This window comes from the organism of the source record quoted next, unplaced genomic scaffold (assembly GCF_019419815.1).
Source record: "Pyrus x bretschneideri cultivar Hongxiangsu unplaced genomic scaffold, Pyrus_bretschneideri_v1 Contig16, whole genome shotgun sequence".
NCBI lineage: Eukaryota > Viridiplantae > Streptophyta > Magnoliopsida > Rosales > Rosaceae > Pyrus > Pyrus x bretschneideri.
In genome coordinates this window covers 1,782,552-1,926,408 of record NW_025999457.1, presented here as the reverse complement: position 1 = coordinate 1,926,408, position 143,857 = coordinate 1,782,552, and the positions used below count along the sequence as shown (strand labels likewise).

At 36.6% G+C, this 143,857-nt stretch overlaps 13 protein-coding genes and 1 long non-coding RNA gene across 16 annotated transcripts; 6 read left to right on the top strand and 8 right to left on the bottom strand.

Annotated features, from left to right (window-relative positions):
• Window positions 1–4,892: 4,892 nt before the first annotated feature.
• On the bottom strand, window positions 4,893–8,033 carry LOC103935585 (trihelix transcription factor DF1-like). Its single transcript, XM_009345357.3, is given in 3 exon segments — window positions 4,893–6,406; window positions 6,408–7,062; window positions 7,670–8,033. Coding segments are annotated over 3 exon segments (1,989 nt in total). The 5' UTR covers window positions 7,957–8,033; the 3' UTR covers window positions 4,893–5,359.
• A 16,157-nt stretch (window positions 8,034–24,190) lies between these two features.
• Window positions 24,191–26,380, bottom strand: LOC103935584. The gene has a single exon (XM_009345356.3). It carries the CDS (start codon window positions 25,846–25,848, stop codon window positions 24,505–24,507), a length of 1,344 nt encoding a protein of 447 aa, XP_009343631.2. The 5' UTR covers window positions 25,849–26,380; the 3' UTR covers window positions 24,191–24,504.
• A 6,440-nt stretch (window positions 26,381–32,820) lies between these two features.
• On the top strand, window positions 32,821–34,772 carry LOC103935583 (sm-like protein LSM3A). The gene is made up of 4 exons (XM_048581196.1): window positions 32,821–32,998; window positions 33,325–33,385; window positions 33,796–33,891; window positions 34,407–34,772. Exons 1-4 carry the CDS (start codon window positions 32,883–32,885, stop codon window positions 34,485–34,487), a joined length of 354 nt encoding a protein of 117 aa, XP_048437153.1. The 5' UTR covers window positions 32,821–32,882; the 3' UTR covers window positions 34,488–34,772.
• A 230-nt stretch (window positions 34,773–35,002) lies between these two features.
• LOC103935582 (fructose-1,6-bisphosphatase, cytosolic-like) lies at window positions 35,003–38,877 on the bottom strand. The gene is made up of 12 exons (XM_009345354.3): window positions 38,310–38,877; window positions 37,920–37,967; window positions 37,761–37,835; window positions 37,611–37,672; window positions 37,427–37,493; window positions 37,215–37,325; window positions 36,941–37,027; window positions 36,484–36,554; window positions 36,347–36,412; window positions 35,975–36,061; window positions 35,769–35,844; window positions 35,003–35,281 (listed from the first exon to the last, which is right to left on the bottom strand). The coding sequence occupies exons 1-12, from the start codon at window positions 38,466–38,468 to the stop codon at window positions 35,171–35,173; spliced, it is 1,020 nt and encodes a 339-aa protein (XP_009343629.2). The 5' UTR covers window positions 38,469–38,877; the 3' UTR covers window positions 35,003–35,170.
• A 1,814-nt stretch (window positions 38,878–40,691) lies between these two features.
• Window positions 40,692–48,753, bottom strand: LOC103935581 (ubiquitin carboxyl-terminal hydrolase MINDY-3). Its single transcript, XM_009345353.3, is given in 8 exon segments — window positions 40,692–41,818; window positions 41,821–41,896; window positions 42,022–42,093; window positions 42,212–42,397; window positions 42,541–42,664; window positions 43,628–43,779; window positions 45,395–45,473; window positions 48,156–48,753. Coding segments are annotated over 8 exon segments (1,863 nt in total). The 5' UTR covers window positions 48,584–48,753; the 3' UTR covers window positions 40,692–41,072.
• Window positions 48,754–51,737: 2,984 nt separating this feature from the next.
• LOC103935580 (cytochrome b-c1 complex subunit 6-1, mitochondrial) lies at window positions 51,738–55,662 on the top strand. The gene is made up of 5 exons (XM_009345351.3): window positions 51,738–51,891; window positions 52,002–52,033; window positions 53,115–53,199; window positions 55,307–55,396; window positions 55,477–55,662. Coding segments are annotated over exons 2-5 (210 nt in total). The 5' UTR covers window positions 51,738–51,891; window positions 52,002–52,031; the 3' UTR covers window positions 55,510–55,662.
• Window positions 55,663–57,072: 1,410 nt separating this feature from the next.
• Window positions 57,073–65,212, top strand: LOC103935578 (eukaryotic translation initiation factor 5B). Of its 2 annotated transcripts, XM_048580885.1 has the most exons (12): window positions 57,073–57,220; window positions 57,464–60,247; window positions 60,339–60,446; window positions 60,537–60,637; window positions 60,758–60,848; window positions 60,937–61,047; window positions 61,188–61,253; window positions 62,665–62,724; window positions 62,818–63,375; window positions 64,040–64,159; window positions 64,481–64,600; window positions 64,677–65,212. In XM_048580885.1, the coding sequence occupies exons 2-12, from the start codon at window positions 57,530–57,532 to the stop codon at window positions 64,740–64,742; spliced, it is 4,119 nt and encodes a 1,372-aa protein (XP_048436842.1). In that variant the 5' UTR covers window positions 57,073–57,220; window positions 57,464–57,529; the 3' UTR covers window positions 64,743–65,212. The 2 variants fall into 2 exon arrangements, with proteins under 2 accessions (XP_048436842.1, XP_048436841.1); XM_048580884.1 differs by lacking the exon at window positions 57,073–57,220 and having other exon boundaries at window positions 57,296–60,247.
• Window positions 65,213–68,600: 3,388 nt separating this feature from the next.
• Window positions 68,601–69,586, bottom strand: LOC103935577 (vacuolar iron transporter homolog 4). Its single transcript, XM_009345348.3, has one exon. It carries the CDS (start codon window positions 69,482–69,484, stop codon window positions 68,798–68,800), a length of 687 nt encoding a protein of 228 aa, XP_009343623.1. The 5' UTR covers window positions 69,485–69,586; the 3' UTR covers window positions 68,601–68,797.
• A 13,315-nt stretch (window positions 69,587–82,901) lies between these two features.
• Window positions 82,902–84,092, bottom strand: LOC103935576 (THO complex subunit 7A). The gene is made up of 2 exons (XM_009345347.3): window positions 83,287–84,092; window positions 82,902–83,173 (listed from the first exon to the last, which is right to left on the bottom strand). The coding sequence occupies exons 1-2, from the start codon at window positions 83,878–83,880 to the stop codon at window positions 83,057–83,059; spliced, it is 711 nt and encodes a 236-aa protein (XP_009343622.2). The 5' UTR covers window positions 83,881–84,092; the 3' UTR covers window positions 82,902–83,056.
• An 8,000-nt stretch (window positions 84,093–92,092) lies between these two features.
• Window positions 92,093–96,326, top strand: LOC103935575 (transcription factor VIP1). Its single transcript, XM_048580883.1, is given in 6 exon segments — window positions 92,093–92,650; window positions 92,653–92,747; window positions 92,749–92,930; window positions 93,278–93,410; window positions 95,522–95,606; window positions 95,703–96,326. Coding segments are annotated over 6 exon segments (1,023 nt in total). The 5' UTR covers window positions 92,093–92,349; the 3' UTR covers window positions 95,930–96,326.
• Window positions 96,327–99,700: 3,374 nt separating this feature from the next.
• LOC125475803 lies at window positions 99,701–102,139 on the bottom strand. 2 transcript variants are annotated; one of them, XR_007257225.1, is made up of 4 exons: window positions 101,922–102,139; window positions 101,761–101,832; window positions 100,139–101,143; window positions 99,701–99,952 (listed from the first exon to the last, which is right to left on the bottom strand). It is a non-coding gene; the product is annotated as an uncharacterized LOC125475803 (long non-coding RNA). The 2 variants fall into 2 exon arrangements; XR_007257224.1 differs by having other exon boundaries at window positions 99,701–101,143.
• A 1,353-nt stretch (window positions 102,140–103,492) lies between these two features.
• LOC103935574 (serine decarboxylase) lies at window positions 103,493–106,172 on the bottom strand. The gene is made up of 5 exons (XM_009345344.3): window positions 105,742–106,172; window positions 105,410–105,641; window positions 105,091–105,284; window positions 104,843–104,979; window positions 103,493–104,300 (listed from the first exon to the last, which is right to left on the bottom strand). Exons 1-5 carry the CDS (start codon window positions 106,052–106,054, stop codon window positions 103,737–103,739), a joined length of 1,440 nt encoding a protein of 479 aa, XP_009343619.2. The 5' UTR covers window positions 106,055–106,172; the 3' UTR covers window positions 103,493–103,736.
• A 16,083-nt stretch (window positions 106,173–122,255) lies between these two features.
• Window positions 122,256–123,654, top strand: LOC108865350 (germin-like protein subfamily 1 member 11). Its single transcript, XM_018649983.2, has 2 exons — window positions 122,256–122,603; window positions 122,938–123,654. The coding sequence occupies exons 1-2, from the start codon at window positions 122,477–122,479 to the stop codon at window positions 123,486–123,488; spliced, it is 678 nt and encodes a 225-aa protein (XP_018505499.2). The 5' UTR covers window positions 122,256–122,476; the 3' UTR covers window positions 123,489–123,654.
• A 14,478-nt stretch (window positions 123,655–138,132) lies between these two features.
• LOC103957763 (germin-like protein subfamily 1 member 20) lies at window positions 138,133–142,361 on the top strand. The gene is made up of 2 exons (XM_048581195.1): window positions 138,133–138,224; window positions 141,657–142,361. The coding sequence occupies exons 1-2, from the start codon at window positions 138,133–138,135 to the stop codon at window positions 142,216–142,218; spliced, it is 654 nt and encodes a 217-aa protein (XP_048437152.1). The 3' UTR covers window positions 142,219–142,361.
• Window positions 142,362–143,857: the final 1,496 nt, after the last annotated feature.

Here is a 143,857-nt window from a genome sequence, read left to right as displayed (position 1 = left end):
CGCCCTTGTAGCAGTTCGTCAAACACTGGAGATTGGGCAAGGACATTTAGGTCATTCTGAGCTCCTGGAACACCAAAAAAAGCATGCCAAATCCATGTATCAAAAGAAGCCACCGCTTCCAGAATGATGCTTTTGGCTCCTTTTCTGTCGCCATAAGCTCCTTGCCACGCACTTGGACAGTTTTTCCATGTCCAGTGCATGCAGTCGATGCTTCCAATCATGCCAGGGAAGCCTCGCATCTCAGCCTTCCTCAGAAGCCTTCGCATGTCCATTGGCGTGGGTTGCCGAAGGTACTCATTGGTGTAGAGGGCTTCAATTGCAGAGCAAAACCGCATCAGGGACTCCAGAACTGTTGTTTTTCCCATCCTTGCGATCTCATCCACTTGATCTGCAGATGCTCCATATGCAAGCATTCGCAAGGCAGCCATAATTTTTTGCTCAGGAAGAAGACCTAGAACATGAAAAGCATCCTCTTTTTGCACAAAATATGGATCATGGTTGCAAACATCACTCATGATTTTAGCGAACAAACTTCGTTGCATTCTAAAACGACGTCTAAAAACATGATCAGGGTAAACGTTGTTGGGAATAAAATAATCTTCCAATAGATCTTTACCTCGTCTTTCCCTTCTTCTATCGATGTTTGCCGCACGTCCGGGTTTGGCTATCTGACCTATAACTTGCATGATACGGCGGGAATGTGAGGCCCTCCGCCTTCTATGGTGATCATCGTCATCCTCCTCCATTGCGAAGGCCTCATCTCCACCTCCACCTTGGTCAAGATTGACCAATTCTTCCTGTTGTGCCAACAACCTTTTCTGCTGCTCTTGCAACTGTTTATACGCTCTCCTTGAAGAAGACATTGTAAGAACTCAAGATTTGAAAATGATAAAGAAGAATTCTGAGCTAAAAAAAAGGATTGAGTTTAGTGTGAGGATGGATGTAGGGATGTAGGGTTTATATGGACAAAAAAAAAAGAAGATGAGGTTCAGGACAATGCCACGTGGCACTACGTGATTGGTTGAAAATCTTAGCGGAAATCTATTCAAAAAATAGTACGTTCGGATAATGACACATGGCGTGACGAGATTGGTTAAAAATCTTATCGAAATCTTGCCTAAATTATTGTAAACAGGAAGTGACACGTGGGTTGTCGGGATTGGTTGAAAATCTTAGCGGAAATCTATTCAAAAAATAGTACGTTCGGATAATGACACGTGGCGTGACGAGATTGGTTAAAAATCCTATCCGAAATTAAAACTATTTTTTTTATTATTTTATAAAAAAATTATTTAATATATTAAATGGACTGGGTGCCAGCGCATTTTGTAGGGGTGGAGATCGTTTGTGCAAGCGCATTTTTAGACTAGGTGCCAGCACATTTTTTTTTGGGATGGAGATGCTTTGGCCTATTACTGTTCATTGAGTCTGTTACTGTTCAATTAAGTGGATAAATGGGCTGGGTGCTGGCGCAAAGTGGATAGGGGTGGAGTTGCTCTCAAGCATTTTAAAAAGTGTTCCGAACGATCATTTAATAATACAAACAAATTAAAGAGAGATATTTAGTTAGTAAAGTCCATCATTCGTAAGCTTCGTTGTGCTGCGATCACAAATAACAATACTAGGTACAATGAAAAGTAATAATAACAGTGTTGTAAAAATCGGCTTAAACAGTGCTTAGGCGCTGGGCGGTGAGATGTCCCCAATTGGGTGCCAAACGGTGGACAAGATCGGGGAATTATTAAGCGCCCACCTGGGCGCTCCTAGGCATTCCTAGGCGGTGGTGCTAGGCGGTTCTCCCAGTCGCCTTCCACATCCGGTCGCACCAAATAATCGCAGATTCGTCGAGAAATATGACGAGAGAGAGAGAGAGAGTGAGAGAGAGAGAGAGGGGGGGAGAAGGAGAGAGGGAGAGATTGTGCTAAGAGGGATGGAGGTTGAAAGGGATTATCTGCTGTAGAGAAGGGGACAGTGCAGATGAGATTTGAGAGAAAAATGGGTTTTTTTATTATTATTAAAAGATTTTGACAATTTATTTTAACAATCATATCAGGCCCAACATCTTTTTTAAAGAATAAGGCCCAACAATAAGTAATAATTTAAATTTAATGGTCTTAACAATACTTAATGTCCATATTTTATGATAAATATTTATTTTTGTATGTTTTGCATTTTAATTTTTTTTTTTCAAATTTTATATACAAGCATGGTTTTTTAAGTGTAAACATTCACTTATTTATATATTATATAACAAATTTATTTAAAAAATACAAATTCACCTAGCCAGCCCAAATGCCTAGGCGCTAGGCTCCAGCTCATCACCTGACTAGCGTCTAGCGCCTATTGGAACCATAAATAATAATAAAAAGAATTAGTTTAACATCACATGATCAAGTTTCAGGAGTCTCAGGTGCCTTATAAAATTCCTTATATTATTGATGTTTACTACTACTCTACCCCATTCTATATATGGGCATGAAACAAAGTTAATACCAAATGCTTTGGGTTTAAGGCATAAGATAAAATCTACAAATACGCCTCTAGTTACTTTCAAGAAACATTTTAAAAGACGTTACCAAAATATCTTATATGTTATGTTATATGACATATATTTAATGGTTAGATTATGCTAAAAACTTAATATGCGAAAATTCTAGAGTAACCAATATACAACATATTCTTAACGGTTAGATATGTGTTAAAGAATTCTAGCATACATCTCCAAGACCAAAAATAAATTCTTGATGTTTTGTATATATCAAAACTAACTTGCTTAATTACTAATTAAGGTTTAGTTTGAAGACTAGAACTATAATATGCATTAAAGTGAAAATTTTCTCCTCTTTTTGTTTTATATTTTTTTGGACAAGATGCCGTCGCTAAAATTCGAGGAGGAAGGAGTTTCATGGATGTATATATATTGATGGTAACATTTGCTTTTATATCTTAGACTGTAGCATTGAGTACGTTTCAGAATATTTATTCGTATACATCCACACAGCCAGGCAATTCAATTTGTGGGGCACATGATCACCATGCATGTGTGTTCAAGAAATTCACGGTATTTTTATATGATGCACAAGGTGATACGGTTTGCACAATCAAAGGAAGTGTACCTTCGTAATAGTGAGTTGACATCCTTTATGGAACTCACTGTACAAGCTTAAGGGCCATTAAACTTGGACTTTTCAAGATAGAAAGAGGTTCAAGCCTTTGGTTTGTGTGCGGTGGACTATTAGATTGAGTTAATGAAAATCATTAGATTTAATTTGAGAGCTCTAAATTTGTTGGTCCTTGTCCTTCAAACAATGAGATCCGGAAAGAATCTCAATTCTATAATTCTGATGCACTGATGCTATTATTGTATTTATGCACTGATGCTATTATTGTATTTCTTTAATTTTACATCGTTGCTCTTGTTAGTTTTCTGATAAATCAAACGCACATTAGTAAAAGAAATCAATTTTGTATTTTTTTATATACACACACGCGGCAGCCATATTAACTTTCTAAATAATTAGTAAGCGTTACATACACAAATATTGGATGTTATACCTTGGAAGGGGGAATAGATGAACTTTTATCACAAGTATATGGGATAAGTATATGAATTGACTATACTATGAGAGATTTTTCATTCTCTCCAATCCCAACTCCTCTTTGTTGTTGTCTAGGCTAAAATTTAGGATCTCAAAACTCCTTGGAAACTTATACCCCTCACAAGTTTCACTTATTAAATTAGGTTTGTGATTCTTTTTCACTTATAATTAAAAAATTTCAAGTTCGACTAACATACATAATCAAAATGACGTATAATATTTATGTTGAATTCCATATTTAATTAATTATGACTTACTCATTATTTAGCTTCATCTATTTCACCCCAGTAATGAGGATCTAAGTATTATCGAATATACAAAGGCTTAAGAAATATGAAGATTGCTTTCGGTGGGATCCCTATAAATAAGAATACATGTGATGTTGTGGCATATTGTGGATAGCTCCATCCTGTTGTAAAGGGCTAGCAAATTGTCCTCTCATTTTAAGCTGTTGTGCACTAAACGAATCGGAGCCATATTAATAGAGAACCTTCAGTGACCTTCTTGTTTGTCTGCAAAACCATTAATTAATTCAATCCCTTAACATAATACATATATACGAGCTAAACTTTCTTGAAATAAATTTGGCTCCGCTGTTTATGAAGAGGGATAGATAGTGTCCTAGTATAAATGGTTCGTGTTCATGAATTAACTATATAGCACTCTTGCTACATGGTTAATACATGTTCACAAAACAATCGATACGAGGTTACTATCTTATATCACTCCATAAACATTAGAGCAGGATACTTTTTAATGATTGCATTTCAATGGTCCACTGTCAACATTACTGATATGGATCCTAACTTAACCACCTATTACTAAGTATTGGATTTTATCACAAAATGTCTCAATAGTATTAGAGATGAAAACCTTCATATCTTAATTATACATTTTTTTGTTACATGCCGATGTGGGATCCTATTTTCCAACACATACTAAATCTAAATGTGAGTGACTATAAATTTCTTAACAAGAAAATTGAAACATTTTAGTTTTCTTTGGAGAAGTATTTAGTTATGTCTAATAATATAAAAATATGTGTACATTTTTTTTGTCTACACCGTATTACTAGCACGAAACATCACAGTAGTGTTGTATCTGTACTCTTTCCTGCCCTAACTTTCTCACTCTCTCTTAATCAACTAATTCTCAGTAGAAGTTCGAACTGAAAGTAAATTTTGATATCAATAGACTAGAACAAAGTAATTCTCAGTAATTATTACTCTTGTTGTTAATTTCTGTGAAAGAAATAAAAAAAGTGGATGTAAACAAACGAAAAACAAATATAAATGCATCCATAAAGATACTAATTTATAACTATTCTCACATTTACACCATCAATCCCAATAACAAAAAAAAAAAAAAAAAAAAACATATACAACACTAGTTGAAAACTGTCTATTATTTATTTTTTGGAACTCGAAGTTGATGATCCCTCTTTCTGTCTTCCTTTCTCATGACCTTATTTATTTAAAGAGAAAAAATAAATAAATTATAAATAAACATTTTATAACTTGATGACTGACTATACCCCTCCTCTCAACTCTCAACACTCACCTTCACCATTTGCCTTTCTTTTTTAAATTTCTTCCCAATTTGTGTATATTTTTGCTTTGCATGTTACTCTTCTCCTAACACAAAATTCAGGACCCGCCACATTGTATTTGACCCACTTACCCGTCCGAAGGCCCTGCAAAATCTGACCTACTTTCTTTGAATCCATGTTCTATTGGCCTTTTTCTCAAGTTGTGGCTCACTCACTCAGCTGTTGCTGCACCCACTGGAGCTGGTTTGTTTGCCACTATCTCGTAATTCCCATCACCTTCATCATAATCCTCCTCCTCCTCTCCATCCTCCTCCTCGTCATCGTCATCACCGATATTGTTCTCCTTATCTTGCTGATCATGATGAAAGTCCCCTTGGTTCTGATGATGGTCAATACCCATCATTAGTCCCTGATGGTCTTGCTGCTGCGGTGACGGCGGCTGAGGTGGCCATTGCTGTTCCGGCCTCACCATCAAAGGCACCGAGTTCTCGGGCTTGAATTGGCTCGAAGAATTATTAGTACTAGTACTATTGACATTGTTCTGATCAAACTTGTTCCTCTCTCTATACAAACTATCCAGCAGGTTAAAGTAGGGACATGTCTTCGAATCCTCGGGCCTTTTCTTGTTGCTTTCCTTCACTTTCTTGAAGTACTTGTTAATGTTCTCCCACTTCTCCTTGCACCTTTTTGCGTTCCGGTTGTATCCGAGCTTCCTCATTGCTCCTGAGATTTCCTCCCAGAGTGGCCCTTTCGGTCCATTCTCTTGGTACTTAGAATCAAGGCTGGTTCTCAGCTTGATCAACGCTTGTACCTCCACTTTCGGCCATCTTGATGAGCTTGGCGGCATCATCAAATTATCGTTCTCCCCGTTGTTGTTTGATTTTGGAACAATGTCAATGTTCATCGCGGTCTGTTGTGGTTGTGCTTGTGGTGGTGGTGGTGCAGGCTTCCGCGGCGGAGGAGGCAGTGGCGCTGGTTGTAACCGCAGCAGCTGTGATTGGTTCGGCATGCTTTGGTGTTGGTTTTGATTTTGCTGCTGCTCAGATACCCTTTGCAAGAATGACATGAGCGCGGCATCTTTGGCTGCGGTGATTGATCTTTCTTGGGCTAGAATCTCGCGCTCTCTATTGATTCTTGTCATCTCTTGCATTCTCCAAGCTTCTTCCCTTACCATTCTTTCTTGTTCGCGTTTCTCGATTGTCTCCAAGAATCTCTTCTGGAGGTCCTCTTGCTTCTGGATCACATCCTTCATAAGTCTCTACGAAGAACTCCTTCCATTTTCTCTTCTTCTTGGCCCGCCCTTCCAACTCCTCATCGGAAGAGGTGGAGGAAGAGGTGGAATTGGAAATGATGTCGGTGGGTATGGCTGACAAAGACGTTGGGAATCCAGTGTGCTGCTGCTGCTGATGTTGGTTGGCATTGGTTGTAGGGTTTGCTGTTGTTGGTTGATGCGGCCGAGGTTGTGGCGGTGGTGGAAGAACTATAGGGTTTGTCTGCGGGAATGAACTGGGGAGTGTGAGGTTATTAAGTGTTGGTGTTGCAATGCCTTGAGAGGACACAGTAGTAATTGTAGGGTGCGGTGTAGCTGACGATGGAACAGTAGTACTAGTTGTAGTAGTACTACTATTAGGATGAAAAATTGTTGGAGGGTTAGCCATTGCCGTTGTTGTCACTGTTGCCGCGGCCGCCGCCATAGGCTGATGAGGCTTCCGTTGATGATGATGAGTAGTACTAGTACTGCCAGGGGTCGGAGGTTGATTTTCGAAGGCGTTTAACTGGTCGAAAAACCGATAAGTCTTGCCTTCAGACTTGCCGGTGCGGCCTTCTTTGGTTCTCCTGTGGTACTTGTAGACATTCTCAAACTTCTCCTTGCATTTCTTGGCGCTTCGATGATAGCCAAGCGCTGCAAGCTTCCTGAACGATATGAAAACAACAGTTGCACAAAAATCAAAACACAGACAAATTAATAATTAAATATATTAATTGTCTATCTTGAATTCAGCAACAAAAACAAAGCATTTCCACATAAAATTACAGTAGTACTATTCCACTGAGAAAAATTATGATCAATAAATATGTAAGAAATAATTAGCATCCAGCTAACGCTGGGAGGAATATATCAGATATATATACATGCATGTAAGAAAGACCAGAAAGAGATTCATTGATGAAAGACAGAAACCTTTTCTAGAAATTGTATGACCCAATTGGTGAAAGAATTTATTCCATTTGTTTTAAAATTTTCAATATTTTTTGAGGAATTTATTAATATTCCCATTGTTGACACTGTAATTTCTTCAGATGGACCAAGGAGAGGTAGAAATTAAAACCAAATGAAAAGACACAAAAAAATGAAAAAAAAAATAATTACCCAAAAGAGTAATTAAACAAAGTGAAGGATTTGAAATGGATCATAAGCAAACAAAAAATAAAATTAAAAAGATATATAGTACAAAGAAAACGAAAATTTCTATCAGTCCTCCTCAGATCTCAATTAAAATATATCGTAATTAAAATTAACCTGGAAACCTCTTCCCATAAAGGACCTTTAACACTTGCATCACGAAAGGCGACGTCCATGTCGGACCGTATTTGCAAGAGAGCTAAAGTCTCTTGGCGCGGCCACCGGTTGCCACCGAAGCTCCTCTCACCACCTCCTGAAAGTTCCTCATGACCACCTCTGAACGTTTCTTCACCTGAATTATTATTCGAGCCATCGCCGCCACCGCCTTCAGGAGCTGCCACAGCCACGGCCGCAGCATCGCGGCTGGTGGAGCTCCCTAACACACTAGTAGAGTCCCCCAGCATAGGACCAGCTGGTCTACTTCGCCTTTTTCTTCTCTTATTCCCCTCTGGCTACAACAAAACTAACAATTACGACTTACAGCAGATGGAACTTTACAACCAAAACATGTCACTCACGAAAGAGAGAGATGGTGAATTCTGTACAGAAGGGTTTTAAGAAGACGGGTGTAGGGTGAAGTTATTAATTTATTTCGGTGGGATCTGCTTCTCGATCTCAAGCAACATGTTTTTCTTTTCCCTTTTTTTTATTTTATATATATACATATATATCTTCTTCTTCTTCTTCTTCTTTTTTTTTTTTCTTTTTTGCTGTGGAATCTTTTGGTTTTATTTTTTTCTGTGTAGTTGGTAAAAAGAAACAAAACATTTTTGGATCATTTTCCTTATTTTTCAAATTTTGAAAAATACATTATTATATATATGACGTGTGGTGGAACCAGCATGGGAACATTAGTTGTATTAAATCCAACAACTTTAAAAACTCCATGTATATTTGTATGTATGGTATTTGACTCTTTAAACAGTTAGAGCAAACTAAATTACAACATTCTCTGCCTACTTCTTCTATTTTTTCCTATCATCCTTGTCTTCTCCTTCTCACTTCTTGTGTGTAACTTTATTGGGCGCACCAAATGCTCAATGAAATACTTCAGTTGACAAGTTTTGATAGTCTTCAACGTTACTCAACAGTTTCCTATAGCCACTCTTGACAAGCCTCTTCAGATCATAGTAATTGTTGACATATGTTGTCATAAGCCTTTGATAGATGGTGGCAATAATCGACAAGTTCCTATTAGCTGCTCCATAAAATGGTCCAATAAAGTTTTTTGGTCAAAATCATGACCAATTATTTGAAAATTATGGCTACACCATTGTATATGGCCTACCAAACAGATCGTGTCGTGTCAAATTCGTTAGCTTAAAGAGTTTTTAATAGGGGATCCAATAGCAGCGTGGTTCATTAATGGGTCGATTCATTTCGTGTCGAGTTAACGAATCGTGTAAGTAATTGACATGCCTAATGTCTAGGTCTAACAAACAATATCTTATTGCGTTCTTAACAAGTGACCTGGTAATGATCTAACTCGTTAATAGGCTCTTAATGAGTGATCTGATAATGACTCGACTTGTTAACGAATTCACTTGAAACTTATTATGTTCGTTTCAGTTCTTGTCAGGTTAACAAATCGTGTAAAAAATTATCAATCCTAATGTATATATACGTAGACAGAGATTATTCTTTCTTCGGTGGTAGCGTTACAACAAACATTTGTTAACAGCTGCGCAAAGAGACGATGATGAATAAGTTGGTTTTCGTCTGTCGAGCTAAATTTAGTTAAAAGCCGACCCATCTAGGTCAGCTTTTTTTCTCTTTCCTTTTTATTTTTATTGTTATCTTTATCTTTTCTTTCTTTCAAGGATATTTTTTAATTTTATATTTATTATATAATATTTTCGAGGCTCATCAGATCAGGGTCAGCAGCTTTGCTTTTTTGGGGGCTGTTTTTGGAGTTCAGTGGCCGTTGGCTACAATTTAGTTGAAATTACTATTTTACTCCCAACGTGTGTCCCATTGAGCTTTAATCATTGAAAGCTAATCTGATGACGTATTTTTTATTGGATCAGTACAATTGCAGATCTAGGTTTTGTTGAAATGTAATTCAGAGTTTTTGTACTTAATTAGGTAAATCTTGGATTTACCAAAACACCCTTGGTTTAGAAAATTTACAATGAGAAGAAAAAGCTACTAGTATGGTATTGTTGACCAGATATAAAACGAGCGAGATTAATGTGAGCAAGTGAATTTCCTCTGTGTTAAATATCCTTATGTACATTTTTTTTAAGAGTACTTATATACATTTTATGTAACTCGAGATCTGGTTTATACTAAATTAATAAAAATTATGGAGACGGATTTGAACTTGGTTGTAGAAGTAAGAGCATATTGTTCTAATCTTAGCTGAACTAACATTTTCATTTGTTTGACTTTCTTTTAAAAAAAATTTGGGAAAATTTTCTAAACTCTGTTTTATTATTTTATAACCATAATTAAAAGCATGTTATTAAAGAACAAATATATAAGCTAAGACTAGTAAAAGTTATAAATAAATAAAATTAAAATTTAATAGTTAAAAGTTCAAATTATTTATATTCCGGAGCTCTGTAAATTTATGCATATACTCCAATTCAAAAGGTAATAACATATAAGAAAAATGGCCTCAAATATTTTTCAACTTGTTGGGTGGAAGTATAACTGTAGAATATGTTGCCCAAGGGGCCTCTTGTGATTGTGACAATCAAAGTTTGACAAAATTTTATTCTCCCAATTGAGCAAAAAAATATTTTTCAATAATAATTTGTCATCTTAAACATAAATGTTAAAGAGATTCTTTCAAAAATGAGACTTTTCATACTCTTTGTAAACTCACATTTTTTGCACAATGTTTATAATATAGACACGAATATTGACATTAAACTGTGTGGTAACAGAAAATCCCGCTTTAAGAGAGCTCCCTTAGCATTTTTCTATCTTAAAAGAGACATTTTGGAGTGGGATCCACTGTTGGAATTAGTTGAATTAATCTTTCTTTGGTTAGATGTAGGTCATGTTATTAGGCGAAAGCCATTTATGAAGAAGAAGTAAATGGTGGCCAATTTTTCAGTTGGGTTATAGACCTACCATAATAAATTGTGTGGAAATTTCGACGGCCCTGATCTAATCATCACCGATGATGAAATTTTTGGGACCATCAGCTTGTAATTTATTTCCATGCTTTTCTAATTGTGTCATGATCAAAGAATTGTAGCCGTACATACACAATTTGTGCCACGACTGTGTATACTATTACTAACGTTACGTTTCACCTTCGTATTTTAAATTCCACTTAGAAATGGAATGTGACTTTTGCTTTTTGGCGATAAGGTTGTTGTGACTTGCAAGCTAGTTTTCTTATCTTTTGCATTTGGTGCGTCAAATATGTGTAATAATGGACATAGTATTAATAATATGGACCATTCATGTATTAAAATGTTATTATTCAATAAAATACTTAGCACATTATCAGGGATGGCGCCAATAAAGGACCAGAGTGGTTTTGAGGTCATTTTAACTACGATGTGAGAAATTTCTCTTTGGTCCCAAGCTTGCAATTGCTGTGAGACATGAGAAAAAAATATGGATTGTTTGTTGTGAAGAAGTTGAGTTGAACCACATCCTTGTTCTCAAAATCTAACAATTTTGTCCTCATATTCTAACAAATATGTTGTTTTTGTCTTTGTAGTTTAATAAAACAGTGAGTTTGTAGATAGGGTTTTATATTTTAAATTTTAATATTATTTCTAAGGCAATTTAATCATCTATTATTTGCAGGCCTCATAAATGCCCTCCTTCTACCAAACGATGCAAACCATAAAAAAATTTGGGGTGTGCTATCCACACACCCCATTTTACTTCTCATACACCCCTTGATAATTTTTGTCCGTTGATCTTCTTCAATTCATTCGATCCAATGGTCAAAAATTAAAAAAGTGTGTGAGAAGTAAAATGGGGTGTGTGGATATCACACCCTTTTTTTTTTTTTTTTTTTATGTTCTTACTATATTTTAAAAAATAAATTTAGTTGTTTTCCTGCTCTCTACCTCCCACTAAGTTGTGTTGCACAATTCTTTTGATTTTCTTTATTTAGATTTAATAGGTCTTTCACTTTTGTGAATATTGCTTTAATTCCTCAAGTTATGAGTTTAATTTTTGTTTTATATATATATGAAAGGCTTTCCCTCACATAGAATCCTAACTCCACCACTGCATGTTATGTAGTCACGCATTTACGTTGAATAAGACTTGTGTATTCTTTCTAAACTTTCAAGTACAATAACTTAGAGTTATATGTTCCAGTTACAAAGCTCACGAACTTTATAAGTATGTTAGATGCGTGAGATGTTAAACGTTTGAAGTGTCTTTTATTGAGTTAATTAAAAAGGTTATTTATTAATATAATTTATTACCATGGTTTGGAATTCCGTGCCAAACAAATAAAACTTCATCATTGTGCAATTAGTTTGCAACACCATTCACTCTAGACTAAACCATAAGGTCAATAAATGAGTTGACATAGCGGCCTGTGGTTATGGCAGATAGGTCTTTGGGTAGTATTCATTTTCGGAGCTCATCAAATTTTCGAAAATTCATAACACTCCTAACGTACATGGTGGACTTTTTGGTCAATGACGTTTTATTTTTAACAGACGGTATTCTTTACATTAAGGGATGGAGAGTGGGCTAAAACCTCATAATAAACTAGCAATAATGTGATTCAAATTCGCATTTGGCAAAAATCGAACCTAAAACCTTTTACTTACAAGTGAAGAGAAATACCACTAGATCACAATATTAAATGGCGAATTTAAGAAATTGGATTTGCACAAAAAATCAAAGAAAAAAAAAATCAACTTATAGGGAAAGGAAAGATAGAAAATGGGAAATAAAATTTTTGAAACTTTACAATTTGCAATCAATTCTGTAACTCAATTATTGAGTTAAAAAAACAAGTGGACTGCCCAACCCATATAATGCAAGGGAGTGGACCCCCTTAATCAATTACTCATTGGCGTTCTAGTTAAAATGATATCTGGAATTATCATAACTTTCCATTTTAATCTTTAACAATGAAAGACCATAGAGAGAATCTTAAGCTTTTTCACTATAAATCATTTTGGTTATTTATTGAAAAATTTATCAATATCGTTAAGTAGAGTGGTTAGTTTGACAAAAATAGTCTTGAAAATGTGGTCACGTGATTGTTCAGTGACAATTTAACAAGAATATTGATAAATTTTCATAAAAACACTAAAATAATTTACAACGAAAATACACATAAACCACTTATATTGATTTCTATTGTCAGATACTAAAATAAAGAATTACACCAATATCAGAACTCCTTTTTAACTAAAAAGCAATAAGCCATAATGTACAAATCATCGAAGATCAACTAGTTGTTCAAAGTAATTATACACGGATTAGTGGCTTCAGTAGTAATAAAAATGGAAGTTAAACCTAGGGATGGCAATTTAACCTGTTAAATTTGATCCCTGCAAGTAACCGATCTGAATGATTCGGTTATGATTATTGGGATATCCGTCTCAAATCCATACCCGAAATCGAACCATTTCATCTATGAATAAAAAAAATATAAATATTTATTATATGAAAAGGGGTTGTTAATAATCATGCATTATTAGATATGAAATTAATTATTTACTTTTATATCATTAATAATAGGAATTATATGCTTGTAATTTTCAAAAGTGTAAATGTTTTCTTAGTAACATAAATTTTTAATATTACTTATTAGATGCATTGTTTCAATTGTATTAATAATAGCAATTTATTTAATATTGCTTTTTTAGTATTCTTCATTTAGTTAATAATATAAATAAATATATAAATATCATAATGGGGAAAACGTTCTCCAACCAAAAATCCGTCAACTGATGGGTTCCGTTATGGAGAAAATCCGTTCGAAAATTTTAAGGGTTCGGATTCGGAAAAAATAAACGAATTCGGATACGAAGATGGCACATCCAAACCCAATCCATCCTGTTGCCATCCTTATTAAACCCCAAGAACGTGCAGATTGTCTGATGAGGGTAACATTTTTAGGCCAGCCGCCAACCGAATAGCGTAAGCGATAGGTACAACCGAATAGGAAGGATAAGGGAAGGGGCATAATGGTATATTGAGTACGCAGAGGTGGAGTAGTACCTAAGGTAAACGTGAAAGGATGTTTTTTACAAAAAAAAGAAACGTGAAAGGATGAGCACCGTCTATTTTTAATCTTTTTTTGGGACAAGGGTGAATCTTACGTATCGGATAATGATAAAATTAGTTACAGTCTCCGTATCTTATCATTTGTTAAAAAAAAAATTAACTTTAAAATATACTTTTACTGGCACCACCTAGCCTTCCTTTTTCTTTACGAATGATATAGGAATTACCGAATAAGATATGCATAGAAACCATAGCACCACAAACTAGCTAATAGTACTTCTTCTATTTTAATGTTCAATATCGTTGAATAAAATGGATAGGATGTTAACCAAAATCCTTGTTAATGAGACGCCAAAACATTCAACGATAGTTTAGTATTGAAAATCACTACAAATACATTTCTCACGTTCGTGTGAATCAAACTTTGAATATTCGCAAACCAAGTTAGGATTGGGTGCAGCTAAGAGCATCTCCACCTGTTAGTGGAGGGCAAATGCAATTAGGGAGCAAGGCCAGGATGATTCAAGGTTTAAGGAGCCCGACGGTCAATCAATCACTTGTCTAGGGCCTTTCTCCTGGTTAGGAAACTACTTCCTCCTCTTTGCTTATATGTCCACTCTTTTATGACACTGACTTCAATGGAAAGTGGTTCGGAAGCAGCTCTTATAAAAGGGGCACTTACTTTCATTCATGAAGGCTATCCTAATTTAGGCCTCTCCCTCAAAGGGTTCACCTCGTCATTAGGTAGAGACGCCAGCAAAATATTCAATCATGAACCTAGTCCGTTGGATATCTGCTATTCACAAATTTATTTTTTATTTTTGTAATGTTTTCTTTTGTCTTATCCTCACGTGTCATTATTGTCATAGATTTTGTTTAATTTGTAAGCGCGTTGAACTTTGTAAGATTTTGTAAGTGTGAACTTTGTAAGTTTTTTAATTTTTTTTAATTTTTTTGGTAATTTTAATGATTTTTTTTAGAGTTAGCGTAATCCTAGCCTTTGAATTTTTCAATTTTTTTAAATCAGATACTCACAAAGCCCCATGTGGTGACACTGCAAAATTTTCGATTTTTTAATCGTCGGGAATCCAATGGTCCTGATCAACATACAGTTGGAAATCCAACAACTGTAATATCACCAAATTTAAGCCTTTGGCTCTAACGGGCATCACGGGGGCGCACCTCTTGGCTGCTGGCGGGCTTCACGCGGGCGCAAGCCCTGGCTTTAGGATGCAGGGCAGCTGCAAGGGCTACTGCCTTTGGTCCAATTGAATCTCCTTTTGTAAATCAGTGGAGGAGTTTTTTGGGGGGTAAAGGGCAATTCAACTCAATTGTAAGGGCAATTGGGTGATGTGTGGAGATACTCTAAACCAATTGGTCATGTGCACACCAACTCGCTTATGATTCTAATGATCTTTGGCTGCACTTCATTGCATGGGGTTGGTCTCATGTACATATTTTCGCAAACGAGTGAAAATATGTAGGAATCAACCATTTCAATATGACATTTATACAATGAAAATATATTAATCACAAATGAGTGATAATGGGGCTGGTGACAGTATTGTCCATCTACAAATATAATTTTACTTCAAATCAATATTTTTATAATAAACATACACCACCATAATAGCAGTAACCTCTAGTTAATTAAGTATTAAACACATATATAATTGTATATATATATATATATAACGTCATCATAGCTATTTGAATTAAATTTGGTACCTCTTTCAACTTGTATAGTACATTACTTATCATGTTCAACCTAGGGATATAAAACTTACTATGGGGCTGGGTTGATTGGGGTGGATTGGTTTGCTTGTTTGCTTAGGGGGCAATGGTTTCTACAAACGTTCAATCTAGGGCATAGAATAATATTGATAGTAGCAAAGTCGGCAGTTGTTGATTGTACGCCATAATCGACTAATGAAAATGTCAAATCAAGTAATGTAAGTATATTTTATTAGAAAACAACGACGTGATAGAATCACAACCGAGTGCACAACTTGTGCACCAAATAGTGATTGTTTAGTGTCATTATCTGGTCTCATCAACAAATTAACATGTATGTTGCTAGTATTATAAAGCAATAGATTTACAGGGTTATATATAATATATATAGGGGCATGTGCTGAGCTGGCAGAACATATATATCTGTAAAATCTGTAGTTGGATAGGATATATAGATATGCCTTGTACTACTTCTGTAAGTTAGCTATCGAGCTCGGCATCGAGTGAGATGCCTTCCTTCATATGCCCACCATTTTGTACATATCCCTACCATTCTGTATTTACAGCTTACTACAAGGTAAAAACTCCCCTCTCTCCCTATAAGAGGAGGAACTCAAATGGCACACACATCGAAATCATAAAATCTCGTGTCAATAAACAATAATATAAACCTTAATAATGCATTCGTGTTGGGTAAGTTATTCACACGAGACTTTAGACTGTTTGGGTTATTATTTTAATCAAGGCATGCATCATGCAGGTAGTGTATAGCAGGCTGCAGGCCATTGTATAAATAAATCACAACGAAATCACATGGCAAAGTAATTAACTAATCATAGTTGTAACAATGTTATCGCGGTGATAAGTTAATAACAGAAAGATAATGACGTCGTAATTATGGTCGGGTTGAGACTATCAAGAATACACATAAACGAATAATAAATAATAACATGCATATGATATGTCTGCTGTGAGACTCTAAATCTAATCCAATCATCACTTATTTTGATATTTACTTGATAAAGTGATCTAGATTCACAATTTTACAAAAATAAAAATAAAAATTTGTACGATATTTTCAGGTGATAAGAGAATATTTACGTATATATATGCACGCGTGTACGCTAATACTAATGAAATGAATTACTATTTTTGTAGTTGTCTTCTACTGCAACAACTTGTAGGAAAAACCAATCTTGGTGACTTGTGAAAGCCAGATATTCTGGTGCACAACTTTAGCCTTAAAATGTAAGAAACTGAATATAAATGAATACAAACAGAACCGTTTCGATATGATCCAACCTTTGCAGACCGGGTTTAAATACAACGTATACTTCGTAAAGGTAATAATATAAAATATTTGTGGTATCGTACCGATTACCTCACTTACAAGACAAACAAGGGCCTAGAAATAGGAAAGTTTTGGAAATTAATTAAATAAATGTTGGGAAACCTTCAAAGACTAACCAATTGATAAGTTAATACGATGTTAATTACATGTTTTAGTGCACTCCGAAATGTCATCTCATGCTCTAACTGAGCTAACCCTTGCGAAAATTAGCAAATTTCTAAAAACATTATTTCAATATATAAGAAAACCTTCAAATACTAAGGACTCGTTTGGATGTGCTTTTAAAATGACTGAAAGCGTTTTTAGTGAAAATATTTTTGAAAACAATCCTTAGTAAAAATGTTAGTAAATCCTGGAAAAACACTTAAAGTGCTTCCTGGAAGAAACACATAAATGGTGCTTCTTATAGAAAGCACTTAAAGTGCTTTTGAAACCCAAAAATATTTTCCCTAAAAGCGCTTTCAATAATTTTAAAAGCACATCTAAACGAACCCTAAGCGGTTGATAAGTTAATATAGCGTTAATTACACGTTTGAGTCCACTCCATATTGTCATCTAGTTAAATTTAGTCATTTAACTACGATGAAGTAAATAGATGAACACAATATTGCGTGTTAATAATGAAAATTTTAAATAATATCAAAAGAGGATTTCGATTTGACTAATTCTTTTGTTAGGATGATATTTGAACCAATATGTATATACAAATATATTATGAGAAATGATAAACACATAATCTTTTTAATTTATTTCCCATCCTTGTTTAATTTCGTTGCTTCAAATATATTATGAGAAATGATAAACAGTGTTTAATTTCGTTGCTTCAGTATGATTTATTCGATCTAATACAGCCCATAAGAAAAAATAAAGTTTACATGTAGACAAAAGGGTTTACTTCACATGGGGGAGCATGTGATGTGAATGTACACACATACCTCTGTCTACCATGTGGTTTTAACCCCTTGGATTTTATCTGTCACCAGCTAAGCATACACACACACACACAATTGATTCCTTTGTTTTTTTTTTTTTTTTTTTTCAACCTCCTTTCATTTTATTTTATTTTATTTTTATTTTTTTTCTATGTACCCTCCCTCTTTTTTTTTTTTTTTTTTTTGGTGACCTTTTTATTGAATTAATAACAAAAAAAAAAAACAAATTATGCATCACATTAATTTTCAAGGAGCCCACCAAGAACAATTTAAGACTCATGTCAATCAACCTCATGGAATTAATGATTATTTTTTCTCTTTTTCTCCTTTTCAACTTATTGATTTTTCATGTGGGATCTAGAGGTAATTACCTGAATGTGACCCATCAGCAAGGCTAGCTATCTAGAATAGTGTTTTTCAGAATGGTTCCTGCTTTTATCACACTTGATCATTTGTGGATATTATTTGCCACTTTTTTCCTTCAAGTTGCACCACTTCATCTTTTGCTAATAGTAATTAAATATGGGTGAATCTGTAGCCTTATTTTTTTAGAAAAGTGTTATTGGTACTTCAAAAATTTTATTCTACACTCCTCATAAGTGTATTTTTCTTTCCAAATATAGAAAGTTTGGAGTGTAGAATGTGATTTTTGGAGTGCCAATAATAATTCTCTTTTTTTATACAATTTTTTACACACATTTTTATGAGTTTTACTCCATAATGTATTTTAAAGATCCGAATAATCTATTTTTTAGGTCTTCCCTAAAAGATTATGTCTACCAAAATCATCCAAATTTGAAACGATGTGGCAGTTAAATTAAGTGTTCAGGGGATTTTTTTTTTTTTTTGGTAGAACCACATTCATCAATTTTCTTCACCACAAATGAATGTCTTAATAGTTTTGGATTTGTCTAAATTTTTGCAAAGATAACCTATGAATCATGTTATAAAAAATAGACGGTTTGGATCATTAAGATACATTACAGAATAAACTCACACAAACGTATATAAAAATAGTGTCACAGATATGCTCTCATTGAATACATATTTTGCTTCTTTTTCCTTCAAAAGAAAAAGAAGGTATAAAATTAAAGGTGAAAGAAACAAGGCAATAAGCAAATTGGTGTTACAATGATTAAGTAGTTGTATTAGTGACCGCCGTCGTTCTTTGCCGACAATGTTTAATTAATAATTTACTATATATGGATCTTCCCATTAGAAACTTCCTTCTTGTCCAACCCATCTTCATAATATTCCTTGATAATCCTTTCCCTAATAAGCATATAATAATTAGACCTTTTGAGTTTAGAAGTAATTAAGTGTAGATCATGACTTGAATCGTAGCTAGTGGAGTGAATTGAAAGCCATTGCAACCATGTGCCGAAGACTAGCATACTTAATCATGTTTTATGCAAAGCAAACCCAAATGCTGCAAAAGTTTACATTAATTTGGAACATGAAGTCATGTGCATGCAAATAACTAATTCCTTATGAAAGGATTCCAAGAAATTTATGTTTTTAGAAAGTAACTCGCAGCTCAAAATGGTTAAAAGCATTCATCCTAGCCATTGAAGATCTTAATCAAACGACTTCAAATATTTCATGTTTTGGGCAAGCGAAAGGCTTGTAGCTCAAGTAATTAGCCAAAACAAACCCAAATGGTGCAAAACATTTATATCATTGGAACATGAAAGCATGTGCATGCAATTAACATCCATGTTAAACGATTCTAACAGATCAAGTATTTCTAGCAAGCTTGTAACTCAAATGGTTAAAAACATTTATTCTAGCAATGAAAGGTCCTAATCAAATAGTTATATTTTGAGTGAGTAAAAAACTTGTAACTCAAGTAATTAATCTGAAGTAGCATAATATAGAATTGGTTGTATTACCCTACTCCAATAGAGGGGTTCATTGAGGATGGCCCCCATGTGCCCAAAGTAAAGCACCCAAAAAGCCCATTTTGGGCAAGGAAGAGTGGAAGGGCCCCATTTGGCCACAAAGAACAAGTTAACAGTGGGAAAGAAAGGGAGAGTACCAAGGTAAAAATCACGTTCTCACGTCCACTTACGTTCTCACGTCCACTTCTTTGCTTTTTTCCCCTTCGTTACTCACGTCCACTTCTTTGATGTAGAGTTTTGACCCAATTGGATAACAGGATAAGCCTTTCCCGATACGCTGTGACCAACAAAAACGTAGTCGATATTTCTAACCCTAGCCCATGACCAACAAAAGCATAAACATCCCGATTATACAATATGCGTAGACGACATAGTTGATATTTCATAAAATTTTCAGTTACAATATGAGTTTATTGGTAGCACATAAGTTTATTGGTAGCACCGTTCTCACAGCGAAAAAGGTACTCAAAAGTGTAGTTGTGAATTGCTAGTAGAAAAACTCAGGTATCTTGGTTGTATGCATCCGAGAGTTCCAACAATCCTTTTAGCTAATTTTTCTCCAACTGCTCATAAAAAATATTTTATGAACTACAAGTGTTAAATTGCTGTAATGATTAGGGTATCCCTCTTGAATCCACTACATCTTGGGTTGCTCTTCTTCCTCTGATGCATCACTTTCCATGACTTTTATTTGCATTTGCTATGTCCTATGCAGTCATAGGCCGTATCTTCCTTTGGGTTCAAATGATGACATGAATCTAACTTGGCAACAGCAAAAGCACCGAATTTGTAGCCAAAGCTTTTTAGGGAAATGTCTTTTTTCCCATTCCCATCATACTCTTAATTATCCAACAGCAACAACCTAAAGAGTAAAGAGGTCTTAAATTTAGCACATAAGGGAGTAGAATGAGAACACTAATTATATTCGCATGACAACAACCATATGAGAGATTCAATATTATAAATCATCTAAAGGTACAAGTTAGAGTGCATTTTTCTCACCCCTCTGAAGTGAGGGTGATATTCACCGCCTCATTAATTCCCGTTAGAATAGTTTGGTTTAATCAATCTAAGACATAAATCTCAAAATTTAAACCAATATAACGACAACCAAATGAGTAATGAGCATTATCCTTACTTTTGGCACTTCGGGGGTGAGCAAAAATATTCTGTATGAGTTATGTCAGTGTTACCTTGTCAAAGAAAAAAAAAATGAAATTAATCCATTGAATATATAAATTAGAATTGCGTTGACCCTGTTATCTGGTTATTTTCAAACCAACCAAAGCATTGAACTAGATAGAGAATTTTATATATTTCTAAATATGCATCATCCATAAATTGAAAATCCACCTATTTGAAGAAGAATACACAAAGGGGTGGGGGGCAAAAAAAATTATACATCCTGATTCGACTCTTGAAGTTGGTATATCACTGGTGTTCAGGAAGAGGTTGAAATGCTTATTTGAATCTTTCTGGCCCACTAAAAGGTAAACAACTAAGGCAAAACCACTGTCTCCTCTAAAAAAAAAAAAAAAAAAAAAAATCTACTACAAGGGATTGTGGACCCTTCCCTCCTGAAAATCAATGATTTCTATACAGTAATTTAATAAACAACAAACTTAATGAAGCTACAAAAATGGGAGGGGTGAAAGTCAAATCCTCCTCTACCATAAATTTGCCAACATAGAGGGCATTGTACCATATATTAGGGTGTCGATACACAAGCTTTGTTTCAGCTTTCACTACTGCATTTTTACCACAAAGATATAGTTTCAGTTACCTGGGGTAAATTACAGTAAATTAAAATTTCATATCTGTAAGAAAAATAAAACTTCAACTTCTGAGAGAGAGCAAGAATACCAAGCAGGTCCCAGTTAATGACAGTCACAGTAAGAAAGTAAAATTGGATGGTATACAGAACCTAATCTCCTCTCATTTGCAACAACAATGTCTGCGAATAAATATTCGGGACGTACCAAGAACTGCATTTACAAGCTAATATCTCAGCATATAAATTCTAAATGAATTAACACCGATTGAGCTGCGGATACCTCTTTATTACAGCGACAGGCAGATTGATAAGGCGGAATAGTTGTTGCACCAACACCGTCAACAGAAGTAGTTGTGAAGACTAACACTCATTGATGTTCAGTTCAGATGTTTTGTAGTCTAAGCACATTTCACACACACTCAGCAGCAATCCATCCAGCATCCATTGCAGTTACAAAAACATAACTAGATTCCGCCTTGAAAGCAACGTATTCAGTACTACACAACAGAAGTCTAGCTTGAAACTCAACCCATATACAAACTGAAAACCAATACTTTATGTCGATCAACCGCTGTAATCCTACAAAGATTCGTTTCCTCTTGTTCATAATAGAAAGCACTTAGAAGTTAGACGTTCTTGCTTTCGCACTATTCCCTGTAGCTTCATGAACTGAGTATAACCCTAGGGACCCAGTAAACTTTCTCCCTTGAGCTTTCAATCGTCAAAATATGACACAGTAGTTACATACGGTCATTGATTCTAGCACTCTCTACCAAACAAGAGAGACATATCAAGTAAGAGAGCTAAGGAGCAAGATAAAAGTATAGGTCAGGTTGGTCGATGAGCCTACACTGGTGTGAAAAACATTTAGCACTCACTGACAATTGAATTCTTGCTTTCGAATTAAAGAATATCTAAAGCCACCAATCAAGTAACCCTTGAAATTCAATCATTTAAGAACAGTATAATCCTTCTTGGAAAATTGGCGTCTCTTCTTCGATTAAAATTTCCGTAAGATCATATACCAACCAGCTCCAATATTTCTTTTCAGCCAGATACAGATATCACTTATCTGTTAATGGCTATGGAGGCAACTGCAATGGCAATTACAGTTCCAGGAAGAAATACTGCCATTGCAACTGCAACTGCAATGGCAATATTTCTTCCTTCACAGTTCAAAGCATTTTGACTAAACTACCACGGTGTGAGGAAGCTCTACATTTCTCATCAAGTCCAATCATGCCCCGACCACTGCCTAGCCAAAAGATCCACAAAGTCAGAAGGTGCGATCCTGGGAGATCTTGACGGGAATGAGATTCTTCCTCACAATATGGGGTAAAAAGCACAGCTACAGCCTGCTCTGAAATCAGCACAGTTCCAGTTCTTAGTTCAGCAGATTGTCTTGCGTATCTCCATGTTAACACAATGACCAATACAGAAAGATCAAGAAAAAAACAGAAGTAACAGTATACTATTGATACGAAATGCTTTAGCCTCTAGTAATAATTTTCTAAAGGTACTTACGGAGACCAAAGATTACATTCTAGCCAAATTGTTTATACACTGCCTGATACTGGTATCAGAATACAGTAGTTTATACCTGCAAATTGCTTGTGATTATTATTGTATAAGTATATGTGATATCAGTCTAAAAAATAAACTGGTCCTAAAAATAAACTCTTAAACTTGAAGATGAAATATCGAATACGATTTAGACAACATTACAATAAGATCATTTGAGAACATAACAGCTCTTGGATCGCTAATGTGATATAGGAAAGTTTCAATTTCTACAGAAGAAAAACAAGATTACTTTTGCTAGGCCAGAGCCTGCAAAAAATACACCATTTATATGAAGCATTCTGGTATATCTAATTCCTACATAGAGAAACTATATATATCCCTTGGAGTTTAGGAATTTTATTGCATTCACTATGATGGTAAAGTAAACTGGCTCATTAATACCTTAACTCAAAACTCTCGTCAAAGTTACAAAATTCTTAAATTAAATGACGGAAAAAACTGAGATGCTGAAGCAAAAAAAAAAATATCCTGGCCAAATTAAATTAGTAGGAAGAAAACTAACTGTAGGAATGTTCTGCAAGCTGATAAAATGGTATGGAGAGGGAGTGGACAAACCACTTAAAACATGTAGTGTAGACTCCACCTAAAGAATGAAAGAGACCTATACAAATTATAATGTCCAAGTGAAGCTTTCCCGTCCGAGATTCAGAATATCTAACATAGTTCTATATTAGCAATAGCATCCGAAACTAGAACTTAAGGACATGAAATATACAACAGCTAATAAGCTAGAAATTCATAATCAGGTGTGCACTAGAGTGGCTATAAGTGTGTAGTCAAATGACGTGAAGAAAAAAAAGCTCGCGATACTAGGTATTTCTAGCACCGATCATGACATGCATACATATTTATGGAGGGTTTACCGAGTGGACTGCAGAACCAGCTCCTAATCACCAATCCACTCCTTTTAGTTACTCAAAAAATACAAATATTACTTGGGACGTTGGGACAGAGACTGAAAATCATGTAAATCGCTAGTACAACTTGTTTTGAGAAGACAATAACAATAAAAATAACAAGAACGACTATGACAATGAATCACAATACTGAAAAGCTGCCAGTAAAACATGGAAGATCAAAGTACAAGAAAAGAAAATGAATGCCAATGGTCACCTGAGAAAACCAAAGCACCAGCATACAGTAAGCTATTCAGATTCATTGTCATACAGTAAGCTATTGAGAAAACCAAAGTACAAGATCAAAAACTGATGAAATTACGCAAAGTACCAGCATACAGTAAGCTATTAAGATCTTGATCATACAAATTTCCTTGAAAAGTTTCAAACATAGGAAATTATCATTTTACCATATGCAGAATAATGAAAACTAGACATTGATATTGTCAAAATCATAAGTTTCAAAGGGCACGTCCCGGTAGAGTCATGATCCCAATAAAGCTCCCCCACAAATGTGATACTTGAACCCACTGCAGCTTACAGAATTCGAGAGAAGCAACATTGCCAGGAAGTCCCACTATTGCAATAAATACTGACTAGAAGAGCCACTTAACTAAAACCGGCACCCATTTCCTTCTGTTTCAATTCTAATGCCATACGCTCATTCTCAAGTTTCATCCTCTCATTTTCCATTCTCATCTTTTCCAGTTCACGGTCCCTTTTCTTACTAAATCTTTGCCACTTCAAACGTTGCTTCTCCAATTCTAACATCTCAACTTGAATTTGTAGCTTCTGTTCTTCTAACTGAAATGAACGCGATTCAACCCACTGCTTCTGTAACCAAGCAGCTTTTGTGCCATCAGGTAAAACTTGATTCATATCTGGTTGAGGAATTTGGGGATGAAAATAAGAACTTTTGTTACAGTCTTGGGAGTTCGAAGAACTACCGAAGTTAAAATCTTCACGGCCCTGGCCTTGTCTCAACCTCTTGACAGAGTCCTCTGAAATGTATATTCCCCTGTTATCTCCACGTAAAGCATTATTTTCCTCAAAGTCGTCATGCTCTTCATTTTCCATATCTTGATCATCTTCATCAAGATCATCATGGTGGTGCCTTCTCAGATCATCGTTGTCAAGATCATCTCTTCTAAGAGCCCGATGTAAAGATTTCTGCAAGGCTGGATCATGAGGCAGATGCAAACGATTTCCATTATGATAAGAACACATCTCCTCATAAAACAGGTGCTTTGAGCTTAATATTTTCCTGACATCATCTTTTTCTTTCTCCGTTAGGTACTCTATCACATCCAAAAGCGCAGGGTTCTCAACAACCTGGCAAGAAGTGCCCCTCCCAAGCATATCATTAAGTTTCTTATACCTTTTGTTAAGGTCGTTGAATTTATCCTCACACTGCTGTGGAGAAACACGATAACTTCTTTCTGCCATGACCTTGGAAACAGATTTCCACTTTCCCTTCTTCTGTAGGACAGAATATTTCCGTCTTCCCCCACCGCCACAATCTGAACTTGTATCCTCACCTATATAAGACACAGCGGTGATCAGAAGCTTCACCATTTGATCTGTCCACTTCACACGCTGCCACGGCGACCCCTTCTTCCCTCTACTAGCTTCAGCGTGACCATCTCCCTCTTCCACATAACTCGGCTCATCCTCATCACTTGCCGAGTTCTTGCACCTCTCTCCCTTATTGTAATCCAACATGGAAATGGTTTGATCGCAGTGATGCATGGTTCCCATTTTGAGAGGAAACCCTTCAGGAATCGGGGGGTGGACCAACGACCCTTGACGAGGTTGAGGATGGTGATGGTGTATGGTATGTGGATGTTGGGGTTGCTGATGGCCCCTCATTGACCCCTGCAAATCAAGCCCCCCATACGAGGCCCCGCCCGGAACCATACCTCCTCCTCCTCCTTGTGATAAATGCTCTTCCATTCCTTAATCCTTACTATTAACAACAATCAGATCAACAAATTTTTATCCTAAAACCACATTCTACATCTAATTTCACATGCCTCATGCACTCATAGGTAAAAATCAATCATCTTTCTTATCGATTTTCGAGCTTTTTCAACCCTCAATTCAGCTTCCTGAACCTACTGACAGTCTTACACCATCAAAGTATATGCAAGTCCAATTCCCATAAACACCATAACCAAACAGAAACCCATTGCCTAAAACTCAACACCAAGCACAAATTTTTACAAACTGAATAAAAAATTTGTGCAAAACCCACCAACAAAACTACGCAATTCAGGAGAAGAACAAGGCAACAAATTCCAGTTAATCGTTCTTCAAAGATCAAGAACACAGAAGCAAAGCAACTTATCTGCAGAGAGATGCCCCCACAAATCTGAGAAGCTCCCAGTAAACGGGCCGAGATTCCTGGGCAGAAGAATACACAGGAGAAACACCTACTATCTGGCTCACACGGACATAAATAAATAAAAGGGATTGGCCCTGTGTAATGTTACAGCTTATACCCCATATAATAATAGTCCCACCAGTACATATGCCAATTGTTTTTTGTTTTTTCTTTTGCAATTTGTCTTTTTTTTTTTTTATAAATAAAATTAGATCATTTCTTGATCCATGCGTGTCACTTTTACCAGTTGTAATACTAATCTTCTTTGTACCGTTCTAATTTGTCAAAATAGACAGATATATAATTTTTATTTCTTGGTAAGGTTTTAAAATTAATTATTTTAACCTCATTTCATAACAAAAAAACAAGCAGCATATGACTACCCACTTTGCGGCGTGAACATTCTTAATTTTGCTTTTAAAATGGGAAGGAGAAAGGGAAAGAGAACATGAGAGTGCCAGTGGAAAGAGAGATTTTTTTTTAGTGTTAGATAAATAAAAAAACAACAAAATTTGATTTTGTAAAATTACATTACTGTTTATAATTTTTTTAACGTGATAGAAGATTAAATCATTTTTTTTATTAATTTTTAATGACAGAAATTTTTTTGTTATAGATGGTTAAAAAAATAAATAATTATTTTAACCTCACTTATTTGAATAATTTTCTCTTGTATTGAGTTCCTTGTTGTATTTGTATTGGGAAGACGACAACGAAGTTCTTCGGCAGGTTCAATGTATGAGGGATCATTCGGGGACCATTATTGATGCATCGATCAAAACACGAATCAATTGATTAATAAATCTGGATATTGATCCTCAAATGGAGAACGGATGTTAAAACAAAAACACATGAAATGCGTAACTTTTCCTGGCAGATTCGTTGATTGTCAAAAACAATACCGAATTTCACAAGTCCTAAACCTCTTGTTGATTCACCAAGAATGCCAAGAAGTTTATCAAACGAGCGTTGTTGATTCTCCGTACGAGAATGACCAATGATCGTTGGGGTGTCTATACCTCGTTAATTCTGTTGGAACATCCGAGTTGATAAAACAAGAACAAAAATGAGAAAACGCTCTCAAACTACACTCAATTTTCAATTGAATTCATCATAATCTTTCCCCTTAGAATACAAAATACTCTTAATTTACAAAAACTCTAACCCCCTCTTAATAATTACTAATACATGCATCATTACTAGAGTTAATGAACTCATTAAGATTAACCCCACTTAATCTACCCCACTAACATATATTTATTACATTAAATAAAGATTGAGTCATCCTGCATCAATTATTGAACGATTAAATAATATAAAAAGGCAACGTATTTAGTGTAGGTACTGTTTCAACCTTGTAGTATACTTTGATGACCCATAAGTTTAACGAGTTGAGTTTGAATGATTTGTTGATCTAATAAGTTGGATTAAAACTGACTCAAACTTAAAAACCAACTTGTCTACAAGTCTAATTTGGGATATAAAAGAAAAGAAGGGCAATTCTAATGGATAAGTGAGTGAAGAACGTCATTGTTACAATGACTCTTAATAGCTTCATAAAGAGATATCCTGAACGTGTTGTCATTTTCAGGACCTTGATAACTTTAGTGGATAAAGTGATATCGATTATGATGTAGAGGAATACCTTAAGGTTAGTTTAGTATTACTGTGCTTTAAAAAAAAAAAACCGTTTATGCTGTGTTATAAGAATAAACAACTGTAAAATAAAGTTGTTGAATTTTTGGTAAACTTTTTTTTATGTAAAAATGTTTTTGATAAAAATTTATAATAATAAAAAAAAATGTTTGAATGTTTGATAAACTTTTATCTAAATTACTTTGAATATGTTAAATGTCTAAATATGAGATAATATTTAATGTGATATAATTATTGTCAAAGACAATAATGCAGGGGTAAAGAGTGTAATTTTGTAAAACATGTGGGAGTATATTTGCTATTTGAAAATTCCATTAAATGAATATTGATTACTATGCTTTGAAAAAAAAAACACTTTTTTTAGAAGCATGGTAGATCCTTTTTCTGCTTTTCTATACTCATCTACTTTCATTGACAACAATTTTTTTGTTTTTTTTGTTTTTTTGTTTTTTTTTTGTTTTACCAAACAGATTTAATGTTCTAGATTTTTTAATAAGTTTTTTTTTAAGGGAGTTTTAATGAAAAAAGCTTCTCTAAACTTTTTATTAACAAAAAATCATCTACTAACTTTATTTAATAAAAATTGCTTAAATTTTAATAAAAATGACTTAAGTTTTAATAAAAAGGACAAAAGTTTAACATAATAATTAAAAAAACAAAAAACAAAATCTCATGCGCGCATCACATCACTTAGTCACACATATTTTCCTTCTCTCTGTCTCTCCCTTTCTCTCTCTCTCACATATTCCCATCAAATTTCTCTCTCCTTTCACCTCACCCATTCACATCAATCTTTTTTATTTTCTCTCATCTCTCATATCACTCTACTCTCACTCCATAAATATTACAATTTTTACTTTTTATTTTATTGTATGTTTATTTGACCATTGTTTCATAATTTTTTTGGAACAAACTAAGTAATAATATTACAAAACAAAAAATAAAGAAAATTTTTCATTTTTCAGTTTGATAAACAATGCTTATTTTAATTTCGAAATAGTGATTTTATCTTTAGTTTGGACAATTTTTTTATGTTTGTGTTGTGTCATGTTAACACTAGTTATTTTTACAATTGAACATTGATTATTTCTATAATTGAACGTTGATTATATTTAGAACTTAACACTAACTATTTCTCAAACCAAATAATGACTAACTCTTAAACCGAACACTAATACTATCACTATTTCTTAACTGAACACTGACTATTTTGTAAACTGAATACTGACTATTTCTTAAATTGAACACTAATACTATCACTATTTCGTAAACTAAACATTAACTATTTCTTAAACCAAACACTATTACTATCACTAATTCGTAAACTAGTGCTATCACTATTTCGTATATTAAACACTAACTATTTCTTAAACCGAACACTTATACTATCACTATTTCATAAACAAAACACTAATTATTTTTTAAACCAAACACTAGTATTATCACTATTTCTTAAATTGAAAACTTGCTATTTCTTAAACTGAACACTAATACTATCACTATTTTGTAAACTAAACATTGACTATTTCTTAAACTAAACAAAAATAAACACTAACTATTTCTTAAATTGAACACTACTATTATCACTATTTCATTAACCATGGCATACAAAAACAATGGACAATAGAAAAAACTCAACTGGAAAATGCACACCAGCACCTATGGTTTTGGGGGCCAAGAAATTAGTGGCCAATGGTTTGAAAAATAAACCTGGAAAAGGCATGTCATCAACATTAACTAGATACAAATGATTAGTTTTGTTTTCTGATTAGTTGTTATACTGATTAGTGGATGAGTCTTGAACATTCTAACAATGAATAGCAAACCAAAATAATTATTCTATACACGAGAATGTCATCAAAATTATTATGATGGTCGAATATCTTCAGGAAGTGTCATCCAAAGCAATTAATCATTTAAGTCTAAAGAGAGCAGGTCTTTCTCTAATTTTAGGAAAGAAGAGAGCCTATTCCATTCTCACAAAAAGTTCAAATAGGAAATCATCAGTTAAGATTATTTTGAGAGATAGTTTATTACATTTTCGTTGAAAATGGCGAGAGTGGGAACATGAGTAGAGCATTGAAAGTACTAACTATCATCATTAAAACTCCTAAACATGAAATAAAGAAAGAGGACGGAGGCACATGAGGCTATGAGGTTAGGATTTGAAGCTACTAAAGAAAACAGGAAGGGCTGCTGCAATATATATGGTAAGTTTACAAAATTTGCAATGCACGCGCCTTTGTAAGGTTATTTTTTGTTTATTATTATTATTATTATTATTATTATTTGTCCTTATCATTAAATAAAATTATAGGGTAGCTTTTTTTATTAAAATGCAAACTTTTGAAGTCATTTTCATTAGTTTTCATTTTTTTTAAAGCACCACAATCTCGAACTAAACCTAATTGTCATGCTCAAGGATTACAAAAGACATATATATTAAAAAACAACAAAGCCGCAAGTTTGATGAATGAATTTAAGGGGTATAGTCAATTGAGAATTTGAGAGACTTTAATGGATTTATAAATCCATGAATTTTTATGGAGTTTAATTGATTTGTAGAGATTATATATAAAATTTTGGTTCAACTCCCTCAAAATCTCATGAATAGCAAACCCAAATAATTATTCTATACACGAGAATGTCGTCAAAAGTATTATGATGGTCGAATATCTTCAGGAAGTGTTATCCAAAGCAATTACTCATTTAAGTCTGAAGAGAGCAGGTATTTCTCTAATTTTAGGAAAGATGAAAGCCTATTCCATTCTCACAAAAAGTTCAAATAGGAAATCATCAGTTAAGATTATTTTGGGAGATAGTTTATTACATTTTCGTTGAAAATGGCTAGTGTGGGAACATGAGTGGAGCATTGAAAGTACTAACTATCATCATTAAAGCTCCTAAACATGAAATAAAGAAAGAGGAAGGAGGCACATGAGGCTATGAGGCTAGGATTTGAAGCTACTAAAGAAAATAGGAGGGGCTGCTGCAATATATATGGTAAGTTTACAAAATTTGCAATGCACGCGCTTTTGTGAGGTTATTTATTTATTTATTTATTATTATTATTTTGTCTTTATCATTAAATAAAATTATAGGGTGGTTTTTTTTATTAAAATGCAAATTTTGAAACTCTTTTCATTAGTTTTTTTTTTTTAAAGCACCACAATCTCGAACTAACCCTAATTGTCACGCTCAAGAATTACAAAATATATATATATATATATATATATATATATATATTAAAAAACAACAAAGCCACAAGTTTGATGAATGAATTTAAGGGGGTGACAAGGCCACAAGTTTGGTGAATGAATTTAAGGGGGTGTATTCAATTGAGAATTTGAGAGACTTTAATGGATTTATAAATCCATGAATTTTTATGGAGTTTAATTGATTTGTAGAGATTATATGTCACATCCCGGCCTGGGCCCCCACCACATCCCGAGCTCGACTCCACCGTAGCACGATATTGTTCATTTCGGCCCCGACCAAGCCTTCACAATTTTGTTTTGGAAACTCACACGAGAACTTCCCAAGGGGTCACCCATCCTAGGATTGCTCTTGAACGAACTTGCTTAATTTCGGAGTTCCTATGGAACCCCAAGCCAGTGAGTTCCCAAAAGGCATCAAGCTAGGTAGAGATAGGAATATACATATAAGGCTTACATGATCCTCACCCTTGGGCGATGTGGGATCTTAGAATCCACCCCCCTTAGGAGCCGACGTCCTCGTCGGCACACTTTCGGCCAGGGATTGGCTTTGATACCAAATTGACACACCCCGACCTAAATCGAGGCATGCTGGCCGTCACGTGAGGGTGACGTAGCCATGTGTATAGTGCGGAAGTGATAGTGATAAGAATATGTGAGTAAATAAAAACCAAACTAGCTACCTTACACTAAGTAAGTATATAAGTACGAGTGAATGTGTTTAAAATAGTAATGCAATTGCTCAGAGTATAGGTAACCTAAGTGCAGTCCAGCAGGCTAAGTATTAATTATACAAGACATAAAAGAAATCCCTACATTATTTAAAATCTGTCAGAACCGCCGTAGAATCCTCGTAAGCCAACACGAACTTCTACCTAGAACTTGGTGGGGCGCAAAACAGAAAGTGTGAGTGAGCTTTTGGTTTATATATATGCGTTTCCCATAAACTATTTTTAAATGGAATTTCGTTTAAAATGTCATGTCATGTTCGCTTTACATTTTAGCATATGCATTAGTATAGCTTTGCATAATATTGCATGATGCTGCGGAGGCCCAGGTAAGTTCAGGTGAGTATTTATTGACAGTATGGTTGCATGGTAGTTATGAGTTGATGCACGTAGAGCTCAGTGTTCTGCACCCCGGTGTTAGTGCTTCGCCCGTGGCAAGGGCCTAGCCTTCACGTGATTGTTCACCTCCCGCACCGCATACTTAGCTTGGATCGAAGTCAGGTGCCAGCTTGTCGTACAGACCACATTAGGTGGTTCAGACTCATAGGTGACCTGTGATTCGTCGCACAGACTTCATGTGATCGTAGCACTTGAGCGTACTTATTTACACCCAGCCCGTCGTACAGATCACATTAGGTGGTTCCGACTCGTGTGTAGGTTTAGTACCGTACAGGTCACATGAGGTGACTCCAACTGTATTGATGAGCAATAGGTTCAGCCGTACATGTCACGTTAGGTGACTCCGGATGACATATCATTTTTACATTGATTTATATCACCTGACTTATATATTTATTGGTAAGATGATGAGATAAAAGTCATTGATTTATATCACCTGACTTACACATTTTTACATTGATTAATATAAAGTAACGATTTTTTAATTACAACAAAATGAGATAAAAGTCAAATTGCAGAAACGTAGCTAAAAATAATCCAATTACAAATTACACCCCACATTATAACATAAACCCATTCGATTCGAAGAAACAGCAAAATACAAAAATGGCGAGCGAGGAAGAGAGCGCCGTGAAGGAGCCGTTGGATCTGATAAGGCTCAGCCTCGACGAGCGCATCTACGTCAAGCTTCGCTCCGACCGTGAGCTCCGCGGTAAACTCATGTACGATTCCACACCCTATCTATCATGTCTCTCGCTCTGCTATAAATTAGGTTTTCTCTGCACTCTGGGTTTTTCTAATTAGGGTTTTGGATGGGGCAAAACTAAAAATAATGGGAAAATAAAATTAGGGTTTAAAGTTTACTACTTTAATGTTAAGTGGTGAGTGGATATGCGTCAAGGTTTGATTTTCATCTTCTAGTCTCAAACACCAATAACAAAATTGTGATGTATACTCTATAATTGTCTTATTTTGCATCTGTGATAGGAACTCCAGTCTTTCATTTTATTTTAAATTGTAAGTTTTTTGCTTTTATATTTCTCTTCAGATGTTGTTTTGACACTACGATGATTATGGAAATGACAATGGTGTTGGTGGTTACTTTTGCAGTTTATAACTTGTGAAGTGATGATTTAGTTTGCTCTTATCGCGAAATTATACTTGACTGTTTTCTCTGGTTTGCCGAGCTAGGAAAATTGTGTCTTTATAAGAAATTTGTAGTGAAAAACGTGTAAACGAACAGTATTCTTCTATCAAATGATGAGTGTATACTAAAGAAACGGGAACAAAAATGAGTTCATTGTTTGGTACAGAAATTTGTTGTGTGAGAACGAGTCGTTTGAACTTGATGCAATGACACAAGGGATGGAGGGGTAAAATGGTGGGTGGATGAGGGAGTTTCTTGTATATTACATCATGTCAAGTGATTATGTTAGGTGGTACTTGCTATCATAATATTTGTGGTTATAAAGCTTCCTGTCCGATTCTGATATTTTTGTTTAAAATCTGGCTTTTGCAGGCTTATGATCAACACTTAAATATGATTCTTGGTGATGTTGAAGAAATTGTTACTTCTGTAGAAATTGATGATGAAACTTATGAAGAGATTGTTCGGGTATGTAGCTCAAATTCTGTTGTCTTTATCACTATGTCTATGTATAACAAAAAAATTTGTAATTCAATTTAACTTGGAGTATTATTTTTCTAGAGGACTAATTGCATAAATAACAAAATGATCTGTAACTTTGGAATAGATCTGCTGTAGTGACCGTATCCTCAGATAGGCCCAGAGGCAATAATCTTTACAGCCTATGGGAAGGCTCCGTTAGATCTGAATGTGTTGAGTGTTTTTCTGTCATTTATTTATCTCATCGTTAAAAGATGACTAAACTGAAGTTAATAGAGGTTAAGTAAACATGGTAACAATCTAACCCGTAAAACATAATTAACAAAGAAGAAGGCAAAAAGGATGATAAATAATTGTCTGGATTTTCTTCACATATGTTTCGCTACATTTGGTTTTAATATGGATCCTTATTTGTTTAGTCTTGTACGTTTGGCTGTCGTTACTACCTCTGGTCGTGTATTACATTTTTGGTTTACCACCATTTTTTACTTTTTCCATTGCAGACTACAAAGCGGATGGTTCCTTTTCTCTTTGTCAGAGGAGACGGTGTCATCCTTGTGTCACCTCCTCTAAGGACAGCTTGATTTAGTTACTGGTATTGGGAAATTATCTGTTGATTTAACAAATCTCCCTCTATATGTTATTCTGCTTTTAGATTTCTGAATGAATGAGATTTCTTGTATCCCCAGCTACCTAGGATCAGATTTTTAACTTTATTCGATGAAACCAAAAGAGCAGTTTTCATATGAATCTCTGTTTGAGGTGCCTAGGAATTGATGGATACAATTCAACTGTAATCTTCATGGATGGAAGTTGGAACTCTTGTATCTATGGCTATCTAAGTATTTCTTCATGAAATGTTTTCTTGAGATTGAAGAATGTGTTTTTTTTTTTTCCTTCAATGTTTTGTTATCCGATTTTATGTTGGACAACATAGTGACGATCGAAGAAAACACTTCGCCACCATTCTCTCGTCTCCCCTTGGCAGCTCGAAGCCTTGGAGGCATCGATGCTACAACGGGGCTGGCTTCCGCCCTTCTTTTCTTTTCCCCTTAATGAGTTTCTTTAATCGAGTATGGTTGTTTGGAAGCTGAGAAAATGAGGAAAGAAAATAGAGCAGTTTTCCAGAATTTAAGACGACAACCTTGTTTGAGTTGTAAGCGTCAACAGATTATTGTATGCTCTCTTTTCAGATTTCATCTAATAGAGTAGTTCAAGTAGATGAATACTTATGTAATTTACGATGAGAGAACAAGAATTATAGGTTTCATTGCTTTCCTTCAGCTGCATAGAGTGCCTTGATTTCCTCAACGTCGTCGTAGCTGCCGAGGAAGATCGGAGAGCGCTCGTGTATCTTGGTCGGAACCAAGTCAAGGGCCTGCCAAGATGCATGTTAAAATCAATTAACAATCAATGCAAAATCAACTCACAAAAGAAAAGAAACTAATCCTGTTTTATGCTTGCAGGCAGTGTCCAATGTCCTTTGACTTATGTCAACTTCAATCTTAACAACTAACAAGGTGAATCGTTATTTGTAGATGTGATCTAGATTAACAGTCTAACAACATAACGTACTCAACTGACAAACTTAGCGTTATAGATTGTCCAACTCGAGAATGTTATCCTTCCATGTGATTTCCAATTCGGTTTCATGATAAATGGAGTTTCGTCAAAGTTTTTTGAAGTTATGAGAAAATGACTATATTGCATAAAGTATACTCTGTTGGCAAAAGGCTTCATGACAGAGTGCGGATTAGAGTTCTATAATTTCTGGCATAGATAGGCTTTACACCAGATAACTAGCAAGTCATTCAACCAATTTCATTCAGCACATCAACGAAGAAGAAATGTCCAGGAGTCCGTACCCGTTCCTTGCCAGTGAAGGACTGACCGCCTGCTTGTTCCAACAAAAACGACATTGGGAAGACTTCGTAGAGAACCCTAGTTAACACAAGTTAAACCAAATGCGTCACATAAGTCCATGAACTTAAACCTGAAACCACAGAATTTGATACAAAGCTTCCACGAAGATTTCAAATGAAAACGAAAGCTATAATTGTTCTTGACATACCGCAGTTTTCCGTTTGGGCTCTTCTTATCAGCAGGGTACAAAAAGATACCGCCATAGAGCAATGTCCGATGAACATCAGCAACCATGCTGTTAACCATGACGATAAAACATAAATATCACTGCTTATTGAAAGAAACAGAACAGCATCGTATGTCAAACACTAGAACCGAAAGAGGATTATGGAGCTAGAAAGAATCTTTTACTTCACCACCACTTCCAGATTGAGAAAGAAAAATATGAAGATGGAGCAGGTAAAACTATGAGTTGAGATAAATACAGTTGGGGGATAAAGATCGACATTCAAATTCAACAGAGGCAGATGGTTCATATAGAAGAACCAGATTAAACTTCTAAGACGAGAATCCACGATACCTTCCAATATATCTTAGAGACTTCGGGGATGAACCATCTTCCGGGTACTTGCACTTTTTCACATACCTGAAGCCAAAAAGGTCAGAAATTTTCAATGATGGACTTCAAATAAGAATCATTAATTGAGCTTGACATACTTGGCCGTCGGGCCATCCCAATTTTTGGCATTCCCTTCATTCACCGAATAGATCTTTCCTTTCTTTGGAATCTGGGGAAAGAAGTAGACATGAACTGAATGTTGGAAACTCCATAGCAAGAAAAAAAAGAATTACTAATTACAAAGATAATGTATATCATTTAGTACATTCTCATCAAAACGATATATACATTCACTATATATATGCGTGCCACACGCACACAAAATTTTTTGGGACAATAGATGTGAATGTAGTAAGTTATCAAGTAATGCACACGAATATCAGAGCAATATTTAGATATAAAAGAGGCTGAATTCCTTCTGTGTATTTCAGCACGAGATTCTTTAAGTGCAATGACTATAAGAGTTCTCCAAGTTAATCCTCGAGGTGAAATCAGCAGACCGTTACAGAATATAGTACAGATTATGTTGCTGAAGTAGTATAAAAAGAGAAATACCTTGATGTCTGGGTGAGTTAGTATGAACTCCCCGAGAGAAGGATCGAGGGTGAACCCATGAACTCCAGTTCCAGTGCTTATCACGAACTGCGAAATCATTACATTCCCAAATAGTTAAAAGCAGTGTCCTGCAAATCTAGACTGCAGGCAACGAAAATCCTAGATTCTAAAATCAAAGAAAGTTTCGAATAAAGATTTACATTCACTAAGGCTCTAACTCAAAAGGCATCCGATACATGCATCTAAGCGACAAGAAACGTGTTGTTTTATATACCGTGCAAGAGCTTCCATACATGCAGTAGCCTGCTGCAACCATTTTCTTTCCAGGTTGCAAGACATCTTTAAGAGAAGGTTCACCATCTTTAACCACATAAATCCCAAAAATCTGATAAGACAAATGTTTCCCACCACAATATTGAGTTATTCTGGAACAAATGATTGCTTTACATAGAGGGGATTGCATATGATAAGAATGAGCGATTGTACCGTTCCAATGGAAACACCACAATCAATGTTGGACGAACCATCCAGTGGATCGAACACAACACAGTACCTGCTCCAGTACGAGTTGAAAGCATTATTCAGACAGACAGCCTTTCAGTTAAATGTCTCAAAAACAAACATTCATTGGAACAAGCTCTAATAACCGGCATAAAGCATAGACAATTACTTTCCACGCAATTTTGGCTCCACGAAAATCGCCTCTTCATCTTCCTCTGAAACAAGAATAGACTGCCACAAAACCCGAATTGTTAGCACAATATCGGTCCTTCAAGTTCAGCTAATGCAAACATTAAAAAGGAAATTTTTGATGACTTACAGTTCTGCCACTGCTAACCAGAGCCTTAACAAAAACTTGATTTGAAAGAACATCCAGTTTCTTTTGCTCTTCACCCTATAACCGAAAAATCGAACAATTTCACGTTGTAGAATAACCCCAATAGATTATATTCAACATAAACAGATAGCAAACGCATACCTGAACATTGGTCTCTCCAGCAAGCCCGATAAGTTTGGCCAGACCAGCCTGCCCAAGTAAAAAACTTTCAGATTAAAAACCCCATTTCCACAGCACCAATTAATTCCCCAACGCAAAACAGATAAGAACGGGAATATTTTCTATCATATTCGAGCGATATTCCAATCTAATCCAAACTACAATAGCAAGATTCGAACTTGGGATCAGAACACTACCACTCTGCTCTAACCAAATTGACTATGTCTTGCCAATGATTCGGAAACATTCATTTCCAATACCAAATTAAATAAAAATCAACAACCAATTTGGCAATCAATATAATCTTTGAGAAAAATGATACAATTAGAGAGAGAGAGAGAGAGAGAGAGGGGGGGGGGGAGAGGGAGAGACCTTGTTGACTGCAGAGCAGACAAACTTGCAGCCAAGAACAATATGATTGAGCAAGATGGTGAAGTCACCGCGGGACTCAGGGTGCTTGGACTGCTCATTCAGCACGAACCTCGTTATGGTCATCAAGTCCGTCCGGTGCGCATCGGCTGCGTGATCCATTTTTCTCCGCCGTCCTTCCTTTTTCCCCACAAAACCACTGTCACTAAAAACCTCCAAAAACAATCCACAGCTGACCTACTACTGTATATATTATATACAAATCCACACTCCAAAATAATATATTTAAAAAAAAAGGAGGAAAAATGTAAGGGGAAAAAAAAGGTGGTTTGGATTTGGATGAGAAGGTGGTGGCGGTACTCGATTCGAGGAGCTGATGGACTGTGGAAGGGAGGCTAATCTGGTACCAACGGAAGTTTCGGAGCACACGTGGAGGGGTTGGGATGGAAGAGTGAGCTATGTCATATGTGGTTATCACTAAAGATAACGCCTGTTCTCGTTTTCTTCTGATCCGGCGGTTACCAGGTTTTTGTCTCTTCTGTCTCGATCATGGATGATATGGACGAGGTTGCCTTCATCTCAAGCAAACTCTTCACACTTTTCTCAACGGGTTGCCCTTTTGCATAGGGGTTATATTCTTTTATGCCATTCTATTTTGCTAAGTTGGACCTTCTCCTTCTCTTGCTTTCTTTGTTTCTGTTCAGTAACGTTGCACGATGATCTAAATCTACTTTTTATGTTACTTTCTAAAATTAAGTATGCAAAATGTCATTGTTGAAATATCAAGGCTGTAATGGATAACAATGTTTAATTTATTAGAAGTAATACGAGAAATTTTGGAGATCTTCTCCTACACATATCAATCTTCTATTTTTACAATATAATTTGTTAATCTCTAAGATATCATTAGATAACTAATAGATTTTAAATTTGGTTAATTTTTAGTTGAGTAATCCATAAAGAATGACTTAAAAAACAAACGATTCATATCACCGTGCAACAATAAAAAGTGAAAACGAGATTAGCAAAGAGAGAGGGAGAAGAGAAAACGTGGAAGCATTGCGTGTTTAGAAGCGCCCAGGAAACTATACCAACATTTTGGACTGTACTGTTAGCAGATGTGGAGCGTTAAAAACACATGGGGCATAGTAAATTAAATTAGTGCCTATTAATATAAAGTGCATTTTTGCTACCCACATTCTCGCTTCTGTGTATGATGCCCATCCTATTGTAATTTGTCACTTAAGTCCTACCAATCAATTCTAGTTAAATCGTTAATTTCTTATTTTGTGCAATACTTGCGAGAGAGAATTATTCTTTTAACATTTTACTTCTACTTTTGTCATTTGGTACTACGGTCTGGTGGTATTTATCTTCACTTGTATTATGTTGAATTACGTGAATGATGAATTCGATATCAAATTAGATTGTTCATGTGTGGCTTAACCTGAACTCTCATCTCCCCTTAATGTAAAATATATTGTTGCACTAAAAAAAAAAAAAAAAATCTTTATCAGACCTATAGCGTTGGAGTTTTTGCCTCACACAAATCCTCCTACCAATCTTCTACCAATATCTCATGCTATAAGTATACGGAATAAAAATATGTTTCGATAAAATTTCCCTCGTACAGCACAATGGAAAAGGATCCTTGCCGGATCCTTTTCCTAGGGATCCTTGCCGGATTCTAGATCCTTTTCTTAGGATTCCGTGATCGTGACCGTTCATCGTAGATCCGGCGAGGAACTTTTCCCAACACAACCATCAGCTGCCTTGCGCCTAAGCCGTGCAACAGCAACTCGAAAGAACATAAGCAAAAGTCAGAAAAATAACCACAACCAACTAGTAGATAATTACGAAATCAGAAATATGCATCAAGTATTGTAAACAAGATTTTCGTTTCCAGTTTTGGTAAAAGGAATAGATTCATTAGATAATTTTTACACATAACGACATAATTAGACATATTCATTCCTTTTATCGTCATTTCTAGGTTGCTTCGAAAAAAATCATTCAATTTGAAAATCGTTTAACCATTCACTTGTCGAACAAATGAACTGCTATGATAACAAGTAATATCCTCATGATAACATGTTTAACTTGTTTGATCCATACTGATGACTATCTGATCATCAAAATTAAATGAATTTTTCTAAAGATGATCTTTAGAAAACGATAAAACATTTGGTGTCACATTCTAATTCAATTGCTGTCACAGATAACTAATGTACTAGAAAGAACAGTAATACCTCATAGTTCGGAGGAACTAAGTAAGAAAGAAGCTTATAGCTTTAAGCCCTTAACCTTGCAACAAGGTTCAGGAGAAAAGAACACATATGCAACACATCACGACCAGGAAAACTTGCTACTGTATAACAGCAGTAATGCAGTAAAAATCATTAGAATAATTTCGACGATGAGACGTCTCGATGTTTGTTTATTGAAGTCCTTCCTAGGAACTGATAACTCCTCTACTCAACAACAAAGGTGATTATATAAATGAATTTTACAATTTGGATTGACAATAAACTTACACGATCTTTTTCCCCAAAGACCGAGTTGATTGCTGAAGCTTCAGCATGCAGAGGACGCCATTGACAGTGTCTGTGTATTGAGACTGACGAAAACAATAGATGAACGCTCCTCGTACCTTAATGGTGGCACTCCAAACCACACAAGCTCATCCCTTTGGCTTGCATCATTAGCTCTCCTGCTTCCAGCAATGAAAGTACAACAAACGATCCCCAAATAAGATTCACAATCAATTCATACTATGCTAGGCGGGTCACCTACCCAATTGCAGACCGCACGGGGCCAGCGCGTTCTTATGCAGTCCACCAGAGGTGCATGCTGAGCAGGCTCCGGCTTAGCGATTTCTGTGACTTTCCCTCCAGATTCATTACCACTAGAAGCAGAGGACATTACCACATCTGTCATGTATTCTTCAGGAGTCCACCTCGGAGGTACCGACACCCTCAATTTTGTGAGCCTAGGTCTTTGAACTGGAATATCGCCTCCAGAGGTTGTCTGGCTTCCATTCAGGTCAGATTTTGCAATTCCATTAAAATGGTAAAGATCAAACACCTTCTTACCCATCAATCCAGTTGAATCCTTCAGGCCTCCCAAGTTCTTGTCCAAATCCAAAATGACCTGCCACAACTCACTCCATACAATAAATCCTGTGTTGCAGAGGAGGTCAACCTTCTCAGTTGGAAGTTTTACGTTAGTTTCCCTAAGGACTTGATGAAAGCCTTCCACACTAATAAAACCACCACCGCCACTCTGATCTTGTGCATCAAAAGCTCTCCGAATCTGTGATTCCCTTCCTTCCAGTTCATTCTCATCTTGAACAGTGGTATCAAGAGAAAAAAGGACTGTATAATGAGACTCACTCCCAACTACCCAGATTGGCCATTTTGGACTTTTCAAATACTGACCAACTTTACAGAAATTTAGGGATTCTAACAGAGTGAGGAATCCAACTTCCACCGTTTTGGATATGCCTTTAAAGACATGCCACCACCTAAATCCATCTTTCCATCGAAAACATTAGGGACTGCCTGCCCGCAGAGCAATAAGTTCACAATTTCCTGTACCATAACATACAAGGGTAGAACAATGAACCATTATCCAAAGTTCATAATAAGAACAGCAATTGGATCACGTACTGAAGCACTGGGCCAAAAAGTGGAAACTCGTTCACATGGAACCGTACCTGTGAAGCATGCCCAAATGGAGCAGTTACAAGAGGTAGGCCGGGGTCATCCCTGTCAGATTGTACCAAGTCCTGCAGAAGAGAAAGTTCAATAAACTAGTTTAGTTAAAAAAAAATAGTGTTGCAGCGTTACTGAGGACTCAAGTAAAGTATACAGTTTTCAAAAGAGGTTGCAAGCTTACTAACATACCAGTCCTCGAGAAAGTAAAGCAGAAATAAGGAAAAGCAGTGCCCCCATACGACTTTGGAAGACAGGAAGCACTGCTTGGAGCCCCATAAACGCACTTTCTTGTGTTGTGTAAGTGCTAACTCTTAGCACTTTATGCAAATCAGCAGCTGATTCGATTGAAAGACCTTCAAGTGACTTTGTTATTACCTGTCAAATGACATCAAAAATACAAAGGTTGAAAGTGTAATTCAAACCAAATATGCAAATATAGCGCAAGTTCATCATACATTATTCCTATCATGAGAGAAGAAAAAAAGAAGTGCATGATCCACCAGCTCCAGTTCACTTACTTCATCATTCAGGTTGTCGTCAGCCCTCTCAGTTTCATCTCCAATAACACTCAAAGTTGCAATCACCGCCCTTTTATTGCTTCCACATAAGAACAATATCTCACCCATACTTCTAATAAGTACGCTGTCAAAAGGACGAAGTGTTGGTTCCAGCAACGTGAATTCCCACGAGTCAAACAATTTTAATCATCAATCATGAAAAAGATTCTCAAATTGCCAACATGAATCAACACAGTTATTTTCATACAGCGAGGATGCAAGAAGATGGTGCTTAGGACCTTCAGGGAAATTTTCTTATAAATCCTATTTCAAACGGGGTTGAGACACATATCAGGCAGTCAGATTTTTCTTCCTTTCAGCCTGATTTGGAAATATAAGATTCCATCCAAGGTTATGGTTTTTGGCTTGGTTGATGGTACATGGGAAGGTAACACCAGCAATCTACTCCAAAGACATAGGCCGGGATCCTTTTTATTCTCACATTGGTGTATTTATGTAAGAGTTTGGGGGAAAGAGTGGATCGTGCTTTCTTATCTTGCCCTTTTAGTTGTAAGTTAGGGTGCTTTTTATTTGACCAGATTAAACTGATTTTTTTATATAAAAACCCTGCCCAAAATGACATCGTTTTTGTTTGGGATATTCTTCAAATAAAGAGAATTCAAACGCCCAGGTGGCACCTCGACAATGCCTCAGGTGCCTATGCGCGCCTCCCAAAAGCCCTGGCTAGTCTATAGCCCGCTCCAGCTGGGCAGAGGCGTTTTCTTGGTAGCCTCGCCCAAAAAACCGCCCAGGCTAGTCTCCATACTAGTTTGTAGTGAAATTAGTGTATGCTTACAAAGGAGGGAAAAGTTTGTAGTGTTTTATGCAAACACACTTTGTAGTGTGTGTTTACAGTGAAATTAGTGTGAGCTTACAAAGGAGGAAAAGTTTGTAGTGTGTGTTTACAGCTAAATAATGTGCCACAGAAGTGAGTAAACCAGAATGGATGTACAGAAAGTGTCTGTGACTTGCGTTAACTGCAAAATGAATAACTTAATGCATATGCATCTTCAACCAACATATAAATTATCATGCAATGATTAATCACCTTGCTTTTGCATCTTCAGTAAGAGAGGCAAAATTATTCGATGCAACACACTGACTATTAGACGGTGTCCTTGAACCCGTATTTTGATGCATGTTTGGTTCAACTATACCTAATTCAGCTGGGTAGAAAAGGAGGTATTTGAGAACAAATGCCTGCACAACCAAACAGAAAATACTGTTACCATCTAAAAGAGAATCATGAAATGCCTGTCAAGTCAATAATTTTTTAAAGAAATATTAAATAGTAATACTAATAAATTGAAGAAAATATCAATTAAACCTAGGGGTTGGGGGCATGTCTAATTACAATGACAGAAAAATATCTCAATAAGCAACACAAAAAAAAAAAAAAAAAAAAAAAAAAACCAAGTCTTCATATGAAACATAGACACTAGAAAAAAGGATAAACAGCTTAATACAATCTTTCTGTGCCTCTTGTCGTAATTTCTTTCCATCAATAAAATTGAGTAGTAAAAACTTCTTATGAGAATGCATGAAAAAAATTAAAATATTCAACAAGTCAACTACCACCTAAGTTTTTAACAACCTTCTTATAAAACATGAAAGGGCATCATTACTACAGCATAGACCACTAGGCCATCTGCATTAATTCAAGGTTTAAAATTGGAAACTAGTACTATGCTCTAGTGGTATTTCCCCTTCAATTATAGGGAGGAGGTCTCAAGTTCGACTCCTGTGACTGGCGAGTTTGATACTTAATTATGGCTGGCCCATGGTTTGGCTCAGCCCAAATCCCCACCCGCGGTAAGCAAATTTCCTCTAGTGGGCAAACTGACAGACTATTGTTTGTTAACTCAGAAAAGAAACAAAAGAGAAAGATTATCTAATGTTATGACTTGTTTCACTGGGCTGCTTAAGAATCTATCGACCCCAACCACTTTTAATCATTAGATGAGTTACTACCAATTTGCTGATGGTATAGTTGAGCCAGAGCATTTTATCACTCCAACTGTCTACCATTTATAACCACTCTTTGTGACTGGGTCCAATAGAGTTTGGCAGTAAACTGTCAACAGTGCTAGCTGAACTGTGATGGTAAAATGAAAATATAATATAATCCACCAGCAGTAAGTGCAAAATCTTTGTACTAATACACAGAAAAAAAAAAAAAAAAAAAAACACAGTTATCATCTGAGTTAGTCATGTCAAACTTTTGCCAAAACCGTAAGGCCTTCAATCTTCCATTAAAAAAAGAGTGTTACGTAAAAGAAACGGTGTTAAAATGGTAATCAAGAAAAATCGTTATCTTCTACTCCACGTCTTTATAACTTCCAATCATTTCCCTATTGTAGTCTCATCTTCTCCCTCCCTTATTCCACAACTCCTACTTTCTGTCCATCATAACTAGTAACTACGAGACAGACAAATAGCCTACTATTAATTATTTGGTGATATTACCTTAAAAAAGCTTCTCTTTTCGATTAGGCAACCACTGTTGTGTGACAGAGTCTAATGAAAGCTAAAGCTGGTTCCCAAATTATTAAAGTAAAATTAATGCCTAAATGCTAATGCCAGAATTTTATAAAATGCACAAGTCAGACTCCACAAATTTTAACTTCTGCAACCAGAAAATAATTCTCAAATAAGAGTTCCAGAAGAGAGTTAGATTCTTCAAAGCACAAAAGGTGTCCTTGATAAAGCAAGACAGATATTGATAGCACTAGGCAGTTCAAATCACACAATTTTGAGCAACACTGCATATTAAAAGGAACACATAACATATTATGTCGAGAAATCAGGAAGTTACTTGAATGGCTGCTAAAACGCCACAGGGCCCACCTTCATGCTGCACTAGACCCATAGATGTTTCTGGATCAGAGCTAAACCTATTAAAGATGTGATGAAATTCAAAATGAGAAGTGATTTCAGTAAACTTGTTAAATATGGAGGCAAAAGTTTCCAGATGTAATTTTAAAATGTCCAAAACCTGTGTCTTACAGAAGCAGTTCCGATAACTTACAAATTATGGTGCCATAATGGGATGATGCATAAAGATAACTTACAAATTATGGTGCCATAATGGGATGATGCATAAAGATTAAAGAAACATAAGTATTTGAGTAGAGAAGCATAAAACTATAAGAATACAGAACTCTTGAGTTGACTCAGAGTAAATTTAAATTGACTGTCTTCTGATGAATAAATTATATTGTAAACCAATCGTGGCAGCATATGTATATTAGTAGGAGAATGACCAGATCTGAAGGTTTTTATCTCCATAACCTGAAAAAATAATAAATAATCCAATGACATACTAGAAACAAACAGGTAGGCCATAGTTTCAGTGAATTGAGTTTTGGAAACAGTATAGAGTTTTTGCTAGCTAGAAAAGTATAACTAGCGAACTAAAATTTCCATCCATTCAGTATTATCTCAGAGGGCCCTTGAAACTTTCCAAGAAGTGTAAAGATAAAAATATTAAAAGAAAAATGAAAGACAAACACTCTGGAAACGCATCGACATGTTTTAGTCATTATGTGTCCCTATTAAATTATCAGCAAAATCATAAAACACATCATGAGGAAGATGTATCAGTATCCTCATTCTTAAGTTACTATCTCTGTCTGTTTAACATGAGTCCAACCATACACATAACCAATGCCATGGCCCAACACCCATACTCTTTCAAATATGAATCTAGCTTTTCAGCTGCTTGGATAGCATGCATACTTTTCTATAGAAAATCTGCCACATCATAAGTTTTAAAGCTTTACTAAAAGTCTACAACCATGTCAGCTTTCTCATGCTATGTGAATATTTTTATCTACTCATTGCCTAAGTATGCGATGGGTGCCATGGGGAAAAGTAACAAAGACCTGTGAAGACGACCAAGTTTTTAACAACAGTCATATGTGGAATGGTCTACAAAAAGAACAAGTAAATGAGAGAAACAAGTTCCCTTGATGGATTCTGCCACCAAAAGCAATCAAAGACAACCTAAATCCATCAGAGTTTGGGGATTTCACTTCTTTGCTATCTTTTCCTAAGGGAATGTGTGATTATCTTCTTCTAAATATACTTTTTGCTTTCTTTTGAGAATATTGTAGGTCAGTCAGTAGAAGGCAAAGACTCTAGATCATATGCATCCAGAGTAAAAATCAGAATATTATGATCTCCACCATTTAAATCACATAGTAGAAGGTGACCAGGAAAAAGAGCCCTGTAACTTCAGGAGAAGGGTCCCCCCCCCCCCAAAAAAAAAAAAACCTCCTTTTTCTTTCCACTCACAAAGGGGTTGCAGTGAGCAGGCCGAGGCGACTTTTACCAAAAACACAGGTGTGTACAAAGTCGTGAGAGCATGTATGGGGGTTGAACCCTGCCCAGTGCAGGAAGGTTAAGGAAGGAAGGTTGGAATGCCCGTTGGCATTTATTATTCAATCCAATTCACCCGACCCGATAGTACATACCCATTTTGGGAGATAAGAATCTTATAGGCTTTTACTCTGGATGCAACACACAGCCAAGAATGAGGTGGCGAAAATTTTGGTTCTTTCGTGTATTCTTTCCATAATTTCCAACGTGCTTCTTTGATTTGGATGGCTAAAACAAGGAAAAAGCTTTATGAAGTTATTGTGTGCCAGTGTTGTTTAAGGCAATTTTAGAGCGAGACTATGGACGGATATGGGAGATTCACAGTAGGCAGAGGGAAGAGCTTTTATGTGATAAAAGTCAGAGATTGGTCTTCACTTTGTGATTCAATGTCCACTGAGTTTCGGGATATTTTGTTTTCTTCTATTTTGGAAGATTCCAAAGCAGCTGTTCGTTAAGAGTCAATTAGCATGTTTAGAATTATGTTAAATGCAGATTTTATAATAAATACTCTGGCGGTACTTGTTTCTGTTCTCACTAATACAGTTTCATAATAAATAAATAACCGCTATGGGGGTGACCTTTTTGTGATAACGCAGCTCTCACCCCTATGCCTGATACATCACATTCCACGTTTACTCCCTTCTGACCTTACCTTTAGGGAACTAATGCCCTTGATGTTTAGGTTCTTTCTAATCATGACCCTTTTCTTGTTTCTTTTGTTTGTGTCTGGTCTGTTGTGTGTTTTTTAAGGCTTGTCCAGCCTAATTCCACCTAGTGGCCAATTCAACCAACAGAGAAAGCAACCCTAGCCCTTAGGGCAAGCACTAAGTACGTAAACTAGCTTCTTGAATGAAACAATAACCCATCTCTCTTCGTATGTTTCTGCAATATAAAACTGACTAAGAGACCCGCTAAAGTTATCAACTTTTTGATGTAGCAGCTTACTTTTGAGAAGATATTGCAGCTTACTTGCACATAAAGTGCAAATGAAATGCTTTGAACATCAGAAAACAAGAACCCTAGTGCATTCTACAAAGACATATCATTTTCTAATTCCCAATCCCATCCCAACTGAACTAGTAAACTATTGCATCAAAATACACAAACTTTACAGTAAAAGCCTGAAACTTCAACCATGAAATTGAAACTTCAACCATGAAATTAAGCCACAATTACAAATTGAATGTTATACACACCTTATTCCCTGATTACTCCACTGCACAAGAATGCCCTTAGTAACCTCAGGCCCGAAAACCATCGAAAACAGCTGCCTTGCATCCTCTTCGCTCAACCCCTTTCCCAAATTCACTTCCTCCAAGCTCAATTCCTTATCTTTCGTCGCCACCTTTGGCGCCAAACCCGAACCGGAACCCGCAGACCCCGACAACACCTTGCTAGGTGAAGCCGAAGCCGAAGGCGGACACGTATTGGTGTCCAGCATTCTCTTCTCAGCAGCAGCAGCCATGAGCTCCCGCTGAAGTCTCCGGGTCTTCACTTCCGACGGCTCCTCAGCCGGAGCTCCGGCGGGTCCGTCCCTGGGCTTGCTACGCTTGGGCTCCGGAGGTGAATTCTGCATACTCATCCGAAGTGCCATTCGGAGGTCCTCCTCCTCGTGATCCGCCATTGGAACCCTTTAGGATCCAAGGCTCGATATTTAGGGTTCCGATTCCAAATCGCACAGCAAAGTTTGAGATTTGAAGAAGGCGGAGGAGGAGGAGGAATTGGAATTCAAAACCCTCGATGGGAGGGTTACGCGTTACAAAAGCCAGACATGGAAACAACGAATGAAATCATGAGACAACGAATTCCAGCCCATTTACGATGCGAAACGGTGCGTAGAGGGCAGCAACAACCGCAGGTGGATCCATCCAGTAAATTTACTATCAAGGTCTTGAAGTTTAGTTTTACGGTTAATATATATGAGGGTACTTTTGTCAATTTGGAGTGTCGAGTAAAATTAGAAGTTAACAGTAAAGTGGCCAGTGATACCTTTCCTTTCATGGTAGCAAAGCAAAACCCGTTTCCAGTTGAATGAATCTTTAAAACTTGTTTTACCACCTACTTTAAACGTGCTTTCGTGCATGTGAAATATATTTTTTTCTTTACATTTGCGACAGGGTATATGTTTGCTCTTAAATTTGACTGTCTACGTGATCAACAATGGTATCTAATGAGTTTGATGAAAAGGTTAAAGCGTGTATATTGTATCTTTTATCCGACATTTTACATAATCGTTTCATTTTAACTGAAAAATAAATAAGAAAAGTGTATTAAAATCACTAACTCATTTTGTTTTGGAAGGATAAGATGAAAGAAACATATAACAGCCCAGTTATTTTGAGGCTCTAGTGTAATTTATCAAACTGTTTGGATGAAAAATGAAAGATTTTAGCACAACAACTAGGCACCATTCGTAAAGTTATCCTGTCACCACTTGCTTTAGAGTAAACCCTCACTTGAAATAAGCTGCCTCCTTTTGACAAGACATCCCACCACTCACCACAATTTTCAACTCTCAATTTTAACTTCAAGCACAACAATGTCGTCGATCCCAACAAATTAAACCACCACCTAGCCGACCAGTTGCAATTTTTCCCGCCATACCACTGCCTCAACTCCGGCGAATTCCGAAGCAGCGTACCGAAAAGTAATGGAAGATGATAAAAGCATTTTGGTAAGGCCTAATAAGAGAAATGCTCTCCGTGGTTATAAAGTATTCGGAAGATAACCTTTAGGGGGCGTTTGTTGCGCCGGACTATCTCGGACTGGATTAGCTTCAAGGACTAAGCTGGACGGCTTAGACTAGACTAAACTAGACTAACTTAGTGAAGCGTTTGGTGCAGTATTGGACTAAGAAGCTGGATAATAACAAATTATAATATTATATTATTTAATATATAAATTATTAATATTTTATTATGATCTTATCTTTTTCTTCATTTTTTCCTACCATTTCCTCGTTAAATCAGATGAAGTTAGCACCGCCAAAAAATTCATCACCATCCCTAGACCGAGATCTTAGCTTTGAATGCTCGAATCTGTCATGGATTTGAAGAAGCCCAAACAGGCCGAGACTTCCAGGCCATTTTCCAGTCACATTCGACCACATTTTGGCCTCGATTCAGGTAAAATCGTAATATTGTCACTCCCAGCTTCAATTTGGTATATTTTGTATGAAAGTTGGTTGTGAAATGGATCTGAAAGAGAGTCGGAAAGTTAATGATTGATCTAGGTGACCGGAGATGACGAGGAATTTGTCAAGAGTGGTCGTTGAGCATGACGAGGACGAGAAAGAGAGGATAGTCTTAGCTAGTCCCATGGTTATTGGGGGGTCTCGCTAAGACCTCTTAGTGAAGGGTTTTGTCCATGCTAGTCCCCTTTAGTCTCATTAATGTTAGTCCCAGCATGGAACAAACACAGTATTGGACTAATAGCTAGTCCAGTCCAATCCAGTCCAACTTAGTGAGGGCAAACAAACGCCCCCTTATGGTAAAAAAATTTGGATTTAAACCCTTATGGTCTAAGTCTGTTAGGATTTATGCCCAAAATTGAAACTTCTGTCATTCCTCCGTTAGTAGTATGCATGTGAGTCTCATATGTGGGGATCATTTCATAGTTAGTAGCATACCAATAGCTTAGCTAAAACCCTCACGTTCCCAATTCTAAAGCACGAACAAAATTCGTTTATTGAAATTAGAGGTTTGGTTTGTTTTTGAAAAGCCACATCGATGGCTAAGCGAAGAATTGAGGGGGACGTCGCACCAACATACTCAAGTATTGCTGCAATCTCGATAACTTTAGGTGATTGTATAATTTGAAAATGGTTTGTTCGTAATCGTATCCATCATGTGCGGTTTTATGCTTGAAAGTTTTTTTTTTTTTTCCAATCGGTCTCCTCCTGATTACACTTCAAAGGTTTTTTTTTTTTTTTTTTTCCAGTCGGTTTCTTCTTTTTTTCCAGTCGGTCTCCTCCTTATTATGCTTGAAAGTTTTTTCTTTTTTCCAATCAATCTCCTTATTAGTGGGAAGAAGGCAACAAAAAGGAAACAAGCAGAGCAACTAGAAGGCAAAAAGCCAATTAGTTGTTCAATCAAAGAATTCAGTTGTGCACCCAGATGCGATTTCAGTTCTTGATGTCTTTGTTTATGAATGGAGATTGACCATGGAAGGGATGAAATGAGGCATGAAATGACCATCTTATCCTCACATGTGACACTCACGTGCGCGATACTAACAGAGGAACGACGGAAGTTTCAATTGTGGGTATAAATCCTAACAGACTTAGACCTCGAGGGTTTAAATCTGATTTTTTTTACCACGGGCTATCTTTCGAATACCTTATGACCACGAAGACTATTTATCTGATTAGGCCTTTTGGTAAAATATGTAAACTGTTTAATGGTTAACGTTATTATGGGTATTTGAAAATTTTATTCATGTGAAAAGATTAAAATGGCATTACCTATTTGGGAAATCACTTAAATTGTGCAAAGATGCATAAAATCTAATTTAATCTTGAAAAATAAAATTTAAAAGAACCGATATTTGTAAAATGTCATTAGTGGTATTTTTACTCGTATATGAGACGTGAACGAAGAGTTCTTAAGTTCAATTCTTGTAAATGATAAGTTTGTAACCAGATTATTATAACCTGATCCGTTATGTATCTTAGCTTTTGTCTTTTAATATAAATATATCTTTGTATTAAATATCGTACTCGACCCAGGCCCAAAAAGGAAAAGGCTCGAGTGGGCCACGACTAAATAGTTGGCAAGTGTCGAGAGACACATTCAACAGCTCTCGAAAATATCAGGTAACGAGGGTCCAAGTTCCAGCTTCCATTTCCTCTCTCGGTTGTTTCTCTCTCTTCTGTTGCGGGATTAGAGTTAAAGCCATTGCTTCGAAGCCGACCTTTCTCTTCCAATCACAAAGGTACACTCTTTTCTTCTTGACCTCCCAATTAACCTGAAATTGTAAACAACTAAGTTCCATTCGTTTCATTGTTTTTTTTTAATTAATTTTATTTCATTGTTTTTATGCAGGAAATCTGAGATCTTTTTCGGTTCTTCTCAATGTGAGTATCTCTCTGGATTTATTTTACTTCTGCGTTTTTTATAATTTTGGTAATTATTATTAAATTTGGAGAAAAAATTGAAGATTGTATTGTGGAATTTGGATTTTAAGAAATCACATACCAAAGGGATTCCTTGGTCTTCTGAATTTCTAATAATTAATAATGATAATGGATAATGAATGGTTTCTTTTGATGAGGTATTCAATGGTCAGACTGCGTAGGGTAGTGCTATTCACATAACTCTTATTACCACCCACACACCCTCGTTTATTTTTGTTCATTGATCTTCACCAATTCATTTGTTCCAATGATCGGAATTGAGAGGGTTGTATGAGAAGTAAAAAAAAATGCGTGTGATTGTGAATTTGGGTTGGTTGGCACCAGCCCCTTTTCTTGTTCCCCTGCGGAATGATATTAGTTTGATTACAACAACAACAAAAACAAAGCCTTATCCCACTAAGTGGGGTCGGCTGTATGAATCCTAGAACGTCACTGTGCTTGTTTTTGTGCCAAGTCTTCCGTTAGATCCAAGTACTCCAAGTCTTTTCTTAAAGTCTCTTTCCAAGTCTTCCAAGGTCTTCCTCTACCTCTTTGTTCTCGAGCCTCTATCTATGATAATAGTTTGATTATTAATGGAAAAAAACACACAAAAACTGAATTTACAAAAATAGGGGTTGGTTAGTCACTTTACTTTGCTTTTTTGGATTCAAAACATTTTTCGTGCTGGGTTAGCATCTACCTGAACATGTGGATAACTCAAATCCATGAAATTTATGATCCTTCATTATTTTTCACTTTTAAGACATTATGATGCTATTTTCATAAAATGCAGCTATCGAGTTTCATTGAACAAGTGATTTCATTGCAAATTTGTACAAAAAACTTCTTAATGTAATGTTCATTAGCAATATTTGGTCAGGCATTGTGGTCGTCACAAGATTGTGTTTGTTTGTTTTTTGTTTTTGTTTTTTTTTTTTTTTTTTTTGGGTCAGAGCAAGAATGTGTTTGTCAAGGTTATATGTCGTAGTACAAACTTTAAACAGTTATACTTATTTATCCATCCTTTTGTTTACTCTATAAGGGCGGACGAGGAACTTGTTGATCAAAAGAAGTATCTTGAGGAGTCTTGCCGGCCTAAATGTGTAAAACCTCTGATTGAATATCAGGTAATGTACTGCTGCTATTACAAAAATCTGTCTTGCAACTTCTAGTACCAGGAGTTGGCGTTCGTATGAACTTAAAGTTGGATACGATATTATTTATTAAATTACTAGCTTACTTTTAGCTGTTCATAATTTTCTTCCCAAGATAGTCGTAGCTACTTGTTTGTATTATGCTGTACTTGTACCACGGCTTTTATCCATATCCGTGCTTTCTTCTCTTTACCATGGGGATTACAAACTAGAAAGGCTTCAAACATATGTTTGCATGTGGTCTGACAAGTTGGAACGTGTAAGTGTTCTATGTTTTTCCATTTGTGGAAGCAATTTGGAAATTATATATAAACACCAAATTTAAAGTTAGTAATAGTAAAGTTGTTATATGTATCAATCTAACATTACAAAAAGTGATTGTGCGAAGGTTATAGCATGAAAGTTGGCTATCAGATGATCAAGATCCGAATCGTCATAAATCAAGGTTTTAAAAGACGCTAGGCGCTAGTCGAGCAGCGAGCTGGGGCCTAACGCTTAGGTGCCTAGGCGGACTAGACAGATTAAAGTAAATCTATTATATTTCGTGTAAATAAGTGTCTGCTTATACTTAAAATATATATACTTTCATCATAAAATACAAAATAGAATGACATACATATTATGAAGCATTGGAACTATAATGAAACCATGGGGAACAAAGATATAATGCGTGTTCATTTAAGTATGCAACAAGTCTCTTATAATTTATTGAAAAAAAAAAAATGCAAAATGAAAGTTATCTATTTTTTGTCTAAGCGAGTTGCGACCTAGGCAAGTGCCTAAGTGGGTCTGGACGGGCTAGGCGGGGGGCTAGGTGGTCTAGGTGGGTGCCTTAGCAGGTCTAGTCACCCTTTCTTAATTTTCAAACGCATAGGCATTAATCGGGACGGTGGCCAACTGCCTAGCGCCTAGGCGGGATTTTTAGAACAGTGTCATAAATAAGTGATTAAACAAACTCTTTTGACATATTTAATGAGTATGTTAGGTTATCTTTTTAATCTTAAGAAGCCAATCTATTAAGAAGAAATTTATGCGTTATATAAACGAGAAGATTCAAAAGGGTATATGGGGTTCATTGAAAGATTATGTGTGAGTTGGAAAAAGAGTGAGACAATAAGATATTTATATCCTACGCAATAGAGATTGAAATTTATATTCAATGGAAGGATATTAAAAATAAAAATAAAGGACAGAGCGATGAGTTTACATCATTCATACTCTGAGGATCTTTATAAGCTGCTATATCTTGTCGTCCACTAATGAGTAAGCCTGTCCAGGAAGGGACTGCAAAAGTGTTTTATTCTGATTATGCATATGAAATTAGTTCAAGTAAGAAAAGGCAAAAGTTATAGAACATATACTACTGAAGATTTTTGTTATTTCTGAAGGGGTGTGGGTTATGGGCGTTTTTTAGGTTCAAACTTTACTCAAGGGATCAAGTCTTACATAGACAATGAAGTCCCAATCAAAATCTGTATCACTTGAACCTGTTGATATTAGGACTTGCTATTGAAATTGAATCTTACAATTTTGGAACTTATTGCGCTGTATGAAGCTCTGTGAACATTGTAATTCCGTTTCCATTACCACAGTTATGCAGTGAATATGTGGATTTATAATCAGCAAAATGATTGCCAACATTGGAAAATCTCGAGCTACTTTAACTATTATACTAGATTTAATAAACTTTTGTAATCTTTGCTTACAAAGAGTAGATGACTAGGCAATTATTTCTATTGCGCACCTGTTATTGTTCAACCTTAGAAATTATGTTGTTAAAAATGTCTTACTAGGGTCTTGATTTCTACCCCTTTTGCACCCTTCTCCCTCCTCCCATAATTGAAGTGCTTTCGATTCACAGGGTGTCTGTAATAATTTTGAGTTACAAGTTAAGTTTATGAACTTTTTCTTCCATCTTTGTTTCCTTCTTCAAAATTTGAAAAGGAAATGGACTGCTATGACCATTGGAGGTCTTCGTTTTGATATTCATGTGTTCTTCAGCGGGTACAGAAAGAGGGGCTTTTCACATATGGCTTTTCGTAATCGTACTGAAATATTTGAACTTCTATATTTATTGTAGGCATGTGTTAAGAGGGTTGAAGGTGACGACGGTGGAGACAAGCATTGCACAGGGCAGTACTTTGACTACATATCTTGTGTTGACAAATGCGTAAGTCTCATTTTATTTTGTTATGCTATATGAAATTTTTGTTCTCGCTCAGATGATGAGCATTGTTTTCTGCAATGCAGGTTGCGCCGAAGTTATTTCAGAAGCTCAAGTAACTGAGTTGAAGTTCTAGGGTCTGCCCATCCTTTAATTGTTACCCTTTACAGTGGATATGAATTTTTAACTTGCGCTACGATGTTTATTTCCAGCAACATCATTCAAATCTTGTTGAGAGGTCTTGAATTTGAATAAAAAGATGATTTTGTGAATTGGTCTTGTTATCCTACCATCAACTTGTGCCATTCTTTTACAATTATTGATTGATGAGAGGAGCGAGTATTAGGCTTGGTTTGGTATTGAGGTGATTCTGAAAAAAGTTGGTATCAAAAAAAGCTGGGAGTTGTTTTTGTGTTTGGTAAACATTTAGCTTCAGCTTTTTTTTCACAGTTTTCGTTGAAAAAAAGCCAAAAACAAGAAACTGCAAAATCCATCTTTGAAAAATCAGCTTTTTTTTTCACATGTCTTTTATATAAAAGTTTACCAAACATTGTAATATTGTTTTTTTTTTTTCAAAAGCACTTTGACAAAAAAGTTTACCAAACACTCTGCTGCTTTATTCACAGCTGCTTATTCTCACATCACAGTAAAAACAGTTTTTTTTTCAAAACATAGCAATACCAAACTAGCCTATAGTCGTGCATGGGCGCATGATGCTATAACACAGTTTATCTTTGCGAGATCTACTATTAGGCCTACCATAATCTAGGGCTGTGGTGTCTCGTACACGACTGAAGCTAGCGCAATGTGTGATATGTGACGTGCAATATTTTGGCAGTTGAGGTCGAAAATACTCACCCCCTAATGCGTTCAGTTTCCTCTTTTAAAACAAAATTCTTAGTGCTGCCTTGGAATTTAGAGAAATTTATGTGCAACTGGGTGTATTGTCTCTTGTTCTAGGAGTATTTTGCATTCTGGGTTTTTCTCTTTTATTCCCTAAAACCTGGTACTGAAATTTTTTGGTTTGTTTGGTGATTTAAAGGGTCGTACGTGTTTAAGCCATTCCACCTTGTTCACGCCCATGTTAAGTTTTGTAATTTTGTTCTCATTTAATTGATTTATTCCTAATTATTGCCAATCTAAAAGGCAACGAGCGATTCAACAATATAAATTAGGCTAGATGGCGTTTTAATAATCATGTTCATGTATCTGAATGCGGGTTTAATTTCCATTGATCATTCTTAACAAATAAAAATTTAGCTCACTAACTATATTGTTTGTATAAAAAAAAAAAAATTAATTTTAGAAATATTTGACGTGGCAAGAAACAAGAATGGATGGAATGACAAGTGTCAATTACAATAACGTAAATTAAAATGCATGTTAGTAATCTGCACAATATGTATTGTTATATAATCCAATGCGTGTTGTCCTAGTTCTTTTGCCCTATTCTTTCTTAGTTTGTACTACATCAGTATCTATGCCTTAGTTCGATTCTCCTTCTTATAGATTATAGTAATAGAATAATTAATACAGCCTTAAAAAAATTTGAAAAGCCGAGGTGAGTATTTTCTTGAAAGTTTTGGGCTAAGGCCCAAAGGTGGTGGAAAATTTTAGAAAGGCCCACAACCGCCTTTCTTTTTTTCTTAGAAAGCCTGACAGACTACACAACCCTAGAAGCTTTAAAAACAGACAAACACATTTCGTTTTCTTGTTCTCTCTCTCTCTCTCTCTCTCTCTCTCTTTGTGGATTGTAATCCATCCGAACCCGATCGTTTTCCTCCGCAATCCGTCAATTCTGTTGCTTTCACTCTCTCCTCACCGCCCCAAGTAAGCTCTCTCTCTTTCTCTCTCTCTCCAAGATACATATAAATATACGTACTTATGCGTGTGTATTTTGTTTTCTGTTGTTTTTAGGATCAGATTCTTGCTGTATTTCTTTATGGCTGTGAAAATCTAGATCTATTTCTTTAGATTTTGAAACGCGCAATAGCTATATATATTAATGTGTATATATCTGTGCGCGCGCGTTTGTTTCATCTGTGTTGATTGTGATTCTTGGTTTTGCGATAGGATTTTTGGAAGGAGGCTTCAATTCAACTGTTGCAACAGATAATATTTGTCGAAACCTAAACCTCGATGGGTCGGAAGAAGCCGACTGCTCGGGACGACGAGAACCCGCAGCAGGCTGCGGGTGCAAAGTCGAAGAAGAAAGCTTTGGTAATTGAAGACGATGAGTATTCTATAGGAACTGAGCTGTCCGAGGAGTCTCAGGCGCAGGAAGAGAAAGTTACTGTCACGGGAAAGAAGGGTAAAAAGGGTAATTCAAAAGCTTCAAAGCGCAGGGACGATGATGACTTTGATGATGTGGGAAAGGGGGACGAGGGCGAAGATGAGGTTCCCCAAGTTGCCTTCACTGGAAAGAAGAAGGGAAAGTCGAAGAAGAGTGGTGGGAATAGTGCGTTCAGCTCTTCGAGTTTTGGGCTGCTTGGAGACGAAGACGGTGATGATGATGAGAATTCTGGGTTAACTGGTGATGATGATGAGGGTGCTCCAGTGGTGAGTTTTTCTGGCAAGAAGAAGGCTTCAAAATCGTCCAAGAAAACTGGTGGTAGTTTGTTTTCAGGGTCAGCTTTTGATGCGATTGGCGATGAAGGCGATAGTGATGGTGAGGTTGTTGATAGCTCTGTGGATAAGAGTAAAGAAGATGACGATAGTGAGAATGAAGATGAGCCTGTAATTTCTTTTACAGGGAAGAAGAAGCCGTCTAAGGGTGGGAAGAAGGGTGGGAATGTGTTTGCAGCAGCTAGCTTTGATGCCCTCGATGATGCAGACGAGGATAAGCATGAAAAGAATGATGAGGATGATGAAGTTCCACAGATTACATTCTCCGGTAAGAAAAAGAAGTCATCAAAGGTATCAAAAAAGAGCGGTGCTAATTCTCTTAGCTCAGCTCTGCTTGATGAGGGGAATGATCAAGATACTTCTGTATCTGAACCAACTAGAGTTGGCGATGACACAGTTGATGATGAAGATGCATCTGTGATTGCATTCACAGGTAAAAAGAAGTCTTCCAAAAAGAAAGGTAATGGTGTTTTTACTGCATTGAGTGAAGATACAGATGTATTTGAACCAGAACAACCAAACACTGAAACTAGTAAAAGCGAAGCTGCTGATTCTAAAACTAAGATGAGTAAAGAGGTTCTAGAAACTTCAAAAAGTAAGAAAAAGAAGAAGAAGAGTGGAAGGACTGCTCAAGAAGAAGATGACTTGGATAATATTCTTGCTGAGCTAGGTGAGGGTCCTACTACATCGAAACCAGCTGAGGCTACTGTGCGAGCGGAGAAAGTTGAGGTTCAACCTGATCTGGTTGCCCCGGTTAATGCTTCTGGTGAAAAGGAAGGTGAAGAAGAGACTGGGGAGTCTGCTGCTGCAAAGAAGAAGAGAAAGAAGAAGGAGAAGGAAAAGGAGAAAAAGGCAGCGGCTGCAGCCGCAGCAGGGACTGCTACTGCTCCCGTGGTCACTAAGGATGATAAACAAGAAGAAACCCAAATTGAACTTACGGATCCCAAGAAGAAAGAAGTGAAAGGTAAAGTAGCAGATAAGAAACTTCCAAAACATGTGAGGGAGATGCAAGAGGCTCTTGCTAGGCGACAGGAACTGGAAGAGAGGTTGAAAAGGGAAGCAGAGGAGAAACAGAGGAAAGAAGAAGAGGAGCTGCGTAAGCAGGAAGAACTTGAGAGGGAAAAAGAGGCGGCCAGAATTCTGAGAAAGGAAAGGGAAAAGGAGAAGCTGCAAAGGAAGAAACAGGAAGGCAAGTTTTTAACGCCGAAGCAAAAAGAAGAACAACGTCGGCGGGAGGCAATGAGAAACCAGATACTTGCTAATGCAGGGGGTTTGCCTCTCCCGACGGCAGACAATGAGAAAAAGGCTAAACGGCCCATGTATCAGAAAAAGAAGACAAAAGCAGCACCCATTCATGCAAATGGTGCAGCTTCTGCGAAGCCAGTGGAAAACCTAGAAGAGGGAGGCCAGCTGGACACTATCCCTGAGCCAGAGTCTGGGGAATTTGAAAAAGTAGAAGATGTAGAGTCAGTGGATCTGGAGGAAAAATCTGAAGTTGCTGAATCGGTTAAAGATAATGGAGTGGAAGAAGAAGAAGAAGAAGAAGATGATGATGATGATGATCCATGGGATGTTAAGAGCTTTGATGATGTTAGCCTTTCTGTTAAACGTGGATTTTCTGATGAAGAGATTGACTCTCAACCTGTTGCAAAAAAAGACATAAAGAGTGCAGGTGCCAAGCCATCAGTTTCTGCCCAGAAAACCGTTCCTTCTCAACCAATAAAATCTCAGGATGGTGAAAATAAGAAAAAACAACCTGATAATGATGTTGACAAAAGTAAGAAGAAAGATGTTTCTGTTAAAAAAGCAGCGGCAACTTCTAATGCTGACCCTAAAGAAAGTGGAGATAACCTTCGTTCACCTATTTGCTGCATAATGGGCCATGTTGATACTGGTAAAACTAAGCTGCTGGATTGTATCAGAGGCACAAATGTTCAGGAAGGTGAGGCCGGAGGTATTACTCAGCAGATTGGAGCAACATATTTTCCTGCTGAGAACATCCGTGAGAGGACCAAGGAACTGAAAGCTGATGCGAAGCTGAAGGTCCCTGGTCTGTTGGTCATTGATACCCCTGGGCACGAGTCATTCACTAATTTACGGTCACGGGGCTCAGGTTTATGTGATATTGCTATATTGGTGGTTGATATTATGCATGGCTTAGAGCCTCAGACAATAGAGTCACTCAACCTTTTGAAAATGAGGAATACGGAATTCATTGTTGCGCTGAATAAGGTGAGGTTTATGGTCAAATCTACTGTCCAGATCTCTAATACTGTCGTCTCATAAATGTTTATTTATGTATTCTGGAATATCAAATTTTTAGGTGGACAGACTCTACGGATGGAAAACCTGCCGCAATGCACCAATTGTGAAAGCAATGAAGCAACAATCTAAGGATGTACAAAATGAGTTCAATATGAGGCTCGTACAGGTCTTGTGTACTGCAACTTTGTCTTTTGTTCACTTTATTTGCTTGACCTTTTGTGGTTCTAAAATTTCAATTGTTTGTATGGTTTGCCAGATTATCACTCAATTCAAGGAGCAGGGGTTAAATACTGAATTGTATTATAAGAATAAAGAAATGGGGGAAACATACAGTATTATTCCTACAAGTGCCATTAGGTATGGCTTGTGGAATAACCTTATCTCTTTTACTTTTTAGTCTCTACTGCAAAGGTTTTTTTTTTTTTTTAGTAATTTGCTCTATGCTATGTCCTGAAATTCGGCTTTTGAATATCGCAGTGGTGAAGGAATTCCAGATTTGCTATTACTATTGGTTCAGTGGACGCAGAAAACTATGGTTGAGAAACTCACTTTCAGCAATGAAATTCAGGTTTGATATAGTTTCACCTTGTTTCCAGTAATGTAAAGTTGCTTAACTGTTTATGTGGGAGTTGATGGGGGCTGTTCTTGTGAACCAGTGTACGGTTTTGGAGGTTAAGGTTATAGAAGGCCTTGGGACAACAATAGATGTTGTTTTGGTTAATGGTGTGCTTCATGAAGGAGATCAAATAGTGGTTTGCGGCATGCAGGCAAGAATCTAAAATCTTTTCCGAGACAATTTTTGTAAAGTTTGATTGTTATAAAACTATTTTCAATATTTGCTTTAGAACTGCTTGCAAATGATTGTAGTAGGTCCCATTATTGATATCAATTTTTTTGTCTCTTTTAGGGACCTATTGTTGCTACAATTCGGTCTCTATTGACGCCACATCCAATGAAAGAACTTCGTGTGAAGGTAGGTTTCTTTCTTTTCTTTTCAACTCTCTTCTGCTTTTTGTTCTGCATTGCAATTAGCTATTTAGTGATTTTAGTGTGAGAATGAAATCTGTTGCTCCCAGTGAAAGTTAGTCGACTGAAGAATAAGTACAACAGCATAAAGTGCTACGTGCACATATTAGTGGTGGTTGGCTGATCATGTATTAAAGAAATGGAAAATATTAATATTATCATAAACATAGAAGGTTCAGAATTTTACATTGGCGAACAAGCAAGACACAAGGTACAGGTAAACCCCATTCATTGAAAGAAATAACAGCCAAACCATTCTGGTGAATCCATCCAAATACATCTCAGGAAATATCAGCCAGCACATCTGCGAAAAACTCAAAATGAATCCTACCCCACAATGGATCTGCTTTATGGTGCATGCATCCATAAAAAATTGTCATGTTCTCTGTTAAAAAACCCTAGGTGTTGCCATTGGGGTGCATTTCCAAAAAAGAAAACAGTGACATTTAGATAATAGTGGCGCAGTGCTACAGTGCTCTTTTTTATGCTTTAGGGGCCGCAGTGCTGTATTGCTTTGGATTTCTATGTGATTACAATCATTGCATTATTCCTCAATGCTTGTTTGATGTTGTTTTTTGTTTTCATTTTCCTTTTCATTTTGTAATTTAAAAAAAAAAACTTTTAGATAAGAGTGGCGCTATTCCCGCCTCACATTTCCTATTTTCCCATCTACATTAGAATATTATTTATCCCAAATGGACCCTTACATAATAGTACTTTAAAGGGATAATATATGTAAAACTACATAACACAAATAAATAGAAGAGAACCAAGATATTGAGGCCAATATGGCTGCTAGTGGAACCAGGTAATCTTCTAGAAGAGTGGAAGAGAGCCCAGACCGATGTTTGAATGCTTCTTTTCTATTATAAACAAGTAATTTAAAGGAAGAAGGAATTAAGTAATAGCAATAGGAGGGAAGTCCAACCTTTCCAGATTTGGTTCTGCCCGATTCACAAATTTACTCAAAAAGAAATATAAATTAGTGACGATTTGATTAGGATGAAGGGAAAGAAAGGAGGCAAGGCCATTTTGGTAATGAAAATAGTATACTAATATCACTTAAAAACTTGATGGGGGTTAAAAAATATGGAGGTTGGGTTCAGTGCCGTTTTCAGATAATTGTTCTTGATAAACTTAGGACAAAATGATTCTTGGAGCAACTCTACATAGTTTGGAAAAATGGTTTATTTTGGATTCTCAATTCAGATAACTATTTGATTAATCTGGTTTATCAAATAGTCGATTTCTTTGATGGTGCAAATCCAATTCAGTGGGATCTCTTATTCACTTATTTTCGTCCATAAACAACATTCCATGTTGCATCAGATGAATGATTCTGTGGATCTTTATTTCAGGGAGCATATCTGCATCATAGTGAAATCAAGGCTGCACAGGGTATCAAAATCTCAGCACAGGTAATTTTACATTGAAATCAAGGCCAATCCAACTCTATCTATTTGGACTCATGTTGTGGGATTTTCTTGATTTTTGATGTTTGTTTTATGAAGGGTCTTGAGCACGCTATTGCTGGTACTGCTCTACATGTGGTAGGGCCTCATGATGACTTGGACGAAATCAAGGAAACAGCTATGGAAGACATGAAGTCAGTTTTGAATAGGATTGACAAGAGTGGTGAGGGTGTTTGCGTACAAGCATCTACTCTAGGTTCCTTGGAAGCATTGCTAGAGTTTTTGAAAACACCAGTCGTTAACATTCCCGTTAGTGGTATTAGCATAGGACCTGTGCATAAAAAGGATGTCATGAAGGCCAGTGTAATGCTTGAAAAGAAAAAGGAGTTTGCCACCATCTTGGCATTTGATGTCAAAGTGACACCAGAGGCCCGAGAAATGGCAGATGATTTAGGTGTGAAGATCTTCATTGCCGATATCATCTATCACTTGTTTGATCAATTTAAGGCCTATATTGAAAATATCAAGGAGGAAAAGAAGAAGGAATCTGCTGATGAAGCTGTCTTTCCGTGCGTGCTCAAGATTATGCCCAACTGTGTTTTCAACAAGAAGGATCCAATTATTTTGGGGGTTGAGGTTCTCGATGGCATTTTGAAGGTATTATTATATGCACTCCATTTGGTTTACCTAGTTCTCTTTTAGCGGGATATGATTGTTTACCATCTTAATTTGTCTCTCTTCTTTTAATTTCTCTTATAAGTCCTTTACTAATTCTATGTTTTTTTGGTCAGTATTAATTCTTTTGTTTAATACTTGAATTTAAAATATCTGATAAGAGACTTAAAATGGAATGTTGCCGCAAGTATAAGGATAGTTTGTAATTTTCACCAAAGGAGTTAGCAGGGTTGTTGAATGTATAGCGTAGGTAGTGGAAACAATTTATTTGAAAAACTGTGACAGAGTATTGCTTGGGAACCTGCTAAGGTTTGCTGGGAGCTACTAAATTTGTAATTCTGGAAGTCTGGTAGATTGGTTTAAATGGTTTGCAGTGCCAGCTCGCTCAGTTTTTCTATTCTTGGTTCCCTTCATCATATGAATACTAGTTCTTGTATAGTGCCTATTTAATGTTTGCGAGTTCTGTTTTTGGTTTAATATGAATAAGTCCAACTCCTCGTATGTCTGATTTTTTTTTTTGTGCGTCTTTGAAAGTTTTATATTGAATCAATTAAATGTTCGCTAATTAAGTTCAGCTCTGAATGTACTACAATGCCAGGAATGTTAGGTAAAAGTTCTTATTATTTTTATTGTATGCTCTGTGCAGGTGGGTACTCCAATTTGTATTCCTCAAAGGGATTTTATTTCTATTGGGCGCATTGCATCCATTGAAAATAACCACAAACCTGTTGATACGGCGAAGAAGGGGTCGAAGTTAGCCATTAAGGTATGAATGTGTGATAAGTATTGACATACAAATATATGTGCTAGTTTTGTTGTCGGGATTGGCTTGTCATTGCAGTTGTGGAGTGGTCTTGCTTTTAGTTTGTCTTTTGTTTTTTTTGTTTTTTTTCATGTTCTGGCCGATCATTTTGTAATACCGTTTGGTCTTCTTGGCTTTTCCTGTTTTCTAGCCGATCATGTAGTTCGTTTGCGTTTCATCTGTTTTTTCTCTTACCCTTTCTCCAACTTATACTTTTAAATAGTGAAATGAAACTTTTACACTTGTCCTCGTGCTTATTGCAGCTTTTTTCTTGCGTTTTTGCAGATTATTGGGTCAAATTCGGAAGAGCAGCAAAAGATGTTTGGTAGGCATTTTGAAATTGATGACGAACTTGTCAGCCAAATCTCAAGGAATTCGATTGACGTACTTAAAGCGAATTACCGGGTAAGATTTATTTTGTTGTACAGTTTACTTCCGGACAATGTGAACCATCGTTATGAACTGTAATTCAAATATGCAGGATGAACTATCAATGGAGGAGTGGAAGCTGCTCGTGAAATTGAAGAAACTTTTCGAGATACCGTGAGAAGAGCTAATGCATGTTGAGGAAATTCTTTCGTAACACAACACTCGAGAGGCTGTAACGACTTCAGCGGCAAGCAGAAACGATACCAAGGTTCCTTGCGGTTCTATTTTTGATCGTAAGCGGCGCACAAATAAGTTTCGGCACTCAAATTCAAGTGCGATCGTATGTGTAGGGGGAGAAAAAGTTCCGGTTTGCATCTTCAGGAGGTCCTTTATCCAAGAGAGTGCATTGCATTTTTTGTCCATGCAGTGTCGGATCCAAGTCGATATTGATGGAAGAAAACAGCTTTGTTTAGTCCTTTTGGAAACCTGTTGAGCCAGCGTTGAACGGGAATGATCTGAAATTCGACATTAAAGTTGTACGGTTGTTGGCATGAGTATATGTTATCGTTGTTCTCCCGACGGACACGGTATAGTACCATATATTTCAAGGATACCTCAAATAGAAATTAACGTCTCTTGGTGGCTTCATCTGTTTTTCCATGGTTTGAACCTTATATGTTTTCTCCTCATTTTTCTGCACACGAATGACCACATGACCATCTTATGGACTTTTCTGACCGAAAAGTACCCAAAGTTAGGTGTGATTTTTCATTTTCCAGAATTTGAATATATATGTTCGACCGAATCAAGGAGGGTTGGAACAAAAGAAACTGGTGTCATAATATGTTTTTACTATAGGGTGAGACGGAAAATATTGGTATTGAATTTGTCATCAATGAGATTCAAATTTAAAACTTTTCATGTACAAGTGAACAAAAATATCATTGGATTGTAACTCTAAATGGTATATGTTCTGTACTTCGATTCTAAAGTTGTCAAAGTTTTTCCGCTACCAAATCGCAGTTGGTGTTTTTAATTGTGTTTTTGAATATTTGAGTGAATACCAAGTAGAAATTTTGGGAATTGGTTCTATAATTTCAAGTATCTCAGGGCATGCAAAACGAGAATTATAATGTGGAAGTGACCAAAACGCCCTTTCGATCAATCAGAGGTCAAATTTATGCCGCAAAACGTTGACTTAATTTGGTGTTATAGGATGATTCGGGGACGTTGATTGGATAATCAATCGTTAGTTTCTTGTGAGCCTTGGTAGGGTTTTGGAAATCATGCGTTAAAAGTTGCAAATAATAGACCACCCATTAACTCACTAATTTTAAACAAATATTTTAATAAGATTCTATACCACTTACGCATGCTTAGAGGTGTCAAACGGGCCGGTCCCACCATACGCATGCTTAGAGGTGTCAAACAGGCCGGCCCACCATTGCCCATATAAAATCGGTTCACATAGACTTGGGCCGTGCTTGGGCCGACCCCCTTAATAAACAAATCGTGCTTGGATTGATTCACTTAATAAAACATTAAGTCCAATTCAGCTAGTAGTCCTAACCCATTAATATCGAGACTGTCTTGGGCTAGATTAGTAGAACGTGGCGGACTTCAATAAAACAAACTTTAATTATTTTAGAATTATAAAAAAAACAAAAAACAAAAACCTTTTTTGAACATGTTATTAAGCTACATATCATTAGTATTGTCTTACTAACCTTAAAACGTATGTTCATAGGTGAAAAATAATGAATAAATGAGCTTATTCATATAAACCTTAGGCCCGGTCTGCTCGCATCTTCCAAATCATGCCATGCCTTGCCTTACCTTACTTAAATAGGCCTAAATCTTTGGTTACAACCATGTCAACATAATTTTCAAATAATTAATACCTTGAATTTCAAAGTTATTCACATGTGGTTCTCCTTTGTTTATCGGTGTTCTCATTTGCAACCACCTGCAAACTTGTTCGATTATTATAATATCTTCCCCTTAAATACTTAACTCTAATGGGGCAGTTATGAAGAACAAAGGAATTGGAGATTTTTTTTTTTTAAAAAAAAAAAAAACCTAAGTCGGATATAGAGCAGTGGTGATATTATTATTTTTGATCCAAACCTGACCCGATTATATACGTATATTAAATTATTAATATAATTTTTATGATTTAGATTTGTCAGTCCTATTTTTTGGTCTTGTAGACTTTATGTTTGGTTCAGAATCGTCTTAAACAAATAACATGGCGAAGATATTATAGTCTTATGATACTTATATTCCGAGTAAATTTGAGAAAATGTTCCTTAACTTTGATTGAATTGTAGCTTTAATCCTTGAACTAAAATTTCATTAGTTTTAGTCCTTCAACTTGACAAAATGTGAAGCATTAGTCCTTGGGTACTAACACCGTGATATTTTCTATTACTATGATGATGTGGTCTTTGTGTGCTCCACATTTTTGTTGATGTGGGTGCCATGTGGGCTAAAAAATTTATAAAAAAAATACAAACACAGAGAAAGGAAAAAGAAATTACATAAAATAAAAATGGATTAACCTTCTCTTTTCCATCTTCCTTCCGCCCACCTCCTTCTCTAAACCCAGTGGCCATTGTAGCACTCTCCCAACAACCAAACCATAGAAAAGTTCAAATCTAAATTTGGAACACAATCTTCCTTTCCAAACGACTTCACACAATGACCTCCATCCTTGCAGCACCTTAGTCCACGCTGCCTTGACAACTCAATCTCTATTTTGCACCACCTACAATCGAAACCCTCGCAGCCCATAGATCGGAACTTTGTGGGTTACGGATTGGGGATCGGCTGGGTTGTGGGGATGTTAGACTAAATGTATAATTATGGAGAATAATCCGAATGATGACTTTAAGGTACGACTTGAATCGTTTCCTTAAAGTATTATTTGCCTCCACTCGAATGAGTTTGCTAAAGGGTTTCTTGGCAAGTCACTTCCAGGATACAACAAAGTATGTAATATTCGATTAGCAAAACCGAATTGTATTCCCTTAGAAATAACTAGAAAGAAATTGTATGAATGTAATGGAGAGAGAAGAGAGAGCAAAGAAATTATGTAGACAACAAATTTCTAAATAAATCTTCTCTTATGCTAATGTTACCGATATATATATAGAGAATTGCACCTTTTAAACATATCTGAACATTGCAACAATATTTCTAATGGATATATCTGATACAAGAGGCGTAAAGGAATGCATATGTACGGGATGCATTATGTCCTTTAGCCAACAGAAATAAAAGTGCAGTGTTTCATATCAAAAGGTGTGATTATTGGGTCGAATCCCATCCCGTCAAACAGCTGCATATATATATATATATATATATGTTACATTATATTATATTCTTAAAATATTCAACAGGGGATTGGGGGATGAAGATGGAAGGTAGGCTGGGGAGTTGGTCAAAGACTCAAAGGTGAAGGGGTGGACTGCAAGAGTTGGTGAAGTGCGGGCGGGTCTCTAGAATTTTTTTTTAAAATTTTTTCTTTCCTAATTTTTGTTTTTTAATATTTCTAATCCAGGTAGCACTGAATTATTTAAGTGTGGGGCCCATAAACCTGCCACACAGGCACTCTAAGGGAAAATCTAACAAAATTGTGATAGAGGAACAATGCCCCCCATTTTATCAAGTTTAGGGATCAAATTTAATGGATTGTTAGTTTAGGGACTAAAACTACAATTCAACCATAGTTCAAGGATCATTCCTCCAATTTACTCCTTATATTCTCAATGTTATAGAATTGTTTCAAACTCAAATTTTCGCTCACATACATGGAGCCAAATTAAGATGCTATCAATTAACTTATACTTAATACTTTTTTTTAATATTAATAATGTATACAGATGTGATTTATTTACACCATCTTTATGTACATCTTTACTTTTTATCTTCATTAAATTAAATAAATTAAAAATATACGTTTCATTTCTTTAAGAAGTAAGGTGTACGAAATAGCCAGATGCATGAGAAGTAAAGTGCAAGTAATTACTTCTTATACTACTAATATGCATTTCATTACTTTAAGAAGTTACACCAAGAAAATTAGCAACTTAACTCACTCCCTATGCACATCTTGTCATCTTTCATATTACACAAAACCCAACAGTAAAAAAAAAAAAAATAAGAACAGAAAAAAAAAAAATAACGAAAAATCTTGCAACACAATATTAATGGGCGTTAGATCAAAGGGTCTCACAGCCCACTTGAGCCAATCAACTTTGTTAACCCAAAGGTAATCGCCATGGCCATCCAACCTCCAACCAGAACCCTCATCACTGATCTCATAACTGGTGCCTTCCCCAACTTTGCTCCCAACAACCCAAACACCACCAAAGCCAAGCTCACAGCCGCGGCCACAACTCCCAACCTCACCTTGTACCCCCTTATAAACGACGCCGCTAGCAATGGAACCATTGCTCCCACTGAAAACGCCAGTGCTGATGCAGCTGCTGCTTGTAAAGGGTTGGGCAGGCTCTCCTTATCATCTCCATCTCCACCATCATCTTCTGCCACGTGAACTTCTTGGTTATTTTTCTTGTTCTGATTGTCTCTTTTCATTTGAGCCACCTCTATGTCCAGCTGGGAGTACACGGAGACAAACTCTCCAATGGCCATGCTACATGCTCCGGCTACTAGTCCGGCAAACCCGGTTAGTATCATGGCCTTAATGTCTTGTCTCACAGCTCCGACTCCCATCATCAATGACGCAGTTGAGATTAATCCGTCGTTGGCGCCTAGAACCGCAGCGCGGAGCCATTGGGAGCGTTTGGAGTAGTCAAACTCCGTTTTGTCTAGGGTTGTTTGGTGCTCGAGGTCGTTTGGGGTGATTATGATGGCACACTTGCCTTCAGCTAGGGAAGTCTGGCTGTTTGGAGCCATGGAAAAAGTAACGAGAAAAATGGATAATGAGGAATTAGGGTTTATGTGTGTACTGTGGATTGAGGAAGAGAGTAGAGAGAAATTGAAGAAGTGTGGAGGACACACGCTCACAACAAGGGTATTTATGGAGGGAGAGGTTCAATCATGGAGGCAAAGGTGGGGTACACTAAATGGAACAAAGCAAAGTGTGTTTACCTAGTGCCATTGCTTTTTTAAAAAAAAAATTTATATGAGATACCGCTATCATATTCTTTGCTTATTTAACATAGAATGTTATGAAAACGCTGATATCGAGTGTGTATGTGTGTACATATATATATATATATATATATTATGTATAAGATACCACTATCATATTCTTTACTTATTTTACATAGAATGTTATGAAAACACTGATATAGTCTGCAGGTTTAGGAATAAATAAAATAAGAAGATGAACAAAGAATTGACTAATTGGTCTGGTGACTTACATTGCATACCGTAGTTTGGTACAATAAATTCATATATCCATTAATTCAGTATTTAAAATAACGTCCTTTTTTAAATTTTGTAGCCAAGGGGAACAAAAAATTTTAGAAAGAAAATATAATTTAAAAGCAGATGGGATGTAAAATACTTTGTCCTATAACACAAGTTATCCAGTATAATGCTTAAACTTTTGATGGTGCGCATCCTAGCTAGTAGATGTTTATCACCCTACATTTATATGAATGCATGTTCCATTCTTCGTAGCATGAAAAGAGCAAAGTACATATATGTTGGAGAATATGATTTCACATCCGTTTTATGACAAGATAATGTACAATTAAGTTGAAACAATATTGATGATTTTGTGTTGTACCTATTTTAATTGTAAAATGTACCAATTTTTTGAACACTATGGATACATTTTTTTTACCATTTATTATTTCTTATTTTTACATAGTTTTTATCCATTTATTAAATCAAAATGTTTGAATTTTTTTATTGTAACCGTTTCTAATAGTATTATAATGAGGGATTTTAAATTTATAGGATTATAAATCTCATAAAATATCAAACAATTAATGTCAAAACTATAAAACTATAAATATTAGTAGTAATATAATGAGGTGTACAAAGTCAAAGGACTTTGATCAAACTTTGAATACTATTAATGTTTTAATCAAAGAATGTTAAAGATTGGGACTACATTCAAAGTATCCCTTATTAATACAATATATACTCCAAAAAGAAAATAAGATGATAAGCACAATTGTAATAATTAGATCGACTTATAACATGGATGATTGCATACTATTGAAAGCAAATAAAATTAAGATTAATTACTATACATGCATGCATGCATGATCTTGAAGCTTGATCTCGACCAACTTGCCTCTGACCCAATTGTACGAATAAGCTTCAACTTAATATCTGAGCTTAATAAGGAAAATTGGCGATTAGAGCTAACAGTAGAACGTAATCAGCATATCGAGAGAGATTAGTGACGAGGAAGAAGAATAGTACAAAGAACAAACAACTTTATGAACATCAAATTTAAGAGGAAACGTAAGACTTCCAAGGCTGTTACACCGGAAACAAGTCCATAAGCAAAACGTGACACTATCAAACAAAGACAAAAAGAGGCAACACAAATCCTGCGTAACCTTTTTTTAACAAATATGAAAACGGAAGCAATAATTCAAGGCTTTCCCTTCCCTTTGTATCTTTTTCTACTTCTTTCGGTTGTGCTACATTTATTTATTTATTTTGGTTAGGTAGCTTCTTTTGGTGTAACTTTGCACTTCCATGGCGTGCATAAGCACAACTACGTATACCTTCTAGTAAGTAGTAATTGACATCTGATTGGTTTTGAAGTATAGCTAGCCAGACCTAAAATTCCGAAGACATCAAATATTTGGTAGGATTTGCATATGTAAGCTCATAAATAGATGCTGCAGTGCCAACAAGAAAAAAGAAGCTCCAATCTGTAACTAAATATGTTTGGACACGCGTATGAAGCAAATGAATGTGAACTAAAGTGTAATGTCTTCAAAGTAAACTGTTTGAAAGATTTGATATGATAATCGATCATGAATCTCCTTTGAGCTGCCATACGGATGCCAAAGTAATCGGAATCATCAAGATGCAAGTTCTCTATCAATCCTTTTAAGTGGGAATTCTTTGAATCAATTATTTAGTACTATTTCTGTTCATGACGTTGCTAGCTGTAACTCTTGGGGCCGGTTTTCAGCTTAAATACCAAGTACGAGGGTTTGGACCTTCGTATATCTTTTACATCAAAACCTACTAAATTTTGATAAATATAAACCTACTAAATAGATCAACAATGGATTGCTGAGCAAGAAAGCACCGAGTGTGGAAAAGAAAGAGTGGGGATTAGATAACATAACAAAAAGGAAGGGAGTGTGCATTCCATGCGAATGCCACCACCATCTTGATTTTATATTCACTAAAAAAACGAATTAGGGTTTCCTTATCCCATCCCCCTTTCTTTTTCAGCGTCCAACACACTCCCACTCAAATCACTAATTGGTTTTTTTGCCCTCTAATTGGAGCAATAAATTAAAAATAACTTTTGTGTACGGCTAAATGTCTGGCAGATGGAATGTGTTTGTCGTGTTCGTATTATTTTTGTATCATACCTGTTATCTTTATGGGTCGTGTTGTGTCAAACTCGTTTTCTTAATAGGTGACCCAATAATGATCTGATTCGTTAACGAGTCGTGTCGTTTCGTGTCAGGTTAACGAGTCATATAAGAAATTGTCATGTCTAACGTCTAGAAACTAACAAACGATATCTTATCGGACACTTAACGGGTAACCCGATAACGACCTGATTCGTTAAAGGCCCAATAATAACCCGACTCGTTAATGAATTGACCTGAAGCTTGTTGTTTTCATAACGTTTCATGTCCGATTAATGGGTTGTGCAAGCAATTGGCAGCCATAAGCTAAACATACCAAATAAACTTTCGAAAATATGTGCATATTATTTCAATTTTGTTAGTGGACCCCCCAATTGTTTTGTGTACTTGAAGCCAAAATCTCCCCGATGGCCAAGCTACAACTTTGGATATTATGTTGCAGAAAAGTATGGTTTCCAAAGAATGGGTGGATCAGATGAAGATATTTTTTTTTTTCTTTCAAAATTTGACATTTCAAATCCTGTGTTGTTTGATATATGAATAGATTTTGGGTCAGTTTGGGATTATTGTGCTTTTTAAAATAATTATTTCTGTTGTACTTTAAGAATAATCGGTTGCAAAATAAAGCAATTAAGCGTATGACAAATTGTATTTTTAAAGGTATGGTGAGTATGAAAAGTAGTTTAAAAGCGTTTGGTAAATTTTAATGGAAAAGTAATATAATTGTATATAATGAAAAAAATGGACATGATAGTGTGGGCGATGACGATAACAACGGTAGCGAGGGAAGTGGTTGTGGTGTTGCCAATAAAAGGGGTGCAGTCGTTGGGCTGCATAGGTAACAATGGTGGTAGCGGCAGCGAAAACAAATGATGGTGGCGGTTGTGGTGGCAGTGATGACAGTTGGGATTATGGGGATGGTGGTGGTGGTGGTGGCGGCAACGATGGTAGTGGTAGTTGTGGTTGTGGTGGTAGTGGTGGCGTGATTGTGGTGTGTTCGTGATGGCAACAATGGTGGTGGTAATGACAATGGTGGTGTAAGAGGATAGCATTTGTAGTATAAATAAAATGTGTCTAAAAGGATAAATAATGTCATTTTGAAAAATTAATGAGTGTGTTACAGGAATTAAAAATATTCATTAAAGACTCAACTCCACTTATTTTTAAAGTAACTTTTAAATGTAACATACATGCTGCTTTAAAAAGCTGTTGTCTAGGGGTTCACACCATCAACATTACTGATATTGTTCTCAACTTAATAACATATTGCAAAAATCCATTGTGATATTAGTAGTGAACCTCTCACATTTAAAATATATATGTTTTATATCCGATGTGGACTATTCTCCAGCGATGAAGTCATTTACATTCACTATCACTACTAGAAACCTTTAAGCCTCATTTATTGTCTAGATTTAATTTGAATATGATAACTCACTATATTTAGTGAATGCTAAATAAAAAAGGATAATGTTTGCATCCCCCTTGGGAGAATACGCAATTCTGGAAAGGCTTTAGGTGTGTAGGCTGGTTGCTTGGGTGTCTTAATGAGTGTTGAGTGTTAACTTGACTTCATAACTCCATGCACAAAATTATTTGTATGGTAATTCATCAATTAGACAAAAGCCACTTCGGTTCGGCCTGTATGTGAATCCGTCCTTGGTTATTTCTAGATCATAATACCATTATCATATGCACTTGTCATATTGTATGATGTAGTAATATATTATCCACTCATGGTAAAATCTGGTGGGATGCACACAAAAATTTCTCCTAAAACCTCTTTGAGAGTTACATGCAAGGGTCGCGCACTACGCTCTAATAATTTCTTCCGTTTTAGGTGCATTATCGTAGTATTAGTGGTTCGTGTGGTGCCCGATTTGAATATCGGTTGACTGAATTGGTGTTGCATGTGGAACACGTAACGGTGGATTGAGATAGCATATTGCAATATTTGTTGGCCGAAAAGAAAGCCAACCCAAGTCTTTTCGTCTTTTTAGGGTAGTGCTATCTGCCTATTATATTTACTCTCACACATCATTCTTAATTTTTGATTATCGGATCGAATGAATCGAAGAAGATTAATGACAAAAAATTAATAAGATTATATAAAAGGTAAAATTGAGTGTGTAAATAACACTTTCTTTTTGTTATTGCCCCAATTATGTACTAGTGTGAGTTTGCTGTACGGGGTGGGGATATACGTTTGCTTCGACATGGAACTACTGTGATGGTGCGTGGTGTTTGTTGGATTGGCCCTGACATATCCATATCAAGTTGAGTTGGATTCCATTGGAATACACGTAGATAGGGAAGAGGGGAGGAGAGAGGAGTGTTTTCGTGTCGTAAACCTTTAAATTAATTATTATGGTCCATGGTGCTAACTACATTGAAGAAGTAACAATCACAAAAACCAGGAGATGGAAGTTTTACAGATAGAAGAGAAATGTGAGAGAAGAATTAGAGAGCCAGTTTAGAGAGAGAAATGAGATTTGTATATTGATTTAAAAGAATGATGATTACATACTTTATTTTTATAATAGAAGGTCTAACAACTTTAACCAAATACTAACAAATTTACTAATTGTATTGCTGACTTGTACAACTATTTAACTAATTATCTAACTAATGATGTGAAACCCTTAATACATGGGATTCCGTAATTTTTTTACACTTAGGATATATTTACACTGAAGAGGGAAGTTAATAAATTTGTGTCAAACTCACTATTCACGATATTTAAACTTAAGATATTTTATTTATAAGTAAAGACGAATATTACTAGACTAATAATTTACTAAATAAAGAGAAGGATAATTGTTAGCAAAATCGTATTCATAGTTTATCTTTCACCTGCAAAGGACCCTTACATAGAAAACTATATTATTCATGCGAACGTTTTTACCGATTTCATACCCATAAATACTATACACGTCGCTAAAATATGTACGTAAAATTACTATTCGCATTAATAATATTGCTGCCCACCAGGTAAACCTATTAGCTCTTAACAACTTAAACGTTGTGACAGAGGAAGTAATCATGAGTGAGTCATGGAGTTAAACAAGCTTTTCCTAATACAATGATATTGGGGCTGGGCATAGTTCGTATACAATTGAATCTTAGACTTCATAATTATAATACTATTAAATTTAGCATAAAATTAAAACAAGATTTCTAACTATATATATATACAAGCCATAATAACCCTGCATGTGATCCAATATTTTAATAGATAAGGTGAGTTTCTACCCATGCATTTTGGGTTCGAAATCCTCTCTCTTAACAGTTTCGAACCCTCCCCTTAAAATATAAAAAAATTTAAAAGAGAAAGCCTTAACCCAGAATGGTACATTGTTTTCAACGCTTTGTCAATGCCCTTCATATAAACTCAATTCTATAATCTAGGTTTTGCATGCACTCAAACTTCGAATCTCCATCACCATAGCGATAGTGTAGACGGTAGAGAGCTTGAAATGAATATCACTAGTCGTAGTGTCTATGCACATTGCATAATAATTAATTATCGACGAGGGTATATGTGGAGTAAAAAATAATCAAGAAAATTATGAAGGCAACACGTGTACTTATGGGTGTAAAAGGACAATATTACCTTCGAGGCACACCGGGATTTTTACGCGCAAGCAGTGGGCAATCATCCCTCAATCAAGTCAAAAGTGTACAAAATAGGTATTTATTCAAAACCTATTTCATCCATCCTCATCAAATCTTCTCCACAAGGTAACCACCAAATCATTCCTTTCTAATTATATTAATTAGCTAATTAATTGATTTATTATTACCCAATTAATTTATTAATTACCTAACAAATTATGAATCACACCCAAAAAACCATCTAAACGGCCGGTTCCAATCCTCCCAAAGGGGCCGACCATACTCCTATAAATATTACCTCATTTTCTCTGAAACTCAATTCCAACTATCTTGCAAAATTCTCCAAATTTCTCCAAACAATTTTCCCTCAAATTCTCACTTTGGATTGGAGGTTCTTTGGCCAAAGCCCTCCCCACCCCCCGCGGAGGCAATTCATTGTGGGCGCGTGATGTTCTTGGCCTTGACCTAAGGTGTTAATTGTTTTGCAGGTGTATTTTTGTCCAAGAAGAAGGAGGCGGAAATTTGCATCCACAAATTGGTGCTTTCATTGAGAGTCTTGATTAAACGCTCGTAGAAGACTCTCGCATTCAAGGTTTTTCGTTTTCTTGTTCACTTGTAGATTTTTTGTACGTTCTTATTCTTGGAATTTTTTTTTCTAAAAATTCTTCGATAAAACGTAAAAGAAAAGTAAAATGTCAAGAGATTCGGAAACCTCGACGAACGGAAATTCCAACATTCAAGGATCAGGACCGTGGCAATCTACGAGGCTCAACACAATGATGAGTGGAGCAGTACCACCCCTACGAGGCACCACTGTGGCAACCACCAAGGCAGCCACCCTTGGCAAGGCCCACGACACCACAACCATGGCCCAAGCCATGCCATTCAAGCCCACACGAGCCCAAGCCCAAGGCCAGATGGGCCGAGCTACTCAAGCCCGACATGAATCCAACACGTTGCCAAGCCGAGCCTTAGCCTCGCACCCACGTGTGCCACACGCCGAGCAGCCCATTCTCGTGGCTTAGCTTGCTCTCGCAGCCCAGCCTGCTTTCATGACCCAGCCTACTCCCTTGGCATTCTAAGCAACCCAAATCGGCCCAAGATTAGTTTAACCGTCCCAGCTTCAAATTTCTAGGCCTACGATTGAACCAGAGGCATTTTCACCACATTTCTCCGCAGATTTGACATTTCCCAACTCAAATCTCACCCCCAAAGTCTACCACACTTCCACTGCTCAAGGAGATGCATTCCTTCCAAGCTCTTCCAACCCAAATGGAGAACAACACTTGTCTCAACAAGTCATATAATTGATAAGCGCCCTCGCACAGCAGACACCCTTGGTGAATCAGCTCTTGCAACGCACCGAGATGCAACGTGCCCCAGACGAGGTGTCCCGAAGTAGAACAGCCCTCAACCAGCCACGATCCGAGCGTTTTAGCAGTTTACGTTCCCGCCTAAGTCCTCAAGATAACGTATACTCTCGTTTTAGCACGCGGAGGAGTGTGCACTCTCGATCAAGCCCACGGACGAGCATACATTCACGGTTGAGGTCACAATCCGATTGTCAACATGGACAACCTTCCAGGCGAAGTGTTTATTCATAACTAGGCTCGCAATGAGCATTCTCCACCTCACATCGGAGTAGGCAGCACGACGGATGGAGATAAGCAGTCACTTAATCCGATCAAGTTCAACCGGCAACCTGCAAGCCGCCCGCTAGCTTGCCAAGAACGTGACACGTGCACCGCAACCACGGCATAGACGAGTTGATCATAGGGAAGAATGACCTAGACCAATAGGTCATGACCGGGGGCAGCCGAAAGTTCCACTGCCCCAGTAGAGGCAAATTCAAGAAGAAGTTAACAGGCTTCTAACTGAACGATTACGCAATTTCCAGCGCAATGAGGTTGTCGACAATGCGCTTCGACGAGACATGACCAACATAAGTATGTCACCATTCACGAATGAGATTGAGCAAATACATCCACCTCGCAGGTTCACAATGCCTCACTTCACTCCATATAAGGGAGACGAAAATCCGGATCGACATCTCAAGCACTACCACAGTACTATCATCCTCTATAGGAACAACAACACGCTTATGTGAATTTTTTTTGCCACAACTCTGCAAGGCGAGGCACAAGACTGATTTCACACATTACCGCCACAGTCAATCCGGAGTTTCAACGAACTTTCCTTAGTTTTCACTAAGGAGTATTCATCTAACCGCTCAATCAAAAAGACATCCGATCATCTTTTCAACATAGTAAAATGTCATTGGGAGACAATTGCGACTATGTCAAGACGTTCAAAATAGGTATTTATTCAAAAGTGCACAAAATAGATATTTATTCAAAACCTATTTCATCCATCCTCATCAAATCTTCTCCACAAGGTAACCCCCAAATCATTCCTTTCTAATTATATTAATTAGCTAATTAATTGATTTATTGCCCAATTAATTTATTAATTAGCTAACAAATTATGAATCACACCCAAAAAACCATCTAAGTGGCCAGTCCCCATCCTCCCAAAGGGACCAGCCATACCCCTATAAATACTACCTCACTTTCTCTAAAACTCAATTCCAACTCTTTTGCAAAATTCTCCAAATTTCTCTAAACACTTTTCCCTCAAATTCTAACTTTGGCATCGAAAGTTCTTCGGCCAAAGCCCCTCCCCCCAAAAAATTCATCGTGGGCGAGTGAGGCTCTTGGCCTTGACCTAAGGTGTTAATTGTTTTGTAGGTGCATTTTCATCCAAGAAGAAGGAGGCGAAAATTTGCATCCACAGTATAGTCAAAGTTGCTCAAGAGACATAGCTTGACATCAAACAACTGATTGCTTTCTCAGGATCAAGTTCTTTAAACATATTTTGCATTGCAGACTTAGGCTTTGCCACTAGACTCCGATACATTTCTCGAATTCCAGATCATACTGGAAGCCGTGGAACTCCAACTTCAATCCCAATTGGGATGTTAAAGTTGTTGAAGATGCTGTAATACGGCAACGCTTCAGGTTCTTTAAACATATTTTGCATTGCAGACTTAGGCTTCGCCACTAGACTCCGATACATTTCTCGAATTCCAGATCATACTGGAAGCCGTGGAACACCAACTTCAATCCGAATTAGGATGTTAAAGTTGTTGAAGATGCTGTAATGCAGCAACGCTTCAGGTTCTTTAAACATATTTTGCATTGCAGACTTAGGCTTCGCCACTAGACTCCGATACATTTCTCGAATTCCAGATCATACTGGAAGCTGTGGAACTCCAACTTCAATCCGAATTAGGATGTTAAAGTTGTTGAAAATGCTGTAATGCAACAACGCTTCATGGAATTGCACTACCAGTAACTTGGCTTAACGGACCCGTTAGTGATAGAATTGTCAAATTCATTTACCTTGCAAAAACTTAACCTCTACTATAACTATCTGAATGGCACACGCTCTACAAATAATGGAAAGCTTTCCAAATTTATGCTTGAAGAAAACATGGAGACATGCATATTAATTTTCAATTTCTAGACAATAGCTGTGACATCCCACATCGCCCAGGGGAGTGATCCTTAAATGTATATTCTCATCCCTACCTAGCACGAGGCCTTTTGGGAGCTCATTGGCTTCGGGTTTCGTAGGAACTCCGAAAGTTAAGCGAGAAGGGGGCTAGAGCAATCCCATGATGGGTGGCCCACTGGGAAGTTGCTCGTGAGTTCCCAAAAACAAAACCGTGAGGGAATGGTAAGCCCAAAGCGGACAATATCGTGCTACGGTGGTGGAGCGGGCCCGGGAAGTGATCCCTCCTGGGCCGAGATGTGACAATTGGTATCAGAGCCTAACCCTGGCTTCGTGTGTGCCGACGAGGACGTCGAGCCCCTAAAGGGGGTGGATTGTGACATCCCACATCGCCCAGGGGAGTGATCCTAAATGTATATTCTCATCCCTACCTAGCACGAGGCCTTTTGGGAGCTCACTGGCTTCGGGTTTCGTAGGAACTCCGAAGTTAAGCGAGAAGGGGGCTAGAGCAATCCCATGATGGGTGACCTACTGGGAAGTTACTCGTGAGTTCCCAAAAACAAAACCGTGAGGGAATGGTAAGCCCAAAGCAGACAATATCGTGCTACGGTGGTGGAGCAGGCCCGGGAAGTGATCCCTCCTTGGGTGGGATGTGATAATAGCGAAGCCAAGAATTATTTGGTGGGTGGGCTAAGCTAGAATTATTACTACGAAATCAAATGCTTAATTTTTTTTATTTTTTTATTACCAACATAAAGTTGTATACTAATAAACCTAAAAGTAATATTTTCAAGTAAAGAAATTAAAACTCTGCATAACTCAAGTTTCAACTAGATATAACAAAGAAATAATTTAAATTTGCAATTTGTAATAAAAAAAAACAAAAAAAAACATATATCATCAATCTTATTCAAGTTAACAAATAAAAAGAAGAAAAAGTACATATTCAAGTTGTGCCCTTTGATCCTTAACTCCCTTAATATAATTGAAATCATTTGTTATTTCATCTAAATCAACATTTTCGGCAAGCTTTTTTTTAATGTAGACAACTATTGTATTTGCTATAAACTCACACTCTATCTTGTTACGAAATCTTGTTTTAATAAGATCCATTTCTAAAAAAGCTCATTTAGTACTTGCTGTAGAAACGGAGAAAGTCAATACAAGCCAAATTGACCTATCAATCAAATAATACCTTTAGGACCTCTTTAATAGATGCAAAATGTGTATTACTCTCTAATTTATCATCATTATCTCATTTTCTAAAAAATAAATTGATAGGTGTAACTTCTAAACCTCTTCATTAGACAAACGTTGGACCTAACAAATTAAACAATAATAACACAATTGTATATGATAAATTATATCTAACAAATTTCGAGTACGAATTTTTTAAATTCAAACAATAAAAAAATAAACAAAATAAAAAATTAATAACAAAGTGGTAAAAAAAACTTTACAATTGATGAGAAAATCAGTAGACTTTCACGCGTGCAGACTTCAGAGCTACCGTGTCTTCGAAACAGCCGAAAAGCGTGCTAGGACACGTGTAAGTAGTTGTGAAAATGAATAAAACAATAAAATAATGAAAACTAATAACTACATACTCCTAGAAAATCTAAAACCGTTTGGATTTGAATACAATAAAATATTAAAATATTAAAAGTTGATCATTTATTTCTAGAATCTAAGAATCGTATGGACTTTGAATTGATTAAAATAATTTTAATAATTATATTTTATTCTTTAACATACTTGTGTGTGTACATATTGGGTGATTATAACAATTTAAAAAAAAAAAAAAAAAAACCCCAAACAATTAATATCTTTAAGCTTAAAAAACTAAAACTCTTCCTATGCCAGAGCCTATCTTAGCCTTGTTAAAAGCTCCGTCGTTGTTCCTGGAATCAATGTTTATGATCAGGATGCCAATGAGGGTTAATTGAGTTGATAATGATCGTTTCTCTTCGCTAGATCAAGCATAGGTTCGAGTTCTGCTCTTTTTGTCCTGTGATTTGTAAAAACCAAACAAGGGACTAAGACTCCATCTATAAATCCTCAAAAGAGAGTTGTGGTATGCCTGCCCTTGGAATGAGGTAGCCTCCCCTGCTCCTGAACTTTTTGAAATCAAAATATGTATGACCAGGATGAATAGAAGGTTTAGGATCTAGATTGTACTTTATTGGCACGTTTGATACACAAGATTGATTTGGCTCGGACTAACTGTAGGTAATTACTTGAATTGATTTGGTTTGGACTTGGGCTTGTCCCATGTTTGGTTTAACTTTGGATTAGGAGGATAGTGCCAACTAAGTCATATCGAGAACGTCAGTCCCAAAATACAGAGAAACATCAATCTATCAACTCCACCAACTCAAATTCAAACTCGAATGGAACCGAAAGAAATCTCAGAAGAAAAATACAAGCAGCATCAGTCCATAGACGGAGAAGTGGCAGGAGAGTATAGACGCTAAACCACCTGAGAATATAGACGCTAAACCATGTTTGGTCCAGCCTGCTATTGGTGTTACACAGCACACACCAATCCCATTCCAAGTCCGGTCAATCAAACACATCCTAATTTGGTAAATTGAAACTAAACCACGTATATGGACGAGGCATCGTATAATCTCTTTCAACCTTGGCAATTACTAGATACATCACAATCGAACGCATACGAGTATACAACAAATTCGAATCAAACTAAAACAAAGAAAACTTCGCTCATTTCCGCCTTCTGTGTCTTCAATATAGCAATCCACCTCAACCTGAATGAATAGAACAATCGAAGGCATACGAGTATACAACAAATTCGAATAAAAGTCGTAACGTCACTTACTGAAACTCTGTATATATACACTCTACAAAAACCATAAAGAAATTAAACAAATAAAAAAAAGTACAAGAACATAAACAAATCCAAACCTAAAACTGACCGCAATTCTCTGCTTGCCTAGCTGCCCATGTCTCAACTCCCAAGCCAAAACACAAAATCTGCATCTTTCCCTTCCGATAACGCATCCACTTTTATTAGCGTCTATACCCATCTATGAAAATGTGGGACTGAATGCAATAACTTTCCAGAAACTTCACTGGAAAATTGAAATATATGTGTAACATGTACTTTACTCACTCAATGGAGATGAAAACGATAAGGAAATCTAAAAGGAGCGATCTATTATTTAACATAACATTTAGTTGTCCCCCTACCCTGTTCTGGAAGATCAGTAGTTGAATCTATCACTTTCTAAAGCCAATACAAATACAAGTCATTAATATAAAAGAAAATTCTCTTACAAATGTTGATATATGTGGTAACAAATCATATCCGTCCTTCGGCATTGCAAAAGCAATATCAAATAGTAAAAACTTTGTAATGTATTTTCAATCGAGCAAAGCCAAAAAAAGTCAGATTACATGGAACTTGAAAAGCAGAAGCATTTTGTTTATGGTATGAATTTATCCGATATTAAACTGTATAGATAGTATTACACTACTAAAGGGGTAAACTCAAATGCAATGACATCAATGTATCGAACCATAAGGTTTATACGATCAACTACTTAAAAAATAATCTAGGAAAGAGTTATGGGCCTATGGCGATTCTCTTCTCATCAAGTAGACCTGGTAATTCATATATGCAAAGAGAATCGTACAAATGCACAACCATAAAATTTTATAAAATTGCTAGCATCCTGCAACTACAGAGCAATACACTTATACTCTCTTGAGAGCCCCGTTTCCGAAAATCAAGAGACACCAATGCATAATTCGCAATCTTACAACTTGGAAACTGTGAAATGAACTGCATACTCTAATCAACAAGCATTGGTTCTGAGCCCCCAGTTGCACCCTCCATTCCATTTTTCTGCTCTTTCTCCTCAATTAAACTCCTCTGCTCTTCCTCTATGGTATTCTGCAACTCATCCACCTGCCAAAACATACAACAAAACCCGATAATTACAATACTTTCACAGAGGGTTCTACTACTTAATGCATACAGCATATAACCCAAAATTAGGGAATTCAATATAGCTCACATACCACATGCAGGAGCAGAGCAAACTGCTTCTTCCTCAGCTCCAGCGTCCGCGAACTCGCGGTGTTCTCCGCATCCAATGCCGCAATCTCCTTCTCCAAATCTGATATGATCTTGAGCGTCTCCGACCGCGGCGGCTGCGTAGCAATCAATTTCCTGATCGACTCACACTCCTCCTTGTGCCTTCTTTCGATCTTACTCTCCTCGAGCTGCTTCTTGAGCATCTCAATGTCGGTCTTCGCCTGCACAATCTGCCGGTTAATCTCCTCCCTCAGCTCGTCAAAATTGTGCTTCTCCCGGAGATTCGCATCCACGACGGCTTTGCTCTTGAGGAGCGGAATCTCGAACGTGTTGAGCTCCTGGAGGAAAGCCTTGGCGAGCTTGTCGCAGTCGGCGAAGTTGTCATCGTTCTTGTCGAGCTCGACGAACAGGGACGTGAACTTCTTCTGGAGCTTCTTCAATGGCGGTTCGCCTCTCGTGGTGGTGGTCCGAGTGAGAAGTCTGTGTTTGATGATGACGTCATCTTCGAGTGGCCCGAACGCGTAGTTCGCCGCCACGGCCTCTCCTCGCCCTGAAACTTTTCTTCCTTTCGGCAGCATCGGAACTGACCGGAGATTTTGAGTCCGGCGGAAATTCGATTTCGAATTTGACAAACCCTAATTTAATGTCCAGAAAGAGAAACCCCGTCCACAGCGGAGGATTCAGCTTCTGTTTGTGGAATCCAACGGCAAAGTGAGATGTTTGTGGTGTTTGCTCGAGGTTGATTGGACGGTCAGATGTGCTTCACGGGAGACCACTGCTACACCGGATCTGGAATGTTCAAATTTGGGCATTTTGTCAATTGGGCTTTTATATAATGGAACAAATCACGATTCACACGTAAGGTGAAAGGGATGTGATATCTACATTATTATATATATTTTTAATTTAAATTGAAAAAAATTAAATGATACAAATTAACAAAGAGATGTGTAGAACCCAAAGCAAAATTATAAGATTATATTTTAAATGGCGATAAAATTTTGATTTTAAGAAGAGATGAAATATATTTATGTGGTACGTGACGATATAGCTATTTTCAATTATTTTTTTTTATTTTTGGACAAGAAAAATTATTTTTTATTTATTTATAATTTATATTTTTATATGAGAAATGAATTTGTATCTTATTATTCATAGAGTTTTTTTCTTTCTATCTTTTTGTCGAAAAAGAGTTTTTTCTTTATCTCTTCCTTCTTCGTTGTTTTCTTTTTCTCTCTTTCTATCTCTTCCCCTCACACAACCATCACAAAAAGTGAAGTCTTTATATTTCTGTCTCTTTTCTCTTTTTCTCTCTCCTCCATTTGTTAAGCTTTTTTTTTTTTTTTTTTTTTATTTTTGTATTTTTGGAGAAAGAGTGATTTGAATTGGATGGTGAGAGAAATAATACAAAAGTATGTATGCAAAATGTCTATTTAATTTTTCAAGTGGGCGTTGTTTTACTTTCCATTTTATTATACTAATAGAGTTTGCAAAACCTATTCTACAAATAGTTACAAATAGTTAAAACGACATTTTTTTAAAGTATACAAACTAATTTTACTAATAAAGTGAGCTAAATGGAGGAGAACTTTGATAGGGTTACTATTTTCATAGCAGAAGCTTTGGCCTTAAGGGAAGGTTTAAAATACGTCACACAGAAAGGATTAACAGAGTATTGTGGAGGGCGATTCTTGGTTGGTCATTCAAGCAATCCAAGGACGGTGTGGTGTGCCCTGGAATCTTTCATCCATCATTGATGATATCATGTGACTGGTTACTCAATTTGAAACTATCAAGTGGAACCAAATTTTGTTGTTGATGCTTTTGCTCATCATGGTCTCATTGTCTCTAATATTCAGATTTGGGAGCATTGTGTTCCAAATTTTGCTAGGGCTACTTGTTTGTTTGATAGTATTGGCAACAGTTGTATTCATGGTTTCTCAATTGAAAGAAACCTTTCTTCATAAAAAAAATTAATAAACCAGGCTAAATTTTTTTTTTCGTGGTCTCCATGGTGACACTGAACTTGCAATGTCACCTTTATGGTGAAAAAGTTGTTATTTAAACTCTTGTGGTGAGACCCATTAGCAACTGGTATGTAAACCTAAATTTTAGTTAGTCTTTCATTCAATGAACATACGTAAATCTCACGTGAAGAGGTTAAAGTATATGCATCATAATTCATCTAATCAAAGAAGAATAAAAATATATTGAGATTAATCAATGAAATAGGGAATCATGTTTGTGTTCAAAGGGAAGCTTGAAATTTCACGCTTATCACTCTTGTCTCTATTTCATCTCTCTCATTGTAACATGATAGAACATCTGTAATGATCCAAAAATTAATTTGGAAGCTAATTGCAGCAGTAGGCCAAGAATAAGTCATGGTTAATCTTCATGCTATTAACCAAAATAAATTTCTTTTCTTAACAATTATTCACTCAGATTTAATTTTGGTTATTTTATGGTTGCATCTAACTTCCTTGGTAGACTGCCTACGTACCCTTAAACGAGATCAAGTCATTCGTAGTTCACCGTCACATACATTTACTGATAGTATTCAAGTGGCTAATACATTTAATACTAGATTCAAATGATCGAATCACATCAAACAAATATCAAATATAATTTCAGAATATTGAAATTAACTTAAAAAGGCAAAGTCGGCCCATTGGCCATACGTCGCCACAGGCGGTAGTTTTCGACGAATGGAAACCCAATTTTTCAACTACATTAAAAAACTACCAAATTTTACAGGCATATAGAGCTCAATGAGAGAACCATTTTTCATACCTGGGCTGAAAATCCAATTCATCGGGAAACACCTAAAATTGCCCTCAATCTGTTCGAAACCTTAAAAATGGATGTTTTTTATTGATTCAAACCGAACTCCGACGCTTCAACCAGTGCATGGGCCTTGTTCTTGACGTTGAAGGGAGTATATTGGTGGTGGTGTTCATCGAGATTGGATTCAGGAATGGCGGATTGCTGCCATGGATCCCTCTGCGCCACCGATGTCGTTCTTCGCAAAATTGGAGCCAAAACCCAACGAGTTGTAGTGTAAATAAAGGAGGGAGGATCGTGGAGTTGGTTATAGGTGGTGGTTCGACATATATTTGCCAGAAAAATGCCAAAATCGACTTCGGGGTGTGTGGGAAATCGGATTGGGAAACTGGGTTGCTGGGTAAAAAAGGATTCGATGCTTCCCCCTCTCTCCTTTCCCTCATTTCTTTCCCCTCTCATTGGGCAGACACTCCTTCCTTTCCCTCATTTATCCTTTTCTCTTTCAATCCTAGCCACACACATGGCACATAGATCACTGCTCCAACAAAGCTGGAGCCTTCTAGATTAATGTCATTTTGCCCTTACCTTTGCTCGTGTATATCTCCTTCGTTATAACTCCATTTCACAAATAGTTCTCGCCTACATGCTCACGGGATCAAGCTGTATCCAAATATGCTAAGAAATACAACGAAGCATATAAGAATAAAATACATCCTCGTATAATTTTGATTTAGCCAACTAAGGGCATTTTTATCTTTTTCACAGATCGAAAAATTATTTGCTGTAAATATAAATGTGTCGTAACTACACATACAAAAAGGAAATATAACATCCAAGAATGAGATTTCACATTTCCCCCACTTGAATTTCATAACCATATCACATAATTAAATATAATTAGGGTATTACAAATCATCCTATATTCCTAAACAATCTCATTCACACGCACCATGTCGAGGAGTCATAAAGTAGTCACTACAGTAGGTAGCAAACAAGCAAACATTATCTTTTTTCAAGCCTCTTAGATTTCGTCAAATCCCAGAACCATTTCATCCCAACTCTAGGCAATTTGACCTTACACTAGAGGCTCACATGATTTCTTTTAACGAAAGTTTGAACGATGACTGTGATTAGTAATTACTAACGAGGCTCACCACAAGTCTTTAATTGACAAGTTTTCAACCATGAATGTCATATTGAAAATGCAATATCACCACAGGGACTAAACCCTAAGCCCTACAATTATTCACGCACTATTATTCACACGCTCCTAAACTCTAAACCCTAAGCGTCATGGGCTTCCACTGCTTTTGGAGCACCTTGCGCCTTCTTGAAAACATGAGTTTAGGTTATGGCTAGGCCTAAGCTTGCTAGGCTTGGGCTGTTGATGCGTCTCTCTGCTTCTAAACCATCAATTTTATTAATTTTACGTTTTTTTTTTTTTTTTTTTTTGTTAAAATTTTCTTTTTTCCCTTACTATAACACCATACTATCATCTTTATGTTCTATAACATGTATTTTTCGGTGAAAATTTCTTATAATCCATGTCACTTGAAAAGGGTACGATCGGTACTTTGCTATCAATTGTCCACGCAATAAGTCGCAGAGAGATAGCGGCAATTTTTTTTTTATACCAATAGCTAGCATCATACCGATCCCCCTTTTCAATTTTTTTTTCCTTTTTAGTTTTTTGTTGTTAATTTTTCTTTTATATTTCTTACCATAACAATAAACTATGATATTCATATTCTTCAAATTATATTTTCCGTGCAAAATCTATTATAATTCATATTTAAACACTAGAAATCAACGATTTAAAACATAAATTTAAAAATATTTGAATTTAGTAGTGGTTACTCAAATAAAGTAACGTATGAAGAAAAAACTCGAAGAAAAAAAAACAAATAAATAAATTGGAATAGAGAAAAATCAGTACTATGCTACCGATCTTCGCCTAGTCGTCCAGGGCGACACTAAGGTGGTGGGGAGCATCAACTACCGGCTTGTCATTTCCATCAAGAGCGAGTCGGTGGTAGATGCCGCTGCTATCATTGCCGCTAATGATTATGAGGGCATTGTGTGGGAGAAGGATTAAGAGCACTTTAGAAATTTGAGCTCATTTGATCAATTGTAAAAAACTAATCATTTTTGTGGAGATAATGATTGTATTTTAATTTTTGTCCTTAAAGATGCTTTAATGTACTACGGATTGCTTGCAATTATCACCATCTTTCATTATAATAAAGAAATTAAGTGAAGAGTTGACGTTTAATTCTTAATTTTCTTAATTTTTTATGGGTTCAGTTATTATCTTTTTATCGAGTATGGTCAAATTTCTTACTGAATGTATATGTGAGAATTCCCAACCAAATGTAGAAAATAAATATTTTTAGCAAATAATTCAATAGGGAAAACAATTCACGGAATTGCCTTGGTCACCTAAATTTAGAAATGGTTTATTGAAAAAATAAATAAATGAACTCCCTAAAATGTTACACAAAAAAAAAAAAAAAAAAAAGGGGAAAAAGAAAAACTCATTCATAATCGAGTGAAGAAACTTAAACAAAATCACGGTTAACCATCATAAAGAATTAGCGTAAAGCTTAATCTCATACCACATGTTAGATTGTTAGAGGCGTAATTGCCTTCACATTAGAATAAGTCCACCCATTTTAGAAGGCCAAGGGCAATAAGAACATTCTCGAGACGGTGTCAAATATGCGGGGACCCTCACCTGGTCAATGACGTCAAACATTCTTGCGACTATGAGAAAGGTTTGCAGCAATGTGCCGAAGCATAAGGAGACAAAGTACCCACTGAAGCGGATTTGTGGTGGGCTTTTGAAATCTAGAAGTTGTGTTGTGTTCTCATGGTTAGTGAAGGAGGGCCAAAGTAGAAGACGAGAAGAAGAGCGCTCTTGAAGTCCAAAAGCTAGGCAGGGCGGGTCTAGGCAAAGATCTATGGCGACTAGGCGGATTTAATTAAGTATATTACATAACATCTAAATAGCTGCATACTTACAATTGATAAAAAAGGATGAGAGAAATAATATGGGTTTATTTTGGGTAGGTAACTTAGAAAACTCTTTACTTGATTACAAAAAATTAAAAATAAAACATTGGAATCCTAAACGCTGAACTGCCTAGGCGGCTTAGCCTGCCTAGTCCACCTAGCCCATACCTAATTTTTCTCTACGTTTTGCTCAAACCCCACTAGTCCTACACTGCCAAACGCCTAGGCACCACCGATTTTAAGAATAGTGTTATTGAAGAGGCTCAATATTTTCATTTTGGTAAAATTTTCTTATTTTTTGCTAAAACTTCTTATTAATTGTTGTGACCAATTTACTGAAGTAAGAAACCAGCTCTCCAAGTAAAACAAAATGTAATAGGAAAAAATCACTATATTAAATATGAATCCTAAACCAAACCTACTAAAAAGTTACACAATCACTCAATATCAAATATTAATTATAACATTAACAATTTAGTTTTGCCAAAAACTTATTATTAACCATTTATTTTTGCATAAACAGTTAGTCTATTGTGTAAACAATTTATTTTTCCAGTATATGTTTAGGCTTTATTGTATAAACAATTTATTCGTTTTCTAATTAGATGTTTTGGGGTTTTTTTTTTTTTTTTTTTGAAAAAGGGTGCGAGATTTATTACTAATAAACAATAAAGTTCAAGAGGTCCAAAACAAGTAAAACACAACCAAAAACAAAAGGACCCAAAGATACACAACGTAGGACCCAACACACGAGTTGGAGCCCAAAAACTAACACAGCACAAACAAAGCACCCTAGCCTTCTACATATGCCGCCATCGCCTTCATAGAGCATCATCGCCAGTGCAAACCAACGCCCATACCACCGTCAAGCATCCACCTCCCAAAAACGAAGAAGAATGTGGCTCCAACAACCTGCCACAACCCTTGTGCCGATCGCAAATGGAATGCGAAAGAAGCTAGTGGAGAACCCACCGACAACAGTGCCAATGAAGGCAAGCAAATAGAAGGTGGTGGTGTGTACACTCGAGTAAAAACTTTATGCACCTTCCAAAGAAACCACAGCCAAGTGCTGTGAAGGATAGATGAAAAAACAGAGTGAGAAGGATAGATGAGAACCATGGAAGTGGAAGGAGAACAGAGGTGAGAGTAGATCAAAAGTGGAGAAAGGGTGGAAGAGCAAGGCGGAAAGGAAAAGTAGGCAGTGAAAAATTGAAGTAGAAAGAAACGAAAAAGCAAAAGGAAAAAAGCAAAGGACTGCCACCGACCCTTGCCGGAGCTCGGGCAGGCGGCGGGGAAGAAAAAGCAACGGTGAAAAAACTCACACACAGAGGTGAGAAAGACTCTCAAGAGAGAGAGAACGACTCTCAAAGAGAGAGAGAGAGAGAACCTTATGTCTAGCTCCGTTTAGTGTTAATTAGATGTTTTGGGTTTAGTAAGGGTATGAACTGAAATTTTGAAATGTTGAATTCTGTATATTTGAGCTAAAATTGTCCATTTATTTATTTATTCCATTTTGCTAATAATTAAATAATTGTCATCTTTTTAGGTAAGGATTATTGTTGCATGGTCTTCTCAAATAGTTTATAATATAAGTTCTAAATTTATCTTCAAGTTTTGTTCAGGAAAAAAAAAAAATTATCTTCAAGAAATGGAAAGTTTGCCCCAATAAGTATTTATACTCTAATTTAGTAGGATTTTTGCAAGAAGGGGAAGATATTAAACTCAAATCACTTATGGAAAGAAGTTTGGAATTTATTAAGAGCAATTTTGCAAGAATGGAAAGCTATTCAACTAAAATCCCTTATGGAAATGAGTTTGGAACTTATAGAGGGTAATTATGCAAAAATGGAAAACTATTAAACTCAATTCGGCAATTCCCTTACGGAAATGCATACCTACACTTGGATGCACTTTCCTTAAATGGAAGAAATATTTAGTTTACTCCCCAATTTTCACTCTATTTTACATTTGATCCCCCAACCAAAACTTTATTAATAAAAATCCCTGAATTTAATAAAAAGTGCAACATTGGTCCTTGTGAACATTGATTTGAAAAACCACCCAGTTGATCTTGGATTTACTTTTAGAGGATAACTCTTGTGCTCAGTTTAGTGTATGACGGTTTTTTTTTTTTTTTTTCTCTCTAAACCACCCAATTGATCTTGGGTTGAAGGTCTTGACAACATTTTTTTACTAAGACACACCCCTTGTATTATGTCCTCCTGTGCGGCGTCTCATTTCATCGATGAGTATAACACATTTCTCTTAAAAAAAAAGTTCAACTTACCGCTCAACAAATAGTGTTAATTAAAGGATAAATTTTTTTTTTTTGTTGGATTAGTTACAATTATGGATTGCTCACTCCACGTGCTAGCTTTTCGTTGGACTCAAATGTTAGTATATATCACAACAAATATTGAATACGTGGACGTAGCCACATTTACTATAACATATATAGTTTTTTTGCGCCTGAATTCCCTTTTTCATACAGATTAAATTAGTTTAAAGTAGAATGTCATTAGTATAATTATCGAAAAAATACTCCTTGCCAAATGAGAGTAATTTTTGGTTCGTTTAGATGTGCTTTTAGAGAAATGTTTTTGGATTCAAAAGCACTTAAAATGTTTTTTTTTTTTTTCAAGAAGTATCAATTATGTGTTTTTTTTCAGGAAGAACTTTAAGTGATTTTTTAAGATTTACTTGCATTTTTACTAAAAATTAGTTTTTAAAATATTTTTATCGAAAATGCTTTCAGTAATTTTAAAAGCAGATACAAACAAACTATTTATCATTAGGAATAATAATAGTATGGTAGGTGCTATTTGCTAAAGTTGATAATAATAGTATGGTAGGTGCTATTTGCTAAAGTTCAACAACCTTTGTTGGACAAAAAAAAGTACAAGAATATTTGCAGTTGAAGGACACAACTTCAACTTCTTTCTCAAATAACACCCTTTCATCGTATATGTACGATATAAATAGGACTGAAATGTCCCCTTCCTCTCCACTCACGGCTCAGCAGCTGCTTCTTCAAGTCATACCTGCTTACCCAGTTCCCAAGACCAAAACCAAAAGCGCTTCTCTCTCTCTCACTCTCTCTCTCTCCCCGTTGCTTTCGACAACCTAACTCTTGTCAATAAACATTAAACACCTGACCACCAGGCGTCACCGCTATCAATCACCGCCCTCCACAGCCACTCACCACCACCAACGGAAAAAAAAAAAAAAAAAACAGACGGAAAGACAAAAAAATGGATTCCAACAACGTCAACAACAACTTCGGCGCTGCTGCCAGACCCTTCCCGACATTCAATGACATGGAGCAGATGTCGGAGACCCCTCAGCGCGGGTCCCACCACCGCCGGGCTCACTCCGACACATCCTTCCGCACCCCCAACTTCGACGACCTCCTCCTCTTCGACCCTTCCGACCTCGACCTCTCCTGCCTCGCCTCCCCCAACCTCCCGCCACGTGGCAGCGACAGCGACAACATCGCCATGTTTCTCGAGTCCGACGACTCCTCGGGGGGCCAACCACCCAACCCCTTCTCCTCCACCCCAAGCCCACCGCTTCCTCCGGCTCCACCGCCACCGCTGCCCACCTCCGGAGCCTCTCCGTCGATTCTGACTTTTTCGACGGCCTGGGCCTGCGGTGATTCCGGCAGGGAAGTGACTGGGGGGCAGAGGTCTCGATCCCACAGGCACAGCATCTCGATGGACGGCTCGTCTATTGAGGCGGACTCGTCGGTGATCACCCTGAACAGCTTCAAGAAGTCCATAGCTCCTGAGAGACTTGCTGAGCTATCTCTGACTGACCCTAAGAGAGCTAAAAGGTTGCTCCTTTTCTTCTCTACTGGTGTTTTTTTTTAGAGGTTTTTTCTTCTGCAAATTTCGATCAAATTGTTTGCAATCGAATTAATGTAATTAAACTGAGGGGAATTACATCTTATTTGATATGGAAAATGGGATTTTTTTGCTTAAGTTTTGTGAAATATTTTGGTCTCTCTTAGTCTTAACATAGTTTTGTGGTTGAAGTTTGTGTTAGGATAGAAAGATTTACGTTTTTTTATTTGTTTTTTTTTTTGCGTGTTTTTATATTTTGGGTTATCTTTGTGGATATTATTTGATTGAATGAGAAATTGAGGGTTGTTTTTTAATTTTTAATTTTGTGGTTTTGTAGGATTTTAGCTAATAGGCAATCAGCTGCGAGGTCGAAGGAGAGGAAGGTGAAGTATGCGAATGAGCTGGAGAGGAAGGTGCAGACTCTTCAGACCGAGGCGACCACGCTCTCAGCCCAGGTCACCCTTTTACAGGTATATTACCTAAGACCTTGACTTTTGTAGCTTTGTAGAATTAGAAGTATCATTTGGGCTAGATTTTTCGGTATACATGCTAAACCAATGGAACCCGCAACTTGGCTTGTTAGGATGTTTCATGCATTTTCATTACAAATATGGTATTCTCCACTTTGTGAGGATCGTCATGAAGTTATTTGTTTATTGATGTCCGTGGTTTGGTTTGAAAATTTTTGCCGTGATTTTTAATGATCCAGGATAGGAAAATGTGCCGTTATTGTGTTTAGAATGTACTTTATTTAAGTGATAGTTTAACATTGATTACAATCCTTATTTTGGTATGATTTTGAACTTCCATCAACAACCCAAGAAGGAAACGTACACTTACACAGTACACAACAATAATGTGTGTTGTTCGAGTTTCAGTGGTGATTATTCGCTTTTGTAAATCTACGTCGTTGCATGTTTCTGTGTAGTTAACTTTCCAAAATAAACCCTAAGTTTGACATGCTTAATCCTAACATGCAAAGTAACGTGTTTTTAATCATATGTTCATGGTATGAAGAATCATCTACAAAAACCATCGTTACATGCTAACTATTTGCGTAAGGCATTGCTGCGGTTTTCAATTTTTTTTGGGTTCTATCTCTTTTTGGGTGTCTGCATCTGATTACATTATATTTTGGTGTATCCAAAACAGATCCGGCTACATATTTAGAAGGATGTAAATGGGGACACATTATTAAGGGGGAAAAGGTGTTATAACCTACAACAAATACTGTACTTTAAAGTTTAAACCAGGATTCACTTTCTTGTTGAAGGTCGTTAAACATTTGGAGTGTGTATTTACCGTAAACCCGAGTTCTTGTGGTACATTAATCGAGTTGGGAATAAGTGCATTGGCCAATTTCTCCGTATGTCTTTTCGACTAGCGAGCTCTATCCAAGTCATATCCAGACCCAGCAGGCCTCTATATTAGACGATGCAGGCTTCCTTGGTAGTAGGTTTCTTAAACGATTCAAGCTTTAATATTAGAAAGTAGGTTCCAGGAACTTAAGAAACTTTGACGCCAATGACATGCTACTGAACCATGAATGCCGTAATAGATGCATACTAGTCAAGGAGAATTGAAGAGTCAAAAGTTACAATCAAACTTGAGCCCTCGTAGATGTCATTGTATGTTTTTCTTAATTTGTTTGATTAGGAAAAAAAAAACCAAACAAGTTTGCTGAGGGTCATTGTCTGATTTTGGACTCTTGCTTTTTGGCAGAGGTTAAAACCAAGATGTTTCTAAAGGGACTTTGTTGCGTGACCCTAGTTTTAACTTATAGTATATGTCCTTGCAACACACAGTAAGTTTGTATAGCACATAGTTCAGGGAATTCAGATGTCTCAGTTTAGGATTTTAGTCAGAGAATCAGATCTGATAACAATGTAATTTTTTTGCTTTTCCCTAAATATAGACGAAGGCTTTTAGTTTAACACTTCACATTATAATGGCATCCTTATCGGTCTATTTAGCAGGGAGAAAGGTTACTAACCAAGATGCCCAAATTCGACATTTTCTCGAATTATATATTCTTCAACAAATTACGCATTGTCACCATAGTTCCTGAAGGCGCAGTAATTGATATGCATGTTTCTGCAGTTGTCTAAATGATGGAATGTGTATCTGTTATTGCTTAATTTTCCATTGTATAACAGCTGGTACATCTTACGTTTTACATTGTCTCTACTATTTACATGTGCTGTATTCTTTTGTTATGGAAACTATTTATATTGACTTTGCAAACATTTCGGATGTGCCACATGACTGCATATTTCATGTCTCTGCCCTTTAGTAATTGGTTGGTTATTAAGGTTAGGTATTCAATGTTTCTAAAAATAGCCTCTTATTATATCCTACTTCCATCCCTTGTCAATTTTGTAAATAGTCATAACTGATTTAATTTCTTCACGAGCTTTAGTAGTTTGCCGGTACAACCTTAAAACCAGAGTTTATCATGTTGTGTATGTTGGTTGAATGTTGGAGTCGCCACAAAACTTAACTAGAAAGACAAATAAAGCAAAGGTTACAATCACAATGCAAAACATTCTCGTCATGCTTATACAACTTATCTATGGTGCAGAGAGACACTACTGTCATAACCGCTGAGAATAAGGAGCTCAAACTTCGCCTACAGGCTCTGGAGCAACAATCACAGCTTAGAGATGGTATGAGTTTATTTTCATACGTTTGTGCTAAATTTTAACCGTCTGTTCTTTTAAAATTATGTTATAGTTGCCGTTTGCTTTATGTTACGCCTACAGCCTTGAGTGAGAAACTTAAGGAGGAAGCGCAGCGGCTTAAGATTGAAGCCAACCAAATCCTACCCGGGGCTGGGAATGGAAACCCTTTCTACGGAGGGCTCCCCCCTCAGTATGGTCAGACCCAGCTCCACCAGAACCAGACCCAGCACCAGCAGAAGCATCACAACCAGGGCGTCGCCAGTGGGCAGGCTCACCCGAGCTACATGGACTTCAACGGGAGGGCATAGAAGCTCTCCAAGAAGTCATTAACCACAGTTTAGGTATTTCATAATGTTTTTCGAATTAGAGGAGGGTAGTGAATCTCATCAGATAGCTTCATGTACATACTACATACATACAGATCATGTATATGTATGTGGTACGGGACTAAAGGCTGTGAAGATTGCTGCTCACACCAGTACACACAGAACCCCACAGTTCCCTGTATCAGTTAATTTAAAACTATTCTAGCAGATTAGAATATCATTTTCGAGTCCAAATCTTACCGGTACACCTATTTACCGTCCTTGTGCTTGTCGAACAGCAACCTCTAGGGTTTGAACGGTTGGCTATGCAGCTGTCGTAACATCAAATATTGTGTTGGCCCCTTTTGCTAAGGAATGTCAATCTGTCTTCTTTCTGTTATGATTGATTCGGAAATTGTTGTTTAATGGTTTTGTTTTCTTCTCTCTTCTTTGGGTTTACATTTCCAATTTTCAAGCTTGTCACTGCTAGAGGTGCTTACAAGTGGCGACTCTTATCTCATTTTGTCGCCCCTTGAGAAAAAATTTCCCATACATGCGTGGCACAACGGGGTCCAAGGCAAGCGCATTATGACGTATAATTTGTTTGGATACTGCCACTGTCATATGCCGGGTCGGGATGGAACCAAAACACCTTGTGTATGGAGCGATTCTTCTCTTCGCCCGGTCGGACTGCGTCCAAGAGTGCGGTGGGATCGAAGGGTGGGGCGGATAGGCCATACGTGTAGGGAGGGTTTTGGGTTTGGTTGTATTGCTGATGGAGTCTTGGCAGCCGGTGATAAAATTGGGGTTCCACCATAAAACCAATTGACAATATAGAGAGTAACCCAATACCATATAAGCACATAGAAAACTTGCCCCCTCATCGATGTGGGACAACTCTCAGCAACCGGACCTGAAAATATGTTCTATGTACGAGAGATGCATTTTTGCTTACTACCCTCATGTGATGGTAGTGCTCACTATCCTATTTATTATCACTTGATGAGTATAGTGAGATTTGTGTCTATTCACTACACAGATCTCGAAATGACAAAAATCTCAAAATTTAAACTCGTCTAACGATGATAAATAGGATGGTGATCATCACTATCACTTGAGTGAAGTCTGAAAACTTAGAGGGTAATTTGTTGTGCCACAAGAAGGATAATAATTGGCGTGTCTTGTCAATGAATGAAATTATTTGTGTTAGTTGATGACTAAAGAATCATTTGAGTCATTATAATGTGTATTAAGTCCATTATATAAAGAAATATCACATGCAAGTTAGGTGCGCATGACATGTTCAACCCTTCTTCCATTGGATAGGTCCTATTTTATATTTCATTGACATAAATCCAATTATATAATTAAGTATGTTGTATTATGTACACATACTACTGGACAAGAAAACAATTATTATAACAAAAATCAAAGATAGAATAGTGTGTTATATCATATATATAGTAGTAGCTTATGTTCCTTTCTAACTGAGTTCTAGGTTTGACTTCTCCTTTTAAAATATTGTTTGTACAAAGTAAAATAAAGTAAGAAGTCATTGGTAAATTATCCTAGTGATTAGGGCATTTCTACTCAACTTACTGTATTTTAAGTCTAAACCCGCTATCATATCTTTAATGTAGATAGAATCTCGCTTGTACTAAAAAAAATATTGCACAATATATAGACACATTGAGTGGCAAATTTATGATTTGAACTTTGAGGGGTTTAATATTAAAGGTCCATGATTTTTAAATAGAAACATACAAAGTTCAGGTTTTATCCATGGAGGTAGTTCAACGAACACTTGGTAAGCTTATTGTCGTTTGCCGAATCATGATGTGCATATGTTAACGTTGGCTAAAGCAATATGATGAGTGCTATCAAGAGCATTTATTAAGTGTTGTCGAAGAAACTTGTCGAATGCATCCGAAATATGTCTACTAGGCATTACATTAAACAGTTGATGGGTACAAAAGAAATCTGTACCAAATATTCAAAGAATCACTGAAGACTTTCACATGTTTGTTTCTTGATTTCCGAGTAGTCTTGGAACTACCTTGATCCCAATACAAATCCGCCCTTGGACACAGTAAAACTTCTATAAATGAATACTCTAGAGACTAAGAAAAATATCATTTTAGAGAGATTATTACATCGATGAATGAATACTTTATTTGTTTATCGATATATGAATTCTTAATTTAAAAAGAATTTATTGTTTTGTTTATTTCTTATAATTATGGTTTGATATTAATTATTGTACATGTGCGATTATATAGATTTCTATTAGATTGTATTTAGGATATTAGAAGATTTAATCATTCAAGTTTACTATAAATAAAGGCACTAGCCATGAGGAATAATACATAAAATTCCTTAAGCTCTCCTCTATCCCTCTCTGCCGCTCTCTTTCTTAATAAAATAGGTCACACCACTCTTTCTCCCTTCAGTAAAATAGGTCGCACCACGTTATTAACACGCTCATGACACATGCTAAGGAACTTAAGGTTATTTTGCTACAAACCCATTCACAAGACTCACCATCCGCAATCCAAGTTCTTCTACAACTCAATCTAAATGTCGATATTTTTTTTTCAATCCAGTTGCATGAAACATTCACAATTGAGTATGAACCCTAATTTTCGTTTACAAAATTATATATCTTCTAAATTATTATTCGCATTTGTATTATTATATTGCTGTAATAATTGTGGTGAACTGAATCTGTGTGAATAAGCAAAGAAAAAAGAAGAAAATGAATTATATAAAACCATAGTCGCATGTTTAGCGACCTGCAGACGCCCCGAGCCACGGCCTGAAGCCATGTGAGCGACCAAGCCGAACATATGTCCAAACCCAGCAGAGATCAACAGAACATCATTTTGATGTCGTCCCTTCTTCGTCGATCTCTTCGTCTACTTCGATCTGCGACTACCTGAAGTCGTCCAAGGACGCATTGTAGCCACCTCGACGATTTGCAGGTCGTCCCCAATGACAACTATGTCGTATTTGAAGATGAAACCCGATATTATAGTCGAAATCTTGATGAGTTTTGTGAGATTCTAGTGAAATCTCGTTGATTTTGAATCCCTCTATCGCAACCCATGCATTGAATGAGATGCACGGGATCTCAAGATACCTTAGATGATTCGAGATCCTCTCTTTAAGCTCTAAGAGACGTATTTCTAGCATTCAGTGAGAGTCCTTGTGAAAACGGAACGTATTAAAAGTTGAGAGAATCCTAATAGGAAATCTAGAAGAAGATCCTTTTATATTAGGTTAGTGATTACTTGGATGCATATACCAATTCCCATGACAATAGGAGTTCTCAAGATTCTCTATTAATTAGAATATGGTTATAGAAACGTTTTTTGAGGGGCAAGTAGGTCATTCTCGATACGAGCGGACCTTATCTATTGTTTCGGTGCTTATTAGATTGACTTGTTTCGATAATACATTTAGTAACCAGACCATGTAGGTTATTAGAAAAGTATTGATCTAATCGTGTAAGGCTGATGGTCTAGAATTTGATCTAAGTTATCCTTTCTAAAGCTCTGTTAATCCCTCTAAGGTCGGTCTTCGTAGCTTCCCCCTCGTCAGATTATCTGAAAATCATGTTCCCACACAATTTACTAATTACAACCTCACATAAGCATATAAATCTTCTAATTGTGAATAGTCATTACTACTTATAATAATATCTTTAGACTTATAATATGCTTTTGGTAAGAGCATCCACAAAGAGGGTTCTATCCTCCTTGAGGCTATTATATTTGAAGCCCTAATAAGAAATTTCATCTCCAATTATCTGTAAAATGGAGCTACATCCACCACATGGGCTAGCAACTTCCTTTCTTGGGTAGCAAAAGTTAGGGCAATAATAAAATTTACTGTGTAATCATATTATTACATAAATAAATAAAGAGAATTGTTATTGGCACTCCAAACTTTTTATAACTAAAAAGAAAAATACACTTGTTGACACGCTTCAATCTCGATATCCCCAAATACCAGGATAGGCACGTGCTAGTCGATACCCGAGGGTGACGAAGCCATTTTAAACATGCATATAATAAGATAGGTAATTAGAAAGAAATATGTCAATGCGAAAATATGTTCAGAGCATACAACTAATCAAGGAATATATGAAATAATTACAATAAAACATATGAATAAAGGAGTGGGTCCTACGCAGAAAAGACTCGTAGATACCTACATAAAGATGCCCTGACATCGAAATTGAATGTCTCGATTTTAACTCCTGAAAGGGGCGCAAAACAAAAAAGTGAGTGGACCAAAGTTTATAATAATAATAATAATACTAATAATAAGAAAACCGTTTTATTTAAGAACATACTAACCCTCTGTTTTGAAAACATATAATACTACATATAGTAAGTTTTTTGAAAACTCTACGATGCCATGAAATCATTCGTAAAAACAAGTATAAGTAAAACAATGCTTAAATGGTGTTATCGTCGCCCAAAGGCAAATCCATAAATCTCATCACTACTGTACTCTCGAGGGGTATTATAGTCGCCCGAAGGTAGTACTTGTCCATCACCTGAAGTGAAGTTGTACGACACTGGTTCACGCTAGTGAAGAAACATTGGTAGGCCCCATCACTTGGATGTGAAGCTGTACAACTCTGGGTTACGCTAGAGAAGAAACATATTTATGTGTAGCATAACACAATGACACTAGTCGTGGCTAGTGAAGCTGTCCAACACTGGTTTGTCAGTGAAGCTGGGGGTATAACATAACTATCATCAACTGTGTCATATGGCCATAGACTACATACCTGTGTTGTGTGTATGTGTCATATGATAACCCACTAGATAATCACTGAAAACATATCTCAAAAACTCATGCCAAAACACCAAAGCTCAAAAGCTAAAAACCTCATCAAATAAATCCATGCTAATTCATATTCGTAAATCCACCGAATTTTACATATGAATCCAATAATTCATAACCTTTAGTAGAATGTAAATTCAATAAATCATAAATATTTCATAAAGTAATTTAAATAAATCATAAATTCTCTGCAAACCAAAAATATGGAAATTCGTAAAACATACTTTAAAATATGCTCAAATTATGAAATATGATATGCATGCAATCCTAAGATTTATAAAATATTCATTTGAGAAGGGATCCACTCACAGTTATTCCACTATCGAGAAGTCGCTCGAATGAGAGAGGACACCGATGCACCTAACCATAATTAGAGACCAATTAATCAAACTCTAGCAGAATGATAGAATTTAGAAAAACGGACAGCAGATTTGGATTCGGCACATCGAAAAACCTAAGGAGGGACATCAAGTTCCTCCATGCGCGCCATAGGGTGGCGACTCGAAAGGCCACCCGTGGGTCACTAGAAGTTGGTTGGAAAAATCGTCGATGCCATCGTGAACATCGGCGGAGGCGCGTGTGCTCCATTTGCTAGCCAGGGCAACGGCCATGAACGGCCCACGCCCTGACCATGGAACTGGGTATCAGACTTGGGTCGAGTCAGATTTGGGTCGAATCTGGGTTATGGGTCTGATGGGTTGGACCAGGTTGGGGTTATTGAGCCAAGGCTTTGGGCCAGGTTAATATGTTGGATTTTGGGTTGGATAACAGATTAGACTTGGGCCGAGATTTGAGTTACGGGTCAGATCGCCCCAATTGGGCTCACAGGTCACCGGACCTAACGAAAGAGAAAACTGGAATTTAAAGATTTTGGCCAAGAAACTTCCCCGGCTTCGTTTTGGGGTCAAATCTCCACCATTTCCAGTGATTAAAAATAAAACAAAGTGAAGCTAAGGAAGAGGAGAACAAGTATTTACCAACTTGAGGGCTGACCGTGGTCGGAACTGGCCAGAAATTGGCTTGTAAGCCGTCGAGTTTCGCTAGAAAAACTGAGGATAGAAAAGCATCCACGGACAAGGTTAAAACCTTCGATTTTAAACTCAAAATCACCCAAACAACCTAAACACATCGAACTCACCTCGGTTTCGTCGGATTCCAAGTTGAGTTGCTTAAGAAATGCTTATTCCGCCATGCATGCATGCCGACTACAATGTTGATAGGGACGAGAGGGAGGATATGGAGTGATGCTCTGGGGTGAAGTTGGCCTCTTGAGGCTTGATGGTCTCGGATTGGTTTGAGAGAAGAGAATGAGTGAGCTGAGAGGGAAGTGTCGAGCTAGGTGTGTGTGTGTGTGATGGAGAGAGAGAGGGAGAGAGAGAGAGAGAGAGGAGTGTTCTAGAGAGATGTCACGGGAGTGGAAAAAAAAAAGAACTATGGGCCCGGTTGAGGTGGGTCCCACACGTCAAAGCATGAACATCAACGAAAAAGAATCAACCGTTTCGTCAATAGAGGGTAATTTCATAAATTTACACAGTAATTTTTAATACAGGTTGTTGCACTTGTGAGGAGTGTAAAATGAGACTTGTTAAATATTTGGATGAACACTCATTATATACTTGTTAGCCATGTTTTCAGTATGTTTTAATATGTCATTTTATTTGACATTCATGTTCCTAATACAATTATGTACTTTTTTTAAGTATAAGTATGTATTTATTTATGTTATTTAATATATTTAATTCAAATTAAAAAAAAACTGCATGGGCCCGTCTCGAGGTCTAGACGTTAGGACCCTGCCTGATGCCCTATTAGTGCTTTTTAGAACCTTAGTTCCTCCATTTCAAATCTTTTCCTTTTGGGTATGGTTTAAATGTAAAGACTAAAAAGAAAAAGCATGTAATGCATAACACGAATTGCGTGTGTTATATTATGTTAGAATGTGAGCATATAATCCACGTAAACAATACATTAGGCGCCATTGGGCGCAACACTTGGACAATCTGATATTATATAAAAATAGTAAATTAACCAGCTTCCGAAAACCTTACAAGATGTACAATATGTGATTTATTCTAAGTAATATTACCATTAATTATTCCATTCCAGTGCCGATTCAGTGCATGCTTACCTACAATGCATGAATTTGTATGGAATGAATATCATTTTCATTCATATTATTTCGCACATTTACTAAGAATCAATTAATGAACAAGTAAGCGGGGCTTGAATTGATTTTGGGTATGAAATACCTGATTGGGATAACCAAAGGGCGGGATTGTTAACCCATACCCATTCATTCGAATCCTTTTAATTAAACACAAATAATATGGTTTGCAACTAAATCTGCAAAAGCCAGAGACCAAGCCATTCTTTCTAGAATACTGGTTCATGCGGTATCCTGCTAACAAACTTCACAATAAAATTGTAATGGCAAACATTTAAATGGGCTTTTTAGCCAAAATGGTCCTGAGATTTTTCATAACTCATCACTTTGTTTCCTGATATTTGAAATCAATAAAAATGACCTTTGAGTTTGTTCACCATCAATCATTTTGGCATGTCACCCAATTAGCCCCAACAACCAGAGAAAGAACTGTAAACGCAAATGCCGATGAGACCTAAGTATTTGGTTTCTTACCTTAAGATTTGATGCTGTAAGATAATCCACCAAACAAAAGTAACAAGGGAATGTAAAGGAAATGAAACCAGTTGGAGCCACCGTGAAGTTCTTTAACGGCCTTAAAAAAGTGGACATTTTCACAACAAAAGCAAAGTCCTGATACAGGAATTTTCATTTTCAAAAGCGTTCTAAGGCAAGAACATAAATCCGACGAATCGATTAGCATTCTACGAGCCAAAGGGCGAAAACCCTTCGGAACAAAGCACTAGAATCTACGAGATCCAGAAGTTAAATCACAACAGCAATACAACAGCTCAGTGCGAAAACTTAAAATCACTTGTGCTGCCCGCAGGAACAATTCTCAGTTCCTACATCAGCAGCAATACATGGAGGCTGAACTTTCTCGTCGTACCAAGTTGAGCGTTTTTCAACTAGTTCACTCAAGAAATCGTCCAACTTTTCGATGTTGACACTCGGCATCACCACAACATGCGCAATATTTCCTTGGCAAGCCAACTGCCACCTACGAACAAACTCTTCATCCTTAGGCCGCTCAAACACCACTGTGCTACTTAGCTCATTCAGCATGGCACTGATTCCAGCATCACGAAGGCGGCCCTTCAGGTAGTGAGCATTTCTAAGACACTTCTGGACTTCTTTTTGGAACCCCGAGTAACCTTTTTTGTTGAGCGTGTACCATAAGAAAATTGGAGCATGACCGTTCCGGCTTCCCATGATTGTGGCATCCCTCGAAGCTAGGTATTCTACATTCCTTGAAAGGGCATTAATGTGCTCCAGCCTTGTTATCTGAACACCACAAGGCATTGGACATCCAACAAACTTGTGACCAGAAACACTGACACTCCCAATGGGCTTCTTGAACGAAACTTTTGGTGCCTGTTCATCACCAAGCATAGTGATAAAAGGGAAAGCATTGATCCAAAACAGAAATGTGCATATCAAAATGAGGACGCAAAACCAAATATTACTACAGCTATTTCAGACTAGCTTTTTAAATACGAGCGGACTCTAATTCATCGTGCACTAACCAAGTTGGTAACAAACTTATCAAAGCAATTCATCTTCGAAGTCACAAGATGATTCACTAAAAGTAGACTATGCTCATTAATTAATCCTATCCAATCAAAGATATCACTCGTATCAGTGTTGCTCAACTAGCCTAAATATGAAAAAGATTATAAACAGTCAAGAGCCAAATCAAGGCTCTCATTCTCGAATCTTGAAAGAAGATCAATCATATGAGCAGGCTTTCATGAGCTTAAAACATTAGCAACAACACCATCCCCAACAAAATTGTAACGAGAAAACTCGGTACGAAACGCAAAAACAGTTTGGTACCAAAGCAATTAAAGGGAATAAGCATAAGAGACATGTTCCTATCCACAACAAGAAGAATTGAAATAAGTTGACAGACATACACGTTTGACAAAAGGCATCATAAGTCCAAATAATGCTCCATCGCAGTGAATATAGAAACGATCTTGCTTGTATCCACATTCTTCAAGGGTCCGTATGATGAGATCCAGGTCGTCAACAGCTCCTTTGACAGTTGTTCCTGCAATTCAAGCAATTCAGTAAACCAACCAACCAATCCGAGTACGGAAGCGCACATAATATACGGTTGAGTTCAATTTGTGTCAATGTGTGTCTCAACTCTTACACATACCAATATTAACGTTGATGATGGCGGGTTTATCCTGGTGAGCAAGAAGTTTAGTTTTAAAATCCGCACAATCAATCTCACCAGAGATCAGACAATCAATCTTTTCGCATTCCATTCTATACATTCTGGCAGCTTTAAATATCGAATAATGCGATTCTCGAGAAGCATACAGAATCCCATCTGGAAATACTTCTCTCCTGCAAGAATTCAATTGCATTATACATCACATCCAATTGCTTTAGCTCCGTCATTACTCATTAGCATATGTGCTGATAAATTAAGAGCAGATTCACACAAACAATTAATCAAACACTTAACATACCCAACTAAGACTCCGTGAAGATTGCCTTCCGTGCCGCAATTGGTGATGTACCCCCAATACTCATTCTTCTCAATCTCCCACAACCGAGCAAACCAATCGAGAACACCGACCTCGAACTGCCTTGAATGGACACCGTAGTTGCTCTCGATAAACGGATCGCCCAAATTGTTGATGGAGAAATGCTGAAGCTGCGTCAGAGCACCATAGTCGAAGTCCAAATTGTACGGATAACCTGCATTTCCAATTCCAATCAAAACCCACAATTCAGATTCAATATTTTTGCTTCGATTCCAAATTTCAATCGAAAAAACGCACAAAAAAAAAAAGCTTACCCAGATGGTGCTTGGTCCTCTCGATAAGGGTTTTGCGGTAGCGCGCGAGGACACTGGCCATGTACGCCTCCTTATCGCCGGTGAAATCGTCATTGGATTCGGGCTCCGTCACGGCGAGGCACGTGGTGTGCACGTTCCGGCCGAGAACCATCTGTTTCTCCCGGCTACCTTTGTGGTCTTCGGCCAATTTTCCGAGGAGATCGCAGTCGTCGGTGCTGGTTACAACCGGAGGCAAAGGCTCCGCAACCACAGCCGTGGGATCGAAATCATCGGATAGCATCTCCACCGCCACAGCTCCGTTCTCGTGATCCATGGATTTTGTAATGTTGAAAGATCGAACGGTCGAGAGTTGGCCGAGCTGCAACACAAAGCAGGAGGCGGAAGGAGAGTTCAGAGAAAGAGAGGAGAAAGCGTTGGTTTCTATTTATAGTATTATTTTTCTGAATTTCTGGCGGTTCTGGTTTTGCAATAAATATCGACGACATTTAGAGAATTTTGTCCTCTGAATTTTTGCCACGTATGAAATAATCAGTATGCCTACTTTTATGTTTGCTTACTTATTAAGTTTCAGACCAAAAAGAACAAAAATAGCGTGTGGAATACATCGTAAATCGGTCGATAGATATGCACGTGATGATGCTCTGATCAAATTTCACATGATAGTATCATGTATGTGAATCCAAAAAAACCTCCCAAACAAATGTTTATTAGGCCATCTCCAACCGATGGTTGGTCAAAAGACTTGTTTTAACTCTCTGGTCTTCCAAGATTCTTCAAGATATTAGTATTTTAATGAACAGTACATGACCATACTTGCTTCTGTCTCCAACCGAGGGCCTAAGGGTCAAAGGACTCGTTTTAGCCCTATCACAAAAAACCACCTCCAACTGAGGATCATATGACCAAACATAATTTATTATTTAAAAACTACAACTTAAAGGTTGTTTAAGTTTCATGTTGTTAAATGTTTTTTTTAACAAATATGAAAAACTAGAAATGTTTTTAATAATTTGTTAAAAACTACAAATTTTGTAAAATAAAAGTTACAGGGAAAAAATAGAATTTAAAAAAAATGAAAAATAGAAGTTATAGGAAAATTTTCGTAAAAAAAAATAATAATCAAACTGTAAAAAAAAAAATTCAAATCAATCCTAACGGTTAAAATTGACAGGAATACATTTATACTAAATAATATGAATGTATTCCTGTCGGTTAAAACCGACAGGATTGATTTGAATTATGGCCAGCCTCGGGCTGGCTAGCTGGCTGCATGCAGCCGGCCCTCCAGCCCTCTCCGATTTAATGGGGCATTCTCATCTTCCACAGCCCTCTGGCCTAGCTCTCGGTTGGAGACGGTTTTCGGGCTATTTTCAGCCCTTTAGACCCTTCAGTTGAAGATGGCCTTAGGTTTCCCCTAGAGATGATTTAATCATCAAATTTTGTTTAGGCGCATGCTGATTTTTTTTTTCAAATTTGTAAAGAACTGTCATTTTTTCTCTATAAATTTTAATTTAAATCATTATTTTTTTAGTTTCTTTAATTTTTATAATTGGTTAATGTCTTTTTTAAATTTTAATTTTATAACTGAAAAAAATTATTTTATTCTTAATGTAAACAATATATTGTTCCTTCTTCTTCTTCTCTTCAGCTAGTTCACTTTGGACACATTTTTTTGTGTGAATTTTTGGGTTTATGAGTGCTGTTGATCCTAAAAATTACAAAGCCTACGTGATGTGCAGGCCATGTAACTAATAAGCCAACTACGTCGTTCGGTTGAATGCAGGACGTGCCAACTCGTCGGCCGAGGAGTAAAATTTGTTGATGTTGCATTGAGTGCGTTGCTGACTTCTTTATCTTGTGACTGCGGTCGAGGAAGGAACAAATATCGACCTTTGGATTCTCAAGCCTGAAGACAAAGCTGCTAGTTCTGTGAAGTTCACAAATCGTCGGCGCCGGATTCGGTTACAATGATTATATTCGTGAAAGTATAAGCACGTCGAATCGACACCAGACTGTACGGACACAAGTATTCAAAGGTGATGTATGTCTTGACGGTGAATGTGGTTTGCCCGTCAGAATGCCGAACTCTGAAACTCACTTATGAGTATCCAATCATAAAGTCACTCGCCGTTTAATGCGCTGAATGTCGTAACTCGTAACACCTTACTTCGCCGAGAAGGCTAATAAGATAACCTCTACCAATAAGGATTCGGAAACCCCTCTCGACCGAGACTTGGATAGGTAACCAGTCGGTCTCGACGTAGTGCTGTTTATCCAAACTGAAGGTGCTCCTCAGTCGGCTGATTCTACGGCAACAGTGTTGTTTATCCAAATTGAAGGTGTTCGCCGGTTGCCTTCGCAGTGCTGTTTATCCAAACTGAAGATGTGTCGGCGGGAAAAAGAAAATAAAAAAAAAATCTAAAGAGGTTTGAGAGGTTTTGCACAGGATAATTGTGTGTTGGATTGGAGGTCCTTTTTGTCGTTGCCACTGCTTCTATTTATATATTTTGTAATGCTCAGCCACTCAAATAAAGTATTCCAGTTCCATTCTAACTCTCAGCGTCAGGATATTGTGATAAAGAACCTTTTTGATAATATCCCTCAAAGTCAAGATTTCTCGGGTCAATGTCGTGTGCTGCTTTCATCTTTGCATAACACCAATTTAATCCAAAGATTGGTTATAATATTTAAATGTCGTGGATCTCTATCATCCAAATTCCATGTACCAATGACATTCCAATTTACATCATTATCTTGACTTCAACATTATCCCAAAACCATGCATCTTGACTATCCAAACCTCATCTTAATGCACCATCACCATGTTGCTCAATCGGATAATAGGAGTCCCAAGTCCAATTGAATTGTACTGCTTGCTCGAAAACTTACTTTGCATCTTATTATTCCGTATAAGAAAATATCAAGATAATTTGTTAAACGATAATGATTATGATAAAAATCATAATATTATCTTTCAATAATAACAAAATTATCTTCACTTTTCATCTGACGGTTGAGAGCTATGCTCACTCAATGGTCTTAATTGCACAGACCAATGGTGTAAATTTGGGTCCAAACAAGTGCATAGGCTAATTATAAAAGTTTGGTGGGATAATCGTTTAAAATTAAAATTCAAGAAAAAATTAGTTAATTATAAAAGTTCAAGAAGATAATTGACTTAAAATTAAAGTTTAGGTAAGAAATTAGCATCCGCTTACAAATTAGTAGGAAATCAGCTAATATTTTTTTTATATTGTTAATTAACAATTTAGAAATTGAGAATGATGAAGATTGGTTAAAATCCTCTTTGAATGTTAATTGTCCAGATCCTGCGAATCAATCAGCAAGCAGCAACCCCGCTGCAAACGGGGTCGTCTACTTCGTTCTCCCCCTTCCCAGCGGTCGCAGATCCATCCACTTGAGCGAATTTGGAATTGGGCATCGACTTGGCTCGATGGATCTTAATGCAGTACCGTTTATGAAGGAGCAGCCGGGCATCGACTTGCCTCGATGGGCACAGATTAGACGACGACCTTCGCCAGAGAAGTAGCCGGGCATCACCGAGAGACATCGTCGACCACGTTTTGCAATATGGCCTCGAGGTTTACGGGCGAAAGGCTGCTGCTTCTTGTTGATTCCTGGCCACATGATCTTCTTGTGGACGGTCATAATTGGTTGATTTGCAGGATCCGAAAAGTTGAGATGAGGAGAGGATCTTAACTTTGCTATGATCAATCATATCTAGAAGTCGGTCCACCGACCACGTTCATAAAAAAACGACGGCGTACTTACGGGAATCATATAGATAGGAATGGCCCATTGTGGCAAAATGAATATTCAGCAAAAAGACAATGAATATTCAGCAAAACGATTGAATCACGTGAAACCACTTTTGAATGGATCCAGATCCTCTCCGAATCTAAGGATTTTGAGTTTAGGAATTAATTGATCCGATCCGTTGAAATTTGATTCAACCGTTATAATTATTATAATTTTTAGTGAAATCTCTTATTTGTAGCATTTGGATCAAATTTTAACCAGCATGATCAATTAATTCCTAAGCTCAGAATCCTTAGATCCAGAGAGGATCTGAATCCCTTTCAAATCTAGCTCTTTGTCGTAACAACTCTTGACTCCTCTCTTTTCATTTTTCTTTTTTAATATTTATTTATTGTAGATGTTACGAGTACCCAAGAGTCGAGAGTTGGAGATTTTTATGTGTACGTGTGTGCGCAATTGCTTGTGGCCACGTTATCTGCGAGGACCGTTGAATCCGAAATGAACGAGTGAAGGTCATGTGGGCCTGGGGGGGAGGGGGGGGGGGCGCGGGGCTCACCTCCACCACCATTCAGATAACAAACAAAAATGCATGGCCTACTTGGGGGGGGGGGGGGCCCGGGGCTCACCTCCACCACCATTCAGATAACAAACAAAAATGCATGGCCTACTAACTTGGCTTATGTCTAGCATTAGCCTATGGTAAATATTAACTTCAAATTTGATAAATCAGCTTAATATTTGCCACGGTCAACACCATGAAATGCTATTCAAAGTTTGTTTAAATAGTCTTTAGCAAACCCTAGATGAGAAGTTTGATGGAAATACTAGAATAAAATGAGTGCAAGTGTATGGAAAATTGTGTGTTGGAGAATAGGATCCTAATATCACCGAGATATTTGTAATAAGATCTAACACCGAGTAATATGTGGTTTTTTTTTTTTTTTTCGTTGAAGCAAGCTATTTTTTCGACACTTCCTGAGCTCGCTTTTACTAGGCTCAAATTTGTCTCTTTAAGTTGGGCTTTCGAAAAGTTGTGTTAGCTCCGTATAATCACTTGACCAATTTTCAATGTGGGAGTTTGTTCCTCTTGTGATCTTGTGTGGAGCTACTCGTGAGGGGATGTGTTGAAAAATAGGATCCCACATAAGTCATAAAACAAATAATATATTTGAGTTTTCATCCATAATATCACCAATTTACTAGGCTCAAATCAGTTGCAAGATAGGCTATAAGGTGATATCCCCATGCATTGAGGCTCTTCTGTTTTTTCAAAAAACCCACCATGTGATGGCCTAGTGAAGAGAATTGTTGTGAGGTCCGAGAATCTTTGATAGTTCCGCTTCGTGTACTGTTGCTGGAGCACAATGCTTGAGGTGTTAAGGGCGCACTTCTTCAATAGGTCGGAATCATTGAGTTGGATATTATTGTGTGTATGCAATTGCTTGTGGCCACGTTATTTGCGAGGACACAATTCGAAAATGAATCATTGAAGGTCATGTGGGTGCCTGAGAAAAAAAGGGCCCCCGCGGGGGGGGGGGGGGGGTAGGTCGGAATCATTGAGTTGGATATTATTGTGTGTATGCAATTGCTTGTGGCCACGTTATTTGCAAGGACACAATTCAAAAATGAATCATTGAAGGTCATGTGGGTGCCTGAGAAAAAAAGGGCCCCCGCGGGGGGGGGGGGGGGTGTTGGGTGGGGTGGGGTGGGGTGGGATGGGGTGGGGTGTGGGATCGGGGGGTGGGGGGCTCAGCTCCACCACCATTTAGATAACAAACAAAATGCATCGGCCTACTAACTTAGGTCCCATCTACCGTTGGCAAATATTAGCTCCAAATTTTGACAAAATAGTCTCTAATTTGAGAATTTTTGGCAAAGGACATATTTTAGGAGTTCAAATCAGCCGCAAAAAAAAGGCTAAAAAGTGACATCCCGAAGCATTTGGGCTCCTTCCTTTTCGTGAAGTCCACCATGTAATGGTATGGTGAAGAGTTGATGTAGGGTAGCGCGGACTATGGCTTCCCGTCCACCTACGCCAATTAATCCCCAAGATAATGTTGTCCTTTGGCCCTTAAGGGCTGAGATGGGTTATGACATGATGTAGTTAGCTAGTCATTACCTATGCAAAAAATGTTGTTAATGACACTCTAAAATTCTCATTGTGTACTCATTATAAGTGTAATTTTCTTTCTAATAATGTGCCGAATATCTGAATTATGTTATGATAAATCAAATTATGCTTGAAATCAGAGTTATCTACCAGTTTTAAGAACATAATTAAGAAATTTTTTTTTAACATGATTTTGAATTAAACAAGTCATGCATAGCCACCTTTATATAGTGAAGTGGCTATCATGGCAAAAAAATCATATCTGTTGTAGAATAAAATAATTTGAGAGAGATTCAGAGAATTCTTATTAGAGAATTTCGTAGTGTTATAATATGAGATGTAACCATCTTTATAAGGTGGTGTGACTATTTTGGAAAACTACACAAATGCCCTTAATTTCAATATGGAGAAATCAATTGAGGAATCAATGGCCTAACAGTTACATCAATTAGTGGACTGACATAAATGTCATGCAACACTCTCCTTTGGACATTCATGGATTACTCAGTTGGGCAATCACGGGAACTCCATGTCAATGCCTCTTCTTCGTCTCTTCCAAACTTAAATGTAAGCTCTTCATGAGGACGACCAGAAAAAAAAACCAAGCAAAGAAAAAAATCAATAGTCGGCGTGGGAGAAACTTAAATGTATCCACCGCAGATCTGTTCTCGCGATCCATAAAATTTGTAATGTTGAAAGATCAAACGGTTGAGAGTTAGTCGAGTTGCAACACAGAAGAGGACGGAAGGAGAGTTTAGAGAAAGAGAGGGGAAGGTGTTGGTTTCTGGAGTAAGATTCTCTCCCCTTCTAATCTCCCTTCCCTTCCATCCTCTCCTATTTGAATGGTTACGATTAAACCATGTCAACATTTTGTGTTAATTTTTTAATAGTCAGAAGAAGACAAAAATCAATTTGTGAGAGGAGGGGAAGGAAAATGATGGAAACAGGATGAGAGAGAATCCTACTCCTTGATTTTTATTTATAGTAATATTTTTTCTGAATTTCTAATTGGCAGTTGTGGCTTGCAATAAATATCGACGAGTTTTACAGAATTTTGTCCTCTAAATTTTATGAAATAATCGAGTTTTACAGAATTTTGTCCTCTAAATTTTATGAAATAATTAGTCTGCGTACTATTATTTTTGCTTGCTTATTAAGTTTTAGACCAAAAAAATTACAAAAAAAAAAAAATTGCGTGTGGAATACATCCGGATGATATACATGTGATGATGCTCAGATCAAATTTCACGTGATAGTATCAAGCATGTGGACCCAAAAAAACCCCAAACAAATGTTTATTAGTTTATTAGGTTTCGCCTGGAGATGATTTAATCATGAAATTTTGTTTAGGGGTAAGTCGAATTTTTTGTTTAAATTTGTAAGGAACTGTCATTTTTTTTTTATAAATTTTAATTTTAATAATTATTTTTTTAGTTTCTTTAACTTTTATAATTGGTTAATGTCTTTTTTTTTTAAATTTTAATTTTATAACTGAAAAAAAAAGTAATTTTATTCTTAATGTAAACAATATATTGTTCCTTCTTCTTCTTCTCTTCTGGTAGTTCACTTTCGACATATTTTTTGTGTGATTTTTAGGGTTTAGGAGTACATAGGTCAATTATAAAAGTTTAGTGGAATAATCAGTTAAAATTAAAATTAAGAAAAAAATTAGTTAATTATAAAAATGCAAGAGGATAATTGATTAAAATTAAAGTTCAGGAAATTTGACATCCGCTTACAAATTGGTAGGAAATCAGCTAATACCTCAAATCTTTTTATACTGTTAATTAACAATTTAGAAATTGAGAATGATGAAGATTGGTTAAAATCCTCTTTGAATCCAGATCCTGCGAATCAATCAGCAAGTAGCAGCCCCGCCGTAAACGGGGTAGTCCACTTCGTTCTCCCCCTTCCCAGCTATCGCAGATCCATCCACTTGACGTGAATCTCTGGACTTGGGCATCGACTTGGCTTGATGGATCTCAATGCAGTACCGTTTATGGAGAAGCAGCCGCACATCAACTTGCCTCAATGGGCATCGATTAGACGACGACCTTCGCCAGAGAAGTAGCCGGGCATCACCGAGAGACATCGTCGACCACTTCTTGCAATGTGGGCGAAGGGCCGCCGCTTCTTGTTGATTCCTGACCGCATGATCTTCTTGTGGACGGTCATAATTGGTTGACTTGCAGGATCCGAAAAGATGAGATGAGGAGAGGATCTTAACCCGATAAAGATATTCATTTGCTATGATCAATCATATCTATAAGTCGGTCCACCAACCACGTTAATTAAAAAAACGACGACGTACTTGCGGGAATCATTTGGATGGGAATGCCGGAATGGGCCCATCGTAGGAAAATGAATATTCAGCAAAAAGATTGAATCACGTGGAACCACTTTTGAATCTACCTCTTTGTCGTTTACACGATGGAGGATGACTCCTATACACACACACACACATATATATATATATTTTTTTTTTAATACATTATTTATTGTAGCTGTTAATGGTGCGTTTGTTGTAGCGCACTATCTCGGACTAGATTAGTTTTAGGAATTAAATTGGATTCATTTAGACTAAACTAAGCTGGACTAAATTAGTGATACTTTGATGCAGTGTAGAACTAAGAGGACAGAATAATGAAAAAAATATTATCTGAATTTGGGTCTAAAAAACATATCCAAATAATAAATTGGATACAAAAAAGAAGCAAACTGGATGATGTGAACAAATGTCGAGCTAACAGTAATCGTAAACGAAATTGCAGAAATTAGAAACCGAAATATACCCATTTTGCAAAAAAATTGTAGAAATTGCCAAACGCCCACAACACAATAGCAGCAATTTACACAAATCATAACACCAAATTCACAGATAAATTGGGTTTTTTTTTAAAAAAAAAAACTGATTTCCAAGACTACAACACAAATTCCAATCACCATTAGCAGAAATTGCAAATCTTGTGAGGGTTGGAGCAAGTACCAAAGAGCAAAACCGAAATCAAGCGGCAAGAGAATAAAAAATTGGGGAATTTCACATCTGTGAAATACAAAATCTATGATTTCGTAAACATCAACAATTATCTGCGAGATTGCGACTTGAGTTTCAGTGGTCGATGGGATGGTCTGGCGAGGTCCTCGAACAAGATGAGCATGTGAGAAGAGTTGATCAGTCGACATGGCGGGGAGTGGCTGAGGCCGAAGGGGTCAAGCAAATGAGGATGTGAGAAAAGAGTTGATCAGACGACGATGCAGCAGAGAATGGTGGCTGACGTCGGAGGGGTCAAACAGATGTGGACACGATAGAGGAGTTGATCAGACGATGCCGAGAAAGAGAGGAGGCGAGCGCCTAAGGACGAGAGAGAGCACAGTCTTAGCAATCCTATACGTTTCGGGGGGACTCACTAAGGCCTGTAATCCGTGCAAGTGAAAGCTAATCTTATTAAACCTAATCCTTTCTGACAACAAACACAAGATTTCACTAAGTTTCATTGTAGTCTAATCTAGTGAAACTTAATGAAGGTAAACAAACACACCAGTATTCAAGAGTCGAGAGTTTGAGATTTGTGTGTGCGTGCGCGCGCAATTACTTGTGGCCACGTTATTTGCGAATGAGATCCTATTTGGATTTTTTTGGGTGACAATATCAGTAATTCTTTAATCGGATTCATTTATTGTATATTTTATGGTCAAAAATTATTTTAAAATTGTTATCTAAAATTGAACATAAATAGTACTAATAAAAACTGACTGCATAATTTACGATAAACGAATACGAAGAAATAATCATTTAGATCTTCACAAAAAAAAAATCCAAAGAGAATCCTCATTCGTTATTTGGGAGGACCGTTGAATCCGAAATGAATGAGTGAAGATCATGTGGGCATGGGGGCTCACCTCCACCACCATTCAAATAACAAACAAAATTCATGGCCTACTAACTTTTAGCTCATATCTAGCATTAGCCTTTGGAATAATATTAGCTCCAAAAATTGACAAATCAGCTAACATTTGCTAAATCAACACCATAAAATACAATTCAAAGTTGTTTAAATAGTCTTAGGCTAAGACTCTTAGCAAATCTTAGATGAGAAGTTTGTTGGAAATCCTTGAATAAAATGAGTGGAAATGTATGAAAAAAATGTGTTTTAGAGATAGAATTTTACATCTGTTGTATGAAAAAATTAATATTCAAATACTGTATGAGAGTTTTCACTCCGAATATCACCGAGGCATTTGTGATAAAATCAAACACCTAATTGTGGTTTTCTTTTTTGAACAAACTTAGTAATAGGTGGTTAAGTTGGGATAATATCGGTGATATTAGTGGTGGTCCTACATGGGCTATAAAGTTTATCATGGTATCAGAGCAAACTCTTTTTTCGACCCGTTCTGTGCCCGATTTACTAGGCTCAAATTCGCCTCCTTAAGTTGGGCTACCTCCGTATAATGACTTGACCAGTTTTCAATGTGAGAATTGGATTCCTTTGTGATCTCGTGTGGAGCCACTCGTAAGGGGGCGTGTTGGAGAATATGATCCAACATCGGTCATAAGATAAAATAATATATAATGCTCATAATATATATGGAGTTTCTGCCCATAATATTACCGATTTACAATGCTCAAATCAATTGCAAGAAAGGCTAAAAAGTGACATCCCCATGCATTTTGGCTCCCTTTTTTTTTTTCATAAAGCCCACCGTGGCATGGCCTGGTGAAGAGAATTGCTATGAGGTCTGAGAATCTTTAATAGTTCCGCTTCGTTTATTGCTGCTGGAGCATAGTACTAGAGGAGTTAAAAGTGGAATAGGTCTTCTCTAATACGTCAGAATCAGTGAGTCGAACATTTTTGTGTGTGAATACAACTGCTTGTGGCCACTTTATTTAAGAGGACATATTGAATCCGAAAATGAATCATTGAAGGTCATGAGGGCATTGGGGGGCTTCAGCTCCGCCACCATTTAGATAACAAATAAAATGCATCGGCCTACTAACTTAGGTCATATCTGCCATTAGCCTTTGGCAAATATTAGCTCCAAATTTTGACAAAGCAGTCTCTAATTTGAGAATTTTTGGCAAAGGACATACTTTAGGAGTTCAATTCAGCTGCACAAAAGGCTTAGAAGTGACATCCCCAAGCATTTGGGCTATTCTTTTTCTTGAAGCCCACCATGTAATGGCATGGTGAAGAGTTGATGTAGGGCGGCGCGGAGCATGGCTTCCCCCGTCCACCTACGCCAATTAATCCCCAAGATATGTTGCCCGTTGGCACTTAAGGGCTGAGATGGGTTATGGTATGGTGTAGTTAGTTAGTCATTATTCATGAACAGTAAGTGTTGTTGATGCCATTTCAAAAGTCTGATTGTGCACTCATCATAATTTATAAGTGTATTTTTATTTCTAATTATGTGCCGAAAAATTTGACTTATGTTCTAATTCAAATTATGTTCGAAACCAGAGTAATCTACCAATTCTAAGAACATAATTAAGAAGTTTTTTGAACATGATTCTAAATTAATAAATTGTGAAGCCAAAAATAATCAAGAAAAATATAGAGGTGACATGTGGATTCTAGGGTGAAAATGACAAAATTATCCTCGAGGAACATCAGAACTTCTACGCGCAAGCAGTGGACAACCATTCTCAATCAAGTCAAAAGTGCTCAAAATGGGTATTTATTCAAAACATACAAATCATGAATCTCACCAAAAAAACCATCCAAGTGGCCGGTCCATCTCCTCCCAAAGGGGCCGGCCACACCCCTATAAATACCATCTCATTTTCTCCAAAACAAAATTCCAACTCTTTTGCAAAATTCTCTAAATTCTCCAAATACTTTTTCCTCAAAATTCTAACTTTGGCATCGAAGGTTCTTCGGCCAATGCCTCCCCCATTCATTGTGGGCGTGTGAGGCTCTTGGCCTTGACCTAAGATGTTATTTGTTTTGTAGGTGCAATTTTGTCCAAGAAGAAGAAGACGGAAATTTGCATCCACACAAATCATACATAGCCACTTTTATATAGTGGAGTTTTTATCATGTCAAAAATTTCATATTTGTTGTAGAGGAAATTAATTTGAGAGAGAATCAATGAATTCTTATTAGAGAATTTCGTAGTGTTACAATGTGAGACATAACCATCTTTATAAGGTTGGGTGACTATCATGAAAAATTACACAAATACCCTTAATTCAATATTGAGAAATCAATGACCTATTGAATTAATTAAGGAATCAATGGCCTACCAGTTACTCCAATTGTGGACTAAATGCACTGCAACACTTTGGACATTCACGAATTACTCAATTGGCTAATCACGGGAACTCCATGTCAATGCCTCTTCTTTTTCTCTCTCAAAACTTAAATGTATGCTCTTCATGAGGACGACCTGAAAAAACCAAGCAGAGAGAAAAATCAATAGTCGACGTGGTAGAAACTTCGTACTCTTGGAAATTTCTACCCATGTGAACGACAAACTAAAGATTTTAAGCAAAACCTGCATTGTCGGGTCGGATGACTAAAACTGGTGTCTCATTAACAACCTTTCTAAGCAAAATCAGTAGAACAAACTTAGTGAAGGGAAAAAGAGTACACGAAGCATTGGCATCTTCGGGATGCGTCACCTTAACTAGCACATGGCTGGTTGCTTCCCCATCCGCATCAACAACACCACCTTTGAAATATTACACCACCTTTGAAATATTTGGAATGGATATATGAAACCTTGTTTCCAATTTGATTCGCCTGAAAATCACCTCTATATCTACAAGACGATTATCATGATTTTAGTTTTCTTGGTAATAACTTGTAGAAATCACCCTGGGGGTAGTGAAGATTGAATTTGATGAAGGAAAGTGCTATTCATACACCTATCTTTACCTTTCACAAACCCTTGTTAATTTTTGACTAGTGATCTTCTTCAATTCATTCGATCTGATGACCAAAAATTGAGAGGAATGTGTGAGGAGTAAAAATGAATATGTGAATAGCAGTACCCTTTGATGCATCAATTGGAGAGAAGTGGATAGGGTTTAAGTGAGTGTGTGACAAGGGGGGTCGTGGGTGAGAGGTAAGTTTCTCTCAATCAGAGTTTTAAGAAGTTGCAACTCCCACAGTAAAAACATATTACAGTAAAACTTCTCTATAGTGACACTATAAAAAGAAATAACCTCCATGTAGTCATAAAAAATCTAAGTCCTAATTTGTCCCGGTTAAACATAGAAATAAACTCCACATTGTAATTAGTTATAACTTATTCAGTTCCATCTTAAGAAGCTTGTCTCCATATAGTAATATTTGTCGATCAATCCAAAAATATGCAATGTTACAAGGAGAAGGAAATGTATTCAATTGAATGGGTTCAAATTGCACCGGTTGTATTATATGTATTCATAAGATTTACTTAGAAAGGGAAGCATTCAAGAGAGCACTACATATGCACACATACACCACTAGCGCTTTTAGAGATTAAGTGTCTCTTTTTTCCAATGTTACATCTGAAGAAAGTTGAGTTTCCATCATAAAACCAATTGGCAATATAAGGAGTAGCCGAACTTACTTAGAAGCACATGCATGCAAAGTCCCTCCTTTCCCCGATGTTGAATTTGTACGATAAGAGGAAATTAATCCCGAACGTCTTCGTAATTATTGCATGTATTATAGGAATTTATTACCTTGCCCATATGTGGAACTGTTAGATTGGAAGAAATTAATCCCAAATCTTCTCCGTAAATGTATTATAAGAAAGTATTTTTCAATTGTAATTGGTGTCGGATTTTTACGTAAATAGGGATTGATATAACCCTATACATATTGTAATACCTTCACACATAAATACAAGGAGTCATATTTTTACAGGAATTCATACTCTCAATACGTCTTCTCATGTGTGGCCAAGGTTCTAAAAAACGCTAGGCGCTAGTCAGGCACCTAGGTGGATTTAAGTAATTTTATTATACATCATATAAATTAATTCAATTTACTACATAATATGTGAATAAACATTGAATAATATGTTTTTTTTTTTTTTTTTAAGAAAAACATATGTGTAAGAAAATATGTAAAATTTTATACCTTTTGTATCATTTTCTAAGCCTATAAATTTTTGGGGCCTTTTTCATTAATAAAATGCAAGGTTGGGCCTTGTATTCCTTGGTTCATATTTGAATAGAATTGTCCAGTTCATTGTAGATGGGCGCAATGGACCCTAACCAAAAACCCAAAGCCATCTAATCCATTTATTATCCAATATTTCCTATTAGAATAAAAGAATACACCAAGATACTTGTACAGCCTCCCGATTCCCAATCACCAACTCACCCTTTTCACAATAAAACCCTAAGCTACTCACTGCAAAAACCATTGCTGCCGTCAACCATATCACCACATCTGCAATTAAAAATCCATACTCTCTCTCTCGTCTTGTAAACCATCGTCACACTGAGAGGGAGACGGCGAGACTTTGGGGAGAAAAGACGGCGAGGTGTAGAGCATTTAAATTGGGCAGTGTTTGCCTGCTTATAGGTAGACCAGTCGTATTTTCTCAGGCTGCCCAGACCATCCAACTTCCTTTTAGCCCACCTAGTGTCCATTTAGGCCGCCCAAGCGTTCGCCTTACGCTGCCTAATAGCTTTCCTGATTTAGTAAACGATTTTGGATTAATTTGGGCAGAGCATCGTCGTCTAGTGCCTGGGCGGCCGCCTAGAGCGTTTTTTAGACCACTGCGTGTGACGAATTTTCAAGCTTGACACGTGGACAACATAAATCGGGTAACATGGAGCCCGTGTAGCCATTGAGCTTCACACATGCAAAATTGAGATTACTAATTGACAATATAGAAAGTAACTCAACTTACTTATAAGCACATACAAGATCTTTTTTTTTTTCTCAACGTGAGATTCATGCTCTCAACAACATCTTGACATGCTCTACTACTAATGTAGTTGACTTCTATTAAGGATAACTAAATCAATTAATTTAACTACATCTCTAATGAGTAATAACCTTTTATAATAATAAAATGAGTTTGACCTCAACATTATCGCTATAAAAAGTTTTACTGTAAATATATTTACGTATGGTCCATATTTTTGACTAAAATTGACACCACACTACTTAATTGAACACACATAGCAAACCATAAGTACTGTATATAACCTTGCGCTCATTAACTTGTTTCCACGTTTGGAAAACTCAATGTAATTCAAAGTTACCACACGTTCAAAGCCACAAACAAGGCCAAAAACTACTTGCAGCAACTAATTCTTCTATGGGGAAAGTGAGCAACACCAGTTCCCAGCTAGAAGGTTGAGAATAATGAAAAGGAAGACAAAGTCCTGTACTCAATTTTCTACGGTGCAGTTGGAAATGATAGGAGCAGTTCGGAGCGGCAATAGTGTTTGAGGCAAAATTGTCAACTTTGAGCCAAACTCGTCAACTTCAATGTCAATTGCAAGTTGTTTTTTTTTTTTTTTTGGTAAACATGTTAATTGCAAGTTTTAATATCCATATCGCATCACCTTTAACTACTCCTTTTAGTCTAAACTCAAAACTCCTTATCCCCATGAATATATAAACATTTTCTTCTCACCTGACCCTGTACTAGCCAATAGCCCTTTAGAGAAGGTAATTAAATGAAAACTAAAAAGTTAGCACGGAAGTGCCAAACACACAGAATCATTCAAGGAAATTAGTATTGTTACACTTAAATAGCATTTGGTATCATGTCAGTGTTTGAGGCAAAATTGTCAACTTCGAGGCAAACTTGTCAACTTCAATGTTAATGGCAAGTTTTAATATCCATATCGCAATACCTTTAACTACTCATTTTAGTCCAAACTCAAAACTCGTTCAAAATTTTTTTTATGTGTCGGGAACACAGTTCAATATATAAGTATAACAACAAAATAATTGAAAACTTAAAAAGAATTCAATCAATTATATTATTACACTTGATATACTAAGCGGTCTTTATAGTAAACTGAAAAATATCTCCAACTACTAGTACATGGTTTTTATCCCCATGATTATATAAATATTTTCTTCTCACCGGATCCTATACTAGCTAATAGCCCTTTAGAGAAGGTAATTAAATGAAAACTAAAAAGTTAGCACGTAAGTGCTAAACACAGAATCGTTCAAGGAAATTAGTATTGTTACACTAAATAGCATTTGGTATCATGTCAGTGTAAAACGTAACAAAAAAGTAAAGAGTACGGAATAACTATTTTGAAGTAGTAGTACTCACAATTATCTGTATTTGAAATTGTAATTCGCTTAGGCATTTTATGTAGAGTTATTTTTTTTAATTACAAAGTGATATTACAATTTAAGTTACTCTAAAGGGAAGGGTTTGAACTCAAAACTTAGTGGGTTGAGTAGAAAAACTTTGTCCCTAGTTATTAGTATTAATATAGAAGGGAAAGTATAGTTCAAATGAAACCCTAAGTTAACAGCGCAGTTATACGTGTGGGTACCATATTTACAAAAAAAAAAAAAAAAAAAAGCATCATTAGACGATTTAATGTTTTTTAAAATTTTGCACTGTCAAATATTCAAAATTTTGATATTAATTTTCTCAAAAAGATTATGTGGATATAAGAAATTGAACCATGTATGGATGAGGGAAAGAAATTTTGGTCAATACGAACTAAAATATTTCATCAAACCAAGTCTTAACCTGCTTCTGGATATTAATGGGGCCGGTGACAATGAAGGTATATCGAATACCAAGTCATTATTTCCGATCTATAAATAGGCACATGCACCATACGGGATTTTCATCCCGCTACACATTAATACAAGTTTTGAGGCATTTTAAGTTAAGTTTAAACCCTAATTAACCATGAAAGGTGCTCAATTCCTCGTATGCATTGTTGCCATCTTGGCATTCGCAACCTCCCTTGTCTCTGCCTCTGACCCCAGTCCCCTCCAGGACTTCTGCGTTGCACTTAATGACACCAAATTAGGGGGTATAGCAATAATATATATGTAGTATATATCCTCTTTTTTTTACAATTATTTTTTCGTAAGCCATCGGGAATATTTTGTATGAAGATTGTTTTTCTATATAGTTTGCATGGAAAATATATAAAGCATGCAAATGAACAATATGAGTACGTTAGTATTTAGTACATAAATATTTAGTTTCTTGTATGTATCACATTTACTGATAATTTGGCACTTGTTTAATAGAAGCTCATATATACATACATATATATATATATATTGTTTGTGTTAATCATGTACATAGCCTTATTAATACTAATTAATTAATTAATTGTTGTTTTTGGGGTGTAATGGCAGTGTTTGTGAACGGGAAATTCTGCAAGGACCCAAAGCTTGCATCAGCAAATGATTTCTTCTTTTCTGGGCTTCAAACTCCAAGAAGCACACAAAATCCGTTGGGTTCAACGGTGACACCTGCTAATGTGGACCAAATACCAGGATTAAACACTCTCGGCATATCGCTAGTTCGCATAGACTTTGCACCAAATGGCCTAAACCCTCCCCACACTCACCCTCGCGGCACGGAAATCCTTTTTCTCCAGGAAGGTACACTCTACGTTGGCTTCGTAACGTCGAACCCGGATAATCGTCTATTCACCAAGGTGTTGAACAAGGGAGATGTATTTGTGTTCCCAGTTGGTCTTATTCACTTTCAACTGAATGTGGGACATACCAATGCTGTCGCCATTTCTGGTCTTAGCAGCCAGAACCCAGGAGTCATCACCATAGCAAATGCAGTGTTTGGCGCCAAACCTCCCATCAATCCAGATGTTCTAGCCAAGGCCTTCCAAGTCGATGACAAACTGGTTACATATCTTCAAAAACAGTTCTGGTACGACAACAACTGATAACAAAAAGGGCCAAGGAACGGTCCACGTGCCTGAGTGGATGTGTTAAGCTTTTCACTACCCACAAAGTATGATCTAGTATTAATTGAATAAGATGGTTGCTTATGTATACCTCACCGTCCCTACGTGGATTTTGATATCAACTAATATAATGTTATTGTGTTCAGTGACGTGTGCGCTGCCTCTGGCACTAGAAGATGACAAATACATCACATATATGCTATTTGGGGTTTTGGGTTTAGGATACATATTATGTGTTAGATTTAGGGTTACAATTTGTGTAAATATTCTCATACACCATATTGGCACACTGCGTAGTGTAGCGGATGTACACATAAGAACCTTTCCAACACACACACACACACACGCACAAACACACACCAAGGATATTAACACAGAAAAACAAGAAACAGAGGATCAAATTTATATGAAGCTGAACCAGCAGCTTCTACCCCCGAGACTGAGCAGAGAAGCAGCTTTTGAGCAGAAAGCAAAGTATATAAACGTGCTCATAAGAAAAAGTCTACAAATTAAGTCTCCCTTATAGAGATCGTATTGATTCTTATAAATAAGAAAAATATAGGATTAACTGAGGCTACAGTCTTTTTTTGAGGTAATGATTTCATCTTGATTTAAATTTGACCAAACCGTTCTTTAAGAAAAAGTCTTGTACACAATTTTAATTCTACGGTGAAGCTCGAAATCACAGGAGGAGCATCTACCCTGTTATACCTCGGAATATTGAGACGAAGTGTCAACATCAATACGAAGCTGCAAACAATTTGGTAGAACAATCCATATAAAACAATAAACGTTGGAATATTTGATGAACACTTTCACTCGTTATAGCCAACCTAAAGTTATTAATAATGTTATCAAATTAACCACGTTTAACAACTTATCTCCTTTTAGTACAACTCCTAATTAGTTTCTTTTCATCCTCCTGATTGTACATCGCCAAAAAGTTGCACTGCTTCTATTTTAAGCATTTCCCAGTTGCTCCTTTGCAGAAGTTATCTTTAACTAAACACCAAAAAGTGGGCCTTGCTCATATATATATATATATATATATATATATATATATATATATATAATATACCAAATGGGGTGGAACTACTGGTAGGAGGCATAGCCTTCCATATAATTTAGAGTGCGGAAGTAAAGCATATAAAAACAAAGAAACATATCAATATATTGAATTAAAAAGAACAGCAGGAGGCATAGCCTTCCATATAATTCAGAGTGCGGAAGTAGAACATATAAAGAAAATAATGAATTAAATGTAATGATGCAAATATATTTTGAAAATAAGTTTTATTGAAAACTTACTGCAATGCAGATTACAAACAGGTATTGCCTAATGGCAGATGAAATAAGTAAACAAGGTGGAGCTCGCAGGCATCCTGAATAATATATGTATTACAAGTGTTTGGAAATATTCTCTGTTCTTGCGAATACGCAGAGAGTGTTTAAAAAACTATATCCTTCTTCTGAAGATGAGTTCTTCTTTTATAGAGGGAGGAGAATGATTGAAGGATGCCATTTTGATCCGGGAATCCTGCTGGCTGACTGATGAACCTCTACTGTGGAGTCACGATGTTACTTTTACAAAAGCTGAATGAATAGTGAAGATGCTTTGATTCTTTTACAAAAGTTAAATGAATAGTGACATTTTTGTTTTTCACTATTGTGAATAGGGACTTTTTTGTTTTTCACTATTGGAGAATAATTCTTTTACAGAAGAGATGAAAGCAGCTACTGCTGATGATGTTGTTTGACTGGCACAATCACATGGGCAAATACTGAATGTTAATAATCAAACGGATCTTGGGCATCTTGAAGATCTGCTTGATCTGCCCATTTGGAGGGAAGTTGAGATGAGGCATCAGATGCGTCAGAGTCCGAATCTGAACATTTTCTTTTTTGTAGCATTGCTGCTTCAGCCATGAGCAGTTGGGCCATATCCAGAAGCTGGGTAGACTTTGCAGATTTTTCTTTCTTCGAGCTAGAGGACTTAGCAGGTTTTCCTTTGAGGGAAGATGACAAACTAATGTCTGATAGGGATTGAATTGGCTCCTGGGTTTTTGGCAACTCAGGAAATTGTTGATGAACTGGGAAAGTTTGTGAGGACGAAGTTGAAACTTTGATTGGCAGTGCCTGAGAAGATACCTGGGGAAATTCCATTTTTACAAAATCAATAATTTTTTGGTGGTTGTATTTATCCCACCATTTTACCCATCGGGATCTATAAATACCACCAGTGTCTACTTCAAAGTTCCATTTGAGAATCCATGGAATCTTGTACTTGGCCATGAGCAGTGAAAAAATAGTAACTCTGTTGTCGAAACGACTTCTGTCAAAACTGGGCTGGAAATTGTTTGTGAGTACATGACGAAGGTCATCTGGAATGATAGAAGAGCTTGGGCCATGGGAGGCCCACCAATCTGGAAACCATGCAGGAAACCGTAATCTGAAATTTTTATCAAAGGTTATGAACCATGAATGACTAAAGTCTTCTGTCTGGTGGAGAAAAATGTTGGTCCATGCTTGGATATAATCATAGTAATTGTAATGATTGTTTGGGATGAGGACATGCTAAGTATGAAGGGGTTTTGTGTGAAAAAGGGGAATTCCCCATTCGAGTTCGGTAAGGAATTTTTCAATATGGAGTGAATGATACAATATTTTGTTTTGATGAGTGGTACTGTAAATTGGCTTAATAGCAATGCTTTCTGTTTCTGAAAGGATAGCCTGGTAATATTTTAGGCTTTTATAGGATTCAGTTGGTAAGAAATGAAAATTTGGTGGAAGGAGTAATTTGGCAATGCGCTCTGGGGGTTAGTTTTTGTCAATGTGAAGAGGGATGCTAAAAAGCTTTTCTGAATTGGGATTTTGGACATATGGAGATGTTTTAGCATAGCTAGGTGTTTTAGGCTGTGAAGGAGCTGGAGAACGAACTGAAGAGTAGGGATCATAAGGGGTGGCTAAGGCCGTTTGGTAGTTTGGTCGGATATTTCCTACTGTTGATCCTAAGGGAGTAAATCTGTTTGTAATGGCGAGGGCCGATGAAGAGTCGGGAATAGACTCTTGTTTTACTGGTGCTGGGGTTTGGGTGAGAGTGGCTGGAATCCTTCTTTGATTAGGATTGGAACCCATTCTTCCCCTGCAAAAATTCTCTGGTCAGAAAATCTGGTATGCAATTCTGACTGCCTTTAATGTATTCAATATCAAAATCAAAAATACTTAATATGGCTTGCCAGCGTGCAAAAATTTGTTTTGATGCAATATTTTGAACATCCTTTTGTAAAACATGTTTTGCAGATTTGCAATCAACACGAACTAAAAACTTTTGATTTAATAAATCATCTTGGAATTTGCTAATGCATAATACAATTGATAAAATCTCTTTTTTAATAGTACTATAGTTACTTTGAGCCGGATTCCAAATTCCTGAATGGAAACGAACAATTTGTTCAGGAGATTTGGAAGAAGTTTTTTGTTTGAGGATACCTCCATAACCGATATCAGAAGTATTGGTCTCGACTATTTTGAGAGAGCCGGGAGTTGGAATGCCAAGGTAAGGTAAAGTCTTGACATGATTCTTTATCTGTTTGACAATAGAAGTATGATTTTGTGTCCATGATGGAGGATTTTTCTTGAGACGATCAAACAAAGGTTTACATTGTTGACGAAGATGAGGATAAAATTCTGAAACATAATTGAGAGAACCAAGGAATCTTTGAAGCTGGGTTTTATCAATAATTTGATCTGGAAATTTATCAGCAAACTGGATGACTCGATCAATTGGCTGAATGGTAGACCTGTAAATATGGTATCCTAAAAATCTAACTTTGGTCTGAAATAACTTAATCTTAGATGCCGAGACTACTAACCCATTAGACTTAATGATCCTAGCAAATGCATGCAAATACTTCCAATGCTCATCTATTGATTTTGAGAAAATTAATACATCATCAATATAAACAATCGAAAAATGGCTGTATTGATTAAAAATCTTATTCATGATATTTTGAAATTCACTTGGTGCGTTTTTCAAGCCGAAAGGCATTACATTCCATTCATAGTGTCCGAAAGGAGTCACAAAAGCAGTTTTGTACTTATCAGATTCATGAATTTGAAATTCACCGGTGGGTAAAATGGTGGGACAAATTCAATCACCAGAAGATTCTTGATCTAGTTCGTGCAGATTTTCCCCAAAGTTCAACCCCAGCAATTGCTGCATCTCCCTCGCAGGCTTTGCCAGACACTCAGCAATTTCCTGAGCTCCCGAGAACTTAAGAACCAGTTCAGTCTCTATCAGACATTAGTCCATCCTCCTCCCTCAAAGGAAAGTCCAAGTCAGCCAAATCCTCTAGCTCAAAGAAAGAAAAATCTGCAAATACTACCCAGCTTCTGGATATGGCCCATCAGCTCATGGCTGAAGCAGCAATGCTCCAGAAAAAGAAAGATTCTGATTCGGACTCTGTCGCTTCTGATGCAGGATCTCAACCTCCCGCCAATTGGGCTGATCAAGTGGACCTTCAAGATGAAGGAAGATTTGTGAAAAACATGTTCATTTAAGCAACATCAATAGCATGCAATTAACAATTAAAGGCGGAATCATGCTTGTATGCACTTAAAAACAAAACATTTACCCATGAAATTCAAAGCCTAGTAGATAGGTGAACCAAGACTCAACTCAAAATAAAGTGAGTTGAGAAATCAATACCTTTGTAGATTCCTCTTTGCATAAGCAAAGGCTAATCACCCAAAGAGAGGGCCTTCATTCCTTGCATCTTAGATCCATGGATTTGGATGGATGAAAAGGTTTCTCCAAGTTCCCAAAATTGAGAACCTCTAAGTCTCCACACCAAGGTATATTGAAGAAGAAATGAGTGACCTAGAGGAAGTAAGATTGCTAGATTTTCCCCTCTAGATTGGCCAAAATTTTAGAGAGAAAGGAGAGCTTGTGTTCTCATCCTTTCCCCCAAAATAACCCTTAGTAAATTTTAGGCTATAAAGTCCTTTATATAGTCCCTTCAAATAAGTGACCTAATGGACCAAAAGCCCTATTCTTTTACACATGGCTAGCCTATAGGTTTATTGGGCTTTCAAGCCCTTTGTTTTATTCAAGTTGTCATACAACTTGAGTTAATGGGCTTGACATTCAAATCCCATTGGGCCTTGCGGCCCAAAACTAACCCGAGGTCTTTAACGAACTTATTCGTTTGATTAATTAACATATTAATTAATCCTAGCCTTAAATAAATAATTAAACCATTTAATTATTCTTACTCATCTCCGTTGAATCTTCAATCTCTACCTTACACGGTGTACGATCCATTAGGTTCCTTTTAGCGAGGCAGTGGGCGATTCAAACTCTTTCAAATCGATTGTGAATTGAAACTTACTTTCAATTCTCCCGTTAGTGATAATACACTTTTAGGGCTTCCACAAACCATGAGTGACACCTAGCAGCATATCATGGTTACCCAAGCTAATCAGAAGAGGTGGAGAACCTATTCAGTTTAGGATTACAAATGCAATACGGTCTTTCTCTAATACAATACTCTTGACCACATTGTTTGATTTGATAGTTTATTCATGTCTACTATCCAATGTGAATCTTTGTACTTATATGATTACCTTGAATGTGATCTGGAACGCATTCCAACATCTCATTCATACTCTGGCCAGAGATTCCAAATCATATCATAGAGTATTCTCCCTCAAACAGTTTGAAGGTTAGAGATCCCTTGTTGCGCATTCACTTGCCTCCATGGCTAAGTGGCTTAACCCCAACGATGCCGTGGACACCCTGATAGAGTGACGTTGACATAATCAAAGATTAAGGACCTAACCACAAGACAACTGTGATGCCTCAGGTCAAAAGACTAATTTGCATTATCCCAACCATGAGTTCTCATGTGACATGAATATGAGAACTCTTCGTTGATCGTGTTCAGTGAACTCATTCTCTATTGAGCACCTACGTACTTATCTTGATGTCACACACACCAATGACTCGAGACTAGTCACTCTCCCTGAGAGAAGACATAGCACGTACTGATCTTAACGGACTGTCAATGCCCAATTGACAATCCTATGATCAGGAACGTTTAGGATGTGTCAACGAAAGAATGGTCTCATGAATCTAACATCTTTAGATCGCATTCTTCCAATCACATATTCCTTGGACTTATCGTTTAAGCATATAACATTTATATTAGACGGCTCAAACAATAATCTTTACCCTTTACATTTAAACTACATTAGTTTGAAATGAACTACATTAGTTTGAAATGTCCGTAAAGTATCATCATATGATTGGTTTTAGGGCACATTTCCAACACAAGACGCACAAGATCCGTTTGATTATTGAACTGCATTTTTTGCCCATGTGATTGTGTCAGCCCAATAGCATCATCAGCAGTAGCTGTTATCATCCCTTTCACAAAAGATAAGGCATTATTCTTCAATAGTGAAAAACAAAAAGGTCACTATTCACAATAGTGAAAAACAAAAAGGTCACTATTCATTTAACTTTTGTAAAAAAATCAAAGCATCTTCACTATTCATTCAGCTTTTGTAAAAGTAACAACGTGACTCCACAGTAGAGGGTTTTCAGTCAGCAAGCAGGATTCCCGGATCCATTTGGCAAGCCTCATTCAGTCTCCTCGCTCTATATAAGGAGGACTCATCTTCAGAGGACGGATATAGTTTTTTAAACACTCTCTGCGTATTCGTAAGAACAGAGAATATTTCCAAACACTTGTAATACATATATTATTCAGGATGCCTGCGAGCTCCATCTTGTTTACTTATTTCATCTGCCATTAGGCAATACCTGTTTGTAATCTGCATTGCAGTAAGTTTTCAATAAAACTTATTTTCAAAATATATTTGCATTATTACATTTAATTCATTATTTTCTTTATATGTTCTACTTCCGCACTCTGAATTATATGGAAGGCTATGCCTCCTGCTGTTCTTTTTAATTCAATATATTGATATGTTTCTTTGTTTTTATATGCTTTACTTCCGCACTCTAAATTATATGGAAGGCTATGCCTCCTACCAGTAGTTCCACTAAAATATAAAATAGCAGCAGGAGGCATAGCCTTCCATATAATTCAGAGTGCGGAAGTAAAGCATATAAAGAAAATAATGAATTAAATGTAATGATGCAAATATATTTTTGAAAATAAGTTTTATTGAAAACTTACTGCAATTCAAATTACAAACAGGTATTGCCTAATGGAAGATGAAATAAGTAAACAAGGTGGAGCTCGCAGGCATCCTGAATAATATATGTATTACAAGTGTTTGGAAATATTCTCTGTTCTTGCGAATACGCAGAGAGTGTTTAAAAAACTATATCCGTCTTCTGAAGATGAGTTCTCCTTATATAGAGCGAGGAGACTAACTGAGGCTTGCCAAATGGATCCGGGAATCCCGCTGTCTGACTGAAGAACCTCTACTGTGGAGTCACGTTGTTACTTTTACAAGAGCTGAATGAATAGTGAAGATGCTTTGATTCTTTTACAAAAGTTAAATGAATAGTGATCTTTTTGTTTTTCACTATTGTGAATAGTGACCTTTTTGTTTTTCACTATTGGAAAATAATGCATTGTCTTTTACGGAAGAGATGAAAGCAACTACTGCTGATGGTGTTGTTTGGCTGGCACAATCACATGGGCAAATACTGTATGTTAATAATTTTTTAGCAAAAAACCTTTGTTGAAATACAGTTGTGATGAACTTTAAAAGGATAAATTAATGCAATGAAAGGAAGTCCCAAAATAACTGGATCAGAAATATTTTTAATTAAAACGAATGGAGTTTTAAAACAAACATTTTGTTGACAAACATAGACTTTGGGGATCTCATATTTTAAATTCATTGGGGATTGATTAGCAGCGCTAAGTACCTCAGTTGATTTGTGATAATACTTTGTAGGTATTAACCCTTCTTGAATGCAATTTAAATCTGCGCCTGAATCAATTAAAGCGATGGTTTCTAAAGAAAAATCGTCAATTATTATTTTGATTTTAGAATACCATTTTCTAATTCTAATTTTGTCTAAAAGACTTAAAACAAGATCCTTTGAAGAAGAAGATTTTTTTGAGTGAGCGTCGGAATCGGAGTTTGAGGAAGAATTACCTTGTTCTTCTTCAAGCGCTTGTGTTCGTGCTCTACTGAGTTGCAAACGAATTTCGGTATTTTCGGTTTTTAAAAACTTAATTTCTGATTTAATTTGATTAATTTCTTTTTGTAAATCCTTGATGGTTAAATCCTTTTTTGGTTTATTAAACCGTTCCAGAGTGATGTTGAGAGAAATCTTTTGAGAAGAAATTTGACTAGTGCCAGGTTCTTGAGAAGAAATCAAATTTTTGAGTTTTTTCAAATAAAAAGATTTTAAATCAGGGTCATCGACTTTACTAATTAATTCCATTAAAAACTCTTCTTGTTCTTCTTACTTATTAAGCACTGAAATTTTATTACAACAAGTGTCCGTGCACCCAAACTTAATGTTTGGCGAGGAGACGTCGCTAGAACTGCTAGAGTCAGAGACGGAAAAATCGGGATTTTTATCAGATTGACTAGAGTCGGTATTTCTAATTTCTAAAGCCTGAATAAGTTGAACCTTCTCCTCTTCAGAGATTTTTAGTTGGTTAATAACCTTTTTAACTCTACATTCATTTGCAAAATGACCAAACTTGCCACATTTGTAGCATTTTCCCTTTTTATTTTGAAAATCCTTTTTAGGCTTTCTAAAAGGTTTTTTGTTTGGAGATGGTTTTTCATAAATTTTTTTTGTTTGAAAAGGTTTGTTGGAAGATCTTTTGTTTTTATAAAATCTGGAATGATATTTAGAAAACTTGCTGGTTTGTTGGGCTTTTTTCTTTTTACTCGAAGGAGCAATTGGAGGTAAACCGTATTGTTCACAAAACGTTCCAAGTTCATATTTAGCGATAGATTTATCTTTATTAACTTGTTTTGAAATCTTCATGTCGATACACATTTTCAATCCTTACTTTTGTATAACATTGACTATGTTACCATAAGTAAGGATATGATAAGGTATGACACCTTTTTCGTTTACTAAAACATTTCGAATTTTGTGAGCAAAAAGGTTTGGTAAACCGTTGATAAATTTTTCTTTCCAAAAAGGTTGATTACTATCTTCCCGAAGCATAACTCTGGATATAAAAACATCCTTATACCATCTGAAATCACTTAAGGTTGGACACCTTAAATTACTCAGTTGGTCGTGAATACGTGTAGTAACGTTGCTAGGTGTTCCTATAAAGTGTTCTATAATCGTATAAAGTAAAGTATTTACTCCGTCGGGTATTCCCTGTCCTATTGTTTCATCAAAGATGGGGAGTCCTTCCTCATCTTTTTTGACCGCAAAACGTATTTCATCTCTGGACTGAGAAGTTAAGTGTTTCTCCCACCAAGAATGAAGCATTCCAGTGAAACCAGTGACGAGAAGATCAACGATTTGTGTTTGTGTAAAATTGTGATTTGAAATGTAGCTATTGGCAACCATGGACATATGTTGAAGTTTGTTCAAAAGTTCTTGTTCTGACAATCTATCTATATTCCATTCATAGAGTTTGTCAGCAGAGACTGAAAATTGATTTTGGATATTTCTTTCTTCAAACTGAAGATCAGGGGGAGTTGGCTTGGGATACCAGTTTTTTGTAAGAGAAGTAGGGTTGACAGGACGAGTATGAATGCGTTTCAAATCAAAAGTTGGCTGAAGATCAATGTTTTGAAAAGCATTTTCAATATTTTGGATAGCAGAACTAGTTTCCGTGTCCTGAGAAGAATCTGGGCTAGATGTGTTTTCTTCTTCAACAGAAACATCATTGTTTTGCAAAACATTGACAACTTTCTCTTTTTTGAGCTCAGTGAGCATATGATCAATTTTTTGTAAAGTAATCATAGATTTTAAAGCAGTAGAGCTTGAAGAAGTATTAGTAAAATTTACTAAAGGTTTTTCTTTTGGAGAAGAAATTGGTTGAGACAAATTGTCGATTTTGGTTTCAATTTTGTCTAACTGTTTTCCAATAGTGTGAAGACTTTGGTTTGTAAAATTATTCTGCTCAATGACAGGTTTAAAACCAGAATCTTCTTTTGGAATTTTGAAAGGGGTTGCGGGAATGTTGGTATTACCAGTAGAAATTAAAATAGTTTCTTTGGGAGGATGGCTAGAGGAAACCAAAGTTTTGTCTTCCTTAACCCAATTTTCTTTGGTAACAACCGTAACTTTGTTTTTGGTTTCATAATGGTTGTCAATAAAATCAAAGAAAGATATTTCAAATTAGTATTGTTCTACAAAAGCTTTCCACTCGGCATAAATGGCTAGCTTTTCATCATCACAATACTTTTTTCTAAAAATATTTCTTCTGGGGATGTTTTCCTCAGAAGCGATGTCAGCTTTAATCTTCCTCCATCGGATTTTATGTGGTTTGTTTAAAACAAGTAATTGGTGATTCACCGATGTTGTTTCAAAATCAGAAGCAGTTGGAGAAGTGGGTTCTTCTTGGTTTGGAGGATGATAAACAGGATGTGCAACTTGTGAGGAAGTGTCGACAGACTTTAATTTGAGCAAATCGTTGATTAAATCTTGTTGTGCAGTTTTCTGCTCTTTTAACTTTTTGTTTACTAAAGATTTGATCAAATCTTGATCTCGACCCAGTCTATCGGTTGACGTGGATCCAGAAAAAGACTGTCTGCTAGGAGCAAAAGATTTGTGTGAATGTACTGATTCGCAAGATTGCCTTGCTGGTCGATCAAAATTGATTTTCACAGTGCCGTCAAAATATTGTTCAATGTTGTCAAGATTAACAAGACTGTTTTGGACGGAAACCGGTTTACTTTCGTTGATTAAACACCAATCTGAAGGGAGACTGATGTCTGATCACCTAATGGTTCTTGGTACTCTTATGTTTGCGCCTTCTTGGGTTGTTTGGATCAAAAGAGTGTGGTCACGAGGACTTTTGTTCAAAGCTTGAAAATTCATGTTTGTGCCAGTGACTTTGTAATAAATTCTAAAAATAAGTGCCAAAGGTTGTGTTCCTTCCAGGACTTGGTACCCGGAGGTTTTACTATTGAGAGTAAGGGCTTTTAAAACATGTGGGTCTGAAAGACTTATTGTGAGATCTGGAAAACAATCAAAATGGATAGGTCCGTTGTAAAGACTAGATTCGATCATTCCGAGGATACTATCGTTGAAATCAGTAAATCTAGCGTCGCGTAGACATAAAAGGATAGAAGTGTTAAGTCCTTTTCGTGTTAATGGTTTAACTGCGATTTGAACTAAACCAATATGAAGATAGTTATGACCATTTTTGCGATGCGCTTTGATTTGTTCCGGAGAAAATAATTGACAAGTCTCATGTTCTTTGTTAAGAGCATAAGCCTTCTCAACTGTTTTGACGTGATGTTCGGATTTAAAAGAGGTCAAAGACCATTTTTTCTTGTAAATATTTTGGGTTGAAACTTTTGGAAGATTCCAGTCAGAAAAATCAATACTTTCATCTGTTTGAAAATCAAGTTTTTGTTCCTCATTGACAATGTCAGGTATAGTTCCTCAGTTGGATCTAGAGCTAGTGCTGGCTATTGAATTAGATCTAAATAATCTACTCATGATGCACACAAAAACAAATATGCTATATGTAAGACTTAAAAGATTCACCTTCCTCGTATGTCTAGACTCTTCCCCCGCTCATGCGCTCCGCTCATGCCTCTCCTGGGACTTATTGTTTGGACCACGTCTTACTGTTTGGCTGGAAGAAAGAAGAACTGAGGACCGACGATTAAGAAATGCAGATAAAATATAAGAATGTATGAATCAGAAATAGATCAGAAGTTATCTTTAACTAAATACCAAAAAGCGGGACTTGTTCATATATATATATATATATATATATTACGAAATAACGATATTCTTCAAAACTAAAAAAAATTCGACACAATACATATAAAACACGTAAATATGACTCTAAAAACAACAGTTGAAAAGAGATAAATTAAAGCGCATAAAATTCTTACAAACTAACAAACTGTACATAGCCCAAACAACTCAAACCCTCTGTTAGACCACAACCTTAAATCTTGGGTTGTTGGCTATTGTTACTTGATTGGATTCCATGTTCTCTTGAAGTGTGTGAGATCCTTTTTTTTTATTTTTTATTTTTTGCTGAAGTTAGGGGTGTAAATGAGCGACGTCAAAGTTAAATACCGAGCGATTCAAGTTTGGCTCCCTTTTAGTACTCAAGCACAATAAAACCGTATTGCTCAAGCTCAACTCAAATGATTTTTTTCAAGCTCGAGTTCGACTAGTCTCTACTCGGCTTGTGTGTATAACAAACTTTAGCCTTGGGATGGCTTGGCTCAACTTGTTCCTTAATGAGCTCGAGCTTATGCCACCTTTATGAAAATTGAAAATAAATAAATAAAATAAAAATAATAGATGTATTTGCACACATATCTTTTATATGTCGTTTATCCTATTTTTTGGTTGTTGCCAAAAGACCAAACAAAAACATTTCAAATTGATGAATGATACATGACAATTCTTTATACAAAAAACTGTGACAAGTCATACATGAAACTTTAAGGAAAAAAAAAAACAAAGAAAAAAGAAGATATTATTAGTTTTACATCAAACAATATGCATGTGTAAACTGAAATTCGATTGAAAGGTAGCATGAGTATCACTAGAAGCCTAACAGTTGAGTTTTATTTATTTATTTATTTTTATGTATTTTGTTTTGTTGAAGAAAATATATAGCATTTGAATTCGATTTTCCTCCCTTAGTCTTTTTCTCTTCTTCTCCTTTCAATATTTGTGCGATTTTCTTACATTCGTCGGAATTTGTTTAATGTTCTTCGATTTATTCGTATAAATTCACATGTTTTTCATAGACTCAAAGTGGAACATTTGCATAATCTATTCCCTCCAATGCAGATGATGTCTCAGCCTTTTAATATGACCAAGGGAAGATATGGTTCTGTTTTTTACGTACTTTTCAGCATTGTTGGATTAGTCATAGTGGTTTGGAAGTCCTTTTTGGAAGGCTGCTCTAGTTATTGAGTCGTTGCATCTGACTATCCTTGCCTTCTCTGCTTTGAACCTCTTCACATAGTAACGAAGCGACTCTTTTGGGTTCTTCTTGACATTGAACAAATGGTCGGACTTCTTTTTGATCGAGCAATAGGATGAATATTCTTTGGTAAAAACCAAAGAAAGTTCGTCGAAACTTCGAATAGATTGCGGTGGTAGGGTGTAGAACCAATCTTGTGCCTTGCCTTGTAGAGTGGTGGCAAATATATTGCACATGAGATCGTCATTGTTTCGATAGAGGATCATTGCGCTTCGGTAGTGCTTTAAGTGTCTCTTCGGGTCTTCATCCCCTTTGCAAGATGTGAAATGTGGCATCCTGAACTCGCGTGGAGGCTCTGCCTACTCGATCTTGTCCGTGAAGGGTGACCTACTTATGTTGGTCATGTTCCGTTGTAATGCCTTGTCGGTGACCTCGTTGTGTTGGAAATCACACAATTGCTTGGTCAAGAGTCTCTCTACTTCTTCCTGAATTTGCCTTTGTTGGGATAGCAGAGCTCTCGGCTGCCCCCAGTTATGACTTGCTGTTCTAGGTTACTCTTCCATATGTTTGGCTCGTCTATGCCGCAGATACAGTGAGTGTAGTGCGTTCCTAGCAAGCGAGCAAGTTCTTCACAGGCTGGCGGTTGAACTTGAGCCAAATTGAGTGAGTGCTTCTCTCTGTCCGTCGTGCTACCTACTCCGATGTAAGGTAGATGATGCTCCTTGTAGGCTTAGCCGAGAATAAACACTTCGCTTGGAAGGTTGCTCATGTTAACTATCGGAGTGTGACCCCAACCGTGAATATATGTTCGTCCGTGGGCCTATCCTAGAGTGTATGCTCCTCGACAAGCTAAGACGGGAGTATACACTATCTCGGGGGCCCAATCGGGAGTGTACATTGCCCAAACACTCGATTCGTGGCTGGTCGAGTGGCTGCTTGCTAGGACGTTGCAAGAGGGGTTCTTTGTCTGCCATTGTCCTACTTCGGGACACCTCGTTTGAGGCACGTTGCATCTCAGTGTGCTGCAAGAACTGGTTCACCAAGGTTGTTTACTATGCGAGGGCACTCGTCAACTTTATGACTTGTCGAGACAAGTGTTGTTCTCCATTTGGGTTGGAATAGCTTGGAAGAAATGCGTCTTCTTAAGCTGTGGAAGTGTGGTAGACTTTGGACGCGAGATTTGAGTTAGGAAATGTCAAATCCGCAAAAGAATGTTGTGAAAATGCTCCCAGTTCGATCGTTGGTCCGAAAATTTAAAGCTGGGACGATTGAACTAATCTTGGATCGATTTGGGCTGCTTGGAAGGCCACAGGAGCAGACTGGGCCACGGGAACAGGTTGGGGCACGAGAGCAAGCTGCTCGGTGGAAGCAGGCTGGGCCACGATAGCAGGTTGCTTAGCGTGTGGCGCATGTGGGTACGAGGCTAAGGCTCGGCTTGGCAACGCGTTGGGCTTGGAGTGACATGACTTGGGCCGTGGTTTTGGTGCCGTGGGCCTTGGATGACACAGCATGGGCTTGCTTAGATGGCACAACTTGGCCGTGGTGGTAGTGCCATGGACCTCGCCGCGGGTGGTGGTTGTGGTGGCCACCACGATGGTTGCCATGGTGGAGCCCTGTAGCAGTGGTGCCACTCCACTTATGATCACATTTAGCCTCATGGATCGTCACGGTCCCATTTCTTGAATATTAGAATTTTCACTTGTGGAATTTTCTAAATTTCTAGCCATTGTATTTCTCTTTTACGTTTTATCAAAGAATCTTTACAAATAAAAAATTCTAATAATAAGAACGTACGAAAAATATACAAATGGACAAGAAAAAATAGAGAAAAACCTTTTATGTGAGAGTCTTCTACGAGTGTGTGTACTTTAACTCTCAATGAAAGCACCAATTTGTGGATGCAAATTTCCACCTCCTTCTTCTTGGACAAAAGTGCACCTACAAAACAATTAACACCTTAGATTCAAGGCCAATAGCCTCACATGCCCACGATGAATGGGGGGGCTTTGGCCGAATAACCTCCAATGCCAAAGTTAGAATTTAGAGAGAAAAGTGTTTAGAGAGTTTTTGGAGTTTTGCAAGAGTGTGGACTTAGGTTTTTAGAGAAAAATGGGTAATATTTATAGGGCATGGCCGGTCCCTTTTGAAGAAAAGGTGGCCGGCCTTTGGGATGCTTTTTGTGTGCATTTTATGGTTTAATGTGTGAGTTATTTCGCAATTAATGGATTAATTAGGTAATTAATCCATTAATTAGCCAGTTAACACATTTTTGGAATGAATATTTTGGAGGTTATGAAATAATTACCTTGTGGAAAATATAGGATGAGGATGGATGAAATAACTTTGAATTTGTTACCTATTTTGGGCACTTTTGACTTGATTGTGGAATATTTGTCCATTGCTCGAACGTAGGAATTCCGGTGCTCCTCAAAGGTAATTTTGTCCTTTTTGCCCAAAAACCTACTTGTCGCCTCTTGATTAGTTTTAGCTCCATAGAAGGGGCCAATAATCTTCATGAACATTAAGCTTTTCTTTTTGCTTTTGGTTTGTAACTTAATTTATTTAGAAACTTTGGCATGTAACTAATTTTTTTGCTTTTGGGTTTGTTACTTAACTTACTTTATTTTTGTTTCATGCATGTGGAATGTTGAATTTAAATAGTTTGATAGTAGAATATATTTGAAGAACAATTTATAATTTCATATTTCAATTAGGGCTATACATCTATGATTGCACATATCAGTATCTATGAATTAAAGGCTCAAAATATATTGCATTTATGGTTCAAAATAAATTGTACAAACGCACATATGACATATTTGTATGTATGACTGATTGGTATTTATGAAATTGGGCTAACAATTTCAATCTAAAAGGCTAAATTTTAGCCTAAAAGCCCAATATATCAAGTTTCAGCACAATAGCCCAAAATCAAATTTTAATCTTGATTTGTCCTGAAATACCGAAAATATTTCAGGATTCCTAAAATTTGGGATTCCCGAAATTTTGGCTTGGGACTGGTCTTCAAATTTCCATCTTGAAAAAATTTTGGTTTGGGATTCGGGATACTAGTTTCGGTTCGGTATCCCATACCAAACTAGCCCTAGTCCCAAATAACAAAGCCCTAATTTCCACTCAGAAAAAAACCATCAAATCAACAAAGCATGATACGTTTTTCAGTGTACTCGAAATGTTAAGTCGTATATGACGTGCCATAATATAAATGAAGAGACACTAAAAATATACTTTAAAATGAAACATATCAATCATATCATCTATTAATATTATGACATGTAGTGTTACCACTTTTTATTTCGGATGTATTGAAAATCTCTCCAAATAATTTGGTATTTCCGCATCTTCCAATGTTTATCTTTTCTGGTTGATACGCATGCATTTATCATGTGTTCTTAAGTTTTCAGTGTTTTTTCATGAGTCATCTTTGTTTTAGTTGTTTTATATTTGTTTATCCTAATTAGTTAGCGTAAAGAAATTATATACTGAGGCAAGTTGTGTTCTTGTTTTGGTGGGAAACATATTAAATGTTATGAGATTAAGATTGAGATTTTTATTGATAAACATTGGAACACTTCCAATATCAAATAATAAATATTTTTAGTATCGATCGTGCGTCATCACTTTGGCCACCATTGAAACTCACTTTGGGACGACTCCAGATTCCTCTTCGTCCTCCTAATTATGGTCACATACATTTTTCCTCGCCTCGTAAAACAACCCTAATAGCCATTTCAACACAAAGTGTGGGACTAATTGTATGGGGGTGCACTTTTCCACACTTTTTAATTATGGTCTTTCATTCTCCTTCGATTTGTTCAAATCAAAACTAAACAAATTTACGCAATAGGTTAAAAAAGTGTGTATAAATTATTTCTCATTTAACTGTTGAGGTGCTAAATATATTCGGACTTCTCAAGCATATTGTTTTCACAATATGATTGCAAACTTATGTGTGTATATATATGAGACAGCATTTTGTAAACTGCGTGCAAATTGTATTATCTTTATAATAGAAGTAAGACTTTGTTTTATACACATGATTAACATTGCGCATGTCACCACATAAAACTACGGCTAATGTACTTCAGTAGTTGGAGTGTTTAAATTTTCCACCCACTGATTATTGTCTTCATTATTCTCCCAGAAAAGATTAAGATGGAGTTGAAGCAATTGAAACTGCGGATAAGGAATTAGGATATTAATATCGAATTATAGTCTAATGCAACTTTGGTCGATATCCACTAAAATTTTCGTCAGACAATTAGTTACCTTCTTCCAAGTACTAATATTCATCAAGTCGCTAAATACCTGCTTATAAATAGAGATTAGAGACATACAGGTTGGAGGCAACCTAATTAAGCCAAGTGCGATGAAAAGTGTTCGTTTCTTCATAACCACTGTAGCCACATTGGCATTTCGCAACCTTCCTTGTCTCTGCCTACGATCCCAGTCCTCTGCAGGACATTTGCATAGCAATTAATAACCCCCAATCTGATGTGTGTGTGTGTGTGTGTGTGTGTGTGTGTATATATATATTTTTTTTTTTGCATATCATATACAATGTTTTCTCCACATTTATGTAATATTATTTACTCATAATGTTGTAAAAATTCTTAAGAATTTAAGTTTTTTTTTCTATTAATCATATGTTTTTGCATGGCATATTTATATGCATGCATGAAAAATTGATGTGCATGCATATACATATACATATATATATATGTATAGACATGTCAAACTAAAATATACATACGTATAAAAAATTCATGTTATTCGTATCATATTATATCATCATTTTACTGGTCACATCTCTCATAAAGGTGTGTTGTCATAATGAAAATTTTCTCTTATAAAAGCAAATTACACATATATAAGAGAGCTAGTCTCTAAAGTGGGTAGTTAATGACTTAATGTGGTCCAAATAACAATAACACGATATGGTTTTAACTTTCCGTGTATTTGTACATTGACTGGTTAACTGATGTTTACAACTAATGCTAAAAACATAAATACTTTCATTTCTTTTTAGGCAAGCAGTGTTTGTGAATGGAAAATTCTGCAAGGACCCAAAGCTTGTCACAGCAAACGACTTTTTCTTTCCTGGGCTCCAAATCCCGAAAAGCACGGCGAATCCAGTTGGTTCGACAGTGACAGCGGTGAATGTGGAGAACCTAGCAGGACTGAACACTCTCGGCATATCCCTGGCTCGCATAGACTTTGCACCAAATGGCCTAAACCCCCCTTACACTCACCCTCGTGGCTCCGAAATTCTCATAGTCTTGGAAGGTACACTCTATGTTGGCTTCGTCACGTCAAACGCCGATAATAATCGGCTAATCAGCAAGGTGTTGAATAAGGGAGATGTGTTTGTGTTCCCGATTGGTCTCATTCACTTCCAACTCAATGCCGGAAACGGAAATGCAGAAGCCATTGCTGGGCTTAGCAGCCAGAACCCAGGAGTCATCACCATAGCAAATGCTGTGTTTGGCTCCAAGCCTCCCATCAATCCTGATGTTCTAGCCAAGGCCTTCCAAGTGGATAATGAGCTGGTTGATTATCTTCAGAAACAGTTTTGTTACGAGAACAATTGATAACGAAGAGGTATATGTGAAAATTAAGGAGAAAAGGCCAATTAGGACGGTCCATATGTGCCTGGTCGGATGTACTAATTAAGTTGGCCAATATGGTTTTCATCAGTACGCACAAACTATGAAATATAAATTGAATAAGATGCTTATTGCTTATGTATACCTCATCCTTATGTGAATTTGATATGATACAATATTATATATGGTATGTCTTGATGTGCTCTCTGTTTCTTAAATGTCTTTAAGGTTGACAAGTTTAAGAAATTCTACCCAAGGATACCTCATATTTCAATGATCGGAACAAATTTATATTGGGATAATATTTGTATTCTCTATTGTGGGGACAAGTTCATTTCTTTACTTGCAAATTAATAATATATTTTCACGGCATAAATTTTAGAGTTCTTTAAAAATAGACTTTTGAAAGTTTTATTTCCTAAACAAAAACCCACCTATATTTAAATATCCAATTAAACCCCAAAATTCAAATTCATGCATGTGGAAAAAGAAATAGCCTATTATTACAAACTACCTATGCCACAAAACCCCAATTATGTCAATAAACTTTATTAATACCTACAATAACGATGAAATCCTAATTTTATCTAGTTTCTTTTCTTTTTTTGACAAGCATTTAATATTCATCACGTACGTGCATCATACTTTACAGTTTATAGTTAAATGCTTGTTGAAATTTCAGTTTTATAGGCTACAATTGGAATAATATACATATTTATTCTCTGTTTTATTTATATATTAATTTCCTTATGATTTTCGAAAAAATATTTTACCTATATTTTTTTTTTAACCAAATGACCTATGACATCCTTTATCTTGAATCAAATGACATTCTTTATCTTCAAGTGGGTAGTTTAGTCTACATAAAATAATTTACCTATATCTATGTGAAATATAGGTAAGTTTCATCTTAAACTTTATTTTCAAGTAGGTACTTTAATATACACAAAATAATTTACCTATATATTGTATGTATATGAAATATAGGCAAGTTAAACGTTGAAGCAAATTACATTGTTTATGTTGTAGGTAAATTGTTTTGCATGTATTATTACTTACACTAGACACATTTTATTGTTGTTATATATGTGTGGTAAAATATTTTGTTCGTAGCTAAAGCTCGCATATTTGAAAAGAGAAAAACTAAATAAAAAAAAAAAGAAATTTTGAAATAGTTCCAATTTTATAGACTACATTTTGAAATAAGTCCAATTTTTAGTGACTTTTGACTTTTGAAATAGGTCCAATTTTTAGTTACTTTGGACCCATTTCAAAAAACCCCTAAAAAAAATTCCCAACTTTATGCAAATACGAAAGCATCAAAGCAATAAGGAATTAAAAAGGAAAACACTAAACAAATTAAAACCTAGTATCATATCATTTATTATTAATAGGCAATGAATTATGACATTAAATCCTCTTTTTAATCCGACATAAGTTATTAGAGGTATTCTAGGCATCCAAAAATATGAAATTGTGTGAAGTCAAACTTAATTAAGAAAATTATTGACTTGGAGCTAGTTTTTATTAGAAAAATATATTATGACGGGTTTTAGTTAAAAAGAATTGAATTTCAAGGGGTAAAGTCATATTTTAAGTAAATTTTATAATCGAAACCATGCAA

What these genes read in the sequence shown, in the direction of transcription:
- LOC103935582 (XM_009345354.3), bottom strand. Translation starts at nt 38,468, where the DNA reads ATGGATCACGCAGCCGATGCGCACCGGACGGACTTGATGACCATAACG. An exon ending in CTGGAGAGACCAATGTTCAG is followed by an intron (nt 37,836 to 37,919) that starts GTATGCGTTTGC and finishes TTTCGGTTATAG; the next exon opens with GGTGAAGAGCAAAAGAAACT. An exon ending in TCTCTAAGATATATTGGAAG is followed by an intron (nt 36,062 to 36,346) that starts GTATCGTGGATT and finishes CATGGTTAACAG; the next exon opens with CATGGTTGCTGATGTTCATC.
- LOC103957763 (XM_048581195.1), top strand. Translation starts at nt 138,133, where the DNA reads ATGGCACAACTTGGCCGTGGTGGTAGTGCCATGGACCTCGCCGCGGGT. An exon ending in GGTTGCCATGGTGGAGCCCT is followed by an intron (nt 138,225 to 141,656) that starts GTAGCAGTGGTG and finishes ATTTCTTTTTAG; the next exon opens with GCAAGCAGTGTTTGTGAATG.
- LOC103935576 (XM_009345347.3), bottom strand. Translation starts at nt 83,880, where the DNA reads ATGCTGCCGAAAGGAAGAAAAGTTTCAGGGCGAGGAGAGGCCGTGGCG. An exon ending in TTGCTCTGCTCCTGCATGTG is followed by an intron (nt 83,174 to 83,286) that starts GTATGTGAGCTA and finishes ATGTTTTGGCAG; the next exon opens with GTGGATGAGTTGCAGAATAC.
- LOC108865350 (XM_018649983.2), top strand. Translation starts at nt 122,477, where the DNA reads ATGAAAGGTGCTCAATTCCTCGTATGCATTGTTGCCATCTTGGCATTC. An exon ending in TAATGACACCAAATTAGGGG is followed by an intron (nt 122,604 to 122,937) that starts GTATAGCAATAA and finishes GTGTAATGGCAG; the next exon opens with TGTTTGTGAACGGGAAATTC.
- LOC103935578 (XM_048580885.1), top strand. Translation starts at nt 57,530, where the DNA reads ATGGGTCGGAAGAAGCCGACTGCTCGGGACGACGAGAACCCGCAGCAG. An exon ending in ATTCCTACAAGTGCCATTAG is followed by an intron (nt 60,638 to 60,757) that starts GTATGGCTTGTG and finishes TGAATATCGCAG; the next exon opens with TGGTGAAGGAATTCCAGATT. An exon ending in TACTTAAAGCGAATTACCGG is followed by an intron (nt 64,601 to 64,676) that starts GTAAGATTTATT and finishes TCAAATATGCAG; the next exon opens with GATGAACTATCAATGGAGGA.
- LOC103935584 (XM_009345356.3), bottom strand. Translation starts at nt 25,848, where the DNA reads ATGGAAGAGCATTTATCACAAGGAGGAGGAGGAGGTATGGTTCCGGGC.
- LOC103935580 (XM_009345351.3), top strand. An exon ending in AACCTCTGATTGAATATCAG is followed by an intron (nt 53,200 to 55,306) that starts GTAATGTACTGC and finishes TATTTATTGTAG; the next exon opens with GCATGTGTTAAGAGGGTTGA. An exon ending in TATCTTGTGTTGACAAATGC is followed by an intron (nt 55,397 to 55,476) that starts GTAAGTCTCATT and finishes TCTGCAATGCAG; the next exon opens with GTTGCGCCGAAGTTATTTCA.
- LOC103935583 (XM_048581196.1), top strand. Translation starts at nt 32,883, where the DNA reads ATGGCGAGCGAGGAAGAGAGCGCCGTGAAGGAGCCGTTGGATCTGATA. An exon ending in GAGCTCCGCGGTAAACTCAT is followed by an intron (nt 32,999 to 33,324) that starts GTACGATTCCAC and finishes ATTTCTCTTCAG; the next exon opens with ATGTTGTTTTGACACTACGA. An exon ending in TGTTGGTGGTTACTTTTGCA is followed by an intron (nt 33,386 to 33,795) that starts GTTTATAACTTG and finishes TGGCTTTTGCAG; the next exon opens with GCTTATGATCAACACTTAAA.
- LOC103935574 (XM_009345344.3), bottom strand. Translation starts at nt 106,054, where the DNA reads ATGGATCACGAGAACGGAGCTGTGGCGGTGGAGATGCTATCCGATGAT. An exon ending in CTTCACGGAGTCTTAGTTGG is followed by an intron (nt 105,285 to 105,409) that starts GTATGTTAAGTG and finishes GAATTCTTGCAG; the next exon opens with GAGAGAAGTATTTCCAGATG. An exon ending in TGATGCCTTTTGTCAAACGT is followed by an intron (nt 104,301 to 104,842) that starts GTATGTCTGTCA and finishes GGTGATGAACAG; the next exon opens with GCACCAAAAGTTTCGTTCAA.
- LOC103935577 (XM_009345348.3), bottom strand. Translation starts at nt 69,484, where the DNA reads ATGGCTCCAAACAGCCAGACTTCCCTAGCTGAAGGCAAGTGTGCCATC.